This window comes from Pinus tabuliformis, chromosome 5_1 (assembly GCF_031772625.1).
Source record: "Pinus tabuliformis cultivar Carrire ecotype Pingquan chromosome 5_1, CPIR1, whole genome shotgun sequence".
Lineage (NCBI taxonomy): Eukaryota > Viridiplantae > Streptophyta > Pinopsida > Pinales > Pinaceae > Pinus > Pinus tabuliformis.
The window spans coordinates 740,075,109-740,219,287 of record NC_142305.1 but is presented as its reverse complement, the minus strand read 5'-3'; the positions used below and the strand labels follow the sequence as shown (position 1 = coordinate 740,219,287).

The 144,179-nt window shown below is 37.0% G+C and overlaps 1 pseudogene across 1 annotated transcript; it reads right to left on the bottom strand.

Annotated features, from left to right (window-relative positions):
* Positions 1–65,807: 65,807 nt before the first annotated feature.
* On the bottom strand, positions 65,808–136,960 carry LOC149167074 (EID1-like F-box protein 2 pseudogene; annotated as a pseudogene). The gene is made up of 2 exons (XR_016260908.1): positions 136,657–136,960; positions 65,808–67,268 (listed from the first exon to the last, which is right to left on the bottom strand). The product of XR_016260908.1 is annotated as an EID1-like F-box protein 2 pseudogene (transcript).
* Positions 136,961–144,179: the final 7,219 nt, after the last annotated feature.

Below are 144,179 nucleotides of genomic sequence, written 5' to 3'. Positions count from 1 at the left end.
TGAGTCTTTAATACCTTTAATTCATGTCCTAGATAAATTCCAGATCAGTAAGATGGGAAAGAATAACTACTCCTAAAGCTTTTGGTGGTTGGGTTTAAAGGACTTTCATTTGTTTTTAAAAGCTTTAGCAACTAAAGCTAGATGGAGATTATTAAAAACTCACTCTCTTTGGACAGAAGTGGTGTATATGAAATATATACACCCTATGCAGTTAGAGGATTGGATTCATTTACCCAATAAATCGAAAATTAATGTCTCTATCATTTGGAAATTTGTTCTATCCTCTTTCTCTTTGATTGATTCAGGGCTAGCCTGGAAAGTTGGTGATGGTTTTCATTTAAAGGTTGGACTCGATCCTTGGACTGGAACCCATATTGATCTCACACTTTCAAAACAATTAATGGAACTCCTACATGGTAATGGCCTCGTTTACCTTATTCAATTTCATGTCCAGCATAAACTAATCTATGGACTCAAGGTTGGGTTTCGACTAATCATTTAGGCATGCCCTTGCATATTCATCATTTTGGACTGGATATGTTGGTTATTTACATGCATCACATATCAGATTAGTTCAGAAGGAGAACGAGTTGGTTTGGTCCCATGATCCCCATGGGGTTTATACGCCAAAATTTGGATACATTTTTCTTATATCTAATAGATTGTAGGACATTCATGAGGACTTCTGGAAAATTTTATGGAGGATTAAAGGTCCACCAAAATCAAGAATTTTTTTGGTGTGCACTAGCTAACAAATCCCATCTTCAGACAATTTAACCAGGAGATGTTTTCAAGGTCAAAACATATGTGCCCTGTATAGATCTGATGAAGAATCTGTCAATCATTTATTCTTGTTGTGTCCTTATTTTAAAGGTATTTGGAAATATGTTATGACAAAGATCAAATTTGCAGATATTTAGTCAGGTCAAAAGTTAATAGAGGCATAGTTTTAGTTGATCTCATTGAGGGAGAACAAATTGTATCAAGTATTGCCTCTTTTAATAGTTTAGGTATTTTGGCTTGTAAGAAATAGAGTTATCTTTGAAGATCACCACATTCCTATTGAGGTTTATGTGACATAGATCTTAGTTGTTTATGATCTTCGCCCAAAGGACCAAAGGGATAACAACAATGGAGTACTCAATCTAGTAGTCCTTGATAGAACACATCCTTGGTCATTCTTTGACGAGGCTTCTCAAGGATACCCCCCTGGTTGTGGTGGAGAAGTTGTACTTCATCTTTCGTAGACACATTTTTTTCTCTCTAAAAATGGGCTTGGAAGCAGGATCCAATAACTATGTGGAGCTCTTGTCCTTAAAATTGTTGTTTATGTTTGTAATTAAGAAAGGAGTGGATCATTTATAGGTCTTTGGAGACTCTATGTTGGTTATAAATCGACTCAAAGGGTCTTACAGATGTCACAACATGAGACTATTTCCTTTGTTGGAAGAAATATCAAGACTAAATGATACTTTTATTCATTTTTTAGTGCTTCATGTTTATAGAGAACTCAATAGTCAAGTGGATGGTATTTCTAAGAAATGCTTGTGATTAGACTTTAGGACTTAGTTGATCAAAGAACAACAAAATGACCAACTCTATGAATTTTATCATAGACCATTCATGGACAGAATTGATTAGAATTGATCAGAATTGATAGTTTTCTTTTGGCTCACATGCTTCATCAATTTTTTGTGAGACATTTTTATATCTCCATGTATTCATACTTATCCCATATAGTGATTATGTGTACAGAGACACTTTTGATGTTTGTACTCAGTATTGGTGTATTTATTTTGGAGGACAATATATGTAACAGTTTTTTTGTATGGCTATATGGCCTCTCTTTTTTGATAGCTTTTGATGGATACTCATACTTGAATACATGCTTATCATGTATGTGCAAAATGTAATTTTATATATTAAATAAAATTACGCTTTTCATTCCAAGGAAAAAAAATACCAATTCTGAATTAAATGGCAGTCCATTTGTTCACTAGAATGCTTATGGTGTTAAGCCTCAGGGATCAACGAGATTGAACTTAAGTCGGCAGATAGTGGGATATATTTCTCCAAACCTCTCCCACTACATAATGAATTTTATGATTTCTCTGGTTTTAAAGATTTTTCTATAGATAAGAAAAACTAAAAAACTTGGAAAATACAAGAAACTCAACAAAAGCAAGCTTCTAATCTCAAGTTTTAAAAAAACAAACTAAATAAAAGTCAATCAAAATTATAATTAAAATAAGTAATCTTACTTGCAATGGGGAAAGAAAAATGCAAATCTCTCCATCAATAATATAGTAAAAAAATAAAATTCAAAAAATATCTCTAATATAAAATAATAAAATAAATACAAACAAAAATCTTATTAAAAAAATGAGCAATCTCGAATATTAATACAAACCATTTTAATTACAATTTTAGATACACATACCCATATTGTGTTCGAGGACATCAAGGATAGTTCGCTTTAATTCTTTTACGTTCATAAATTCATGTTGATTCTTTATACAAAAATTTCTAAGAGAAATAATTTCGATTCAAATTCGATAGTCTACGCATAAAGAAACAAATAACATGCAACAAGCAATTATTTCAGAGTAAACACATTGCATTTTTAAAAAATCAGATTTAGAGGCATGAAATGGTCTCCCTTTGTGTCCCTTTTTATTTTGCTATGGAGATTGGTTAATTGAAAATGAAAGGAAAACAAAACAAAAAATTGCACTTGAGGAATGAAATGAAAGAAAAAAGATATTATTGATATGTTATTTATATTGTTGTTTATGAACAACTTCCTAATTAGAATATGCTATGGAGATTGGTTAATTGAAAATGAAAGGAAAACAAAACAAAAAATTGCACTTGAGGAATGAAATGAAAGAAAAAAGATATTATTGATATGTTATTTATATTGTTGTTTATGAACAACTTCCTAATTAGAATATGCTTTAGACAGAACCAAATACCAGACCAATATTGAAACATGGCTTGCATGCGAGAGGAAGAGACGAGTTTTGTTAGTGTTATGTTGTAATGTGGGTGTTTAAGTGTTAATACTAGCAATTGCTCCTAAATGTGCAAAGATACATTGAAGGAATAGAAAATTTGGGAAGATTATCTTGCCACTATTTATTTGAAGTATAAACCTCCAGAAAAAATTGTAACAACGCTGAATGTTAAAGTTAATCTTGACTCGTTGTAGAATTAGAGAATATTTTGAAGTTTTATTAACATGAATGGATCAATCAAACAATTGAGCTCGCTTTGCTTGTATTTATCAAATGTAAAAATATTTTTGAAGTAGCACAAGAGGAAGTAGAGAATCTCAATTACATTTTTTCCTTCGCTTTGATTGAAAATTCAACTAATTCAGTTTTGCTACAAGAAAAGTTTCTTACTTGGATGTGAGGAATAAATCTACGCAACACAAAACAAATTTTGTCAATGCAAATTTATTAAACACTACAAAAATAATGCAATGTTGAAGATTTATGAGAGAAGAACATCAAGCAAAAAAGTCCACAAATTTATTCATCAACTCAGTTGTGAAATTACATACACTAGAATACCATATTATAGATGGTGTTATCTATGTATTGATATGTTTTATAAATTTAAATATATAGAATGAAGTGTGGATTAATTCTAGTTAAAATTTTAATAGAGACATGAGCTAATTTTGTTTGAAATTTGATAATAAAAAAAATTATACACCTCAAACATTTTCCAGATTACTAAAAAAATATTTTAAACAATCAAAACTACAACGTCACACATAATTAAAAAAGCATTCAAAACTACAATGTCACACAATTAAAAAAAAACACAATAGTTAAACTATACTTCTATTAAGTGTTATTATAATGGTTGAGTGTTTATTTATGAAAAAAAAAAAATCCATAAAACCATTAAAAATAATTGTCTATTTATGTACCATCAGTCAACAATAACCATTCATTATTTCTATGAAGTTTTGAACAGAATACACTTTAACATTGAGGTTAGGAATTTGATTAGACCATGGCACTCTTCCAATTATCCATAGAAAAGTGTATCGAGAGCAAAGGATTTGTCCAGGGCTTCCACCTCTCGAGCCTAATGAGTTTCCCGAAGTAAAAATTCAAGAAAACTGTCCTTGAATACATCTTCCATAATGCTTGGACTAGAACTAAATTCCTTCGTGTATTCTTTGGGCCCATCGACGTTGCAGTGTTGGAAGACCAACCTTGTCAATTGGACAGGGTCCATCCAACCCTACATTGTTATGGGGTCATTCTCTCCCAATTTTGATTTGAGCTGACGAGGGCGTACAACAATCGAATAGTTGTGTAAGAGGTTCATCGCGTTCCAGAACATGAAAATCAAATAACCCGTGGCAAGATGATCTTCCCAAATTTTCTATTTTTTTGGTGTATCTTTGCACCTTTAGGGAAATTGCTAATAAACATTTTGAGACAATAGAATGGAATCTACTTTAGCCAATTACGAGCAATAATTTTGAGAGAATATAATCGAATCTACTTTAGTCAATATAAATTTCAAAGTTAGTAGAGAAGTTGAAAGGAAATACTTTTCTCCATACAGAGTTTCCATTAACTTCAAATTTTCCACAAAATATTGAAAAATAAATTGGATGGAAACTAGATGGAAACATAATAAAATTAGCACAACTTACAGTGTAAACAGTATACAGATGATTTTTCAACTCCAACACCAACCAGGTTTATATTATGAAGAGACATATATTTCCAGGATTTCTTTATGAATAAGTTGAAGATTACATAAATCTAGTAAGAGAAAGCAAAGCTTGAGGGCTATTCCGAATGCGACAAGTGAATTTTTTTTGGAATCATGGCATACTTGATACATCCTTCAGTAGAGTGTTCAGTTGTCCATGTAATTCTGATGGTGCAATCTCATATATATAAGTTGGCACATGAGTAATAGCTAATGTGATTCCAAAGCATTCAGTAGATGGGCTAGAAGCAATAAATGAATATTTGGAGACCAGAGCTTCACCAAGGGGAAATTTGAGTTTGAGACTCAGAAAAACATCTGAAATTCTTTAATAATATGAAAATAACCAAACTACAAGCATAGGAAGAAAAATTCGAGGAGTTAGAAAATCTTCAAACTTTGGAGTTCATATGGTTGTCTTCTACACCTGTTAACAAAACATCTAGTACCATACTCTATTAGATGTCGCCCATCATTGTTTCATATATAGTTTCCAAACTAACCTCAAATAATTTAAAAATGAGAGATTAATTATGTTTCTCAATTTAATAATTTAACCTTTAATCTCAAAACAAATACTTTGACTAGAAGATATGTACAAATAATTGCAATCTTCAGCAGAAGAAGCACCATGGAACTCCACCTTTTGCTAACAATATTTATATATCCAATGTAAAACTAGTTCTTTAAAAAAAAAATAGTTCATATCACATTAAGGTATTTCTCTACTTCTCTAACTAAAGTAGGTGATTTGCATCATAGGTTACATAAATGCTAAGAATAACATGAGGCAGTTCTCCAACAAGGATACTTGAAATTCACATGCATGTCAAAGTTAAACCTTTGTTATGTGGGTTTACAAGCTATGAGTCAAGTAGAATCCACAAATCTACCATGTGATTTGATATATAATACATTGTCTCTCCAAAACTAACAAGAAATAGGGTGCTCAAATGCTTCATGGTCTGAAAAGGACAACATATGAATGAATTTTGTGTTGCACACCTGAAGTCATGAGGATAAAGACTCTGACTATGACTAATCCTAGCAGCCGACTTCAACATTACCATTGAGACAAATGAAGTATGGAGTGCCCATAGCAAGCCAGACTCACTGGGGCAACATTTCAAGGATTTTTTCCTCCATAAATCTTTTAAGGATATTATGCCTAGTCCAATTGGTCAACCTTGGAAGAATGGTTGATGGGGGCTCTTAAGGAATTTCGAAAAGCCTGGATAGATTCCTTGTATAGGACAGAATCACCAGTTTTCTCATTGGGATATGCACATGGATCCTTCCATCCCTCATGTCTAACCATTTTCCAATATTTTTGAAATGTAATGGAGCAAAAGAGATAGGTGTATCCCTTTAAATTCGAACACTTCTGGCTGAAGGAGAAATATTTTATAATGTTGGTACATGACACTTGGAAGCAGACAAAAGTAGATCCTGGGGTTTATACCATGGATTTGATTCGTCATAAGCTTAAAACATTAGGCATTGTCTACCGACGCAATAAAATAACATGGATGGTAGTTTTTTGTTGGAATTTGGTAAAAGAAATTTCAAAAAATCAGGTAGTTGGAGTGTTTGAATCAATTTTTTTATGGTGGAAATGGACTCAACACCCTCAAAAACCCTTGGGGCACCCAAAATCCTCAATTTTGACAAATGTAACTAAGATTTTAAAAAATTTATGCCATAATTTTTCATAATCTTACTAGAATTTATGAACTATTTTGTGGGTTTTTTTAAACTATGTGCATTTAAAGCAAAGTGTAGTAGTGGAATATGTCCAAAAAGAAGGAATTGGTGAAAGAAATAATATGGATCAATGGATAAATGAAACTTTTAGAAGACCCTCAGCATCTAACATATTTCTCATAAATGACAAAAGAAAAGCTACTACATTTGGAGTCTCGCCAATGCTAAATTTTGCAGCAACAAGTAGAGGAATGACAACAATAAAGTAGATCAATGTGGGTGGAAGCACGGGACAATAAAAATCGTTTATTCCACAAACAAGTGACTCATAGGTGCAAACAGAACTTTATTTGGAGCATAAGGAATGATTTGGGATGCCTCTTAACTTCAGAAGGGGATATTGAGAGGGAGGCCTTGAGACATTTCAATAACATCTACAGAGAGTGTGTAGAGATTCCTTTCACTAAACAGTTGTAATTTTGTAACTTATTCCCTCAAATGACTGACAAGGAGACTAGAATCTGCTTGGAGCATCTGGTCACAAAGGCAGAGGCCCTCACTGTCCTGAAGGAACTGGCTAGAGGAAAAAGTCCAGAACCTGGTTTTTGGTCCATGGAGTTGTTCTCACATTTCTAGGATTTAGTGCTTGGTGAACTTACAGACTTGGTGGAGAATTCTTAGAGGCTTGGTAGAGTTTCGGGAGCAGTCAATGCAACATTTATCATGCTCATTCCAAAGGTATCAAATCTTGCTACATTCTCCGACTTTCGCCCCATCTCCCACTGCAACACAATTTATAAGTTGATTTCCAAGACCATAGCTTACTGGATCAAGCCTATGTTGTCAAAGTTTGTCACATCTGAACAATTTATTTTTCTAGAGAAACGACAGATACATGATGGAGTTGCAATTGCAGAAGAATGCATTCATTCCATTAAGACTTGTCAGATTGAGGCTTTCCTTATGACAATTGACCTTGTCAAAGCCTTTGACTGTGTCAACTGGGAATTTTCGTGGATGATTCTGATCAAGATTGGACTGGGTACTCAATTACTGTATTATTAGAAACAAGAAACGGGAAACAAAATGAGAAACGACAATGGGACGAGAAATGGAATTTGGAGGTTTCACATTCAAGAAACGAGGAGAGAGGAAAAATGAGAAAAATATGAAAAACATAAAACAAAACATTCATTTACATAGTTTAAATTGTAATAATGATATTTATGATTTGACCATAATGATATTTATGATTTTATGATTTGACCATAATAAATTTGGTAAAATATGTAGAACTATTTGCAATTGACAATTTGCAAAGAAACATGCACCATATTTATTATTCACTATACTCACTTTACCTTTGTGCTAAACTAGCTATATTCTTTATATTCTCATGACTAGAAGGAAAAGAAGACTCGTTCACGCATTCTTTGATCAAGGAAAAAGTCTTCTCTTATCTTATTCCCCGGTCAAGAACCTGCTAACAGATTACATGAATTTCGATTGGAAGCCCTTAATTGACACACCCCAGGTAGATGAATTGTAGAGGAAAGGACTCCCAGGAGTTAACTATCTTCCGCTTGTGTGTGTAAACCCAAGCCACCTCACTATGCATGTAATCATGTAGAACATCATATCAAGGGAATCAACCCAATCCACAAACAAAGGGATTAGATCTATCTACTTCATATCATGTACGAGCTTAGATAAATTATTGAGCGGAGAACGGGCATAGAAAACGATGTTTTCTGTCCTGTTCCATTTCTAACGCATTTTTTTCCAGGATGGTAAGGCCTATAACATGACTACACATTTATTTATCATTATAAATTGCCTCCCCACTGGCTTATTATATAATTTTGGGGGTCTCAAAGAGGGGTACGCACGGGACAGAGGTAGTATCACTAGATGCAGACTGTCAATTGATATTTCCCTAACACACTTGATGTTTTTGGATGATGTGTCGGCGATTGGGAAGTTTGATCCTTGGAAATGGTAGGTATTATTTTAGATCCTTTTTTATTTCGAGGAGGTATCGAGACTGATAATGAACAAGGGTAATTTGGTATTGATCTCTTTTGACCATGATGGGGATAGGATGAAAGAGATTGCTACAATGTTTGGATTTTAGTAAATTCCCTTGGAAGATGGGTTCAATGGGTTCAAGTACCTCGGTTTATTTCTGAAGTTGAACATTTACGATATCAATGATTGGGTCTAGTTAACTCAAAAATTAGATAAGCAACTACAATTATGGTCACATAAGTGGCTTATACTAGGAGGCAAGCTCATATTGATCAAATATGTTCTTCAGAACATCTCCATATATTGGATGCACATTTACAAACTTCCAAAGGGTATTGTTAACAGGATTAATTCTATTATATCACATTTTTATGGGTTGGCACCTATTCTGATAGAAAAAAACACCTTATTAGGTTGTAGATGTTGGCAAGACAGGTTGATTATGGCAGTTGGGGAATCAAAGATACTAAACGTTTTAACTTATCCTTATTGCTTTAAAAAAAGTGAGGTTAGTGTGTGGCGATGGTCTGTGGCTTCAAATTATCAATGACAAATATCTCAAAAATAGTGGCCTTCTGGGATGGATCTGAGAGGGTGCTTCGGTCCCTTCGAAGATTTCACAGTCATGGAGAAGCCTACTGCTTACAAAACATTGGTTCCTTGGGAACTTGAAATGTGACATCGGCTCAGGCACCCTTCCGGAAATCAACCTGGATACTTTCTTTGGTGTGGAAGGTAAACACACCTTATCTTTTCCCATTATCTTCATTTTACATGATTTGGACATTCATATTCTTAAGGACATTACAATTTCTCTTGCATCCACTTTGTATACATCCTGTTGGAAATATGTTAGTGATCTTGGTTTGCAGGGACTTCTAGTGGATGAATGGAAAGAATACATATTGTTGAAATATGACAACCAAATGTAATTATGGGTAACAATAGTGGATGAATGGAAAGAATACATATTGTTGAAATATGACAACAAAATGTAATTATGGGTAAAATTCGTTAATTATTGTCAGCTAGTTTTTATAACGGGATTCATAACGAGTACGAGTTATGTAACGGAGGAAAAGACCATATTAATTGCAATGGCCTGAGAGGCTTGTAAGATGGAGATTCATTCTTGATTAATAGAAGTTTCCAATCCCTTGCCCCGTGGAGGTTTCCTTGACACATTGTCAAGGTTTTACCATGTAAAATCACCTTGTGTTAATGTGTGATTTAATTTGTCAGTTTTATATGTTTCTTACATTTCTTTCCGTGTATGATAAATGATTAATGAATCTTGGAAACCCAAAACATAATACAACTAAAACTTGTAGGGATGACATTGACTCCAAAAGAGGACAGGTTGACATGGTGTGGTAGTTTCCATAAAGGATGGGTTAAAGTTCGCAAGGCATACACTATTGTCAAATAGGATAACACTATTGAACATCACTTCAAATGGATCAATAGGATTTGGAGATGGAATACACCACTGAAACTCATATGTTTTGTATGGTTGGTAGTACATAATCAAATTATGACACAGAATAACTTGATTAAGAGGGGATTTCAGAGGGCGGGAAGGTGTGGCTTATGCAGGGCACATGTTGAAGACAATAAACACATTTTCCTTCAGTTCCCTTTCACATTTTCAGTATGGCTCAAGGTACTTAACTTGCTGAATATTAAATTTGATTGGGATAGGGCCGACATTGGGCACAATCTTCCAAATTCGTTTGCAGATTACAAGGATCACATAACTTTGCCTTTCTTTGTCCTTTGGGGCATAAGGAGGGAAAGAAATGCTTGTCTCTTTGAGCAGGTTTAGCCAAAAGTTCGAAGGACTAACTCTAGGATGGTTGCATACTACAAGGAATTTGAAATCTAGGTGAACAAGAAGACACAACAATCGGTGCCCTAGGGATTTGTGGGAAGTTTACCCAATGGCTTTTTTTGATAGGGCCTCCTCATTTGAGATCTATGGAAGCGGGATGGCTATACATTTGGAACCTGAGTTGTTTTACTGCCTCCATTGACACAATGCAAAAGGAACTAACAAAAGGGATCACCTCCTCACTTTGTGGGGAGTCCTATATTGCGTCAAGTGGCTCAATCTTGCTGACATTATTGCACACACATACTTTGGAGGTTTTTCTAGAATGGGAAAATGAAAGACACACTTTGGAGACTCCAGGACTCTCCAACTAGAAGCAAAGGATTAAGATGTTAATCAAGGACTTCCATCACTCACATCTTCAAATCTTAAAAGAAAAAAATAGTGAGGCTAACAAATTATCCAAGGCGAGATGCAACATGGAACCAGGGAAAATTAACTTCCAGAAATTTGGACATGGTTGCCTTCAAATCTCTAGTCACATATTGTTGTGAGGGGATATGTTTTGCTACAAAGTCAAATGGTTTCATTTGTGCTATTTTTGGAACGTTGGAGCATACATCTTGGGTCTACTTTTTTTTGGCATTATAAGCATAGCTAGAAAATCACCTGATGAAACGGACTATTAGATGACAATTTAAAGTTTCAGGAAATGTTCTTAAGACATGGTTGTGGGTATTACAGAACCATTACAGATGTTATTGGATGATCATAGTCAAAATCATTGATATGTACTTTCTTTTCTATAATGAAAGTGTTTTTTCTTTTTCGAAAAAAAAAAAAAAAATTGAGTCGACCATTGCATCCAAACATCAATAATTGCTAATAAAGGTCTACCAAAACTTATTTTCTTGTAAACTAAAATATTGTGAAACCCTCACCTAGTTGAAAACAGGAAACCCTAGGAGGAAGGATTTTTAGGGAAGAAATGGAAAAAATGACGAACGCAAAGTTCGAGGTGGATAAATTCACCTACAAGAAAAACTTTGCTTTATGGAAACTGAAAGTTATGGATTTGCTTGTGCAACAAGGGTTGCACAAAGCATTAGATGGGGTGAAGAAGAAACCTGCTAGCATGATAGATTCAGACTGGGAGGACTTGGATGCCCGAGCTCTCAGTACCATCAGGTTATGCCTGGAAGATGAAGTTCTCTTCAACATCATTGAAGAGAGTACAACTGCAGGTTTGTGGGAAAAAATGGAAACATTGTATATGACCAAATCGTTAACCAATAGAATTTATCTAAAAATACAATTGTACAGTCTTCGGATGAAGGAGGGTACAAAAGTTGCAGAACATTCAAATGTTTTTAATACACTTATTTTCCAATTGTCATATATGGAAGTTCAAATTAAGGAAGAAGACAAAGTTATAATCTTGTTGTGTTCTATGCCCAAGCCATGGGACCTCTTTGTAACTTCAATCAGTTTGAGCACTGTTGATTCTTTGAAATTTGAATCAGTTGTGGGAGCTCTGTTATCTGAAGAAGTACAAAGGAAATCTAGTATTGAAACCTTTGCATCAAAAGCCATGGTAGCCAGAGGATGGTCAAAGGAAAGAGGGAGAAAACAAGGGGCTCTTCCAGGTCTAAATCAAAGGGTAAAAAGTGTAAGGCCAAATGCTGGTACTGCAACAAAATTAGACACCTCAAGAAAGACTGTTGGAAACGAAAGGAGTCTGAAAACACAAAGAAGGAAGCAAATCAAGTTGATTCAGGTATGATTGATGAAGTTTTATCTACTGATGAATTAGGTATGGTAGATGAAACTTTACCTGTATGTAATGTCTCTCATAATTTTGAAAATTGGTTATTAGACTTTGGTGCTTCTCATCACATGAGTCCGCACAAAAATTGGTTTGCTACATATGAAGCAATTAATGGTAGTTCTGTGTGTATGGGAAATAATGTATCTTGTCAGACTGTTGGGATGGGAAATATTAGGATTAAAATGTATGATAACATAGTTAGAAAATTAACTAATGTTAGACGTGTACCTGAATTGAAGAAAATTTTGATTTCTTTGGGAGTGTTGGACTCGAATGGTTATAATTTTATAAGTCAGAATGGAGCGTTGAAAGTCTCAAAAGGCGCCCTAGTTGTTATGAAGGCAGAAAAGGTAAGAAATATTTACATACTCAAAGGAAGTACTCATGTCAATGAGGCAGCAAGTGTGTCAGAGAAAGAAGAAGAAGGTACTCGCCTATGGCATCGACGATTGGGTCACATGAGCGAGAAAGGTATTTAGGTACTGATGAACCGTAAATTGTTTCCTGATTTGAAATCCTTGAAGTTGGATTTTTGTAAACATTGTGTGTATGGAAAACAATGTAAATAGAGGTTTAAAACTGGAAGTCATAATAGTAAAGAAATTTTGGACTATATTCATTCTGATCTGTGGGGACCATCTCCTATTGTATCTTATGGAGGTGCTTTATATTTCTTAACATTTATTGATGATTTCTCCCGAAAATTTTGGGTCTATATGTTGAAAAGGAAAGCTGATGTATTTAATGTTTTTAAACAATTTAAAGTAATGGTGGAAAATAAAACAGGAAAATCAATTAAATGTTTGAGAACTGACAATGGTGGTGAATTTACTTCTCTATAATTTGAACAATATTGTAAGGATGAAGGAATTGTTAGACATAAACTGTTGTTTATACTTAGCAAAATAGCATTGTTGAACGTATGAAATGGACTCTTATGGAAAGAGCTAGAAGCATGATCAGCAATGCTAACATGCAAAAGGAGTTGTGGGCAGAAGCAGTATCTACTGCTTGTTATTTAGTTAACAGGTCACCTTCAGTTGCAATTAATTGTAAAATTCCTGAAGAAGTTTGGTCGGGTCAGTCTTGTGATTATTCACATTTAATGATTTTTTGTTGTGATGCCTATTCTCTTATTCCTAAAAATCAGCATTCAAAATTAGATCCAAAATCGAAATGTTATGTCTTTGTTGGGTATGACTATGCGGTGAAATGATACAGGTTTTGGGACCCTACTTCATGGAAAATAGTCATTAGTAGAGACGTAACATTTAATGAATCTTCTCTTTTAAAATCAAATGTTGAAAAATTGAATAGGAACAGGTATCGTCAAATCAACAAATTCAGTTGGAGGCTAGACCTTTTTCAGAAAGTCGAAAGGAAGGAGAGGCTTCTGGAGGAAAAGGTGAAAAAGATGCAAAAGAAATTTTTGAAGTTTCAGAACCAGTCACTCTAAGAAGGTCTACAAGGGAAAGAAAAACACCCAAAAGGTATGAAGATTCTGCTTCATCTTTTTCATTGATTACTGAAGATGTGGAACCTTCTTGTTATCAAGAAACAGTGGATACTACAGATAGCACAAAATGGAAAAAGGCTATGGAAGAAGAAATGGATTCCTTAGCCAAGAACAATACCTGGATCCTGTAGAACTTCCTGAAGGGAGAAGTTTTATTGGATGCAAATGGGTCTTCAAATTGAAACGGAAAGTTGATGGAAGTTTCAAAAGGTATAAGGCAAGGCTGGTATCAAAAGGGTATTCTCAACTTGAAGGTATTGACTTTCATGAGATTTTTTCACCAGTCATAAAACTTGTTTCTATTCGTATTGTGTTGGCACTAATTGCATTACTTGACCTTGAGTTAGAATAGTTAGATTTTAAAATAGTTTTTCTACATGGTGATTTGGATGAAGAAATATATATGGAACAACCAGAAGGTTTTGTACAAGGTCGCAGCAGAAGATTAGTTTGCAAACACAGGAAATCATTGTATGGCCTGAGGTAGTATCCTAGGCAATGGTACAAGAAGTTTGACTCCTTCATGGTGAGCTAGAACTTTATTAGAAGAGAGTATGGTCATTGTGTATACTTCAAGAGTTTCCATGGCATATTCATTATCTTGGTTTTGTATGTTGAAAATATGTTTATTGCAAGCAAAAGGATGGAGGAGATCAACAGGTTAAAGGCTCATCCTTTTAGGACGTTTAATATGAAGGATCTTGGAGTGAGAAAACATATCTTGGGCATGGAGATACACATAGATAGAAAAATGAAAAGATTTGGTTATCACAGCAGAAATATGTGGAAGGAGTACTTGAAAAGTTTGGTATGAACAGTGTGAAACCTGTTAATGTTCCATAGCTTCTCATTTTAAACTCTATTCAATTTTGAGTCCTATAATTGATGAAGAATACAAGTATATGTCTCTTGTACCATATGCAAATGTTGTAGGCAACTTAATGTATGCGAAGGTATCTACAAGACCTAACATTTCACATGAAATTGGAGTTGTCAGCAAATACATGGCAAATCCAGGTGAAGAACATTGGTGAGCAGTGAAATGGGTGCTTCGGTATTTAAGAGGTACAAGTGACCATTACATCATCTTTAATGGTAGTGAAGGATCAGTCTGCGGATATGTGGATGTTGATTATGCAAGTGATTTGGACAAAAGGAGATCTACTACAGGTTATGTCTTTACTCATGCAGGTGGAGCAATTAGTTGGATGTCAAAGCTTCAAAAGACATTTGCTTTATCCAACACTGAAGAAGAGTATATAGCTGCTTCAGATGCCAGTAAAGAATCAATATGGTTGAACGGTCTTCTTGATGAGATTGGAAGGATGTAGGAAAAAGTGAATGTATTATGTGATAGTCAGAGTGTTATTCATTTGGCTACAAATCCATCTTATCACAACAAGACCAAGCACATTGATGTAAGGTATCATTTTTTGAGACATGTGATCGATGGTGGAAAAGTAGCTCTCAAGAAGGTCCATATACGAGAGAATTGTGCATACATATTCACATAGACGTTACAATAGAGAAGTTGCAATGGTGTTTGGCTTCTCTCGGCTTGCAGAAGAGATGATGAATGGGCATGGACAAGGGATTAGGAAAATTGTTGTCAAGGTGGAGTTTGTTGAAATATGACAACAAAATGTAATTATGGGTAAAATTTGTTAATTACTATCAGTTAGTTTTTATAACGGGATTCATAACGAGGATTTTTGTAAGGGAGGAAAAGCCCATAATAATTGGGATGGCCAAAGAGGCTTGTAAGATGGAGATTCATTCTTGATTAATAGAAGTTTCCAATCCCTTGCACCGTGGAGGTTTCCTTGACACACTGTCAAGGTTTTACCACATAAAATCGCTTTGTATTAATGTGTGATTTAATTTTTCAGTTTTATATGTTTCTTTCATTTCTTGTTGCGCATGATAAATGATTAATGACTCTTGGAAACCCAACACATATTACAACTAAAAACTTATAGGGATTACATTGACTCCACAAGAGGACAGGTTGACATGGTGTGGCGATTTCCATAAATGACGGGTTAAAGTTAGCAAGGCATACACTATCGTCAAATAGGATAACACTACTGAACATCACTTCAAATGGCTTAATAGGATTTGGAGATGGAATACACCACTGAAACTCATATGCTTTGTGTGGTTGGTAGTACATAATCAAATTATGACACATAATAACTTTATTAAGAGGGGATTTCAGAGGCCGAGAAGATGTGGCTTATGTAGGGCACATGTTGAATACAATAAACACATTTTCCTTCAGTTCCCTTTCACACTTTCAGTAAGGCTCAGGGTACTTAACTTGCTGAATATTAAATTTGAATGGGATAGGACCGACATTGGGCACAATATCCAAAATTCATTTGTGGATTACAAGGATCACAGAACTTTGCCTTTGTTTGTCCTTTGGGGCATATGGAGGGCAAGAAATGCTTGTCTCTTCGAGCAGGTTTAGCCAAAATTTTGAAGGACCAACTCTAGGATTGTTGCATACTACAAGGAATTTGAAATCTAGGTGAACAAGAAGACACAATAATCGGTGCCCTAGGGATTTGTGGGAAGTTTACCTAATGGCCTTTTTTGATAGGGCCTCCTCATTCGAGATCTATGGAAGTAGTATGGATATACATTTGGAACTTGAGTTGTTTTACCGCTTCCATTGGTATAATGGAAAAGGAACTAACAAAAGGGATCACCTCTTCACTCTATGGGGGGTCCTATATTGCGCCAAGTGGCTCAATATTGCTAACATTATTGCACACACAGACTCTGGAGGTTGTTCTAGAATGGGAAAATGAAAGACACACTCTGGAGACTCCGGGACTCTCCAACTAGAAGTAAGGGATCAGGGTGTTAATCAAGGACTTCAAAAGGACTTCCATCACTCACATCTTCAAAGCTTCAAAGAAAAAATTGGTGAGGCTGATAAATTATTTGAGGCAGGATGCAACGTGTAACCAAGGAAAATCAACTTCTAGAAATTTGGCCATGGTTGCCTTCAAATCTCTAGTCACATATTCTTGTGAAAGGGCAGGTTTTGCTACAAAGTCAAATGGTTTCATTTGTGTTATTTCTGGAATGTTGGAACATACATCTTGGATCTACTTTTTTTTTGGCATTATAAGCATAGCTGGAAAATCACATGATGAAACAGAGTATTAGATGACAGTTTAAAGTTTCAGCAAATGTTCTTAAGACATGGTTGTAGGTATTAGAGAACTACTACGAATGCTATTGGGTGATCAAAGTCAAAATCATGCATTTGTACTTTCTTTTCTATAATGAAAGTGTTTTTTCTTTTTCGAATAAATAAATAAATCTTAGCCAACCATTGCATCCAAACATCAATAAGTGCTAATATAGGTCTACCAAAACTGATTTTCTTGTAAACTAAAATATTAGGAACCCTCAAAATGTCAGCCCTTGTAAGATTACAAGACAATTCATTTTCCAATATTTTTTATTTATTTATTTGTAAAAGAGGCTATAGAATTACTAAGAAAATTAAGGAAAATAATTGAGCTGAGAGGCTCATTCTATAGCCTAGTATGATGTGTAACTCTGCGATCAAAGTTGAAATTTTACAAATAAAAAAAATAAAGAAATAAAGAAATTTAGATAACTATATAAAATATTTAATCTATGCTAGTGATAAAAAAAATGATTTAATATTAGAAACAAAAAAATAATTTAATATTGGTGACAATATTCTTTATGCAAAAATGATTTAATATTAAAGAAAAAATAATTTTTTATGGGTGACAAAAGTCTTTATGCCTAATATTAATTAAGAAGAAATTTTATTTTCATCTAAATTCTTACAATTTTTTTCCATTCATTGTTTTAGCAAATGAAAGTCTTTGAAGAATCGAACAGTTGTAGAACAGGGTCCGAAAGTCTTTGAAGAATCGAACAGTTGTAGAACAGGGTCGTCGTGTTCTCATAGATAAAATCATGGGTACCCTCTATTCTGCAATTTTTGTAGAATTGACGGAGCGTGTGCATGTCTAGCATGTCATGGTGGCTCTCGAATGCACATATGTAGAAGGCACAAAAATCCATGAACCCGGGTCGTCGTGTTCTCAAAGATAAAATCATGGGTACCCTCTATTCTGCAATTTTTGTAGAATTGACAGAGCGTGTGCATGTCTAGCATGTCATGGTGGCTCTCGAATGCACATATGTAGAAGGCACAAAAATCCATGAACCCATCTCGTGTGCATGTCTAGCATGTCATGGTGGCTCTCGAATGCACATATGTAGAAGGCACAAAAATCCATGAACCCATCTCTATACCGATGCCCACAAACATGAGATTAGTTTTACTGTCGGGGATTCAAACAGTTTCCTCGTAAACCTTGGCCCCAATCTTGATCACAAATCTATTTTCCGAGTGGTATGGTACACTGTTCATAGCTTGCTAAATGCTTGAAGTTGACAGAGTATTTTTTATCCAGCTTTGACACAAATATATTTTCCGAGTAGTATGGTACACTGTTCATAGCTTGCTAAATGCTTGAAGTTGACAGAGTATTTTTTATCCAGCTTTGACACAGTGATGTTAGGGACCAGTTCATCCACCTCTAATACATCCCAACCCCAATTTTTATTAGAAATATGGGAATAATGTGCAGTGATCGATAAGTTGGATGATCTCTCTGTTTTGGGAGACCTCCATACGGCCATATTCTTCCCGTAAGTATCTAGAGCATAGATTATGTTTAAAGCATTGCTGGTTAAGTTTCTCACCCAATCCACCTATTTGATGGGAGTGATTATTTTGTGTGTAGTATGCCATACGTGAGATCGAAACTGCAGTGCCAGTGTTGCATTCATCATTCATCCCTGCTTTCACATTTTTTATTCTTTGCTCCACTCCTATAGTTGCACTGCTTTTAGCAATCAGAGTGATGGAATAATCCATGAATTCAACGCAGTGTTTGGTAGTGGCTGATACGTTGGCATTATAAGTGCTCCACTCCTATAGTTGCACTGCTTTTGGAAATCAGAGCGATGGAATAATATGTGAATTCAACGTAGTATTTAGCAACGGCTGAGACGTTGGCATTATAGGTAGAAGTAGCAAGCAAATTCTGGGAGGGATGGTTTTTTTTTTTTTTATCCGTTTGATACCAAAGCCATAGCCATTTTTGCTTCGATGATCTCTTCATCTCTGACATTTGTAGCTACCTTGGTGGACAAAGACGACTTGCATTTGTAGCTACCTTGGTGGACAAAGACGACTTGCAAAGGTCTGACAATTGGGTTGCTCGGCCGGCGATATTTGTTGGTGCTGCAGGACTTTGTAGTGTGGGTTGGGACCCTCATGAGTTTTTGGATTCGTAAAGGCATCAGCCAGAGAAATAAAGAGGAAAAGGATCAGTGTGTATATGAAAGCCATGATTAAGCGTGAACAGAAACTCCAACAAGATCGAGAAGGGATCTTAATTCAGTATGGCGAAAAGCTTTGAGAGGAAAAGGATGAGTGTGTATGAAAGCCATGATTAAGCGTGAACAGAAACTCCAACAAGATCCACAAGGGATCTTAATTCAGTATGGCGAAAAGTTTTGAGATTGGTTGGGATTAATAGTGTTTATTGAGTTTGGTCTAACCCAATTCAACTCAACCTGGTAGAGAAGATGTCTTGAATTTGGTCCAACCCAACCCAACCCAACCCAATTCAACTCAACCAGGTAGAGAAAATATCTTCAGGTAGAGAAAATATCTTCAGTGTAATTAGATAAATGGTGAAATTTAGATAATTAAGTAAAAATTTAGCAAAATCTCTAACTCCATAAAAGTTTAGTGAAAATGGTAGTCTTATTTATAATTGCACAAAAACATTTCAAATCTCTCCACTAATGACTTATTAAAACAAAGATGCTTTAACAACAATGACTTGACCAATTAAGTTAACCATCACAGCTTTTATATAATACATATATATAAGTAAAACAAGAAAATAAATACAAGAATTTATGATCAAACTTAAATAATGCAATGTCATGGTGGTCCAAAGGCACTAATATGATTTAATTTATAATTTAAATTTAAATAAACCAGCATAGATCTATCCTAACTCTAATCTACCAAGTATCAAATGGATCGAACCTCTCAAAATGCAAACATCTTTTTAAATGCAAAACTTGAAAAAAAAAAATTACAACTGGAAAAATTTAATCTCTCAATATTTATCAATCCACACTTAAAATAAAACTATACTAGTTCTAATAATATTATTTATATTTATACAAATTTTATATCTCTATATATAAAAAATATTTTATATCTCAAATTTTAATTTGTTTTTTCACAAGTACCCATGAGCTGAAAACTCAGGAAGGAATTACATGTCAACATTAATAAGAGGATTTTTCTCCAAAATTTATGTCTCTAGATTCCTACGGTTCCTATGTTCTATATCTTCATTTTTACATATGCAATTCTAATTATCCCGATGCAGCTTCTGTAATATCACGAGAAGCAACCTATCAAAAAAACAAAAAGTACATTTCATCCCTGAAATTAATTGATAATTTGGAGGTCGTAAGAGGTGTTGTCTTCTTTGGGAGTCTCCTGTTGAGGTTGATTCATTTGTCTATTTCCCTCATTAGACAGAGAGAACTTAACCTTCCCATGAACTTTTAGGACATAAAGTTTTTTATTGATCTGAATTCTTGTCAAGAGGAGAGGTTATTTTGTTGCTTGGATTGTGTACAAATGTGCACTTCATTTGATAGAACCATGTGCATCATATTTATCTGCAAGGAGGTTGTAGTTTGGAAGCTACACAAAGAGGTTACATAAAACTTATATTCCAAAGCTTTTTCCACCAAAGAATCATGATGTCTAGTTGTTAATTTCAAATTCATTGAGGAATCCATCAAGGACCCATCTCCAACTAAGAGGAGACAATATTTATTTGCAAGGAGGTTGTAATTTGGAAGCTACACAAAGAGGTTACATAAAACTTATATTCCAAAGCGTTTTCCACCAAAGAATCATGATGTCTAGTTGTTAATTTCAAATTCATTGAGGAATCCATCAAGGACCCATCTCCAACTAAGAGGAGACAATATTTATTTGCAAGGAGGTTGTAATTTGGAAGCTAAACAAAGAGGTTACATAAAACTTATATTCCAAAGCGTTTTCCACCAAAGAATCACGATGTCTAGTTGTTAATTTCAAATTCGTTGAGGAATCCATCAAGGACCCATCTTCAACTAAGAGGAGACAAAACAACATAACCAGATGATTCAAAATAGCCATTAGATGACCATATCCACAAAATTCACTTGGGAAAGGCCATGACAGAGACAAAGCAACGAGACTAAGGAGGAGGTCCTTTTGTTGCTTGGATTTTGTACAAATGTGCACTTCATTTGATAGAACCATGTGCATCATATTTATCTGCAAGGAGGTTGTATCTTGGAAGCTACACAGAGAGGTTACACAAAACCTATATTCCAAAGCATATTCCAAAGCTTTTTCCACCACATAATCATGATGTCTAATTGTTAATTTCAAATTCATTGAGGAATCCATCAAGGACCCATCTCCCACCAAGAGGAGACAAAACAACATAACCAGATGATTCAAAAGAGCCATTAGATTATCATATCCACAAAATTCACTGGAAAAGGCCATGACAGAGACAGAACAACGAGACTAAGGAGGAGGTTCTTTTGTTGCTTGGATTTTGTACAAATGTGCACTTCATTTGATAGAACCATGTGCATCATATTTATCTGCAAGGAGGTTGTAGCTTGGAAGTTACACAGAGAGGTTACACAAAACCTATATTCCAAAGCTTTTTCCAGAGAATCATGATGTCTAGTTGTTAATTTCAAATTCATTGAGGAATCCATCAAGGACCCATCCCAAACCAAGAGGAGACAAAACAACATAACCAGGTGATTCAAAAGAGCCGTTAGATTATCATATCCACAAAATTCACTGGAAAAGGCCATGACACAGAGACAGAACAACGAGACTAAGGAGGAGGTTCTTTTGTTGCTTGGATTTTGTACAAATGTGCACTTCATTTGATAGAACCATGTGCATCATATTTATCTGAAAGGAGGTTGTAGCTTGGAAGCTACACAGAGAGGTTACACAAAACCTATATTCCAAAGCTTTTTCCACCAAAGAATCATGATGTCTAGTTGTTAATTTCAAATTCATTGAGAAATCCATCAAGGACCCATCTCCGACCAAGAGGAGACAAAACAACATAACCAGATGATTCAAAAGAGCCATTAGATGATCATATCTACACCAATTCACTGGAAAAAGCCATGACAGAGACAGAACAACGAGACTAGAGTGGAAGGAAAGATGAAATGACAGACCAACAGAAACAAGCAGAATGCCACGGGCCAACCCACGGGACAGTCTTTAAACTGAACAACATTTGCTAATTACAGAGAAGAAAGAGCAGATAAGCCAAAAATATACCTATGATATGAATGAACCATGTCCAAAGAACCAAGATAGACCTTCTCTTAATGAAAGAGATAGACATTATAAAGGCCAAGCTAGTGACAACCTACAGGTGCTCACCACCACCAACCTTCACGATGTGGCGTGATGTTTCCATGTACTATGTCCAGCGAACTGCATTATGAGATGAATTGATTTCCTCCCATATGATTCATTCATACTCGCTTGAGAGTGCTACTAATCTGAAGTCCCAAGAACCTTCATTGCTTCAATATGGAGGCTCATCCTTCCAACAGGTGCAAGATTGTAAAATCTAGAAGCCCCCAGAGAATGATTAGGGGGCAATAGGTGTAAGTATTTTCGGATATGTTGAAAGTCGGCTTGATAAGGCATCTGTACCCTCCATTATAACATGTAGGACGTGAGGAGATGGGCATATCCCAAGGAGTCATCATTTTAATTTGGAGTCGTCTAACGAGGCAGAGGAATTGTCCAGACGACCAAAAGTGGCCGGAATCTGGGAAAAAATATTTCAAAAAATCTTGTAGAGGCAATGTTTGAATCATGTTTTTGATGGTGGAAATGGGTTCAGCACCATCAAAAACGTCTAGGACACCTAAACTTTTGAAGTTTAACAACTACAACTTGGATTTACAAAAATCCTCACCGGATTTTCTCTAAATATGATCATAATTTCCATAACTTTCTGCGCAACTCCTCTGCCTCGTTAGACTACGCATTTTAATTTTCATGAGGGAGTTAGGGATGGGGCTCATTTGTGAGCCGATCTTGCCAATCTAAGTCTCGCTTAGGGAGACGATCTTGCCAATCTAAGTCTCCCTCAGGGGAGATATGTTTTTTTTGTTAGCCATCTCATCAACATTAGTAATGTTTACTTTTAATACATTGTAAAACTTAAAAATTTAAAGATTTTTTTGAATGATCTAAGTAATTTTTGCATTTTTAGGGTAGAATGTTGTTCATGATTTTTGAGATTAGCATGTTCTCTTCCTATTATTATGATTTTATGAATATTCATTTTTATTACTTGTTTTATTTTTTGGAATAGATATAAGATTAGCTAACATTATTATTAGTTGTTTTTCCTAATCCCTAATTGTATTTATATTAATGTTATTTCTCTGAATAAAGATCCCCTATAGTCTTGGTTATTTTTAATTATATATATATATATATATATATATATATATATATATATATATATAGTTTATGGATTAAATTTAAATATGTTTAATTGATATGTTTTTTTGTTAGGTAATGTGAGTCTTAAAATGAGTGGCACACCTAACCTGTGGCTTAAGTAACCACGACTTAAAGATATCAGAGTTTCAAACTGATGACCTTTTCATCATAAAGACCTTTTCATCATAAAATACCTTAACACAACGTGTCATTATTTACTCTACATCCTAAATATTTAAGTGATAATTACTATATTAAATTATATAATAAAATAAATCCTAATTTATAATTGTTATTTTGATTTTATATTTCTATATATATAAATATAATTATTTCTAACTTAATTAAATTTAAACATAAAATTTTGTAACATATAAATTATTATTATTACTACTTTAAAAAGATTTAATACTTTTTTATATTTATTTTTTTACATTTACTTTTATATATATATATATATATATATATATATATATATATATATATAAATTTATAATTTTATGAATAAAAATACAACTACAACATAAAATTAAATTTATTATTATTATTATTATTATTTAATTAAATATTTTATTTAATACATCACATCTTCTTTAATAAAAATAAATAAATAAAATAAAATAAAAATACCTTCATAGTCTTGAAGAAAAAAAACAAAGGATAAAATTTTCTATGGCAAGGTAGCAGTGTTCCCACAAGGATCAATGCTAGAGATTTTTGATAAATTGAATGTATTTAAAACCTAATTTAAGGTAGATGGTTTACCTTATCTTTTCATTTAAGTTTAATCGTCAATTTTATTTATCCTTATAAATTCTCTTTTTAATATATTATATAAATAAACTTAAATTTTTATATATATGAAACATCTAAAAAAATTTAAAACCATTAAAATACAAAAATTTTAATTTAAAAAAATACAAATTTAAAAAAAAATACAAATTTACATTAATATACTTTATATATAATTAATCATAAAATTAAACAATATGATATTATTCCTGTAGTATTATTTTTATATAAACAAGTTTTTGAATGATAATTATTTAATTTAATTTTAAGTGAGGTTGGAAAAATATTTAACTCAATATTTCTTTAGGATATGAAAGCAAGATGGAAAGAAAAATTCTAAATTATAATACATATTTATTTGCGCAATATAACATATAAACTAAAAATATTTTAGTTCGAATGATTTAGTGTAGAATTTGTTTCTTACTATAATTATACATTATATTGTTCAAAGAAATATGTATTGTAGTTTATCCAATATTTCATTTTATCTGGCTTTTATATCACAAAAAAAATATTAAACAAATTATAATAATATTATATTATAATTTGCCCAATATTTTGTCTCACCTCTCTCATAATATTATGATTTTCTCAATATTTTCCATTACCTCATCTCTCAAATTACTCAATATTTTCCTCCACCACTCCTTAATATAACAACAGCACGTGCGCCACTTATAATAAAAGTAATTGGAATTCAAACAAATTCAATTTCAGATAAGGAAATTTTGCCCGCACATTCCGTGGCTTTCTTTGGTGCTTCCTTTACGAAAAATGGCTCCACTTAATTTAATTATAGTTTAATTTGATATATATGTGGGGCGATAATCTTGTTTTTCCCAACAAAAAACTACTATTACCTTAACCATAGTTACAAACATAATAATATTATTATTATTAAAATGTGATAATGAACTTAAAGCAATATAAATTCAAATTGATAACCACATGTAAAGAAAAAATAACAATTAAAAAAAACAAAAAAAAGAGGTTGTGTTTCAAATCGATAACTAAATCTAAAGAAAAAATAACCATTATAAAATTTAAAAAAAAAAAACATAGTAGTGTTTTCAATTAGAATGCTATAAATTATTAGTCTTATTCAAAGGAAAAAGCCTACTTTCATTTGCAAATCAAAATTTTTTGGCTTTGCATTGGTTCAATTTGATGATATAAAATTTCAACTTATCTAACATGAATCTTAATCTTTTACTATGTGTGTTTTAAAAGGTTTACTATGTGTGCTTTAAAAGGTGTGTTTTCATTCCCCGGATGCGGGTGGCATTGAGACATTCAATGGCGAGCCACATGCCGGGCATGGGCTGCCACGTGATAGCGCTTCAACCTTAAATGCTGCAAGCCGCCGAAACTTCACAACTGAAGCGGCCTCTGAGCATCCTTAATGGAGCCGAGGGAGGGAATGGCTATCCTGCGAGGGGCATTCAATGCTGGTCTTTTCATTGGTAATGTTACGCGGTTTAAGTATGTGGATTGCTTGGGGAAGGGAGCTCATTCTGGTGAGGGGAATTTACAGAGCGTTGAGCGTCTGTGCTGTGAGCTGGAGGTTGAGAGTTGGGCCGAGGTTTATAACACACCTGCGTTCCCTGGACTGGTTATACGCCTATTTATGCTTTGCTCTGTCTCAAACTGGGGATTGCACGTTGTGGGGAGGGCTCAGATACAGTGCCGGACCTCGTCTGCCGGGGAACGGAACAAAGGCTTGGTGGCTATCATGGTGCGTGAGAGGATGCCTTGTCGCAGAGGACCCGGGCGTGGAGAATCCTCTCGCCCCCCAGCTGCAGATGTTCATCATCATTGTTGTTGTTGTTACTGTTACCGAAGGATGGGAGCCACCCCTATCCCGGCCTGTCAAGTCATGGAAGTGGGCAGCTCTAGTGGAGGGGAGCCCAAGCTACCTGCATTTGGTTCAGTTATATTCACTCTGGGCAGCTCTGGGGATAATCCAGGCATTAATGCACACATCTCTGTGCTTTTCACCCAAATTCAGGAGGAGAACGCAGAAGAATCGTCTCTGGTCCTGGCGGAAGACAATAATGCGCGCGGTAAGGGGAAGCTCCCAATGGGGGAGCCGTCAATTGAAGCGGAAGGCTCAGCAAATGTTCGAGGGAAGCTCCCAGTGGAGGAACCGGCGAGTGAGGAGAGCAATTCAGGGACAGAACGCTCTCAATCCCCCACCCAACATCGAGCTCCCGAGCAGCCAGAACCAGCGCACAATCCGTCGGCGATGGAAGAAGAGCCAGAGGATTAGCTCTGGATGGTGGTCCTGTGTTTTTGCCTTCCTCTCTCAAGTCGGGTTTCGGGGTAGGAACAATTTCAATTTCCTGTTTCACATGGTCGTCTGTGTTTTTTTGTTGCTAGTTACTGTATGCAGTCTCCACCATTGCAGTGGGGACGATGTCTCCTGTTGGGCGCAAATCCTTGGTGATTGCCTGGTTTTTTGTATGTTCATGGTTATGTATTCAGTTTCCATAGTTTGTCTGGGTTGTATGTCTTTTTGGAATTGCCCCTGCGTGGGTCGTTATGGAGCCATTCTGGAAACTCTCAGCATTTTGAATTTTGATCCTTCTGATCTTATAGCCCTGCGAGGCAATTGTACAAGTCTAAAAATGCAGCCCATGAGCCGCAGTTGGCCTTGGGCAGCCAGCTTCTTTGAATGTAAAGTTATCTGTACATATTAATATAAAAGTAGTTAATCTTGCCGAGAAAAAAAAAAAGGTGTGTTTTCATTAATGTGTATATATTTCTAGACTTAAAAAGCCAAGGAATTTTTAAAGTTTATAATAAGGTCATTCATAAACTTTTTAGGGATGTTAACCTCTTAAACACTTATTTTAATATCAAAACCTAGACCATATAATTAGGGATTGTCCACTTCTCCAATATGGATTCCTCGCATACATTTTGATACAAGCCTCACTTCATAATAGACCCAAAAGGCATTAACTTTTATTAATGGTGGTGAAATTATCTCCCTAATTTTAAGGTCACGACCAAGCTAGAAACCAAATTGGTGTATGAGACCTATTTGTTTGTGGGACAAGCAATCCACCTTCGTGCAACAATCTGGCTACTAAAGTATATAGAGGCATATATTATAACAATCTTGGTATACTCCCCTTGATTTTTGTAATGTAATTGTACTATGATTATAAATTTATTTGAATGACCTTAAGAGTGGGACCACAAATCCATGATCTAAGGGGGAAACTGAGGAAGAATTTGAGAGGTATTAGTTTCCACTACTACTTAATCAATGTGTTGCTAGCAAGAAATATCTTGAAGAATGTTCCATGAAGAACGTGAAGGGACAAAAAAAAAAAAAAGGCATTCGAACAACAAGATGTGGTTGCCTTTTGGTTGAATGAAAGAAGTTCGAGGACAGAATTGGATTTTTGGGCAAGGACTCAAACTTGTGAGCATGATGTCCAGATGAGTTTGCTTGAAAAATCCCCTTGGATGGTGGTGTTGGAAATAATACTGAGAGGGGGGGTGAATCAATATTATTAAGTCAAATATTTTTTATTTCACACCCAGATCATATACGCTACTTCAGTTAGAGAAAACCGCGTATATATGCAACTTCAGATAAGAAAACCAGCATATACCATGCAGACTTATAATTTAATGTATTCTACAGATGTTGATCATTAATCTATGCATCAGAGTCATATAAATAGTAACCAAGGACAGTAAAAACAGAGTAGAAGACAATCACACACAAGAACACAAGATATAAGGTGGAAACCCAATGTGGGTGAAAACCACCTGCTGCAATTCGTCTCTATCTTCTTTTAATTAGAAACTTCTTTTTACAATGATTTTGTACTAGTGCAGACTTATACCAGTACGCAGGCTGCAACCTGCAGAGAGCTACAACCCTCTCTCGTTCTCCAGCTTCTCCTGGAAGGGAGCTACAACCCCCTTAGCTCTTGTACTAGCTGAGATACTAGTACGTAGGTGCTGACCTACAGAAGGCTACAACCTTCTCTTCTCTTCCAGGGACCATGTTTCATCAATTTTCAGACTGGATCCAAGAATATCAAACAAACATCAAGTATATGTGCATCAACCAATCTCCTTTCCACAAACAACTACTGAATCAACCAATAACTGCTCAGAATGTTGTAACCAGAAAAACAATACTAGTAACCAGACACCAATGCTGAACCCAGAACACTGCAGTAATCCACAGAAGCAGCTAGACCATATTTCAAGAGACGTACGCTACTTCACTGTGTATAAACCTGCGTACATACGCAGTTGAATCAAGGTCAACCAGCGTATACGCTTTCTTCTCTTGTTGAACCTGCGTGTATACGCGCCTTTGCAGAGCCGAACCTGCATATAGATCTATAAAAGACAATTCACCCTTTACACTTAAACAGACTTCAGTTATACTTATATTATCAGATTTATAGATCTAATTATGCGCCAATTATAACAGATCAAATCACAAAAAGATATTACTATTCAAGCCTTGAGATCTCAACCCATCAATAGAACTTATCTATCTTGTAATGCTCAGGTTCCTCCTTGATTCAGATCCAGCCACACAAACCAATCACTTGCACATATTTAGATATTCAATACATCAGATGATCCTTGCCTAATGATCTCCTTCCTCTTTTATAGTCTTAGGCCTTTCACAATACCACGGTCCAAAACCATAACAAACCAATACCATGGACCCAATACTTGGAATCAACACATCTGACGAGATACTATGGTCCAAAACCATAGGTTCAAATACCAAGGACTAAATACCACGGACCAAAAATAAGTTCTCCCAAATATACGCGCTTTTCCTTGCGTGAAAGTGCGTGTATACGCATACGCGTCTTTGGAACGTCTAACCCACGTGTATACGCGGCTTGGTCACGATGAACCCGCGTATACATATTTTTCCTTCATTCTGAGAGCCTGAACTGAGATCTGTCACCAGAGTGAGTTGCCATCAAGGACAACACCTGTGCCATAGCGCCAAACCTGTGTCATAATGCCAACAGGTGGATCTAGCTCTGGGGTGGTTGCTGCAAGAAATACAGGTTGCATCTAGTCTATGGTTGGGTATAAAATCAAAGTCCCGCCTTGAAATTCAACCATTGTTATATTTCATAAGTGTTATTAACTATAAGTTGTGAATATGACGATTAGTTCTTTATTGAATTGATATATAACTCTATGATAATATTGCATAGTTGTAAGAAACTGTTGCAAGGAATCAATGGGCAAATTTTCTTAATTGTTTTGTGGATTATAGTGAAATTTTACCTTGAGGCTACAAGAAATATGTCTTGATTTTTATGTGCAATTTAATATGTTGCGTGTAGACATGCAGGGCTCTGTGATTATAATTTCTCACTTTCCTGCTATAACTTTTCTTCTTGGAGGTTCCAGAAGTTGAAACTTAGATCATGGTGAGGGGAAATCATGTTGATCCTCTAGTTTTCAAATCTTGGGTCATGAAATTTTAGGAAATATGATCAAAGAAAGTTTGGATTCCTAAATGCATCTTTAGACAGACCATGTTGGAATTTATGCTATAACTTTTATTCTAGGAAGTTCCAAAAGTTGAAACTTGGACCATGGTGAGGGAAAATCTTGTTAATCCTCTAGTTTAGCTTTCACATCCTGGGTTGTGAAATTTTAGGAAATATGATCAGAGGAACTTTCGATTCATAAATGCATATTTAAACATTTCATGTTGGCATTTCTTCTATAACTTTTTTTATGAGTTTCCAAAAGCTAAAACTTGGATCATGGTGAGGGGAAATCCTGCTAATCCTCTAGTCTGGTTTTTAGATATTGGGTCACGATACTTTAGGAGATACGATTGTTGAGATTTGTAGCTTGGGAGGTACTCCAAACCCTAAGGCTCAAGGTTATGGAGCAATTGGTGCCACAAAATTGCTTTGCGGGCTAAGAACCCAACATGTGGGATTTGCAACCACAGTTGTGAGTGTCAATCCATGAGGAGATTTGATAGTTTAACCCATCTTGGAGATTGTAGGGGGGCCTTAATGGAGCTAGGGGCCATAAATAACACCAAGAGAAGAGGTCTATAAGTGAAGAAAATAATTTTTATATGTCAAAGTGTGGAACTACTATTGAAAGTGATAAGTTGGCCTACATTAAGTAGTTCCCTTAAGGGCTAATTGTGACACCACAAGTGGCATATCAATAGAGGAAGTCATAGACCTCAAAAGGAAATGATCAAAGTGCATCAATTCATAAGAAATGCATCTGAACTAGGTTGCAGATATGGAGGAGCTCAAGCGAAGGAAATGAGGATCTATTTCTGTGCTTCTTGTAACTGTCTTGAAGGTCGAGTAGATCAACAACAGGGTAGAGTATGAGAAGACAAGTTCTAGGTTTTTTGTGCAATTTTTGTATGGTAAAATTCTCTGAAATTAGGCTGAGCTCTATGTGACATTTTTGGAGAATGGTCGAGCCCTATACCTCATACTTGGAGGGGGCCATAAGGCCTAAACAGCGGCTTGAACTACTCCTAGAAGGCAGTGTGTGGGCGCAGCTTGTAGGCAGAGGAGGATTGCAGCTTGTGTAGGACTATTAGTGGTAGAAAGGAAGTGATAAATAGGACTATTGAATTTCCTAACCAAACTGTAAAGCTACAAAAGTGTGCACAGGCCCATAAACTGTAATAAGATATGTTGTTTGATGTCTTTAAGTTGAATTGTTGCTAGTTGATAGGCAGTCCTAGTGGAGGATAGTTTGTTGGGCATATTAAGGTTGTTGGAGAGGAGCAAGTAGGTGCCCAAGGAGGCCCTAAGTGCAATATAGAGAAGGAAATTTGGATTTCTAGGAGAGAGAGACTTAAAGGAAACTCAGTGACTAGTCTTTGCAGGACTAAAGAAGGAAGACAAAGGAAGTAGTTTGACAAGCCCAAGTTGACTAAAGAGAAGGACATCTTGTAGTGATAGAGGGAAGCCCTCCATGCCCTAAGTTTGCTCTCATTGGAGCAGCACATGAAGAAAATAGTGGAAAGAAGTCCCAAAGAGCTTAAGAATAGTAGTGGGTAGTCTCGGAGTTGTTCAGAAACTAAGTTTTGAACAACTCAACAAGAGTCCCTATGTGTTGAATCATTGATGGACGAACGATCATCTAAAGGGAAGATTGGTGAGCAGTGTTTAGTGACCTAAAGGAGCAGGACCATTGATATAGGCATAGTTGCAAATTGGGAGCAAAAGGACTAGCATATGTGTTTAGGGTATGACCAAGAGGAGTTGTGAGAGTGTGCTACATCAGCTAGACGGTCAGTTGTACTTTGTTCAAGGTAGATTAGTTGTCATATTAGTTGACACCAAACCCTATTTGTATTCCTTGTATCAGTGATTGTATGAGTGCCATTATCCCTAGTACAGGAGCCCTAGACATTTATATTTTCGTTTATTAATATAACAAAGTTAGGTTGTTGAGAATGGTAAAAGGTTGTCTATTTTATGCACTAGTTGATTTAGTACTATATATATTCTGTTGTGCAAAGTATTTTGTTATGGAATTTGGATTGGTAATGTCAAAGATTCTAATATCCTTCCCTAGATTCTCCTTTTTTATGGAAAACAGCATGGTATCAGAGCTACTTTGAAGGGCTAGTGAATCAGAGTGTGCACAGCGAATTCTCGCTCAAGAGGGAGTTGGTCATATTGTTGTTAAAGGAGTCACAACAATTTCGAAGATTTCAGTTGGTCTACGATTTGAAGACAGGTTGGAAGTGTTGTCCAACTATAATCCTTGGAAGGAAAGGATCAAGTTGGTTCTAATGGTGAATAAGATTTGGGATTTTGCAAAGAAATAGATCAAGAAGCGAACTAACCCTAAGGATTTGGAAGTGTACAAAGAGATGGATACGAGGGCCAAATTGATCATCCTAGATGGTGTCAAAGATCATTTGATACTTCATCTATTTGGGAAGAACATTGCCCATGAGATGTGGAAATATCTTCAAGATATGTTCTAGAATAAGAACAAGAACCTGAAGTTGGTATTGTAGGATAAGTTGAAGGCCACTAAGATGACAGAGGGTGAAAGGGTGACTTCCTATCTAACAAGATTGTCTCAGGTTCTAGATGAGCTCACTGTCGTCGATGTGACTATTATCTATTATGAGATGGTGAGGATTGATTTGAATGGTTTTACTCCATAATGAAGGTCGTTCATCAAAGGGATTTTTTCCAGAGAGAAACTACCAAATTGGAAAATAATGTGGGATGGCTTCATTCAGTAGGAGTTGTGAGACGAGGATATTCACCTTAAGAAGAAGGCTTCTAATGATGGCGTGGCACTTGCAACGAGAATTAATGGCAAGCAAAAGAAGGACTTTAGTAAGTTAAAATGTTTCAATTGTGGCGAGTATGGTCATTATTTGACAAAGTGTCCGAAGAAGAAGCAAGGAGATGATGAGAAGAAGAAGGGGAAGCAAGCTGTAGGTGTCGCCACCTCTACTAAGATAGATTATCTCTTTAGGAGATTGGAGAGTGAGGATTTTGCCTTGATTTCTTATTTCTCTAAGGGTGTCATTGACGAGGTTGCATGGTATGTGGACAATGGTGTGTCGGAGAATATGACAAGTTCACAGGATGTGTTCGAGACTCTAGTTGAGTGGGAGTTAAAGATGTACATGGTGGTGGGCGACAAGAATCGGAAAGAGATTAGAGGATCATGTGTCATTCCATTCAGGATGAATTCAGGTCATATGATGCGAGTTCAAGATGTATTGTGGGTACCATAACTCATATAGATTGTGTTGTATGTCTCAATCATCGAGTAGAAGGGGTTTGAGGTGATTTTCCAAGATGGGAAGGTGAGACTTAGGCCTAGAGGCTTTAGCTCCGCAGGTGTTGTGATTAGAGTTAGGGAGCATGGTCTATATTGGCTGACGGGCAAGCCTATAGATCATGAGAAACAGAAGCAAGAGAAGGTCTAGGTTCTAGAGGTTCAAAGGGAGTCGAGTTCTACAGGGAGTTTGCAGGTTCAGAGGGAGAATGTGTAGCCCAAGAAGAGCTTGTGGTCAGTAGGAACTAGGGTGCTTCTACAGTTGGAAAGAAGGAATTGGGGAATGGATTGAAAGAATTTAAGAAGAAGAAGAAGAAGAAAACTTCCATTTACAGTGATACTTTTGAGAAGGGCATAGTTCATGATACAAGGTTTGTTGCAATTATGAGCACCAAGGGTTGGGGTAGTATCACCAACAATGACAGTGATGGCAAGTTACTTCCTAGTCTTGGAAGTACCTCCCTCGCTAAGAGGGAGTGTTGATATTTCTAGCTTGGTAGGTACTCCAAAATATAGGGTTTATGGTTGTGGAGGAATTTGAACGACAAAGTTCTTTGTGGGCTAAGAACCCAACATGTGGGCTTTGCACCCAAAGTTGTGGGTGTGAATCCATGAGGATTTTTGGTAGTTTAAACCTTAGAGATTGTAGAGAACCCTTAATGGAACTAGGGGAAATAAATAAAACTAAGAGAGGATGTCTACAAGTGGAGATAATAATTTTTATATGTCAAAGTGTGGAACTACTATTGAAAGTGACAAGTTGACTACATTAAGGAGTGCCCTTAACGGTTAATTGTGACACCACACGTGGCATATAAATAGGGGAATTCATAGACCTCAAAAGGAAATGATCCAAGTACATCAATTCACAAGAAATACATTTGAGCTAGGCAACATATTTGGAGGAGCTCAAGCGAAGGAAAGGAGGATTTGTTTTGGTGCTTCTTGTGACTATCTTGAGGATCGAGTAGGAGAAGACAAGTTCTAGGTTTTTTTGCAAGTTTTGTATGGTGAAATTATTTGAAATCAGATCGATCTCTGTGTGACTATTTGGGAGAAGAGTCAAGCCCTGTACCTAAAAATTGGAGGGGATCGTAATTCCTAAACAGGGGTTAGAACCACTCCTAGAAGGCAGCATGTGTGAGCACCTTGTAGGCAAAGGAGGACACAACTTGTGGAGGATTGTTGATAGTAGAAAGGAAGGGATAAAGAGGACTATTGGATGCCTTAACCAGACTGTAAAGCTACAACAGTGTGCACAAGCCCAAAAATTGTAATAAGGTATGTCGTTTGATGTCTTTAAGTTGAATTGTTGTTAGTGGATAAACAGTCCTAGTGGAGGACAGTTTGTTGGGTATCTTAAGGTTGTTGGAGGGAAGCAAGTAGGTGCCCAAGGAGGCCCTAAGTGAAGTACAGAGAAGGACATTTGGATTGCTAGGGGAGGCAAATTTGAAGGAAGCTCAATGACTAATATTTGAAGGACTAAAGAAGGAAGTCAAAGGAAGAAATTTGACAAGCCTAGTTTGACTGAAAGGAAGGAAATCTTGTAGTGATATAGGGAAACCCTCCATGCCCTAATTTTGTCTTCATTAGAGTAGCGCAGGAAGACAATAGTGGGAAAGAATTCTCAAAGAGTTGAGGAGCAACAGTGGGCAGTCTCAGGGTTTTTCACAAACGAAGTTGTGAAAAACTCAATAGGAGTCCCTATTTGTTGATTCATTGATGGACGAATGATCAAATAGAGGGTAGATTGGTGAGAAATGTTTAGTTACCTAAAGGAGAAGGACCATCAATAGAGGCAAAGATGAAAATTGGGAGCAAAAGGACTAGAAAATGTCTTCAGGGTATGACCAAGATGAGTTGTGAGGACATGTTGCATCATGTAGACAATAAGTTGTACTTTGTTCGAGGTAGATTAGTTGTCATAGAAATTGACACAAAACCCTGGTTGTATTCCTTGTATCAATGATTTTATGAGGGTCATTATCCCCGGTATGGGAGCCCTATACAATTGTATTATAGTTTGTTAATATAACGAAGTTGGGTTGTTGAAATTTTAAAAAAGTTGTCTATTTTGTGCACTAGTTGATTCACTGTTGTTTATATTCTTCTTTGCAAAGTATTTCGTTGTGGAATTTGGATTGGTATTGTCAAATTTTCTAAGACCCTAACCTTGATTCTCCATTTTTGTGGAAAAACAATGGTCAGAGGAGGTTGAGCTTCTTGAATTCTCCTAAAATTGTGCTTCAAACAGGTCATCTTGGAATTTATGTTATAACTTTTCTTCTCTGAGATTCTAGAAGCTAAAACTTGAACCATAGTGAGGGGAAATCCCATTGTCATATGGTCCAACTTTCAAATCTTTGGTCATGATATTTTAGGATATATGATCAAAGGAAGTCGAGCTTCTTGAATTCTCCTAAAATCATTCTTCAAACCGGTCATGTTCGCATTTATATTATAACTTTTCATTTGGGAGGTTCCTGGCGTTGAAATCTAAACCATGGTGAGGGGAACTCCCATTAATCATTAAATTCAATTTTTATAATTTGGACTGCTATAATTTAAGAGATAGCCCCTGAATAATTCGCTATATTATTTTGCTTGCAAAGTGTTTGAAGAAATTCCTAAATGGTTTAGTTATTCATTGCATACCAATTGTTTGAGAAATGCCCCGATGAAAGTGTTGTTTTTTGGATCGGGATAGTATTGTTGTATGATAGTATTTTTGTAGCTAAGATATGCATATTTGCATGCAAATTGTTTGAAGAAATTATTAAATGGTTTAATGATTCAATGCATACAATTGTTCGATGAAATGCCCCAATGAAAATGTTTTTTTATGGATGGGAATAGTATTGTTGTATGATAGTACCGTTGTAGCTAATATATGCCTATTTGCATGCAACGAATTTGAAGAATTGTGTTAAAGGTGTTTTATTACAATTTACATACCAACTACTCGATAAAATACCTCAAAGACAAAAGTCAAAAGTTACATAATTGAGTGGTATGTTTCAGTTAGTATGTTACAAGTAGAATTAGAGAAATGTTTGATTTGTTTCATACAAAATGTTTGACAAAATGTATACAAGAAAAATACTACTCAATTGGTTGTATACAAAGTATTTGAAGAAAGGTTTACATATAAAGTGTTTGACAAAATGTATGAGAGATGAAAATTAGGTTTTTGCAAGTGTGGTTAGGATAAATTTAATAGGGGTATGTGACAAAGTGGTATTAGAGCTTATTGTCAAGCTAGTAAGGGGAAAAGAAAAGTTTGGGTACCTTGTAACCTCTTTAAGTCATTGAAGGAACTAGTTATGTTACAAAGTGGTATCATAGATTTCAGGTTCAACACTTGGACTGGATGGGATCTATGACAAATGAAATGAAAAGCAAAGGTTCTACACTAGACCTTTGGAGATTAAAAATTTGGAACTTTGTGTTATTTAAAGAATGATTGTTTGTTGGGTGCAAGTGTTTGTTGTTTGTTGAATTTCACTGGTGATTATTTACTACATGCATATGTGGTTATGTGAAATTATTTTGTTGTATATATGAATACACTGATGTTACTTAAAGATTGATTTGAGTTGATGCAACAAGATAAACATGCAAAATTATGACTAGATTCCTTAGAGCAACCCAACAAGATTGCAAAAGTTCATGACTGAATGATGTAGTCAAAATTATGAAGGAGGGTCTCTTAAGTTATTTCTTGCCAATTTACACTTTTTAGATGTTTTGAGAAGTTGTCATAAGTTGATGAATAACAGTATAGGCATGATTCAAGAGATGAAATAATTTAGATATGCATGTCCAAATAGATATTAAATAATGAAATTCTAGTGCATGAAGGTTTGTTAGGTGCATAAAGTAATGGATATGAAAGCATAAAGACTCTTAGTATTCTAATGTCATAACATGATTCAGATGACTAATAGCAATTATTGATAAACATCTAACCAAGAGCAAGTTAGCAGCACAATAGGGAATCCAATGAAAGTGTTGCATGTAGTCTTGGGGAACCAAGGCTATGGAAAATAAGGTGTTGATGAGAGCCTGGAAAAGGTGACACATATGCTTGTTGATATGCATGTTGTGACAATGTGGTGAGTATATTAATATGAGTTTTGCTACCAGTAAGTGGTATTCTCTATATGAGTGTTTTAAAAATTATTGATTATGATTCTTTAACTTTATGCACACTTAAAGTATTGATGGAATGCTTGATTAGGTGCATGATATGAGTATGTGCTTATGAGATTGCATGAAGGAATGATCATGTTTTAAGATAATTTCACTAATACAATGTGTGTTGAGATAGATAATACACACAATAGTGCAAGTGGGTGCTAATTGTAGCACTATGTTTGATGACTATGTGTTGATTGCAGACTATGTCATGGCAACTAACCTTGGTAAAAGGATGATTTTAGAATTTTATGATACTAGTCATGGTAAAAGGTTGATTTCCAATATTGTGATAACATGGTTATAAACATGTTGATATGTATTCTTGATTCTTATAACATGTGATTGACATGAATTCTAGATGTGTGACCAGCTGCAAATCAATAGGATTGGTATTAGCATGGAAAGGTAATAGCTTAATTGTTTATGTTGATGTAACTAACAATTGGGTGTGGCTGACAACACATAAGAAGACTCATTTGCAGCAAGAAGTAAAAGCATGGATAGTGGTATGGTGCAACATATCATGTGCCAATTCCATCATGAACAAGAAAGGGGAAGTTCCCCTAAAAGATCATATTCCTCCAAGAGCTATTTTGAGGGACATTAAAATTTTAAGGTTTCCATAAAACCTTGCAAAAAAATCAAATAATTTTGTGTGTGTGTGTGTACATGGCAGCGACAGATAAATTGAACACCAGAACTCATGGGATTGAGTTGTTGTGGGTTAATGAATGTTTTATATGTTTTGTATTTTATAGATTGACTTCATATTTTCTTTGTTGTTTTGATTGTTGACCTTGAGCATGGTCATGTTGCTTTTTGTTTTTGTCTTGTGTTGTCATTATGGTTTTCTTTGTTTTCATTCTTTCTTCTTTCCTTTTGTGGTTTGGTCTTGGTGGTTAGTTGGGTGTGAGAAGTGAAAGAAAAAGGATCTCTCAAGAAGAGTTGGATTGAAAAAAAAAACAATTGAAAGTGCAAGACCTTGGCTAGACCTTGTGCATAAGATAAATGGTAGTAAGGGGATAAAAGAAGATGATAAAACAACTAAAATGGACTTGGCTGAGTCTTCTTGAAAAAAATGGGAAACAATGTAACAACCATGAAAATAGCATAAGAAGGGAGTTCTCTTGACCGAAATTATGCATGGCTACTATATGCATTCTTTATTTTATGAATAAGAGAAAATGAAATGAAGGTATAATGATACCTTTTGGTCTGAAAGGTCATTACTTAAGAACCATCATAATAGTAAAATAAGTAGTTAATATTTAAAATATGATCACTATGTGAATGGTATGAAAATGGAATTTGTATTTTCCATGTTGTGGGTAGCATAATGAAGTTATTTAATGGATTCCATTCCACATGGGATATCCATTGGAACGTTGTGCAAAGTGACCTATTGTTGTTAACTACCATTGTTAATGTGCTTATGTTGATGCTTTTGACCTTTGTTGTGTGCATGAATGAAAATAATAAAGACTAGAAATTGACAACATGTGCTTACAATATATGAGGACATGCTAGAAGTGAATGCAAATGAAAATGTATTTATGAAGCTTTCATTGAAACCCACAAGTAAATAAGTTGGTGAAATTATGACTAATGTGTGTGATGCTAAGACCGTTTCAGGAACTATTTAGCATTGCGAACAACAAGAATGTCATAAGCTAGTTACACCCTTCAAAAGGTTTCAACTGAAAACATTGGGAATGAAATCCAAGTAAATGAAGCTAGCGATAAGCCTAGGTAAAGAGGTAAAAATGAAGGAATTGGGTAGGAATTCCTTCAGATGAAATTGAAAAGTGGTTGTTTCCAAATTGTTCATGATTGCATGGATACCAGGAAGTGGTATGGTGAAGGCAGGGAGCCTTTGGTATGAAATATTGCAATGACTTTTGTAATGCCTATTGAAAGGAATGGTGAATTAAAGTGTTAATGAATAGAGAGATATGAAATTCTTGGTCCTAACTTATTAAATTGTTGGAATTAACCATTTCAATTTATTTGAACCTAAGTGATAGAATTGTTATGGGTGTAAAAATTTCGAAGTCACTTTGGTTTGTTGTGAATTTATGTAATTATATATGTATGTATATATGAACACTAACAAGTGTTGGATGATTTAAAGATCAGGTTGCAAGCAAAGTGTTGGAATGGTGGGAAATCAAAGCCACCATTATATATTAACACCACTTGCAAAGTAGCCCAACAGCATGATTAAAATTCCATAATTATGAGATTGGGCTTTAGGATGAAGCAAGATTTGGGAAATTAAAATTTTTGGTTTGAAACTTTGAAGATATCTCATGAAATAACTTAAATTTTGTGACACAGGTGGCATGATGAAGTTGGGAGCTCAGGAAGAAGATTACTAGGGAGGCATTGTGTCCTATGGCACTTTTCTTAACTCATGGGAGAAAGTCATAATCAACACCTTAACTATAATATTCCGTGAGTAGTGCAGGGGAGCACACTAGACCATGACTTGGCCTTAAGACTCCATGTGCATTTCATTAGAGCATGACATATGGCTACTAGGTTGTAAGACTCTAATGGCTACCCCAACAAGAAATCCCTTTGATAGGTAGACTGCCCAGAATGGGAGTTTCTTGGGCCTGGAAGGGTGAGTGATTGACGCGGGCCCATGTAGGAAAGCATTTGGTTAGGTATACTACATAGAATGGGGGTTTCCTAGGCCCGTAAAGGTGAGTAGCTAGTGGGAAAATAAATATGCTTATGCTCACTGGGAGGTGAGCATGAGGAAGCCAATTGAGAGTTGTATGAAAAGACTATGTGGAGCAATATGATTTCCACTCAGTGCTTTCCTTGGGGCTGAGAATCACATAGTGAGATGGAGTTGAAGATAGAGCTAGCTTAAAATTATGTGGAGAACACACAATACTGAGTGCTTGTTTTGGTTGATAAACCACTTAGTACAAAAGCAAAGAGGAAGCCATAGAGATAAGTATTAATCATCATTTCAAAAGAGATTTATGTTTAAATTATGATTTAATACGTTTTAAATTTTTCATGATTGAATCTCATAAAATTCATATGTTTATGATGTAGGAGAATCAATGAACTTCCCAGCACATGTATATGAGGTTGACTGCAAGGTAAACAACATCATCTTAATGGTAGCATAATGGAGATGAACACTTTAGAAACTAGACCATTATGGTGACATTGGAACCTTATGATATTCATTGATCGCCATGAGGTGTGCCATAACACATGTTGTGTGATTAAAGCAAGGCGGAGGGATGCCTTGGATGAGAGAATTCTTCTAGTGCGAGGAATCCTTGCCAAGGGATGGATCGCCCAAGGGACTAAGGAAGAAGAAAATGGGATGCTTGAACTTGGAAGGTGAGTTACTGAATGAAAGAAGAAACATATCACGCAAGGGACTGATGAAGTAGATCAGGGGATACCAAAAGTCGAAATATGAATTTTTTTTCATATAATCATGTGCATATCAATTGGGGGGAGTGCATTGAGTGTGTCCCAGAAAGCAATGCGCTGAAATTGTTCTTGAAGGGGCATTGAGCATAGTGGATGGCATGGCTAGACATTGGATGCGGATTGTGCATGGGATTCAAGTGACCGATCAGGTCAAGGTGCAATGGAAACACTTTGGACTCGATGAAGCCACCTAGGAGATGATTGAGAAAATAATGTTTTCATACTCATTTTTGGTTGTTGAGCAAGCAGTTGTAAATGTATCTTAAATATGTAAGATTTGTTTACAAATCTCAATTTTGTTTTAGTGTTTTGTTGCTAAGAACACCGAGGACAGTGTTCCCCTTAAGGGGGTGGGGTTTGTAACACCCCTGGTATACTCCCCCTGATTTTTGTAATGTAATTGTACTCTAATTATAAATTATTATAAATTTATTTGAATGGCCTAAAGAGTGGAACCATAGATCCACGATCTAAGGCGGAAAAGAAAGAAGAACCTTAGAGGTGTTAGCTGGCACCATTGCTTAATAAAATATGTAGCTAGCAAGAAAGATCTTGAAGAACGTTCCATGAGGAACATGAAGAGACCCACAAGAAAAAGGATAAAAAGGAATTCAAACAGCAATAGATGGTGTATTTTGGTTGAATGAAAGAAGTTTGAGGATAGAAATAGATTTTTGGGAAAGGAACTAAACTTGTGGGCATGATTTCCAGCTAAGTTTGCTTGAAAAATCCGCTTGGATAGTGGATATGGAATCTAACAAAAATTTTAACCCCCGTCATAGTTCCACTTATGGTGAAACTATATAACAAAGGATCATTTCTGAATTGAACAGGAATCTCTATTCTTTCTAAACAATGAATATGTGAGAAAAATCCCCCTAGTGATTCCATAGATTTTATTTCCTATTGCATTTTGAGTGCCAAACAATTGACACCAAGAAAGAGGTACAAGTCAACAAGTAAAAATTAGTCATATTTCCATCAATATTGAGGACCTTTGTGAAAAAAATGAGGCTAGTAAAAACACCACAACCAAAGCTCAAAATGATCCTAAAATGGTATTGTAGACATTGAAGGAGTCAAAACTATAGGACTAACTAAGAGCAATGAAGGAAATAAGAAGTTATGAAATATTAAAGCATTCAACTTCGCAACATATAAATATAACTTGATAACCAATCTTTTCAACTCAAATTAGCGCATTCAATTTTATGTTGTAATGGAACATGAGATTTTATGAAATTTCTTAAAGGGAAAATCGCAATTGGTTTCCTATGAGCTTATAGAGAAAAGAACAATGTAAATGGTTTCATTGAAAAGTTGAAGGTAAAGGTAGTGACAAAGATTCACAAAGAAAGCATATTTTGATTGAGGAGAGAAATTTCAACCTATCATGTAGAGGAACACAATTAATTTACCATGGATTGTACCTACTCAATTCAAGTGGTCTATCATAAAATGGATGCCAAAAGTTCCTTTTTAAATCGAGACTTAGAAGTGGTGTTCATGCAATGACTCAAAGATTTCATTTAAAATCGGGAAAATCACCTAGTGTGTCAACTAAAAAAATTATTGTATGGGCATAAACATGTTCAAGTACTAGGTGTTTAAGGATGGATAAGAAGATTAAGGGAAATTGGTTGGAGGAGAGTTCATGAGATCAAAATTTTTACATAAAGATAAATTAGTGATATTGTGATTATGGTTCTTTTGTGTAACCCAAGTCTATGAGATTCAAATCTATGCATAAAACTCAAATGTGGTGATATAGTGATTTTGTTGTTTTATGTAGATAATGTAATAATTTAACATAAAGATAATTCAACCATTGTAAGGTGGGTTGCATTAATCCTTTGAAATGAAATATTTGTCCTACTTCATTACCATTTAGATGTTGAAAGTATAGAAAATAGATGGGAACTCCTCCAATTCAAATTAGGTCAATAAAATATCCTATTGACTCCTAAAAAATTGAAATCATCGTGGATATTTGAAGTCACAAATTTATAGGGAAAAACCAAAGGAAAACATGTTCTCTTGTGCTAGGATTTGTATCAAGATGGACTTAGAAAAAAATGGCTACCAAAAGCAGTGAGGATGTCATTGAAAATTGGATGCACATTAAGTAGTTTGATTAAAAGAAACTCCCATTAAAGTGTGAACCCTACCATGAATATAGGGATTTTTCCAAAGACTACAAAAAATTAGAAAATCAACATCCTCCAACCACTAAAAAAGAGGAACAATGGAAATTTGTGATTCAAAAATGAAATCCAATGCCAACTTGGGGGATAGATACCACGCTTTGTTAGGGAATGTATCGCCCACTTTCCCTAGCAAAACTCCAAGGGATATCTCAAAGTGTTCCTCCTCAAACCTTTCTGAAGTTCGTATTTCCTTCAAAATTGTCGACACCCCTTTAGTGAACTACAGATTTAATGTCCTCACCTAAGAAGAACATCATCAATCTCATAAGTTTCAATTCATAATTTTGTAGATGTCACGGAAAATTTTACCATAGGGGGAGCCTGCTTTAGTCTAAATTTCATCTTATACACTTGAAAAATCATCAATTCAAGATAAAGAAACAAACATTCTTAAATGAAGAAACTGGGACTAAAGGAAGAGGAGACCCTTGGTTGAAAATGATAATCCCTCTTTAGGTGTGGAAGAAGAAGAAAATTTCAAAGATGCTAAAATAACTTCCCTGGAACAAAAATATTAGCAAATAAAGATTGTTGTCTATGTCAAAGAGGAATCAAAAGATGATACATGCATAGGAAAATATCCCATGTAGATCTCAAAGAGGTAGTCAAAATTTTGAAGGAGGAACAAGTTAACAGAGGAATTATGTTTGGATGTTAACAGACCATAAACAAAATTATATGAAGTGGACCGAAGCCTCCAAAATCTCCAAGAAATAAAGTGCCTCCCAAAGGAGGATCCTCCAAAACCCTGACTAAATAATGATTTTAGTCTCCTAGAATTGTAAGGGTTTAGGCAACACTACAAGGACTTTTGTAGTTAAGGACATAATCAAAGTAGAAATGCCTACAGCTATCCTGCTCGAGGATATTAAAATGAAATTATTAGATGCAATCAATATTGGGAAACAGCTTTGGATATTGTTTGAAGGAATAGCAGAAGATTCAAGAGTTGCATTAGGGGATTTATGCACTCTATGGAACACTTAGGTGGTAAGTTAGAGAGCTCTCCTTTCATATCTAAAATTGAATGTTTGCCAAATTCAAAGTTATATAAACAAGTCATTTTATAATATATTCAATATTTGTATGCTTGTAAGTTACATGATAAGGATATGTGCTAGAGATCTCTTTTGAATCTCAAAAACAATAAGTTTGCTTCTAATTTTATCATAGTTGGTGATATCATTATCACCTTGCACAACTTGGAAAAAAGGGGAGGAAGCATTGTCCAAGACCCCTTTATGGAGAATTTGTAAAATTTGTTTCTCGATTAGGATTTAATGGACATCAAACTCATTAAAGGGAATAGATATGAACTAATAAAAGATATTTCCCCAACTACATCACAGCCTAATTCGATAGGTTCTTGGTTCACAATAGCTTATGACTATAGGATTATGCCATTAAATTAAAAATCCTTCTTTCAACCGCTTCAAACCATAAGCCTATTTCTCTTCATTTTCAAAATTCCCAAACTATGGTCCACTACATTTTAGATTTAATCCACTTTGGTTAAATTCTCAAGATGTTATTGATTGAGTCTGCCAAACATGGAACACCTAGATCTTTGGCACTATAGTGTATATTTAGGATCAAAAACTCAATTTGGTGAAAAAGAAAGCTTAAATATTTGGCAAAAGAATCCTTCTCTCCATCCTATATAAAAAAAGAAAAGATTTGTACCAAGATTAAAGAAATGCAAATCAAAATGGAGAACAAATAAATGATTCAACAAATACAAAGAGAGGAAGCTACACTCCAAAAACAATTTCGCCAAGTTATGAGCCAAGAGGAGAAGTATGGTCATTATAAGTCTCAAAGCCTTTGGCTCAAAGCAAGAGGTCAAAATACTAGTTTCTTCCATAAGCAAGCAAAGTCTCATCTCTTAAGAAATAAATGTGAAAGAGATCTCCTTGGAGGATGGTTTCAAAATCGGATATTTTGAAGCTCTAAAGAAAGTGGATAAACAACATTACAACTCGCTTTTCACTCAGTGAAATGAAGCAACAAAAAAAAAAATTAAGACATGCTTAAACACATTTCGAAGATCATTACTGATGAAGAAAATAAAGAATTGGTCAAACCAATTGAAGAAGTTGAAGTAAAGAATCTGATATGGAGTCTAGAGTTAGACAAAGCCCCTAGCTCAAACATATTCTCTATAACCTTTTTTAGATTCTTTTGAGATTAATAAAGGATTACTTAAAAATAATTCTCTACATCAGGGGAATTTTGAGGTCTAAAATGTGCCTCCTAAGAAAAATAGTTAAATAATAAATTAAGAGTTATGATTTTTTAAATAAAAATAAAGAAAACTATTTTTTATTGTATTTTTAGCTTATTTCCTTGTAGGTTTACTCAAATGTCAAATGTAGACACATGTTGGATGTAGTATTAAATTCCACATCCAACAAGTAACCACGATGCATACTTATGTATAGACCCACATAAAAAAAAAAAAAAACATGAAAAAACATGTTGAACACACTTCTTCATGTTTTTAATTGTTTTTGATGTGTGTATACTCAAAAGTATGCAGTGTGCGTACTTGTTGGATGTGGAATTTAAGTTTTCATCCAACAGGTGTCTATACTTTACATTTGAGTAAAACTACAAGGAAGGAAGCCAAAATTACGATTAAAAATGTAGTTTTATTCTTTTCCCTCTAAAATGCTTACCCTTGGGGATGCCATCATCATCTTGAATCATATTGGTTCTTTTAAAGTTAGTTTTGTGAGTATATTTTTTAGGCCCATTTTTTACCTCAAAATTCACCTAATGGCATGGTCATTGATCCTACAAATTATGCGGTAATACAAATTCCTAATTTTTGGCTTTAATCACTAAAGAAGCTAATCTCCTTATTTGCAAGCTTTAGACCCATCTATCTTTCTAACCCTTCATATAAAATCATGTCAAAAATCATTGTTGTCCATTTAAAAAAATATTTCCATGTTTTTATTTCTGCAAGTAAAGGGGGATGTATGTGTAATAGACAAATCATCAACAACATAGTGTAGGACATTGTTTTAATGCAAGACATTATTCATTCTAGTTTAGTAGCAAAAGAGAGAAAGGTATGATAATAAAATGGGACATGGAAAATGCTTTCAACTATGTTAGGAACTCATTTATCTTTAAAGTAATGGACAAGTTTGGTTTCAATTCCAACTTTTTAATTGGGTGGCATACTACATCAATTCTAGATAGCTCCCTTAAGTAATGGTTGGCCCACCTCTTTCTCTCAAAGCAACAAGGGATTGGTACAAGGCTTCCCTCTATTTCCTCTAGTGTTTATTATTATGGTCAAATCCCTTAATTGTGAGATAGAATTTGAATGGATCAATATAAATCATCCAGGAATTCAGATTATCAAAGGAATTAAAAGTGTTAATTACTCTCAATTCACAATTGACACCTTTTTTCTTCATGATTCATCTCAAATTGTAGCTTCAAGATTTACTTAGATTCTAGAATATCTTTTGGATGCTATAGGAAGGGTAATAAACTATGGGAAATTCCATATATATATATATATATATATATATATATATATATATATATAAAGCTAGCTTATAGGTAATGCACTCAATTTCTAGGATTTTCCAATTCTCAATAGTAAAACATTGGACTTCATTTCGATGCCTTTGGATTCTCATATATTTAAGAAGCTCCTTCCCTTGAGCTTGGGAAAACATAGGATCATATTCAAACAATGGGGCTCTTGGTGGCTTAATCTAATTTGGAGTGTGGTTCTCATTAAGGATGTCCTTTGTATCTTCCCCCTCTGTCAATGTATGCTTTCTTGTCTCTTCACAGCATCATGAACCAGATTTAATGATATCATAGAATTTTTATGGCAAGGAGACAAATCAAAATCAAAATAATAATAATAATAAATAAATACCTCCTTAATTGGAAAATAGTTAGAAATTCAAAAGATAGAGGCAAACTCAAAATCAATAAGCCAATAATGACAAATGTCGAAATGAAAGCAAAATTACTAAGGATGATCATTAATAAGCTAGCGTTGTGGAAGAATATATTGTGGATAAAATATTTCAAAGGATCAAGGCTAATATGTGTGGAACACCCACCTAAAAAAGAACACAAAATTTTCCTCATCTTAAAACTTTTGAAATATGTTATTCCAATCATTAAAGAGAAGCTCACTTAGATCCCTAGAAACAAGAAATGTGTCAAAAATTGGGAGGACAACATTTATGGGAAGGAGAAATTGAATATATAGAAGGCATGGCCCCTCTAAAATCATGGATGAATGAACGGAACATTCAAACTATGTATGACATCTCTAATTGGGATGAGCTCCCTTGGAATTTGTTAAGTAGTAAGTTTGGCTCCCCTATGGATCCTTTATCCCCACTTGTTAGTTCATTATCCCAAGTGATTTTTGGCTACACTCCATAGAATATATTTGAAAAAGATGGCAAGGGATAGGAAGCTCCCTCTCTATTTAGTTATCATTGACTACCTCTCATAACAAGAATAAACTCATCTATTCCTTTGAGTGTTTCTCTTTAGAAGAAAATATAGATTAATGATGGCCTACCCAATATCAACATCTTATCTTGGATCTTGTCTCATGATAAAACACTTAAAACAAAGAATTTAGACAAGAAATTAGTGGTAGGCCCTTCCCAACGTGTTTTATGTGTTGACACAAAGGAAACGATTCAACATTTGTTTCTTAATTGCAGTTATATCAAAGAGGTATGGTTATGTGTACTAGTCATTTTATCTCATTGAGTAAGATGGATTCATTCTTGGGATCATATCTTCTTTCACTAAAGCAATATGTATGTTGGAATATTCACCAATACTAAGAGGCGGGTTGAACCAGTATTGGGAAATTTTTAGCAATTTGAACCATATCATGTAAACATTAAATAGCTAAAAACACCATTCAACAATGTATAATATCATAGATAGAACCTAATAGATTTTTAGGTGGAAACCCTTCCAGGATAAAATACATTGAACGCTTATTAATATATGTCTTAAATATTACATCAACAGGAAGCTTCAACTTCCATGATTCTTCAGCAACGAATGGAAGGAGGATCCAACCCCCTGGTTTTATTAACTCCAATTGAAAGGATGCTCTAACACCCTAGTTTTACCAAATCCAACTGGAAGGATGCTCCAACACCCTGCTAGCATCAATCTACTGCCCTAGAACCACCCTACCACGCTGAAGTGTTCTCTGGCTCCAACGTGAAGGAGACTTCAATCTCCGCCTTGCACCACCTTACTACCCTCAATATAAAAGATAAAAGAATCACATTGGTCACATTGATCAGCTATTGCATTCATTGTTCCAACCACTGCTGTTGATAAACCTGGTGTCTTTGTTGCCAATACCATTATTGCATTGTATTTGCTTTGTTAGTGTATTGTTGTAAATGTTACCATTGTCACTACTAACTCTTGCAAACATGCACAATCCAATGTGCCACACAAATCTGTCATGTGCCCAACCTTAAGTTATATTAATTGTTGCCTTGAAAAACACAAGATCATAAAATCATAAGGAAAATTACCTATATAATCTCAATGACACAAACCCTAACACCTTGTAACAACAATCTAATCTATGACTCAACAATAGCAATAGGTCACAAACAATTCTAAGGTGGTAACTCTAGCTAGCCTTGCATTGATCACAAACTTGCCATGAACATAAATTCAAATCCATTGCACTGGTATATTCAATTGACATACATCAATAGTTTAAACGCTCAACAACAATTATTAATCATTGTTGGAAATACAGAGAAGGGGGTGAATAAGTATTTCTTAGCAATTAGTAACTTTAAATCTTTTCAGAGCATTAATTTAATCTTCAGCAGTTATTCAAAACATAAAAGAGTAGTAGACAATAGACAATAATTTTGGGGTGGAAAACCCCCTCCAGGACAAAAAACACCAAACGCTTCTCTAATAATTTATGATTACATCAAATGTTTCAACTCCAACTGAAAAAGGAAGCCCCAATTCCCTAGTACTCTATAAAATCGTTCAATTCTACATCTCTCACTAGAAGGACGCTCCAACACTTTTATCAGCAGCCAGCTGAAAGGATGCTCTAACACCCTAACAAGCTCCAACTTGCCCTAGCACCACCCTACCACCCTGAAGTTTTTTTAGGCTCCAACCTGAAGGTGACTTGAATCACCTGACTAGCACCTCCCTGAAAACTATAATAAATCAAAATCAACTAATGTGGGCTCTCATACTAGGGACAATGACCCACTTACAATGAATAAGAAAATTCTAACTATTGTGGGTTCATGTACCAAGGACAATGACCCACTTACAATGAATAAACAACTTCTAATTGTTGTAGGCTCTCGTACCAGGGACAATGACCCACTTACAATGGATGCTTGATGATTTTCAATGATAAGACTCTTACATCTATCCTTACTACTAGACTTAAACCAAGATACCCTTCTACCATATTGATATAATAATGACCAAGTGTACCTTTGTTTGGTGCAATTGTAAGATAATGATCAGACCTATGATGATGATGTTGATTCCCTTAGTGCTAGACAATATATGAGTTGATGATTGGAAAATACCTTCTCTGTTGCATAATGAAAAACCCTTGACATAATGTTGTAGCTAAGATAGACTCTTATCCTGTACAAACTTTTGAACAACAATGTGCAACCTTCTCTGGTAGTTGCAATAGCAATATTGAAGCCAAATGCTTCTACTCCAAAATCTCTTTTAAGTGAAATTGTTGTGACATGATGATGAGGCCCTGATGATATCCTTGTGTGTTATTTTTCTTTTATTTTGGATCAAGGTTATCTTTAGAAATTACCAAGACATAGTCTTGCTACAATAAATGATGACACCTTTTCTTTGAATATACTTAACAACACTACCAAAATATAACAATCTCCAAACATTGATTCAAAACTTGATTCCATTGATCCTGTTGTAGAAGTGTCAAGTGTAATTGCAGCTACGTGATTAATGAGAATGAAGCATACCTCTGTAGATATAAGCTTTGAAAAATAGGATTGTCTTGTTATATCATAGTGGAAGTGACAGAGGTCGGCTTGATATGCCTTGGATGCTGATTTAATACATGCATCAATTAAATGAAGAGCGAGTTTTATCTCCAGTGGAAACCCTAGGCCAAGATTGCCACAGGTCTCTATAACATATATGTTGCATAACTGAAACAATAACTATCCCACGCTCTTTTACACAATTAGTGTAGACCGCATAATACTTTTGAACAAGTCTGCAATTGGAGTTTTAATTAAGGGTTTCTTCACTGGATTTCACACACAAGTATGTGATACAAATTTGCTCAAATATATCTGCACTAAAACTTTTCTCAAGACTCAACTACATACACAATTAGGTTGTTGGCCACAGAGTTTAATTCTTGAAGAGCCAAGATCTTAAAGACAAATCTTTCACGTCTGGTATAGCACTTCTTCCACCAAAAGGCCGAAGAATTTTAGGGCAATTGTTCAAGGTTGATGTCCATACATATTATCCCTACAAACCAAGATTCTTGCTCAGTGAATTGCACAAAGTATAGGCATGAAACTTTAGAGCTATCACAAAAATCCAAAGTTGTTCTTCAGAGCATAATCTATAAAGGATGCTAGATATAATCTTTGTTCTTCACCTGCAACAAAAAGTACCCAAAAATGAATCCCAAACTCTAACTGTAAATACAAATTCCCAAACCCTATCTTCATATTTTTCAGTAGCTCCACAAGGGTCGAATTATTTCAAAGTAATCTCACCAAATATATTCATTAAAGCTCATACTTTGGATGATAGTTTAGGTATATTTTTATAGACTTTTAAAGGGCTTCTAAGGATGAGTCGTTAAAGGAATTTCAAGGAGATGAAACCCAATGATAGGTCATCCATCTTTTTGGTGATGAGAATTTTACTTTTTAATAAAGTCCAATACTCCTAAGTCTTGTTATGATTTGACCTTTTGACTTCCTCAAAGAAGAGTTGCCACCTGAACCCCTTTAGGGTTTTTGCCCACGAGTTGGGGTCTTCAACTTTAAACAAAGATTTTCACAAACCATGAATAACTACGTGGCATGCGATATACCACCAATCCATAAAAATGATCATCACATCAAAAATTAAAAAAATGTGTCATGTCATATTAGTCAACAAAAAGTGTGGCATCTCCTAATGTTATTTGGGTTAACATCAATGACAATCCACTATCAACAATCAAGAGCAAGCAATTTGAATTTTGTCTACATCCTCTAGTGCATCAACGCTGCGATAATCATGACCCAACAAGAAGTAATTTTAACTTTTTTAATGGATTCAACGCATCGACCATTTGATTCATTTTTGCAACAGTATGTAATTTAAATATTGTCCTTAAACATGTGCTTTAATGGATTCAATCCAGCCACGGTTTGATTCATTTGCACCCTACTCAGATTGAATGGACCTGCCAAATCGTATCACTATCCTCATTTCTTTGTCTCTGTCAGATCACCATATACAACAGAATCACAATGATCTCTAACTCAACCATTCACAAGATTGAAGCCAATCATTGAAGCTCACAACGCACTTTTCATACCCCCAAATTTTCATATCCGGGATAATTACGAGCATACTCATTTTTCAAGATCGACCAGAGTATGAAATTATTGAATCGTTCATTTGATTTGTTTCAGATTAGAAATAAATCAGTCTTGTCCACTAAATCAGTGCTAAGATCTGTTTGTTGGTTCATCCAATTGAATCCAAAATAATGTGCTCTCTATCTCATAAGATTTCATTCATCGGTCCAAATAAATAGCATAAAACTCCTCATATCAGACAGGTTTGGAAGGATGAACCTTGAATAAAGAAAATGTAAATGTTGTGGAATGAAGTGAAGGTGTCAAGAAATTTGAATTTGAATCCCCCAATGCCAATTCAGGCTAGATCACATCGCTCATATCGGAGGAGCTTTACACATCTATGGCCAACTTTCATGCTCTAGAACATACAACCTCCAAATTACTCTTCTGCCTTTGCACTCTATTACTTACGAGATCACTATTGCACCTCCTGAATATCCCACCACATAGTCAAAGCATTGTATTGTTTAACCACACCGATCATAAAGAAATGCAACCATATAATCGCATCTCAGATTGTGCAGACTGAATTCGCATTGCAACATATATTATCGTTTGATAATCTTATTAACATATCGTATTGTATTACTATGCAGAAGGATCGTGCACAGCCCAATGTTCTCAGAGACTGCTAACCAAACATACCATAGAATGCATGATCATACATTCAAAACACGCACCAGGCCAAAGAATGTTCCTCGAACTACAGGATTGATCACCTTCAGATTGATTCAAAACCCCATATACTAATATCACACGCACTTGATTGCTCAACCCCAAGATCGGATCACTTGCGAACAACATCATTCATGACCCACCATTGATAGATACTTGTGCTAGAACAGAAAAATGAAACATAGATAAGTCAAAATGCCCAGGTTGATTGTCCACTACAGTGTTGTTAAATTCCCTCAACTTACCTTTTTTTTGGATTTCAGATTTATTTATTTTTTCGCGTCACCTCTCATTGCACTTTTTCCCATGGAAATCAGTGATATAGAATTTGATTTAATAGAAAATCATTTTCGATAAGATCCTCCTTTTAAGAGTCAACTTGCTCAACGATTGAAATAGCCATGACCCGCAAAAATAATCCAAGAAACAATATATTTTTTGTAATTTTTATTGTGAAAACTTTGGATCAAAATATCATTCATATATAGGCACCATGACTGTTATATGGTGTGCCATCTACCATTAGAAATAACATGACAAACACTATTTGCCTATGATTGTATTGCAAGAAAATTCATTGTCCTTCACATCCATTTACCTCGACAAGTGTGGGGCATCTTGATTACACAATTGGGGATTCTAGGATTTGCTATAAGCTTCATTTTCTTTCTTACATGGCTTCTTTTCCACTAATACTTCTAATTTGTGCAATCCACTAACATATATTAAAAGATATTAAAAGAGTTTAAGAAAAAGTGTTTCATGTTCCCTTCACTACCAAGGAAGATGCATTCATGGTTGACTTTGACATCAATGAAAACATCATTCAACAATATCTCTTTGTCATTGATGAAAACACACATACTCCCTCTGCAATCACTACTCCCCTTGTCTTCATGTTTCTGATCTTCCTCTCCTAATTTCTCTACCCCTTTGACATCAATGGAAAAAGGTAACTCCCCCTGACAAAGTATCTCCCTCTATCTTCTTGCAAATTTCCTTTCTTCCTTTCACTATTTCTCTCCCCTTGTCATGGTGTGCTTCTTACAACTTCCCATTCTGATTCCACCTATCATATGTCTTACTGAACATTCACCTCTATGATAATAAAAATGATTCCTTCCACATTTCTCAAGAGCTTCATCTTGAAGTGCCGCAAAAAATTGTCCATGACTTTGCTTATCAAATCTTATGCTCAATTGTACACAATGTTGACAAATCTACCTATATTGATGATCACTATTCTAACTTCTTCATATCTGCCATCAAACCATTGAGAGTTTGCAATCCCAAATCAAACTACCCAAAAGATAGGTATTCAAATTTTTAATCGTTGCTACTTAGACTCCCCCTCTTCAACATTCACAAGACAAAGAGTCCCCAAGACGAATTGTTTAGAATGATATATTAACCTACTCTGTTGTAGGATCATTCTAAGCCTTGACATCTTCCTTTGTACATACATATTTATCATGGTCTTGCGACTTTAGGAATCTTGAGAGCATAACCTCTTAGATTTCTTCATTCACCTATTCTTTTTGCTTATGCAATCATATATCAGTGTTTTCCTTCATGGGAGAATTCATCATGCTTATGCAATCACGAGTTATATGTCCATAGTTATGGCATTTGAAGCATTATATATGGTACTTGAATGCCGAAGCACTAACACATATTTTATGTTGATGATACCATTTGGATATCTATCTTGTGTACCTACAAACTTGCTTCTAGAATTTTGATAATGTCCTCGATAATCATCCCTACCATAAGCTTTGGAATCCCTAGCTTTATAGCTTTGGAATCCCTAGATTTATGCCCATAATTCGTACATGAAAAACGATAACCCATAAACATATAAGTGTACCTAGACAAGATGGCTTGCTTTGATGATGTTGATCTTTTGAAGACATTCTTTCTTGGAGGAGGTTCAATCTTTTGTTGATCCTTGTTCTCAGCATAACTTTTCTTGGAGCAGCAATACTTCAATCTTCTTTTCTCTTTCACTTGGTCTCTGAAGGATTTTTCTTTAAGGCTTCTCTTCAACCTTGCTCTTTGGGGGCTTGGAACATGTGCCCACGTTGCATCGAGCTTCACTTACTTCTTTTGCCTTCATCTTTAAGCGAGCAATTTCTTGTTCATTTTCATCAATGACATGATTCTTCTTTTCAACATCCTGCATTTGCTCCTTCTAGCATTCCTTGAGCCTATTTATCTCAGCAAGAGTAGCATCAAGTTCTTATTTTTAGTAACTTCTGCCTCAGAATGTTTAGGCAAATATATTGTACAAGAAGGGTCTACTATCACAACCGGGCATCTGGAATATGGAGGTAATTTTGAATGCAGAAAGTTTTCACATTCAGGAATTCTCTCTTCCTGGTTCTTAGCTTATTTTCAGTAAGGACCCAGGTACGTTTTTCCAGTTTCTAAATTATGTTTTATTTAAATATTACTACATCAAGAAGTCCTGCAGTCGGATTGATCCTATGATCATCTACAATTTTGAAGATATGATACTATCCAATCTATCATCCTCATGACGTAGATGTGTATTCATGCTATGTTCAAATCTGTTATGTTTATTTCTGGTCTATTTTGACACATTAGTCTCTTTTGGAATAGATCTTTCTGATGTCTATTCACAGAATGATCTTGTTCATTTCTCAGATATGATGTAATATTCCTTATATAATACTATTATGCTTTTTTTCCCTTGTTCATTTCTCAGATATGATGTAATATTCCTTATATAATACTATTATGCTTTTTTTCCCTGAAAAAATTGAGAAATTAGATATGACTTACATATGCTTTTATAGACCGCAGAAACCAGCAAATCACTAGATCAGATCAGCACCAGACCAAAGAAGATCACTAAGAACCAACATTAGCAGCACCAAAAGAAGACAGAGGAGAAAAAAGATAAACCAAAAGAAGACAGAGAGGAGATCAGTAAGAACCAACATTGACAGCACCAAGAGAAGACAGAGGAGAAAAAAGATAGACCAGACTAAGAAACAAAGGCATTAAAAAAACGAAACAGAAGATCAAAAACCAAAGGAGCCCGCTTCTTGTACAATGCCATCAATCTGGAGCTCAAAAAACATAAAACCAGGACAGAGAGTGATCCCTCTCTGAGATTTGTTTGTGTGTCTATCCAATTGAATCCACAGACATGTGCTCTCTTTCTCATAAGATTTCATTCATCGGTCCAAAGAAATAGCATAACACTCCTCACACCAGTCAGGTTTGGAAGGATGAACCTTGAATGGAAGTGTTGTGGTATGAAGTGAAGGTGTCAGGCTATTTGAATTTGATTCACCCAATGCCAATTCGTACCAGATCAAATCGTTCAGATTGGAGGAGCTTTACAGATCTTTGGCCTGAATCTCACACTCCATAACGTACGACCTACAGATTACTCTTCTGCCTTTGCACTCTATTACTTACGAGATCACTATTGCACCTCTTAAATAACCCACTGAATATGAAGATTTGTTTGTGTTTATCCATCTGAATCCACGAACATGTGCTCTCTTTCTCATAAGGTTTCATTCATCGGTCCAAAGCAATAGCATAAAACTTCTCCTACCAGTCAGGTTTGGATGGATGAACCTTGAATATATAAAACGAAAGTGTTGTGGTATGAAGTGAAGGCGTCAGGCAACTTGAATTTGATTCACCCAATACCAATTCGGACCAGATCACATCGTTCAGATTGGAGGATCTTTGGCCTGAATTTCACACTCCAGAACATACGACCTACAGATTACTCTTCTGCCTTTGCGCTCTATTACTCACGAAATCACTATTGCACCTCTTAAATAACCCACCACCTGATATGAAGTATTAGAACTCTGGTTGGTCATCTATATCTTTTTGGGGACTGTTCCGGCAAGACTCTCAGTTCGTTATACAACTGAAATATAGGTGTATATCATTCATCTGATTATATGTACTGGATCTATCTTCTTTAATATAAATCCAGCGTTTTTTTTCTTCCGAAAAAAAAGCACCATATTGTTTAACCACACGAATCATAAAGAAATGCAACCATATAATCGCATCCCATATTGTGCAGACCGAATTCGCATTGCCACATAGATTAATGTTTGATAAGCTGATTGACAGATCGTAGTGTATTACTGTGCTGATGGATCATGCACAGCCCATCGTTCTCAAAGACTGCTAACCAATCAGACCACCGAATGCATGATTATACATCCAGAACACGCACCAGGCCAGAAAATGTTCCCTCAACTACAAGATTGACCACCTTCAGGTGATTCAAAACTCCATACTACAAGAAAACACATATCACACGCACTTGTCTGGTCAACCCCCGGATCAGATCATTAGCACACAACATATTCGTGACCCACCATTGATAGATACCAGTGCCAGAACATAAAAAGGAAACATAGAAAAGTCAAAATGCCCATAGTGCTTGTCCATTGTTTTGATTTTAGATGCCCTCTACATACCTCTTTTTGGATTTCATGGCCTTTTGTTTTTGCATCACGTCTCAATACACTTTTGCCCATGGAAATCACTCATATATATAGTCATGCGAGGGAGCCTTTAGGAGGGGCAACCTGCCCTAGAATTTTATTTAATAAATAATCATTGAAATTACACTTTTGCCCATGGAAATCACTCATATATAGAGTCATGTGAGGGCCCTTTAGGAGAGGCAACTTGCCCTGGAATTTATTTAATAAATAATCATTTTCAATGAGATCCTCTTTTAATAAACAATATATAATGACCACAAAAATCATCCCAGAAACAATAAATTATATGGTCTTGATAATAAACTACACTAGTTAGTTAGAAACAATATATAATAATCCAAGAAAAAATTATATGATCTTATAATAAACCACACTAGTTAGTTTAAAATGAGTAAGCAAAAATTTTCTCCTATGTGATTTTTACTGAAAAGACTCTTCTTAATGTAATATGGATCACAAAAGCCTGAATTCAAAAATATATTTTCATAATTTTTAATGCCAAAACTTTGTATCAAAATATCATTCATATATGGGCACCATGATCTTACTTTTAGGGTTATAACTTTGAGAAGCCATATCTCCTCCACTATGAGGAATTACGTGGTGTACCACCTACGATTAGAAACGACATGATGAGTACTATCAGACTATGAGGGTCTTGCATGCAAATTCGTTGTCCTTCACATCCATTTACCTCAACCACTATGGGGCTTCTTAATTACACGGTTGGGGATTCTAGGTTTTGCTATAAGCCTCATTTTCTTTCTTCAAGGGTTTCTTGTCCATTGGTACTTCCAATTGCTACAATCCACTAACATATATTAAAAGTGTTCAAGATAAAGTGTTCCTTGTTACCTTTAGTGCTTCTAGGAAGCATCCATTCATGGTTGGATTTTCCGTGAATGACAAAACCATTCAACAATGTATAGTGATACATTCAAACATAATACAATTTTCAAAAGAGTTTGGGAAACTCACATTTTAAACATAAACCAATTTTCAAAAGAGTTTGGGAAGCTCACTTTTAAATGTAAGTCAATTTTCAAAAGAGTTTAGGAAACTTACATTTAAACATAAGCCATTTCTCAAAAGAGTATGAGAAACTCACATTTAAATGTAAGCCAATTTTCAAAAGAGTTGGGGAAGAACAAGAAAAATTCTGATGGTGAATGGTATACATTATTACAAACAACATCAATGTCCATTAACCTAGTCTTTGAACATTTGATTCAAATATTTAAAGCACAAGATCAAGCACTAGACAATTTGGAGAAACATTGGTTATCACAATTCAAGTTCGATACAATTAGCACCCCTTTCATCATCAATAGAACCATTTCAACACCTTATTGGATGATCAAGAAAGACACCTATGAGCTTTTTGTAAGGAATTAATAGCATATTTCCTCCACTTTATCTTTTTTTTTCTAGGCACAGGGTGAATCGGTAACTGCCAGACTTAATCTAAGGAAGACCTAGGATCAATTCTCGTAGCTGCCACTATAACACCAAGAGTACATCCAACAACCTGCAAGCAGATATACTAATTTCTTATGATTTTGGCAAGAGCCGAGACTCACGGATAAGGGGAGTCTACTCCTTGAGCCGCACACCATAGCAAGATAATATACTCAATGTGATTTGGCCCCTGACCTCGTGGGTTTCAGAGCGGGCTTGGCCCAGGAAATGAGTAACACCCGCGACTAGTCAATGCCCTCGCTCAGGTTTGAGCACAAGACCTAACCGTCTTTACGAGTCCGACTTTACCAACCAGCCGCCTCCGCCGACCTTAAAAGGTGAGCGGGCTTGGCCCTGGAAACGAGTAACACCCGCAACTAGTCAATGCCCTCGCTCAGGTTTGAGCACAAGACCTGACCATCTTTACGAGTCCGACTTTACCAACCAGCCGCCGCCGCCGACCTTCCTCCACTTTATCTTTTGATGGAGCCTCTAGGAATAATCCAAGGGCACTAGGTGCAAGAGGGAGTCTCCATGATCTCAGAGGAAATAGGGTTGTCTAGTACACCTGGGGACTCGGGAATGTCCCTAACAGTCTTGTTGAGGCAAACTCGTTATGGTGAGGTTTCTCCATTGCAAAGAAAGAAGGCATCAATCGATGACAATTGTTGGGGACTTTATGATGGTAATCAAACAATGATTGATCAAGCTAACCCTAGGTGGGATCAATTAAACTCCCTCATCTTTTTATGAAATGAACTCTTCCTCAATTTGATTAGATCTTTTTTTCCCACATAAAAAGAGAATTGAATAGTGCAGTATACCATTGGACGAAGGTAGCCTCCTACTTCGCCCCTATAGTCCTACTAAAAAGTGGAATTTTGGCCATAGCATGATCCCACAATCAATCAGTTAGTGGACATTTAATGGCGCCTTGTTTCAATATGCAAGAATATTTGGGAAGAATGGCGACTTGTGGCCTTCCCAACTCTCCATTCAGTGTTGTAGGCTTCATTCATGGTTAATCAATGTAGAGGAATGAACCCTCGCATGAAATATGGGATAATATCGACTCTACAACTCACCTGGAATTGTTCTATGGTTGAATTGTTATGCCTTTTGTGAAGATGGATATTTGGGAGTGGGTAAGTAGAGATATAGGGTCAATTCAAACACTCTGGAGCAAGAAAATGAGCCCTGTGGTGGTTTTGTGCAAAGGTGTTAGTGGAAGACAACATCAACTTGCACCTCTCGACCTTCCGCTTTCATTTTTATTAGTTTTGATGTCTTTGGTACCTCAGTTTAGAACAACCATACTTTAGTCCTTTTGGTCTCTCACTTCTTCAATAGGTTGAAGTTGATTCTTTCTATTTGGGGTTTGTCCGATTTGATATTTTATTGTGCTTATTCAGTATTCCACTTGACCACTTTCGTGTAATAGATGTACATAGAGGAGACGTGGACACTTTGGATTTGAAAGAAGTTTACAAGGTTCTACACTAACATGAAGAAATAATTATGTTCAATAGTAGTGCTTTAATGCTTATTTCCTCCAAAATCACTAAGCTCAACCAAGCCAGCACCACTCGCAATGCACACATTATGAATCCTCTCCTTCTATAGAAACAACAGACTAACTCTCTCAAGGTTGAGTGCATTAGACTTAGATATCTAATTCTTACTCAATGAATGGACTCTCCTTCTCTTGCCTCCAATAACCTCGACACTAGGAGCTCCTTGTAGGCAGGGTTTGTGAAGAATGAGCTTGTTTATTGTAATCACAACCCAATGGAAAATGAAGATTCAAGCTCCCCTCATTTAGAAGAGGGGAAGGAAGCATGGGACAATGCCCACTCCTAACTAGTATTGAATGTTATTTCGAATTGTAAGTCCTTTGTGTCAATTTGCGAAGCAAACCACCAATAGAAATACCTATAACCTCTACTTGAAAAGGCATCAACATATGTAGTAGATACTCTAGAAATATGTATAGTTTCAATGCAATCCTTGAACTTTGTTGAATGTAATTGCGGCTAACCTCGATGCAGCAATCTTTTTTAGAATATAAAATTATATTTTGGTTTATATATATATCAATGGTTGAAACTTTTAGGAGACTGGTAGGGAATTTGATCAACCTGACTACTACTAGACCAAATTTAAGTTATGTCTTAAGGAAATTTGTGAAGCTTCTCCCTAGAAAGCAAAAAAGACGAAGACATGTGAAATGGACACCACATTGACCTGAGTGTGATCATGGTCATCATTTCAAATTAGTTGGGTACAAAGATTTCAATTGGGCAAGGTTGCATTGATGAGACAAAATTCAGCAACTAATTTCATGGATTATTAATAAGCAAATATTATTGCATCTTCCCCGTAGAAGAATAGTATAAAGGCATAATGTATCCCACATGTAGAGTGGTGTCGTCAAGGAGGTTTCTTGGTGACATGAAACTTTAACATACTCAAATCACACCCCTCTATTCAGGGAATCAAAGTGTATCCAACTAAGAACCTAATGTTAAATTAGAGGACGAAATAAATTCAGATCCACCATCTTTCTTGTAGAATATGAACTAAACAAGCTAGTTGAAGTGGGGTATACTACAAAATTGAAAATCAGAATTGGATGAAGTGGAGGTATTTGCCTTTTCCAAGGAGAAATGTGAGATGCTCATCCTTATTCTTAGTGGCAAAGTTTGAAACATAGTTTTACTATAACATCATTGTGTTATACAACTATGTAATCAGTCTTGAACAAAATTCATATATGTTTACTCTTAAATAACCAATGAATTCATATCTTTTTTGTTTGATTTATATTTTATTTAATAAATATAGATCTAATGGTTAAATTGAGAACTTAGTTGACTTAACCTTATTCAAATGTTTTTCAAACGTTTTGGGTCTCAATAACTTAACTAAGTGTGGATTGAATGGAGGCCTTGCCTGATTGAGACTCATCTACCATCTAGGACCCTAGACATCAATTTTCTCTAAAGATCTTACATTGGGTTGGAAGATATATTTTTAGATGAGTAAACATTTATTAATCACAAGCCACTTCTTGCTGCATTACTTTCAAAGAATTTAACACTTAGCGATCACATGCCAACTCTTGGTGCACTACAAGAAGAATGGGAAGAAGAGCTCGAGAAAAAATTTAATGATCTCTCTAATTAATAAATTTTCCAAGGTTTTAATCAAATCATTCGCATAATAACAACATCATAGTGTTTCAAATTAAATTTAAGAGTCCATTGTCATCACCTAACCAATTAAGATTCCACTGCCATCAACACAACTTAAATAATAAACTAGCAATGCCCCAATTAAATGATGGGAGTGAAGAAGCACAAATGAAATAATTCATTACATTTTCTCATGGTTGAAATATGAGCCACTATTAGTTAATGACTAGTGATTGCTATGCAATGAATTTCATGTGCACCTTTTATGTTCCTGTTAAATTTTGAATAAATGTCTATCATAAATTTGCTATTACATTCTTATTATCAAGGGTTTCCGAATACAATCCCTGGGTGGTAGTATTACAAATCATCTAATATTTCAACTTTTTTCCCTACTTTCGTCATTTAAGTATTTAAAGTGAATTATGTGAATCAACTTGATCAGCTAAAACCATATTGAATGATTTAAAGTTGAAAATGAGTAATTCAAATGGATTGATCAAGACCTTAATTTATCCCATTTATAATTTAATTTGATCTTCAAAACCAAATTAACCGGGGTTGACTATGCCCCTTATTAAGTAATTAAGAGTGTTGAATTTAAATCAACCAAAATGATCAATCAAAAGCCGAGTTCAATGCTTAATTATGATTCTAATATTCCACTGAGACGAATTATGTTAGTTAATATCATACATTGATCACGAGACCAAAACTACACATTTATGACCCAAATCAATCCATTGGGAACAAAATCCATGAAACTAAATCTGAAATCCCAAATTAACTAGTTCTTGTAATCCAAGTCTATGGTCTAAGAAACACATTTCTCCACTAGTTTAAATCAAATGGCATCTATAGTTTATAGACTAATAACCACATTTCTCTATGAGCAAATGTCATCCATAAATTATAGACTAAGAACCACATTTATTCCAAAAATTAATATCAAATAGTATCAAAGTTAATATCAAATACCATCCAAGTCCCAAATTAATTAGTCCCTGTGATCCAAGTTTATACACTATGGAAAGCATTTCTCCAAAAGTTGAAATCAAATGTGATCCATAGTTTATAGAGTAAAGACCTCTCCAAAGTCGAAATCAAATGTCAGCCATAATTATAGTTAGTGGTTGGACAGAAGGTTAGAAAATAATGTCTACCCACCAGCAAGAAGCTTGTAGCAATAAAAATAATTATTTTCTGAAATTCTAATGCCAAATATGGCTACTTTAGTTATTGTTTTGTACAGTAAGAAAAGCCATTCATGATGAGTACCAAGTGCAACCTTCTAACAATTAAAATGAGTATTTTTGTTCATTGATGTTCTAGGAGATAATGATATTGTTTTCGAATGTTGATATGAATTTAGCTTTGATGATAAAATCTAGGGTTTTGAACAAACCCTAGTAGAATTGAAATATTAGATGCATAGTAGAACTATTATTTACTGATATCTAAAGCTTTATGTCTCGGAAATGGAATCTAGGGTTTACAATAAATCATAGTAGAGTTTGCCATATATCTCTGAAAGTCATATTGAGGCCCTAGATATAATGAGACTAATATCTTGACTAAAGTTGTTGATGTAGTCAAGGGTTTATAACAAAACCCTAACAAGAGGTTGAAATCTAGTATGTGTCTCTTATGAACCTATCTAGGTTTAACTGTTTGATGTCTAAAGTTTGAATGATTTAATGCTTCCATTATAATGATATGATTTTCGGTATAGTTAACTTCATGCTTATATATGTGTATGCGTGTGTGTGTGTGTACTTGCTATTAAAATTTTACAAGTACATGATCTTCAAGATGTTGAAGATGTTCAATGTTCATAATGTTGCGCACAATTAAAGAAGCTACAAGAATGATGATGATTAAGAGTATCTTGATGCTATAAAGCATTGAAAGTCTGAAGTGTCTCCTTTGTTATAAATGAAGTTATATATATCTCCAAGTTAAAAGGGAGCCTAGAAAGAAGATGAGTACATCTCCCCAATTGAGAGAAGGCATAGTGGATACCTTGAAGATAGAATGAAACTGAAGATTGAATGAAAGCATTACAAATGGAATTGCAAAACACTGAGATTGTATTTGGTGTTGTTGAAGAAATGAAAGAAGAAAAAGGTTTCCAATAAGATGCATTTGAGGACCCTAAATGTTGCCTTTACTTGCATATATATATATATATATATATATATATATATATATATATATTAAAAGGTTATCACTGATTAGGGTTGTGTTTTTACAGGTAAATCTCTCCACAAGAAGAAGCATGTTTGAACAAATGGATATATCTAGTTTAGGAGAGTTGAAGCATCTAATGGTGGATGTTTGGGAGAACATTTGGTCAATGGTGATGATGTTTTGATCCCGAAGAGGGAGGGTGGCGTTGGTCATGGAGCTCTGACCTCAGATACCAACCTAGATCCCTGGGTTGATGGTTAGCAAGCATGATGGTACCTAAAGTGGTTGAAAGCTTGAGTCCATCTTTGTCCCACCCAGAGAGAATACCATGGTTAGGTTTCTAGTCCGAGGCACTGAGTGTGCCAGAACTCTTCGTAGTTCATGTTATTTTGAAATCTTCCATGCACTTGTATCTATATGTAATTATGAATACCTCCCTAGTTAAGAGGGAGCGTTGAAGAATGTAACTAGTGTCGGTCTTCATAATTGTACTTGAGTCATAATGTAATATATTTGTCAAAAGAAATCTTTATTATTATTAATTTGACTTATTAAAGCATGGATTTCATGCTTGGGTCAATAGTCATAGGTCAAGCCTCCATTGTAGGCTTTTAGGATTTTTGTTTAAGTCAAAGTCAAAATCTATTTTGTCATGTCAAAAGCCTCCTCCATCAAGTCACCTTGCAAGTCGGCCTCCAAACTAATCTTCTACAAGTTGGCTTCACAAATTACTCATGTCAACTCATTTTACAGTTGGAAACAACTATAAATACCCACATGAACTCATCTCAACAGAGACATGAAGAATGAAGTTCGGGTAGATTATAGGGATAGCGAACAACAATGATTCAGAAGATCGAAGTATTATATGATTGCAGGGTTGAGACATTAAGCCACTACAGAACCGAAGTATGACAATATTATAGGATTACTACAAAACCTAAGTAGTATGACAATATTATAGGACCACTAAGGACAAGAGTATGACACTATTACAAGACCACTACATGACCGAAGCATGACACTTACAGGACCATTACAGACCGATGTATGACACTATTACAGGACTGAAGTATGATACCATTACAGGACCGAAGCATGACATAATTGCAAGACTGAAGCATAGCACAGAAGTCTGTCAAATGTTGTAGGACTGTATCATATTTTGCAGGAACGAAGTGTTGAGTACAAGACTGAAGGATGAAATATTGAATACAAGGCTCAGTAATGAAGAATGAAATATTGAATACAAGGCTCAGCACTGAAGTATGATGTGTCACTTAGGAACAAGGTTGACTTGATGGAAGAAATATTTGATCTACGTTATAAGGCTCTTGGTCATCCCAACTTATTTTGAATCCACTGAAGGAAGAGTTCTTGACTGGGTTTTTCGCCTACCTACGGGTTTGCCCTAGTTGTGCGCCTACATCTTGTGTCCTCTTTTGTTTTGGCATTAGTTTTGATGATAAGAACAAAATAATTAGTAAGAAGAACTAATAATTAAATGTCACAGGATAATGTCATAATAAGAGAAATCAATGAAAAACCTTAGTTACTTCCCTAATGGATACAGGGGTCGATTGCTTCCAATTCTGCTCTTTTATGTATAAACTAGGCACGGAAATCGCACATAACTAATCCTCACGGAGTTCATCCTGTTATGTTTTGGTCCATTCAAAGTCATTCTCTTACCAAACCACTAAGCCTTCTTCCACTACCTATACTTATAAACAAGCCATTATTTTGATCAATAAGCTCGGGCAACTAATTTTGAAGCAAAATACTCGATCAATAATTAAGCAAAATAAACAAGGTGCAGGACATATACATTAGACTGCATAGTTCGTTAGTAATGGGAAAAATCGTGCTTACAACTCATCCTGTGTATAAGCCACGTGAAAAGAGAAGCAATGAACTTCGAATCCATGTTGATTAAATCATATTCAATCAAATTTCATAAGCATCAGAATCTATGATACTACTGGAAAATCCAGGATTTCAAGGACAATGGCCAGCTACCATAAATAGTAGCCAAAACAGAAATGTCAATTCTTAATAGCAGGAACAGGATGCGAATTAATAATACAGATTTTCAATACACATTAAAATTTCAAAGCCTTTCCCATTATTTTAAGATTGCATATGTCATGAAACTCAAACAATAGAACATAGTCAAGCTACAGAATTGGGACTTATTAGAATAGTAGTATTCTTTCCAACACAAATAGCGATGCAACACACCATACAGATTCAACTCACTGAATTAAGCTATAAACTTCGGTTCATCTCTGCAAATTATGAAGATTTTATTCATGCCATGAAAAAAAGAAATCATCTTAAATATTTGAAAAATGAGCGTCAAAGTGTTATCATTCACGAGGCCCAACCCTTACAAATGTATCATATTATATAGATATCAGCCACCGTGCAGTTCTCTCCAAATATTTATGTACTTACATCTTCAAGCATATGGCACAATGAATAGCAACCTTAAAACAGGTATACTAGGTATACTAAGAACGCAAGGAGAGAAAAAAAAAAAAAATCAACATAAAAATTGAAGGCAAGGAAATATAAAGCTAAGGGTTACTAAGCAGTCACTTAGTGAATCATTCTTCTTCTGATGCAGTTTCAGAATCCGAAAGAGGAAGAAGGGTGCAAATTCCAATCAAGTGACCATTGAGACATAGAAAACACTCAACCTGATCTTGATAAGCTCCCAACCTTCTACAGGCACTTCTTGGAATCATTCTTTCTTGAAGCAAACTCCATACTTTTGTCCGACAATATGGGCAGATTTCTTTTGGGTGCAGTTGTGCTCGTTTCTCAATAAGCAGCCTCCTAGTCATAGATTTTGAAAAGTCCTTGAACACACCTCGAAATAATCCCACATCACCATCCTCTCCTTGATCAAGATGCTCGCATGGATCTGTCACATACAACGTATCTGATCTGCATTGCCGGGCAAGAAAACTCTTCCCAGAGGTTTGTGAAAACCTTGTTTTGTTTACAAAATGACCTGGTATAGATCTTGACTGAAAGCCATTGTTAGTATCATGACATCCAGCACAATAAAACATTAGCTTCCCAAGAGCATTCCAATTTCCATCAATGCTACTGTGACTTGCACCAGCAAGATCAGATACCATTTTTGGCGCCCGTGACAGACAGAATTCTTTCCAAAGTACTCTTTTAGAAAGATCTTCAAACCATTTGCAAACACAAGCTATAGAACAAAGGAGCTTAGGGTTCCAATTTAGAGACCTAAATACCAGAAAAACTGTCATCTCATTAGGATGGCCATCGGTGCAAATACAGGAACGTGAGTGTATACAATAACGTTTTGCTGGAATTATTGATGTCATGCTTCTGTTAGTGACTGATAACTGTAATAATTCCAGAGCCAGTAGGGAGTATCTGAATTGTGTCTAGTGGAGGAAACAATGGTGCCAAAACTTTGGCTGCAATCCGGATTGGTGCCAGTATATGGAACAGAAGCTTGACCATAAATGAGTGGTGCACCCCATAAATTTTATCTGCAAACTTGTCTGTCGACTTTAACCAAAGAGCAGTATATGGAACAGAAGCTTGACCATAAATGAGTGGTGCACCCGATAAATTTTATCTGCAAACTTGTCTGTCGACTTTAACCAAAGAGCCTATGTCGCTCACTCAATGGGCTAGACAAATACAAAATAATCTAAAAGATTTGATAACCAATGCTTCAACAAATAATGTTCAGGTGAAAAGCATGCATTAAAAATTCCCTTCCAAGAGATCTGAAACACAGAAAAAACTGTTAATTAGATATACAAGCATGTGCTGGAAACCCATAAAAAAATCTGAACTCAACCACATGAGAAAAAAATTGCCACATTAAATTTTTTCCACCAAAATCTCTCCATATAAAGGTCTGAATTCAACATCTCATTAAAATAAAATTTTCCTTTTATTGTGCTTGTTTACAGTCTGAACTCATCCCCAGATGCAAAAAACGAGAGTGCTACATTCAATGATTCGCAATATTGCATAGTAACAATTATACATGCTGATAGTAATATATGAATAAAATTTCTGTAAGTATGCTAAGCTTCAAAACCTTCTAATCATGCATTAGAATGTATTTTGTGGTATCAGGAAGTCCAAAAACCAATGGAAATGGGAAAATGCACTACAGTATGGCTGAAAACAAAAGATTAAGGCCTAGAATTTTTTCCAGATATCGATGATGACAGCACCCATGCCAAGGCCAGCAGCTCCGCTGACCCACCTCCATCCTGTGTCAGCCACCCCGACTGGATTTCACTTGGTTATTCTTCCCTTGACATCCAGAATGGTTCCTCCAGCATCCTCTAGGCATTCTACAAGTTCTGCAGCTGTGTCAGGCATCTAAGATGCAGGAGCATCCCTGGCATATTTGCAATCCTGAACACCCAACAAGATTTCATTCTGTTCTTAGGATGTAATTAATATGTGCTAGTGGCATCTTTCACAGAACTGAGTAATGAGATCCCAAATTCCCAATCAGGAGGGTTCACAAAATACCAAAAAGAAACAGGAGGGTTCTGTGTGCATGGAACCAAAGAAAACATCCAATGAAAGTTAAGAGGCTTGGCAGTAGCAAAAGAAGGCATGACACATTGTGCACGGTGGATGGTGTAGTTATGGCCCTTTGGTGGACACATGGGAAGGAGAAATGGTGACCACCAAAGGGTGATCAACAACCATCAATCTTCAAGCAAGATCAATGGTGGGAAGGCCACACAGGGATTTTTCGTGGGGAGTTTAAAGGAGGTACCAAAAAAACCCATTAGAATTCGACTGTCCAATCCTTATTGATGAAGGGCAACAGTGGAAGTGCCCAACAGCCCCACAATGAACATAAGGACAACATATGGTACTCTCATACAATTCATGAAATAATGGGTCCATGGGGTGAGTCGCATGTGGTCAAAGCATGAAGATGAAGAAACCATCGAGACATGTAGGTGGCAGTTATACAATAGCCACATGGCAGGTGTCGAATTTCATAGCTATGGTCGGTCTTCATAATTAATATTTTAGCCCTTGAAATATATCATATATGCAATGATTAATATAAGACATATTCTTCATGTCGGTTTCAAAAGAGAACATTTTGAATTTTGGCTCCAAAGTTGTCAAGTCGGCCCTCCTTCAAGTAAAGTCGACCCCAGTCAAAGAGACACCCGATCGGCCAACCATATCTCTATATATACTCCACTCGTCCTCCTCCACAAGGAAAAATTCGGATAACACAAGAAAAGATATCTTCTGGGCATCTAAGGGAAGGAGAAGGACAAGAAGGATGAAGAAGGACAAAGACATCTCTAGCAATTTCTCTCTCTATCTGGCACATGTGAAATCCTCCTTCTGCAGCTTCGCACATGTGCACTTCTAGGCAGATTCTGGGCAGCAGGTGCAAAATTCTGCGCAGCAGGGCCAAGCTTCTGGGCAGTTTCTGGGAGGCCAAATTTTGGCCAAGGCAGATCAGGCAAGGCCAAGTTTGTTGGCCTGATTGGAGACTTGACAAGAGGGCATTTTGACCAGGTTTGACCCTTGCATTGCTGGTCAGTTTGACCATCATATTTGACTAAAAGAATTAGGTGTATTTCTTGTTGAACTGAAGAATTTATCTAAGGAAAAGGTTGCTGGGGTATTCCCCCAGGTGGGTTTTCCCAAGGTAAATCTTGTGTTATCTTTGTGCATTGCGATTACTAATGTACTTGTGCATTTATAGTTAAATTTCTGAAGTGAAATTGCTCAATGATACTCTGGAAGTGCTAAAAGAATATCTACATCATTAGAAGTAATTATCAGTTTTCATAAATCAGTACTTGTATCTATTGCACTTGAAAAATAAAAATGGTATCAGAACTTTGGTGAAGGAAAGGGAATTGAGATCACTCTTGAAGAAACCTACATCAGCAATATGATTATTTATTCTATAACCATGGGTTCCTCTATGAAGTCAAGGAACAAGTTCGAAGGAGCTACAAATTTCAGGGTTGGAAGACAAGGATTGACCTCATTCTTCCAAAAAATGATGTTTTGGATATTGTGAAGGGAAAAGTTACTGCACCTACATACGATGAAGGGAAAGAAAAATTCAAAAAGGATGAAATCACAACTATGAGTATTACTGTGGAGTCTATCAGAGATAATTTGATTCCATATGTCACAAATCTTGACACTTCAAAGAAAATGTACGATGCATTGTGTAATGAGCTAGGTCAATTTTGCCCTAAATTCTCTAGGGTTTAATAAATCTTTTCTCATTTTGGCGTTACTCAAACATTCTTTATTGTTAGTGCATTCCACAGCAATGTAGTGGACAATTAAATAAATGGTGCAATGTACAGAAAAACCCACTTCTGTCCTATACAAATTCAGTTTCATATAAGCAATTCAGACCGCAATACAGTAGTTTTCCACATTATAGATTTCCACAAGTGCAATTATAATTTTGGATCCAACAGTGAAGACCAAATTTGACTTACGTGGATACCTTAACCAAACAGCTATTAAATATCCTAAACAATACTCATAATAAAATGCCCTAACCAATGCCTTTGCATACCCTACTTAGACTCCTGTGAGGATCTCAGTTGCTGACGGGGTCAGATGGCCCTTCATTGCAAAAATTGCACTTTAGAGGAGGATTCAGCCCTCAAGAGAACCCTGCATTCACTCCAGAAAATGATGACGCATTTATCACAGTGAGGGTTCTCGCCCTGCACAAGGGCAAACTTGATTTTGAAGGGCCCCTCTTGATCTTAGACTCTGTGACTTTATACGAACAGACTGGCACTTTACAGAAGTCAGTCTGATGGCCTGCGACTATATTCTTAAAGTACCCATTCCAACCTAAAACATCCTCGGCTTCCCTAGTCCGACCTTTTGTTCTGATTTCTACTTCTGTATGGATTTAAACTGCAGAAGATACTCCTGTACACCGGATATTTGGAGCTCAGACAACTTCGTGGGAGCACTTTCAGATCAAACGCAAATCTTCAACGCAACCAGCATACTTAAGTCACAAAATACACAATTTTCCAACTGCAAATATATTGAGGGAACCTCTCGCTTCCTAGAGATTATTTATGATGTCATTGCGATTAAATTCCTTCTTCGTTGAGTATTTAGACGGGTTTTGCCTCAGGAGCTAGTGCTCGACCGGTTCCACACTTCAGAGGCCCTCAAGTGGTCTCATTTCATCAGGAGAATCTTGCTTGGAATTCTGTCTTAGGCATATCGTTAGACTGGGCAGAGTTCCTTCGCAACCTGCGACATAACAAATCCAAATAGATGCCTCGCTATCTTGGTTCCTAGACGATATTCTTCTGTCAATGCAAAAGCCAAATTCAACAGAGAATACACTACCCTCAAGATGATGTCCTGTGCCCAAACAAATAATAAAACAAGAACTCGTTCCCCTTTCAGAATGGTGTTCCAAGGATCAATGGCCAACATGATTTTGCTCCCCTTCCAAATAGTATTCATGCGCCCACAACGTAGCGAAAAAGACAGAATGGTGTTAACTAGGGTGGAATCTTTCACCACTGAAATTGGCAAGAGAAAAGGGATCTTAAAACCCTCAGAGCCTAAGGCTCAAGAAAATAGAGATAAAATGATCCACAATGACGATTCCAGATGTGTTATGCATGAAATATACATAAAATAATACAAATAATGTAAACAACAATAATAATAAATAATGATTGATTAACTAGTAATTAGTTAACGAAGAGGTATGTCCCTAAGGAAAGGAGCAATGGTGAAGAGGTATCTGCCTAGGTATATAAGCAAGCCCCTCACTCTCATTGTAATCATCACATCAATTCTATATAACATTCAATATAAAATTACTTGTCCTACTATGGATGTTTACATCTTCCAAGTGTTTTGAATATTACTCTGCTGCATATAAGAATTGTGTTCGTTACAGTGGTATCAGAGCCATGTTTGATCCCAACCATTGGCCATTAAGTCTCTTCAACCTTGTTGTCGTCGCGAGTTAAGCATTTCGCTTCACAAAGCTTTGGAGATTCTCCATTTCACCATTAGGCCCTTGGCCATTTATAAGATTTTAAAAATAAAAGAAAAAATAATAATAATAATAATATTAAAAATAAAAATCATTAAAAAAAATATAGAAGAAAAAGAGCTAAAAAAAGGAGATTAAAATTATAATTATATATATATATATATATATATATATATCATCCTACAGCCAACCTATGATTGTTGTCGTCCGAAGGAGCTTCTCGTCCGATAGTTGTAACTCATTGTAATAGCTGCAATAGCACCATCGTTGTAACTCTGGGACGTCGATTTTTGCACCCCTGCCAACCCATGTTGCCACTAATCTCATTTCCACAGCAAGCCTGACACCAATACAATCGTCATATGCACTGCTACAAAACCTCGCTACACCAACACACCGATGACCACCCACGCCATAGCCACCAGCGTCACTTCTTTCCATCCGCTGCAACATCAAACTGATCCATCACAGTCGTCGGTTATCCCTCTACCACTGATCGTCGTTGCTCGATCCCTCTACCGCGCCATTGGCCATCCTGCACCCCTAACCATCCTGAACCACTGTCTCCTCCCGACACCGTCGCTTTTCCACTATTTGTTATCCCTGTCAAAAATCGCATCCCTTATCGAGAAGTCACTCACCATTCAGTTCGTTAAGTCAAATATTAATTAAAATCAACTATTAGTGTATATATATATATATTTATTCAAATAACTATATAAATAATTGAATATTTATATAGTTAATAAAAACAATATATATATATAAGTAAACTCCTTAACCTACCAATTTCACGTCAAAAGAAAATAAATTATTATACCCTAAGGTGCCAAGGAGCCTATTCAAGCTAAATAAAAGAAGGATACTTCAAATAAAAAATAAATAAATAAAAGTAGATTTTTGGAAATTTGTAAAGATAATATTACTTCTCATTTAATTTGAAGTAAAAAGGAGAAAAAGAATTATTTAGGAGATATTTAAAAAATATATATATTGAAGTTGTAATAAAGTTTTTGGATTTTCATAAATTGAGAAAGGAATTCAAGAAATAAAGTTAAGATGAGTTCTCACATACAAGTCAACATTTTGGACTAAATGTCCATTTTGTCTAAATGAAATTGGATATATATATATATATTGCAAATTAAGTTGTCCAGCGTGTGGAAGATTATTTAGCACCGAAGAGCATCAAGGTAATACACAGACACAAATAAAAAGATTAGAGAAAGAATTCACAGAGCTTGAACAAAAAAACAATGCATCGGAAAAGAAATATAAAGATCTCGAAGACATGTTTTACAATAAGTCAAAAGAAAAGGACGAGGAAATTTTGCACCTAAGGGACCATAATCAAAAATTACTTGAACAGATCAAGAAGTCCAAGGTTAAGAAGCAAAAATTAAAGCAAGAAAATGAAAGTTCTAAGAAGAAATTCAACGAGAATCTATCAAAGAAGGAAGAAGAAAATTTGCACTTAAAAGACCTGAATTAAAGGTTATTAGAACAAACTAAAAGTATAAAAGATAAAGAGAAGGATACTAAAAAAAGTGAATGATTCAGAAAATGATGAACTTTCACGTCTAAGGAATCATAATCAAAACCTTCTTATGCAAATAAAAAAGCTTAAAAGTGACAAGAAGTTGTTAAAATACATGTTAGAACAGCTTACTCAAGAAGTATTGAAGTTTCCAGTCATAACAGTCCAAGTTGAAGATAAGTAAACAAATACCGATCCAATCAATATCACAACTCAAGAAGAGGATAAACCAACTGAAGTGAAGATGGACTCAGAAGTTGTAGTTCAAACGTCAGAGATTTCAAGTGAAGATTCTATAACCAATTCAACTACATCAGTACCTAAAGTAAATAAGTAAATTGCCACACATATCATAAGGGAAAATCCAACCAGAAGAACTCCTTATCGACATCCGAACCATAAGAGCAGACAACTAAGTCATTCTACATATTTGAACCATTCAGAATGGAAACAACAAATTTATGTTCCAAGGAATATTGAAGTTTGCAGAATCCAACAATTCATTACAAAATTCCAGTGATTGGAAGATTCCACGAAAGTTAATCTAGGATGGTCTGGTCCATTCTCAATCAAACAAATTTTTTTATCACTCAGAACATCATATCGTCTTGTATCAACGAAGATGAAAGTTTAGAGACGAGAAGATATTCGAAACGGGAAAAGAGATCAAGCCCTTTCATCAGTAACCTTTGAAAGCTTTCTGAAGACGAAGGCAATGTTATGAATAAATATAAATAAAATAATACAAATAATGTAAACAATAGCAATAATAAATAATGATTAATTAACTAGTAATTAGTTAACGAAGAGGTATGTCCCTAAGGACATGACCGTTGGTGAAGAGGTATTTGCCTAGGTATATAAGCAGGCCCTCACCCTCATTGTAATCATCACATCAATTATTTTATATAACATTCAATATACAAGTACTTGCCCTACTATGGATGTTTACGTCTTCCAAGTGTTTTGAAGATTACTCCATTGCGTATACGAACTTTGTTCGTTATAGCTCCCCTTCCAAATAGTATTCTTGTGCCCACAACGTAGTGAAAAAAGACAAAATGGTGTTAATTAGGGTGGAATCTTTCACCACTGAAATTGACATGAGAAAAGGGGTCTTAAAACCCTCAAAGCCTCAAGCTCAAGAAAAACAAAGATGAAATGATCCACAATGATGACTCCAAATGACTTCAATCCATCTTTATTTATAGACTTCTAGAGGGGTTTCATCTTTCTTGAGTGATTGAGTAATCCTAACTCCAAACCCCAACTTCGGGTTTTTAAGCCTAGTTAACCCAAACCTTGCCCAGTAATGGCTATTTTGGGTTTTTCCCTTTTTTGATGGACTCTAGCCTACGGGATAGATAGGCTAATGAGTTCCTTTTGTCCTCAATTTGTAGAGGACATTACACCCTAGTTGGAATATACACCATCAACAACATTAGTCAAGCAATGAGTTTGAAGAATGAGCTTCATGATGTTAAAATGACAAAAAATTATACTATAGCCTCATATTTCACGAGGATCTCTCAACTAAGAGATTAACTTCAAGCAATTGATGAAATTATTTCTGAGAAAGAACTTGTGACTACATCATTTAATGGTTTCCCTGACTCATGGGACTCATTTGCATCTAGTATTTGTGAACGAGAAAAGATTGCAAGTTTTGAAGAATTATGGACCTCATGCACCCAAGAAGAATCTAGACTTATATCAAAAGGAAGGATTTTGAAATCTGAAGAAGGTGACTCTCAAGCATTTGCAGCACATTCCAACAAGGCTGGAGGAAGAAATAATTTTGGGTTCCAAGAAGAAATGAAGGTAGAAGATCTACTCCTCGAGGGAAGAAAGATATGTCGAAGATTCAATGCTTTTGTTGTAACAAATTTGGTCATTATAGAAACCAATGTCTTGAAGGATCGAATGATAGAAAGAGAAATGGAAAGCAGCATGCTACCACAATAGACATTGATAAACATGAAAATAAATTCAAGAACAAAAATTCAAGTGACCAATTTCTTCTATTTATCTGCTCTTACAGGGTCTGCTGCAGATAGCAATAACATATGGTTGGTAGAATGTGGTGCCTCAAGACATATGACTGGAGATCGTGACAATCTCACAAGTATGATTGAAAGGAGATCATCACAAAAGGTAGAGCTTGGAGATAACAACAGTTACGCAGTCAAAGGCATTGGGTCAACATCTGTTGAGCTAGAATCAAGTGAAAACATTCATCTTAGCAACATACTATATGTACCATGTTTGAAAAAGAATTTGGTTTCTATTTCATGTTTGGAAGACAAAGGATCTAGAGTAGCATTTGTTGATGGTCAAGTTCTTGTATGGCCCGAGGGCTCAAGTATAGATTCTGCTAGAATAATTGGAGTTCGTGAAGGAAGGTTGCAAGAGTCTTGAAACAACCAGCTCAAGCATTAGTGCATAATGATATCAATCCATCTAAACTATGGCATAGAAGATATGCTTACGTTCACTACAAAGCTTTGCTAGCTTTAAATCAGATGGTTTCAGGTGTTTCAGAATTGCAAATGGAGCATGAAGGAGCATGTAAAGGTTGTGCACTTGGTAAAATTTCAAGAAGTCTTTTCCAAGCAGTGACAATAGGTCCAAGGAAATCTTGGATCTAGTTAATTTTTATCTGTGTGGTCCAATGCCAGTGAAATCTCTAGGAGGCTCTCTGTACTATGTAACTTTTATTGATGATTTCTCTTGCAAGACATGGATCTACTTCATGAAGACCAAGGATGAAGTCTTCAGCGAATTTCAAGAATTCAAGGTTAAAGTAGAGAGAACTTGACAAGAAAAAAATCAATATTTTGAGATCAAATCATGCAGGAGAATACACTTCCAAGGAATTCATTTCCTTCTATAAAGAAGTTGGGATTAAGAGGGAGTTGATAGTCCCTCACAATCCTCAACAAAATGGAGTTGTTGAAAGAAAAAAGCACGTCCATTGAATAATTTGTCAAGGAAATGATACAAGATCAAACTTTCCCATGTTCTTATGGAGCGAAGCATCCATAATAGCAGTGTATACTCAAAATAGAAGTCCTAATCGAATCTTGGAAGATAAGACTCCTAAAGAAGCATTCAGCGGAAAGAAACCAAAGGTTAGACATTTGAGAATTTTTGGTTGCCCAGTTTACATACATGTACCCAAAGAAAAGAGGAAGAAATTGCAGCCTTCAAGAAAGAAAGGAATATTTTATGTATAGAGTGAGTCATCAAAGGCCTATAGAATTTATGTTCTAGGATAATGACAGGTTGAAGTCAACAAGGACGTTACCTTTGATGAGAATGTTGCCTATTGGAAGTCCAAAGAAACTCCCATGGACTCTGATGATGATGAAGAACATGAAGCTCCCAAGGAAGAGGGTTCAGGTCCTTCCAATTCTACAAAACATCTCGTAGATCATCAAGAAGAGCCAGAAGGGCCTAGTGAACCAATGGATCTAGTTGTTGTTCCTGAAATCAAGAAGAGGCCAGCTTGGCTTAGATCCACCTTGCAAGAAGCAAAAGGACATGCAGCTCCACATGGCACCTTCAGGGAAAGCAAGAGACCTAGGACGTATTTTGGATACGCAGTATTGATGACTAATCTCATTGATTCTAAACCTTCCAACTATGAGGAGGCAGCTAGCTAGCAAGTTTGGAAGGATGCTATGATGGAAGAATACCAATCTATTATGAAGAATGATGTATGGGAGATTGTGCCAAGACCTAAAGGGAAGTCAATGGTGACCTCCAAATGGATATACAAGATTAAGCATGCAATGGATGGCAGTATTGACAAGTACAAGGTGAGATTTGTGGCTAGAGGATTCTACCAGAAAGAGGGAGAGGATTACAATGAGATTTTTGCTCTAGTTGTCATGTACAACACCATTAGATATATTATTTCTATTACTTCTTCTATGGGTTGGAATTTACATCAAATGGATGTAAAGACTGCTTTCCTCAATGGTGTAATTGAGGAAGAAGTGTACATAGAACAACCTCAAGGTTTTGAGGTTCATGGGAAGAATTCTCACGTTTGTATATTGAAGAAAGCTCTATATGGACTTGAGCAGGCACCTAGAGCTTGGTATTCTCGAATTGATGGCTAATTGACAAGACTTGGTTTCTCCAAAAGTGATGTTGATCCAAACCTATATATCAAGGTTGAGAAAAATGAACCTGTGATTTTATTGTTATATGTTGATGACTTATTTTTGACAGGTATAGAGCATCTCATCATTCAGTGTAAGAGGGAATTGGCCTCTAAATTTGATATGAGGGATCTTTGCTTGATGCACTATTATTTGGGACTAAAAGTATGGCAGAAGCCTAGTGAAATCTTCCTTGGTCAAGGAAAGTATATTATCAAGATCCTTCAAAAGTTTGGAATGATGGATTGTAAATCTATGGCAACTCCCATGGTGACTAATCTAAGGAAGTTGAGAGACTTTGAGTTAGATTTGGTAGATCCATCCATGTACTAGAAGTTGAATGGCTCCTTGATGTATTTGGTTAATACCATGCTAGATATTTGCTTTGCAGTGAACACTCTCAGCCAGTTCCAAGTGGAACCAAGACATGATCATTGGATTGCAGCAAAGCACGTATTGAGATATCTACGTAGTATAGTTAATTATGGTTTGAGATATGTCTCGAATGGTGTTATACAGCTACAGGGATATACAAATTTTGATTGGGCAGGTGCCAGGAAGTGTAGAAGACAGAAAGAGTACATCCAAAAGTTGCTTTAGTTTGGGCTGTGTTATGATTTCATGGATGAGCAAGAAGTAGACATCTGTTGCACTTAGCACTACCGAGGCTAAGTATATTGTAACCAGTATAGAGAGTTGTGAAGCAGTGTGGCTTCAAAATCTACTATCAGGACTATTTTATCAGGTGTTGGAACCAACCCTGATATGTTGTGACAATCAAAGTTGGGTGAAGCTTTCAGATAATCCAAATTTCCATGACAGGTCGAAGCACATTGAGATCAAGTACCACTATATTCGTGACATGATGTAGAAGGGAGCAATAAGGCTCCAGTACATCGCTACAGATGAGCAGATAGTTGACACCCTCACAAAGCCTCTGTCCAGAGCAAAGTTTGCATACTTCAGGGACAAGCTTGGACTTATTAAGAATGTCTCCCTCAGTGAGAGGGAGTGTTGATGTGATAGCATCAGGGATAGTCACTCTCCCTAGTATTAGGGAGAATGGTTCGACAGAGGACAATCATTCTTCTTAGGTCAAGATGTTGACTAGAAGAATGGTCCAAATAGGTTGAGTGAGTACATTTAGCATCAAGCCTAGAGTGAGGCCTTTGGAGTTTCACCATGAGTAAAAGATATTGACCTCAATGATGGTGAACCAGGACTAGTTTATATAGCATGGGTCAGAGGCATCGACCTGAATTATGGTGACTAATTGATGTTAATGATGCACCATAAATCAGTGATATCGACCAAAATTATGGTTAGAGGTACTGACCAGAGTTATGTTGACTAGTTGATGTTGTTGATTTACCATGGATCAAAGTTGTTGACCAGGATTATGGTAATTGGAGGATGTTGATGTTGATGCTGATGATGAATTATTATAACCTTTTCTTAAAGAAATTTGTCAACAAGAGAACATCTGGATAGTCATTATGAATACCTCCCTAGCTAAGAGGGAGTGTTGAATTTTGTAGCTATGGTCGGTCTTCATAATTAATATTTTAGCCCTTGAAATATATGTAATGATTAATATAAGACATGTTCTTCATGTCGATTTCAAAAGAGAAAATTTTGAATTTTGAATTTTTGGCTCCAAAGTTGTTAAGTCAGCCTCCTTCAAGTCAACTTGGCCCTAGTCAAAGAGACACATATTCAGCCACCCAGATCTCTATATATACTCCACTCGTCCTCCTTCACAAGGCAAAATTCGGATCACACAAGAAAAGATATCTTTTGCGCATCTAAGCGAACAAGAAGGGCAAAGAAGGACGAAGAAGGAAAATACATCTCTAGCATTTTCTCTCTATCTCGCAAATGTGAAATCCTCCCTTTGCAACTTCACACATGTCAACTTATCGACAGATTCTCGGTAGTAGGTTTAAAATTTTGCGCAATAGTTTCTAAGCAGCAAGGGAGGTCGAATTTCGCCCGAGGCAAATCGAGCAGGGCCAAGTTTGTTGGGTTGATTGGAGACTTGAGAAGATGATAGTTTGACAAAGTTTGACCATTGTATTGTTGGTCAGTTTGACCATCATATTTGACTAGAAGAATTAGATGTATCTCTTGTTGAACTGAAGAATTTCTCTAAGCAATATGTTTTTGGGTTTTTCCCCAAGGGGGTTTTTCAAGGGTAAATCTTGTGTTATTTTTGTGCACTATGATCTTTACTGTCCTTGTGCATTTATGGCTGAATTTTTGAAGTGTAATTACTTAATCATAAACTGGAAGTGCTAAAAGAATATCTACATCGTTAGAAGTAATTATGAGTTTTCAAAAATTAGTGTTTGTATCTATTGCACTTGAAAAATCAACAACAGACATTGAGAGGAAGTCTTACAATCTTTAGGCAAGGTGAGGTAGTTTGTAGCATAGTTTAAAGATGATGAAAGAAAAGAAGAGAAGGAAGTAGAGTTGGGTTGAAGGGGAGCCATCATCCATTCACTTAGAAAGCAAATGACGGAAAATCCTCTCATAAAGAAGATGTGTTATGAAACCAAGAGGCTAGTAGATTAGGATTGATTTCTCTCAACTTGATAATTACTTGTGAATGTTTGTTGGCTGCTTATTAAATTTATATTCTCTTCATCAAGCAATTACCAAAAATGTACAAAACATGAAGATTGCAAAGAAACAAAGGATGCAAAAAATTAGGCTCCAAGCCAGGGCAAAAACCCACAAGGGGGAAAACCCAAGAACTCCTCTCCTTATAGAATCAAATCAAAATGAGCTATCCAAGACCCAAGACCAAGACCAAAACTTCCACAAAGGCCCAAAGTCGGCGTTCCTCCAAGTCTTCTCCAACAAGTCAAAGTCAACAAAGTCAACGCTGGTCAAACCTCTGAAATCCTAGTCAAACTGCAAAAGAATTTGGTCCTGCAATGAAGGCCGAATTTTGGTCCTATAATAACCTCAGAAAATCTTGCATGTGTGGACAAAATTAGGGTAGAAAACTCAAATTTATCTCTCCTTTGACTTCACTCTCTCTCCTTTGACTTTCGCTGATTTTCTTCATTTTCTTGCACAGAAATCAATGTGTATGGATGAGTGAATGAATTTCTCCTCAAGTGGTCAAGTTGACTCATATTTATAGTTGTCCAAGAGGTCGAATAGCTGCCTCTTTAGGCCGACTTGACCAAGGAGGGCCGACTTGGTCTTGTGGATGACATTTTGACTCTTTGACTCAAGACAAAAATAATTTTCCTTTTCTTACAAGAAGTCCAAATGGGACTTTGACTCAATTACATTTCTTTGACTCATAATAAATTTTCTTTTGACTCAATTGACCCTATAAGCATGAAGAACATGCTTTGACTAAAAATAAAATAATAATAATGAATATAATAAATACATTAATAGTACATTTGAATTGCATTATGAAGATCAACACTAGTTACATTTCTAACAAGATGAAGGGTTGGAAAATGAAAAACTCATGCTAAGAGAGTTCCATAGATTGAAGATCTAGAGAAGAATCCATTTGGTGGATTTCATTGTAAACCTTAGCCCCTCGCTAGAGGCCTGGCATGTATTGATGACAAAATTGAGATTAACAGATAAGTGTGCTTCCTCCATAATGAATTGTTTTTATGTTTTGCTTCCGCTCGAAGTGTTATACACTTTGACCATCATAGAGGAAATCTAGCCCATAGCTCCCACCCATGTGTCATCTAACATCAAAGCAGGTTGAATCTTGCATGGGAAGAGATAAAGATAGAATATGATAATTATATTAATGTCCAACAAATGACCACAAATAGGTCAATGGAACTACCAAGTACGAAAGTGTCAATACATTGTGGGAGTGTCAATTTAAGCCAAAAACTAATATACTCTAAGATCTAATCAATATGAGCTAGAAAATAAAGTTATGAAAGGCACAAACGAGTGCATGTACTACAAAGGGGAAAAGCCAAATGCTTTGGAGGGATGCTTCAAAAGAGGTACAAGGGAAAAGGGAGAGATGTCATTGCTCCTTGATTATGTCGCTGAAAAAAAAAGAGGAAAGGTTGCTCTCCTACTAGCAAACAAACTTTGTGTGTCTTTCCTAGCATTTGAGGCTATAGATAAAAACCTTGTCATAGAACACTATCTAAAAGAGACAAGTTCATGATAGAAGATTGTCTAGAATAGCGAAAACAAGAACTAGTCCACAAGAAGTCTTATCATTTCAAGGAAAAAATTGTTGAGGTCTGGGTGTTGAGGACAACTCATCATAGAAGATTGTCGAGGAAGAACTAGTCCATAAGAAGTCATATCATTTCAAGGAAACAAGTTGTTGTCAAGGTCAGGGTGCTGAGAACTACTCATCATAGAATATTGTCTAAAAGCGAAAAGTTCATGGTAGAAGATTGTCTTGGAATAGCCAAGAAAAGAACTAGTCCGCCAGAAGTCCTATCATTTCAAGAAAACAAGTTGTTGTCAAGGTCTAGGTGTTGAAGACTACTAAGAAAGGTTTCTCTTCCGCTAGCAATCAACCTTTATATGTGTGTCTTTCCTAGTATCTAAGGTTGAAGAGAAAAATATCATAATAGAACAATGTCTGAAAGAAAAAAGTTCATGATAGAAGATTGTTTAAGATAGCCAAAAGAAGAACTAGTCCACAAGAAGTCCTAACATTTCAAGTAAACAAGTTGTAGTCAAGGTTTGGGCGTCGAGTAGCACTAGTTGAGAAGGTGCAAACTGCCATGGACTTTAAGTCAACAACTCCACAAAGATCTTGCTGGCAAAGGATAAGGGACCCCTAAGGTCTCATATATCTAGAACCTACTAGAATGGCGTTGATATTTGTACCTCTTCACAGCCTTGTCCACTTAGAGCACTAAGAAGAAGGATGTGATTTTCCTCATAGAATCTAGCCAAGAGGATGGGCAAAGCATGCATAATGAAGCCCAACTACCTCTCTCATAAACAAGGCTAAGCATCGTTGGTCTGAAAATCTAAAAAGACAATAGAATTGTCCCTGCATCACATACTAGATGGGACAACATAAAGCAAAATGCTCCTCCCTCTCCATGCATGTCACAAACCTAGAAAATACTATCCTCCCATGAAATCTATTTCAGCCTCCACTCAAATCCCATGTGAACCTACTCAAAACTAGCCCGCAAGGATACAAAGCACATGCATTCAATGAAGTAGCTTGTAGGGAAGCAAAACAACGACATCATCGCTTTGCCCTATATAGACAATCATCTTGGGCATCAACCACCATGGTGGGTCAAGTCAAGTGAATTCGATGTACTCCCTGTAAATGTCTTCTCTAGTGATCTTATTCCACTCCTAAGGAGGTGATCCATTGAAATACAAATCGTTGAAGAAGACACGTGACTAGGGCTATGAGGGAGTGCTCCCCACCCCCCTTGAATCTTCTCCCGAAACGCGCTCCGAGAGGGAGCGCATTGGGAGTGACCCTGAGAGCAATTTTCGGGAGCACGCTCCCGCACAACAAAAAAACTTTCACTAGCTTTCTTTGCAAAAAAAAAATCGCAAGACATTCCAAACACATTCTTTTCAAAGAAACGATAATTTTAGAGTGGTGCGGCCTAATATTCAAGCATATGGCCCTAGTATTGATATGCAATTCATGGTAATGTTAAATTCTTGAAGTAAAACTGACATTCTCCTTTATTTTTCATTTTCATCCTTTTACTTAAATTTTTTAAATTACCATGAAATGACTCAGGATGTTTGAGAGAGGTTCCGACCTCATTGGATTTCATATGAAGAAAGTAGAATTTTAGATCTCACTCAAAATCCAGCAGACTTATCAGTTTTTCAGGATTGGGGGGATTGCAATGTTTCCATTGGATTTTGTCATGTACTAGGGTATGGAACTCGTATTTAATCAAGAGCACCAAGCCCTCTATGTACCCTGATGTTAGCGACATTGGTTGTCGAACTCCTCTATCATGACCCTACTAAAAATGTACCCATCGCTCAAACAAAATCTTGACTTGACATGTTGTGTTTTTTCTATCTTATTTTAATGTTTAGAGGGTGATACTAATGTCAAAGATCCCAAGATAAGCAATGATTTTGATGATATCCAAGTATTTGTTCTAGCATGATTTTTTTGCATGCTAGAGGCCATCTAGAACCTATTTGTTGATGTATTTTCGGTTTAGAGATGGATTGCACTCTATGCTATTTTGGTTATTTGCACCCTTACATGCTATATAAATGAGAACTTGTAATTTGTGGACCTGTGGTTGATGAAGATTATAACTACTAGAGTAATGATGTTATATGGTTTAAACTTGAATCCATGTTTTTTATGTTTTTTATCACTAATTCATCATCCTACATGTTTTTGTTGACATATAAGAATCAAAATATATTATATAAAATTCGCTCCCAAAATTCCAAAATCGCTCCCGACCCGAAAGATTTTGAAAATGTCGCTCCCCTTTCTCACTTCCTACTTTCGCTCTCGCTCCCAAACAGCCTTGTGTGTGACCCTTAAGAACTAGCAATGAACCTTTTTCATGTGGTTCTGGTGTAGAAAACAGACTAACTAGCAAATGGTCTCACCTCAATAAGGGTGGGTTGCAAACTCTTGGCCTAGGGAACTATTCTCTTGCTCTTGATGATGCAATGCAGCATAAGGGTCCATACACTATTAGACTTGGCCCAGTCTGACTCAAATCTAGGCCTTCAAACCTCAAAACCATAGAATAACTATAGGCCAAATGATAGATTCCATGAGATCTATCTTGGACAAAAGCTCCTATAAATAGCTCTAGAAGCATTGTCGCTCAAGGAGAGCAAGGAACCTATACCCCTTGTTGATTCTGGGGTCACAGATCCTTCCACAACCCAAAATTCAAACCAAGGCCTTGAAAAATGAACTCCCATGTATGTGTAATATGTGGTAATCTCAACCTCCACCTGTTGGAAGAAGAAATGGAAATATGTAAGGACATGCCTTGACCCATCAAATATCATCACCATGGTGTTACCCAAGTTGGCCATCAACCATCAAAGATCACAAAAGTTAGATAGAGCATCCGATTGTCTCTATAAACCATCCATGTAGAGGTTATTACCCCATGAAAATGAATGGATTATTTTGTGTTTTCATCAACATCTTTCTCTCACTGGCACAATAAGAATCCATGCAACCACAATGATAATTACAAGCTGCAAAATGAGATTTGGAGACCATGCACATTGTCTCATTGTTATGAAATATAAAATTATATAAAATAAAATGAATATAAATAACTATAAATAATAAATAATCAAAAATAATGATTATTCAAATATTCATTAGTTAAGTGAAAGGGCGTGTCTAAAAGACATGCCCAACCATGAAAAGACAACTACCTAGGTATATAAGCAGGGCCTCATTGTAACATTCAACATCCTTGTACATTTCATATTATTTATAAATACATTTGTGTATTTTAACATTTATCGTCAACAAGCTACATTTTTGTTGCTTCAGTGGTATTAGAGCCATGCGAGTCTTTGAACATTATCCGCCGCACAATATGCCATTAAGTTTTCGCCTTGAATTCATTGAGCAGTTAAGTGAAATTCAAGAAACGTTTCAGCAATTAAAAAAATCATGTGCAGAAATTACAGCATGTCTAAAGGAAGAATACATTGGCATGAAGGGTATTGAAGAAGTTGAAATTGTCCAAAATCAAAATGATGAGGTTGATCAAGAATATGCAAAAATCCATAATAAGGAAGATGATAGCGATGGTGAAGAAACAAAACAAGGTGAAGCAAGAGAATAAGATTTTGATCAGAATGATGATAATGAAAATGAAGATGTAATAGATAATGATGAATATGAAAATGATATCAATCAAGATGGTGAAGAAGATGAAGCAATAGATGACTATAATGTTGAACATGAATATGTTGCAAAAAATGGTAATGAAATTGATATTGATGATGTAGAAGATGAATATATAAAAGATTATAATGATGAAAATAAAGGTATCAATAAAAATGAGAATGTAGAAGAGATAATGAAGAAGATGAAAATGATGGTCATCACTGCAAATGACAAAGGTTTACAAGATGCACAAGATCATATTGTTGTAGATGAAAATGATGTAGAAGATAATTATAGTCTAGATGAAATTGGTATTGATCATGATGATCAGAATGAAGAAAATAATGATAAAAATGAAGATGATATATTTGATGAAGAAACTAACATAAATATGGAAAATTTTGAAGAAGAGGTTATGTCAAATATAGATTATGAGGGTGATGATGATGACAGTAATAATGAGGATGACAATAAGTATAACAATGACTCTGTTATCATTGTGGAACGGTGGGAATTATTATGTGCGAATACAGGAAAAAAGATTAAGCAGGCTTTCGAGGAATCCCAACAAACCATGCCATGGCTTGTTCTGCGATTCTCTAATGAGAATACTAGGAAAAATCTCAAGCAAACCTTTCAGGTGAATCATATTCCCAGCCTTGTCGTTCTAGATAAAGATGGCGAATTATAACCCCTTATGGCATGGAGCTTTTTGAAGAATTCGGTGTCGAGGGCTATCCATTCATTGCAGAGAGAATTGTTGAGGTCACTGAATCACAAGCGGGCCACTCAGTGAAGAGAAGCAGGACTCAAAGTTAAATGCGCACGTTTGGATCAAGATGTGGGCGAGCAGTCTACAATACTATCTAGAAATAAAATAGGATTTAAAGAGATCAAGGGGCTACCGGACGTGCCCAGTGATTTCCTACACAAAAGTTTGGCAATCATCAGAGAAGTTGTTGTTGTATTAGACTAGGGACGGTCATCAACGCGTGAGGAACCTCCACTACCCCTGCTCAAGGAGAAAATATACAGGGTTGTAAGGCACATGTGTGACTTGAATATGGAAGAAAATCTTTATTATTCAATACAACGACAGTGCAACCAACATACTGAAAGCCAAGTGCGGAAATCATTTCAATTGCATGGTGCGGAAGAAAGCCTCGAATTTCTTGTAAATACTCTTTATCATGATATTTGTGAACAAATAGATATCATAAGCAACCTGGTTCTGTATCTCGACCAAACCTATTCCTACAGAAGAAATGTTTTAACCCTTTGCAAGATGGTGTTGGAGATATTGCATGTGAACAATGCAAATGCGAAGAACAGGATTGCGGAATGGATATGGATCATCGTTAAGAAGCATAGAGACAGTAACAATCAAGAACATGTTTTGTGATCTACTGTCCAACCTCTGCTCTCCATGGTGACTAAGTTCATTTATCCCTTCACTGATGCTCACCTTGAAAGGGCGGTGGAGAAGCTGGCTCAGACATCACCCAAGGAGATATATTCTCGTGTGTATAACAAGGAGGGTCCCCTTGTATTGACACAGATTCCTACATTTAGTTGTAAGCATTATTATGGTCATGGCTTTGCATGGTGCTATAGCGGTCCTTTCGAAGGGTGTCACTTCGATTTCCATTTTCACCTGACTTGCGTCTGAAGTATCAAAGAGAGGCCATACAAGACACAGATGCTGCATGAGTTATCTGTGATGGAGATTTGCGATGTAACCATTGAAAGGTACAAGCCGTTTAGCACACGTCTGATTGGTAGTAATTTAGTAAATAAAATAAACATAACTATAAATTAGGAAAATAGCATAAGTATTAATTATAAAGTTACTTTATAAATGTTATTAAAGTTACTTTAGAAACTTATAAAGTTACTTTATAATAATTTTATAAAGTTACTTTGTTAAAAAATAATTAATTAATTTATATATGATAAATAAAATCAAATTAAAAATAATAGTAATATATATATATCAGTGTTGCGGGCGAGCGCCCCCCCCCCCCGATCCCGCTCCCAATCCATGCTCCGGGCAGGAGCGCACTCCCTAAAAAAAAATTCGCTCCTTGCCTTTCGAGAGCGTTTTGCCTTTTTTGCAATTTTTTTCGTAGTAATGTTCGAAATGCAATTTTTTTTGAAAGAAACAAATAATTTTTGAGTGGGATGATCAAGTCTAGGCCCTAGTATTGATATGCTATTCATGGTAATGTTAAATTCTTAAAGTAAAAGTGACATTCTCCTTAATCTTCATTTTCAATGAAAATGAAGATTAAGGAGAATGTCACTTTTACTTAAATTTTTAACATTACCATGAAATGACTCAGGATGTTTGAGAGTGGTTCCGGCCTCATTGGATTTCATATGGAGAAAGTAGAATTTTAGATTTCATTCAAAATCTAGCAGACTTATCAGTTTTTCAGGATTTCAGGATTGGGGGATTGCAATGTTTCCATTGAATTTTGTCATGTATTAGGGTATGGAACTCGTATTTAATCAAGAGCACAAATCCCTTTATGTACCTTGATGTTAGTGACATTGGTTGTCGAACTCCTCTATCATGACCCTCCTAAAAATGTACGCATCACTCAAACAAAATCTTGACTTGACATGCTATGCTTTTTCTATCTTATGTTAATGCTTAAAGGGTGATATTAATGACAAAGATCCCTCTACAGATACAGAGGTAATGACAAAGATACCTCTGGATATTAAAGCTTAGAGGGTGATATTAATGACAAAGATCCTGATTTTCCAACAAGACTAAAAAATCAGACATTTCTCGTGGTGGCAAGAGGCCCAAGCATAAGAAATAGATAATAGATTTACTTCTCTTTTCTAGTTTCTAGTTTCTAGTAGCTTTTATAACTATTGACTCTTTCATATTTATTATGATATTTTTTTAAACAACATATGACAATTTAAGTTTGAAGTTGGCAATTATAACTCATTAGTAATGAATTATGAATATGATGCTTCATGAAAGTTGAAAGTTGTTTCATTTCATTTCATTTTATAACATTTCATTTCATGTTAGATATTATTTGTTGTAAAGGTTACACTTAGCTTACAAGTACAACTTCGGTGATCAATGATGATAAATGTTATATATTGAATTTTGAAAGCTTGAAACTTTAAGATTGATAAATCATGAGACTCAATATGTTGTATGTTACTATGTTACTAACTTGTGGACGTGGTTGATAAAGATTATAACTTCCAGATGATTGTTGTTATATGGTTCAATCTATGTTTTTTTATGTTTTTTATATCTAATTCATTATTCTACATGTTTTTGTTGACAGATGTATCAAAATATAAAAAATATATATATTATATAAAAAATGCTCCGGGATTCGCTCCCAAACCGGGTGCTTCTAAAAATGTCACTCCCGCTCCCACTCCCCGCTTCGCTCCTGCTCCCCGCTTTCGCTCCTGCTCCCAAGTAACACTGATATATATATATATATATGAGGGAAATGGATAAAATCTAATTCCAAGACAATAGTACCAATGACTTACACATGCTGAGAAAGACATGGGCAAGGAAGAAAGTATTAGCAATTAATCTTTGAGGACAAAGCTTCTTGAAGAGCAAGGTAATGTTACGAATATAAAATTATATAAAATAAAATGAATATAAATGATAAATAATCAAAATAATGATTATTCAAATAGTAATTAATTAAGTCAAAAGGCATGTCTAAAAGACATGTCCAGTCATGAAAGCACACTTGCCTAGGTATATAAGCAGGGCCTCATTGTAACATTCAAGATCCTTGTACATTTCATATTATTAATAAAATATTTATAAACATGTTATTTTAACATTTAAAGTGAACAAGCTACATTTTTGTTGCTTTAGTATTATTCCATGTTGATTTTTTTTGGGTAGTTGTGGGAGGTATTCGCTAGCTACACAAGTTAAAAGAAAGAAAAATAAATTTTATATTAGAAGAGAGAATATTAGAAGAAAGAAAATCAAATTTAATTTTAAATTTAATTTGCAAAGGGACGTGCCTCTTGGGCACCCTAAAATCACTATAAAAAGACACTTGAACTTCTCATTTTCATACACACTCACCACTCATATTTCTCTCTCTCTCCCTCTCTCACATGGGAAGCAATCCAGGGAAGAGAGGCCGAAGTTTCTAATGAGTCGAATTTCTGAGACAAACAATGTTTGTCTAGTTGAATTTTCTATGTGTAATTGCTTAATGATTTCCAGGGTGTGCTAAAGTAAAAATCATATATCATTCGAAGTAATTATCAAAGTAGAAATTCATGCTTGTCTAATTAGCACTAGAAAATCAACATGGTACCAAAGCATAAATTATGGTGGACAGTGTTCAATTTTTGGGGTTGTTACAATCTTCATGTACAACATATTTACTTTTATTCCTACATAAATTTATGGAAATAATTGCATAAATTATTGTGGGAAGTAATTCCTGGTAAATATGTTTAATTACCGAAATATAAAGAATGTACTGCATATTTATTTTTTACTTCTACCTAAATTTATGCAAAGAATCGCATAAATTATGGAGGAACAATTTAACAAAGTCAAACACTATGTGGGTGGATTATAGCCTAATTCCAATGGAGTAAAATACAAATTTTAATGTGAGGAGAGATTTAACCTCATAGCACCAATGAGTAAATGGTTAGAGAATATGTGTGGGGTGAATAGCGACATAGATCCACTAGTGTTCATAAGAAATTAACCTAGGAGATTTAAAGGGCATCTCAAAGGATTCTCCCAGGATCAAGCATAAACTCAGCAAGAGTGATTTGTGTTCGAGAGGGAGAAATTGTACAAACATCTAGAACTGTGTCAGATGACCAAAAGAGCTTCTAGTTCAAAGGAAGCAGATAGTCAGGTAGAGTGGAAGGATGCAGCCTACTAGAGATCAAAAGGGAATCTCATGATGATGAGGAGCAGGAGGCTCCCAAGGATGTGGATCCGGGTCCTTCTGTACATCTGGAACATCCTCATTAGAGGAAATTTCAGCCTAAAAGTGCCCACGAAATTTTCATGTAATTTCCATGTCATAATATGTAAATCAATCAAAATCCTTTAAATTTAAAAAGAGGTACATGTAAATATTTTGGAGGGAAAAGAAAAACTATTTTTTAATTGTCTTTTTGGCTTATCTCCTTAAAGGTTTACTCAAATTTCAAGTGTCGACACTCTTTGGATGCAAAATTAAATTCCACATCCAACAGGTACCCATTATGCATACTTTTGAGAAGACCCACGTTGATTAAAATTGAAGATACATTAAAAAAGCATGTTGAACACGCTTTTTTAATGTATCTTCATTTTTTATCAACGTGCGCCTTCTTAAAAGTATGCATAATGCATACCCATTGAATGTGGAATTTAATTTCGCATCCAATGAATGTCTACACTTGAAATTTGAGTAAACCCTTATGGAGATTAGCCAAAAATACAATTAAAAAAATAGTTTCTTCTTTTCCCTCCAAAATTCATAACCCTTATTTTATTATTTTAACAATTATTTTATTAGTTTTCCTTAGGAGGCCACTATTAAGATAAAATTTCCTCTAATGTTAGATCATCGCAAGCCAATTGAGCCAGTGGACTCACTTAGGGTCGTTGTTCCAGAATCCAAGAAGAGGTCGACATGACTTTGAAGTATATTGAAGGATGCAGAGGGGCATGCAGCTCGTCGTGGCACCTTCAGTGAACGCAAACGTCTTAAGTAGTCAAGATATGCAACATTGATGAGTCACATCATTGATTCTGAGCCATCCAACTATGAGGAGGCAACAGGCCAGCAAGTTTAGAAGGATGCCATGATGGAGGAATATCAGTCCATCATGAAGAATGATGTGTGGGAAATTGTGTCGAGACCTGAGGGGAAGTCAGTGGTGACTTCCAAGTGGATCTACAAGATCAAGCATGCGGTAGATGGCAGCATAGAGAAGTACAAAGCAAGATTTGTGGCAAGAGAGTTCTCCCAGAAAGTGGGAGGGGACTATGAAGACACGTTTGCTCCAGTCACCAGACTGAGGAAGGCTTTGTATGGGCTCAAGTAGGCACCTCGAGCTTGATATTCTCATACTGACAGATACCTTATGAGACTTGGTTTCACCAAGAGAAATGTCGATCCCAATCTTTACTAGAAGGTTGTTAAAGGTGAGCCTTTGATTTTGTTGTTATATGTTGATGACTTGTTTTTGACAAGAGTAGAAAATCTCAATGATCAGTGTAAGAGGGAGTTGACTTCTGAGTTCGAGATGAAGGATCTAGGTTTGATGCATTACTGCTTGGGATTATAAGTGTGGTAGAAGCCAAGTGAGATCTTCCTTGGTAAAGGGAAGTATATTATTACGATCCTTCAGAGATTTGGGATGATAGGCTGCAAGTCCATAGCAATTCCCATGGTGACCAATCTGAATAAGTTGAGAGGCTCTGACTCAAATTTGGTGGATCCCTCTATGTATCGACAGTTGATCGAATCCTTGATGTATTTGGTTAATACCAAACCCAGTATGTGCTTTGCAGTGAACACTCTGAGCCAGTTCATCGTGGAACCTAGGAATGTACATTGTGTTGAAGAAAGTGTAACTAGGGTCGATATTTACAAATATAATTTTGATCTTTGTACTTGTCAAGAAAAAGTAATATTATTTTTAAATTATGAGAATGAGTTCCTGCTCATTTCATAGGTCTAGGAAAGTCAAAGTCAAAGAGCTCTTCTTAAGCATATATGTAATATATATAAGTCTACCTAGTGACTAGATTAGCCCTCCAAGACCAACACAATCCTCGTGAAGAAGACAACAAGCAAAATGATAAAGAAAAAGTCATGTCAGCTCAATAAAAGGACACAACACTTCACACTATCACGTCGGCTCAAATACAGAGACCTAACTACTATATATAAGTAGTTAGGGTCACCACAAAAAAGTAAGATTTCGCATTCTTCTCTGAAATTCGAATGGGTGCAGGAGGTACAGAACTCGGATTACCTGTAATTTTCGGATGGTATAGGAAGTTCAGATTTTCGGAGGGCAATCAAAGGAGGTATTTTGGAGGTCACAGTGAAGAAGTTTTGGAAGTATGTCTTGGTGATCATAGTCTCGGTGATCACAATCTTGGCCTACATAAGCAGCCTTGGATGCTGCAAAAAAGGGCTCAGATCTGTCTCGTTACAATCTCGGCATATCTATGATGGAAAGGATCTCAGTGTTCTCACAATGAGGCTCAGACCTATCTCCTTATAGTCTCAGCATACTTGTGATAAGGAGGATCTCAGTGATCTCATAATGACATACTTTGTCTTGGCATATAGTCCAAAAGCTGTCATAGATGTAATTATGGTCGCAGTATAATAGATACAATCATGACCTTGATGGAGAAGATCATTATCTCGGTGAATCTACGTGCAACTCATATATCTCAGATCTCGTTGTTATCTCGGTGAGGATGCAACAGTAATGATCTCGATGGTGCAGGAGTAATAATCTCGGTGTTGTAGCAGTGATGATGATCTCATCTATGACAAAGAAGGGGATTGGTGTCTTGGTCTTCGAGTGGCTATTAGGTCAGGGGTCTTGGTCTTGGTATTCGTCAATTGGAATCTCCATAAGAAGAATTTGTGTGGGTTTTCCTCTCAAAGAGTGAGAGGTTTTGGCCCTGGAAAAAAGACAATATCTTATGTTCTTGTCTCTTTTGATTTGGTAGCTATTTGATGAACTAAGAAGACACGCTCTAATAATAACAAGTGAAGATTGTGGTAAGATGAAAAACTTAAAAACACCTCACAAATAGTTATCATGACTAGAAGAATCTTTGTAACTCTAATTGCCCTAGATCCTTCAACACATTGGACTGCGACAAAGCATGTGTTGAGATATCTATGTGGTACAGTCAGTTTTGGATTGAGATATGTATCAAATGGTGAAGTACAGTTGCAAGGATACTTAGATTCCAATTGCGCAGGAAGTGCCAAATACAGGAAGAGCACATCAGGATGTTGCTTCAGTTTGGGTTCTATTATGATATCCTGGATGAGCAAGAAGTAGACATCTATCGCACTGGGCACTGTAGAGGCTGAGTATATTGCAACTAGTCTGACAAGTTGTGAAGCAGTGTGGCTTCGAAAGTTGCTCGCAGGATGGGTGCTAAAGACGACCGTGAGACATGTCAAACCACATTGAGATCAAGTACCACTACATCCAAGACACAGTACAAAAGGAAGCAATGAAGCTCCAATACATTTCTACGAACGAGAAGGTTGTTGACATTCTCACAAAGCTTATGTCCCAAATGAAGTTTGTATACTTCAGGGACAAGCTTGGAGTGGTTGAGAATGCCTCCCTCGTTGAGAGGGAGTGTTGATGTTGTAGCATCAGGGAAGATATTCTCCCTAGGTCAAGGGTATTGATTGGGTGCCATGTAATGTGGCTAAGGAGAATGCCCTAGATAGCATCAAGGCCCGGAGTACTCCCTCGGTCAGACAATTCTAACCATATTGCCAAGGGTTACTTTGGCTAGTTAGTAGACTGAGTGCCTCAAAGCATCGGGCAAGTATTTTTACGATTCAAGTGTTATGTGATGACATGGGGGAATGGTAAATGGGCCCAGCGTCTCACCGTTGGTTAGGGAAAATTGACCTGGTTCCAAGAGACAACTTAGTTAGTTGGTGACCCAGGACTAGTTTTGTTTTTACCCTAGTTATGGGGTACCTAACCATATTGCTAAAGGGTATTTGGCTAGTCTCACCGTTGGTTAGGGAAAATTGACCTGGTTCCAAGAGACAACTTAGTTAGTTGGTGACCCAGGACTAGTTTTGTTTTTACCCTAGTTATGGGGTACCTAACCATATTGCTAAAGGGTATTTGGCTAGTGGGTGACTAGATCCTTTGCATGATTTTGATGGGGGTTTCTTTCCACATGGTTCTGGAATGGAATATGAAGTGGATGGATGCATTACCATAGCAAGCTCATTCAATCTTTTCTTGGGATGGAGAAATTTTTTAGCTAAGTGGAAATCTTGAGGAAGCCAAGGTGAATACCTCCCTAGCTAAGAGGGAGTGTTGATTTTTTTTAGGTAACTACGAGAGGCATCCCCCAGCTACACAAGTTACCAAAAAAAAAAAAAAAAAAAATTTTAAATAGAAGAAGAAAAAAAATTAATTCTAAATTTAATTCGTAAAGAGACGTGCCGCTTGGGCACCCTAAAATTACTACAAAAAGACAAACTTCTCATTTCATACACACTAATCACTCACTCATCACTCATATTTTCCTCTCTCTCTCTCACACGTGGGAAGAAAGCTAAGGAAAAGGCCAAAATTTCTGAGTTGAATTTCTGAGACAGTCAATGTTTGACCAGTTCAATTTTCCGTGTAATTGCTTAATGATTTCCTTGGATGTGCTAATGTAATATCATATATCACTGGAAGTAATTACTAGATGCATAAATTCGTGCATGTCTAATTAGCACTAGAAAATTAATGCCACAATACTGCATTACTGGTGGAGCAACCTACTCATGGATTGAACCCAATGCTTCAAAGACCACATGAATGGATGATGTGGTTTAGAAGGAAGACTTCAAAGATGAACACCCTGTGACAAGAAAAGAAAAGTTGTTCAAGGAGAAGCATCCTACTTAAAAGGATGCCATGTGGCATTATGATTGCACTAGCCATTGTCAAAGGCCCACTTAATCTTGAACGCCCTCTTCAAGGGGGTGTCTAGGCAAGAAGGTACGAGACATTGATTATTACCCTCATGGAGAAACTTCCACGTATTTGGAGAGATCTTTCAATTAAACACACATTGTTCAAGGCGTGTTTCACATATTTGTAGGCATATTTCACCTTTAGGGTCCCTTATGGTTGAGCACCCAATATTTGATGCATTTCAACATATTTGGAAGTATGTGTTCTTTTAAACCATATTCGGAGTGTTTTAACCTTTTGGGAGGATTTTGAGGTAAGGACATAATGTTTGAGGCTTTTCTATATAATTGGAGGCAAGATCTTAGAATGAGGAGATGCCATGTCGCATTGTTGACATGAAGAAACCCGATGAAGAGAAAATGCATGCCTCGTGAGAGGTGGTTTGCTTGTGGAGATGAGAAGTGGCAATATGGACCCATTCGAAGCATTTTATCCAATAAAAAAAGAGCACCCAACCTTAGGAGGTTTCTAGGGATTTTTAAAAGAGAGAATATTTTATTACAGATGTCATTGTAGGAAGATGGTCTCTATCATAACAGATTACGAATAAGAATCACTTAACGGGAGATTATCGCCATGAAGCCCGTCAAGATTTTGATGAAGCCACATGAAACAGTGTCCATTGAGCTAGAGAATGAAACAGTGGTCCATGGGACCATTACAAAGTGGGGAAAGGTGGTCGAAGGATCGGGTGGTTCCAAGAAGTTGTCCACCTCACAGAGCAACAAGGCGGAGTTGTAATTTCCCGTTGGCAGAATCGCCCAGTTTCTCAAGGCCAGAAGTTTTCCAAACGGGTGCGCGCAAGAGCCCCTCTCTTCCTCGTAGTTGTTCTTGAATATCTCGCAGCCGAGGTACTGGAGAGAGAACTTGAGATTGATTTAGCTGTGAGCACGACACTCATGTACATGTATGCAGAATGTGAAAGTATAGACAATGCACACTATCTGATAGACAAAATGTCGAAAAGAAATACGATTTCATGAAGCGCAATAATGGGAGGGTATGTTAAGAATAGACTTCTTGGTGATGCGTTGTCACTATTCCATCAAATGCAACTAGCATGTCTCCAACCCAATTCAATTGTCGATACTCAAGTTCTTAGGTTTGGGCAACAGGTCTTGCAAGGCACTTCGACTTTCTCGGCTATCCCAGTTTCTCTTGTTCGTCCCCCAGTTTCTATTGTTCACCCCTTGGGTTGTTTCTTGTGTATGCTCCCCCGCAATATTAGCAACATCCTCCACAGCCGTACCCGACAATGCCAAATGGTTATAGGACCATGCCACTCTTTGGACCCCCAAGCACCCAAAGACACCATCAGTCGTAGATGATGAATCTATCAAATTGAATTGGTTTTGCTTTGATTCAAACCGAGGGGTTTCAAATATTTGCCAAGAACCTCAACGAGAACTCTATCGCTTTGTGGGTTTCTAGATTTGAATATCTGGGGAACTTGAAGCAAAGAATATAGAATCATATGGAAGTTCCGGTAGTTCCGCAACATTTCATATACAAAGGGAAAAAACTAGAAGATCTTACTCAATTGCAGGACTATGACATCTCAAGAAACTCCACCATTGCATTGCTATTGAGGCTGCGTGGAGGTGCATCAGGATCCAAGAACCCAAAAGAATCTACATCTTACAATGATGCAACATGGGGAAAGGATCCTAATTTAATGAAACAACCATAGTATAACCGAGGACCATATATTGTAGATCAAGTGGAACAAATGTCTAATCTGGAGGTAAACTTAAAAGAGGTAAATTGCCCTTTTTTTGTACTTCATGCTAGGGTCGTGATTTGCAGATTTAATGGTTTTTGTCAAAGATCTAAAGATTTGCATCAATGGGTCTTCTCAACTTGGCCCAAAAATTGTGACATATATTTGTGTTCAAAGGGTTTTTTCATGGTTTAGTTCGATACTCAAGAAGATCTGGAGAAAGTATTACAAGAAGGTCCATATTTATAGGGAAGAGTCTGACCCTTCACCACTTCGTGGTCCCCAAAATTCGATGCTACAACTATGGTGGTGTCAAAGATGCCAGTACGGGTGGTACTGCCAAATCTTCCCCTCCCTTTTTGGCATCACAAGGTACTTGAGGACATTGGGAACACTTTGGGGTCTTTCCAGAAAATGGATGTTGAAAGAACTAAGAGAGGCTTATTTTCATTTGCTCGAATCTGTGTAGAAATAGATCTAATCAAAGGGCTACCAGATCATATATTGTTGAAACATAAATCTTTTCATTGGGTTCAAATCTTGGACTATGAAAATACAGCATTTAGGTGTCGCACATGTTTCCAAACAGGACATCTATAGGACACGTGCCCACAGGCAACGAAGATTTCAAAAAAGAAAAAGAGGTTGACTGGTTAAAAAAAAGGTTGGCAACCTTTTGACCCCATTATATCGAAAGACGAAGGGGAACTCACGGAGAATCCCACAAAATAAAATGATGTGAGTACCCAGGTTTGTGATGGACCTATTCCCCATGTGTCGAATTGTACAAATGCAAATTTGATCCATATATCAGAACATCCTGGAGTTGTGGCACTCAAAGAGGACGGGATTGTGGGCAAAAAGAGAGAACATGTATCGGAAAGTTCACACTCAGACAAAGCTCTTGTAGTGACCGCGAATGATCTAGCAACGCTACTGGTTGACCCTCCTTCTCAAGGTTGGCAGAAGGTCCAGAGAAAGAAGGGGAAGAAAGAGAAGTTAAGTGATTTCTATAACACTTAACTTCTTTGTATTTTTCATTTTTTATTTTTCTTTTTGCTACTGAGTCGAGAGGTTGCACATACTTGAATGCGTATAGCATCTGCAAAATGTAATTTTGTTCCTGGCAACGAAATTACGGTTTTTTCCCAGGAAAAAAAATAATATGTCATTGTAGGAAATAAATAAAGCGAGATCTATTGAATTTGTTAACAACATAGTTAGAAGATAAGGAACTCAGCTTCAAACACTTAGTTGGATACATTTGGGAGGATTGGAAGAAAGAGTAGTTCATATTGAGGTTTTTAATTTTTTTCCTACTTTTCCTGGGTTGATTTCATGGCTGGAATTATTTTTACACACTGCATCTATTCACATTTCACTAAAAGCATGGTCGGGAAATAGAGAATTCCCCTCCAAGCATGTTCTTCAACATCTTTGGGAGTATTGGAAGAAGGAAAGTTCATATTGAGGCTTTTCATCTTTTTTCTACTTTCCCTGGGGTGACTGGATCACTGGAATAATTTTTACAAATTATTGGTGTAATTTTTTGAAACAACGGTGAATTCCCCTCCAAGCATTGACTTGAATATATTTGGGAGGATTAGATGAAGGAGAAGTTCATATTGAGGTTTTTCATATTTTTTCTACTTTTCTTGGGTTGACTGGATGGCTAGAATTATTTTTACAAATTGTTGGTGTAATCTTTGAAACAATGGTGATGAGTAACCCTCCTTGGTTCTTCTTGTAATCATTGTTCATTTATGGGTATGGCAGCATTCGTTTCTGCTTACTAAGAGGTTACATGTTGTCTCTTTTCTTGTTCATGGTTGCACATTATATTTGGGTGCATCTTTAGAAGGGCCCTTCAATTAATTTATGCATATTGAAAAGACCTATGTGGTTTGTCAGAGCATATTATTAATATCATAAATATGCCTACTTGAGGTGGTTTGCTAAAATGGTTGGGAGGTAGGTCTTGTGCTCTCCCTACCTAGCTTTGAATCCTCGATGAGACTTTGACCCATTGTGATAAGGCTAGAAGAGTAGTCATCCCCAGGAGTGGGAACCTCTCATAGGTGTGTCTTCAGATGTCTCGGCCCTGGCTAAGTCATAAGCTACATGTTAAGTGTTAGCTTGTAAGCTATTAGTACTAGCCTAGGGTTTATAGTGGTAGCCAGTTGGATTTGAACTTGGGCCTCACTTGAGTAATCTCGGTTAGTTACCAACTCCTCTCTCTCTATCTATCTATCTATCTATTTATCTACACACACACACATCCTAACTATGCCTCTTTGTCCCATTCAAACCCTCTTATTCATTGGTTTTGACTCCATAACCCAATTATACAAGTTAATGGTCTAGGAAAATTCCATCATACATATTTTTCTAAAGAAAACATCAAAAACATTTTTTTCTAAGATTTCACCCCTTGTACGAGAAAAACCAGCCTAAAGTGAGTGGAAGGGATGTTGAGGTGAAAATGCAAAGCATTTCTAAGTGCTACTAGGGTTTCACTTTGTTTAAGGACTTTGTAACATTAAGGTGCAATTTTGGGAGGTAACAAATTGGTGCCATTGTCGGTTGGTCCAATTCATGAGATTCAATAGATTGGCTATAGTCATTTGATGAGGGCATTTCTTTCAATTTTTTTCTCATCTAGCTACTCCATTGATATGGAAAAGAAGTACAATGATGATGTGTTTTCAAACTTTCATATTTGTTTTTCATTTTGAAGATTTGAAAGCGAAGAAATATGGCACCACTCCAAGAAGAGTTAGAGGCGGTAGGATTAAGTCTTTTGGATTCCTTAGGTATTACGGGATATACAAAATAGCTCTCTCCTACAAAATGGTGCAATTGTGCTCCAAAGTTCCATGGACACCCTCGTCTACCTAGACAACATGTTACATCCTTAATTGATTTTATTTCAAATATTACTGTTGTCAATTAGGATGTCATGAAAAAAATGTTTGTATTTATCTTGGAAGATGATGCATTGGAAGGTTTGATGACTGTAGCCCAAAGGAAATATCTTTAGTTGTAGTTTTAAATAAAGCATTTTGCAAGTGTTGGCAGCCTAGTTATGAAGGAGGAGAAAGAGTCGCAGATCTAGTTGAAAACCTGTATGATTTTCATGCAACATATGATGACAACCATCAAAGGACAGAGAAGATAAAGGACCTAATGCTTCCGTATCATAATAACCTCCCAAATGCTCTCTTGCGCAAAATCTTGTGTTACTAGATCTATAGGGGTTTGAGGAAAAATCTATCAATCCTATCTACACCCTATTTTGCCAGAAACAGATCCCAAATCCACAGTAAGTTGGTGTCTACAAATCTTGCAGCATGGGAGATTGGTGTCTCTTGTAGGTTGGTTCCTACAAAGCTTGTTGGACACAAGATTCTCAGTGTCCAAGTATAAATGAATATTCTCAGTGTAAGTGTGAATCCAACAGAATAAAACAATAGTGTCCAACAGATTTTGTGATTTAGTATTTTCTGTTAAGCTGCATTATTGAGCCTTCTGTTATTGAATTCTCAGACTTTACTTACCACTATTTAACTGTCATTTTCAAATTCTCTCTTTTAATTGTTTGTTTAAGGCTAGCACTACTAGGAAATATTTCATATAAGGATTGCATACATCATACCTAAATAATGAATATTGCCAGTGAATATTATAAATTAACAGTTAATTGCTCGTTTATAGTTTGACAAGGCCTGCCAAAATACTACTGCATTGTATGCAGTCAATATTAAATACATTCCATGAGGTCTACTATAATCATAGGTGAAATAATTTTGATGACTACAAGAAGCCAGAAGACAAGCTCTATTGCTTTTAGACTTTAGTATGACAGAACTAAATAGCATGTTTCTTTAACAGTTGCTGCATGTTGTGAAGTCTAGAATAAGTTATTTTGTGCTTCCAATACTCAGTATCTAATTTAGGGCCTTTTACCCTTTTAATTGCTCATTTATAGTTTGAGAAAGTCTGCCAAAATACTACTGCATTGTCTGCAGTCAATATTAAATACATTCCATGAGGTCTACACTACTATAATCATAGGTGAAATAATTTTCAATATTAAATACATTCCATGAGGTCTACACTACTACAATAATAGGTGAAATAATTTTGATGACTACAAGAAGCCAGAAGACAAGCTCTATTGCTTTTAGACTTTAGTATAAAGAACAGAACTAAAAAGCATGATTCTTTGACAGTTGCCGCATGTTGTGAAGTCTAGAATAACTTCTTTTGTGCTTCCAATACTTAGTATCTTTAGAGCCTTTTACCCATCATGTTATTGGGTAAACCTTCGGAAAGAGGATCCATTTCCAAAGTGTTGTGGCCGTGACTTGGGTCATATCAGAAGGCCAAATTTGATGAGGCATTGCTGACGTATAGCATAATAGCATCATCTGCTCTCATCAGTTGACCTAAAAACTCCCACAAACCAGCATTTTGGAAAGAAGCTAGTGCATTTTGGAAAGCCTATATTTTCAGAGCAAAATACAGCCCAAATAAGAAGGTATGAACAGCATACTTTTGAGGATCGGCACCAGGAATTGCTTTTCCTGTTCATCTATAACGTGTACCTTGAAAATCAACTACACAAACAATTCCCGTGAAACTTGGACCACGTTGAGGCAAAAACTTTATATAAAAAGATGTAAATGCAATCAGTTCAGCCCATCCTTCTTGCACCAGGTATTTTCATGTGCCTCATGAATGGGATTTTCCGGAATTATTTGGACAAGTTTGTAAAACAGGAAGATAAACTTTCGGGTGACATAACTTTTGCATACAGATGCCGATCTTTTGACTGTTGCTCTTTCTAATTATAGTTGAAGAATTAAGTAGATCCATGATTGAATGTCATGAAAAAAAATAGCTTCTAATAATTTTGAGGAACTTTTGAGAATCAGCTGGGCTTCTCATCCAGGATTAGGTCAACCTTTTGAGGTATCATTTCAGAGTGTTTCCAGTCTGTCTTGACTGCTGGGATGGATGATGCTTTTACTCTAGACAGCATTAGAAGTCCTGATATTGCCAGTCTAAATGATGTGCCTCAGTATGAGCAGAAGTCTGAGGTGTATCAATGTGGACTAACATAAGTGAAGAGCACTCTTACAAGCTTGTATCCATACTCAGAAAGGTGAACAGAGGCTACCTTGGAGCATACTGAATTCATACAAGTGTCAATAACAAAGTCCTCGGCCTTGCTCTAAATACATTGGTCAGGGAGAAAAGGCACTGAGTTGAGATGATCTGTGTTATTCAATCCTTTAGCAACTTCCAATCTCAGAACATATCAAATGGACATTTTAAATTTGAAATCAGGGAGGCATATATATTTATATACATGGGCTGACATAATAATATTTTGACTGGGCGACCTGTAAAGGAGGCCTCAGACCGACCTCAAATAGGAATAAATTTGCTTGATAATTGGGCCATATTCGATAATGTTTATGGTTAAAATTTGTTGAAATGGAAATTTTTTGAAAGGGGGTTTGACCGTTTGTTTGGAAATTATTTATAGAAGACTGTGTGCCCACACTGAAAGAGATTGCTGAAAGAGATTCACATAAGTGGTGGGTATGCGAAGCTTTGTTGAAGCGCCTTTAAAGGCGTAAGAAACCCATCATTGGAAAGTCTAGTTAGGCTGGGCATTCACTTGGAGACCTGCATGTCCACATAAAAGCACATTTGGGGTTTGCTTGCAGGATCAGCAAACCCTTGAAGGTTGAGCTGTCCACTTGGAACACTCCCTTTGCACTTGCATGATGATTTGGAGCTAAAGCATGCACTTTGGAGTCCACTTACCACATTTGAGGGAGCTTAGGGGCTGGTGGATGACAGGTTTGAAAATTGTTCATGGTTGAGAAGGGCCTTGGAGGCTGGAGGCAGGATTCAGCACCAGCACCCCTTTATTTCCCTCCAATTGTGGGGAAGGGTCATCTTTTGAGGGCTTGAGCCCCTAAAATTTGTACAAGTGGTACTAGAAGCCCCATTTTTATTTACTTTAAATCAATTAATTGGTAGATAGGGCTTTTTGCCCCTCCTTAGGCTAATTTAGGGGATTTTAGCCTAGAAAATATTATTTTATTGTAAAATGAGTTGAGGTTCTCTCCTATAAATACAAAGAGCTCTCAACTCATTTTCGCATGGAGTTTTGGGGAAGAAATCCCATAGCTAATCTAAAATTTTCTATGATTTTTCTCTTGTAAATTTTGGCTATGGTGAATTGTGCTATTTCATTGTATCTTCTTCCAATTTGCAATTGTTGAAATTTGGGGCAGCTATGGGATGAATTTCCGCAAGAGAAACTCAATTACCCAAAGGAAAATCCATCTTGCCCCAAGAGAAAATTCAATTTGGTTAAGGAAAATTATTATTACTTGATGTTGTGAATTTATTTGAACAAGCAACTACGTTGGCTCCAATATCAAGATATTTATTAGCAAATTTCAATTTATGTTTTCCCTCCAAAACGGCCTCATAATATTTTCAAGTCTGCCTGCCCCAAAGGTCGTGTCCCTTCACATGATCAAACTACTATAAATTGGCACCTATCCTCCCATTTGGCAAATCTCCTTGGACTTCTGTGGCGTATTTATCTGAGGCAGTCGGGACTTATAAGAATGTATTTGAAGTGAAAAGAAGGCCGAGTTTGTTGTGTTCTTGCAGAGAGTTGATTATAGTTCTGTGGTTGCCTTGGAGACACCCATACGACCTATTGTCATCTATCTCTGCAGCCTAATCTCAGTCTTATTGTGGAAGTCTTCTGTAGTTTCTCTGTGGTATATGCGGCCCCTTTCTTTATGGTTATCTATGACTATCATTGAGGCTTATTATGCAGCTACCTATGATCCATATGCAGCCCTTTCTCTATAATTTATATGTGGCCTAATAGGGCTTTTCTTTGTGGTTTATATGCAACTTATAGTAGCTCTTCTCTGTGGTTTATTTATAGCCTAATCTGAGTCCTAATGCCATCCTCTTCTGTTGTTTTTTATGGATCCTTTGTGGCCTTTCTTTGTTCATCATATATGGCTTTCTCTCTGTAATCTTAACCATAGTATTCAAAACCGGCCCAGCTAACCAGTTACCGGTCTAACTGGCCGGTTAGCAGGCCCACCTGTTGGAACCGGTCAAAAAACCTGGTCAGACACCCTGTTTGGCCAAAAATTGGAGCTAACCGGTCCTAACCGGCCGGTTTAGGATGGAACCGGCCGGTTTGTGGTCAAACCGGCCGGTTTTGTCCTAAACCGACCGGTTTATTGCCAGGGCAAGTATAACCCCCACAAAATGCATTTTTGTGAGTTTTGAAGCTGTTTTGAGGGAAATTTGGGGTTGTTTTCCTCCAAAAATAGTCCCTCCAAGAAAAACATGCCTACCCTCTCATTTTCCTGACACATTTCAACCCTAACAATGTTGGCAATTAATGGTAATGTTAAATTCTTAAAGTAAAAGGATGAAAATGAAAATTAAGTGACATTTCCTTTAATTTTCATTTTCATCCTTTTATTTAAATTTTCAACATTACCATGAAATGACTCAGGATATTTGAGAGTGGTTTCGACCTCATTGAATATGGAGAAACTAGAATTTTAGATTTCACTCAAAATTCAGCATAGATAATGGTTTTCAGTATTTCATGGTTTGGGGGTAAACAATAAATGCAATCAGAGCTCCAAATGATGAGCAAAACTCCTGATCTAGATCCCATTGTGTTGGACGATATTGATCCAACATCAGAATGGGTGGAGGAGACTGAAGAACCTGCGTTTGACGTTGATTTTGATATCGACATGGCTTTAGCAGGGGATGAAGCAGATTATGTGGAGGCATTAGAACCAAGATCAGTAGCGGCATCAAGGAAAGGCAAAGAACCAATGGAAGGCACTAGTCATGCAGGTCGACAAACTCGTGCTTCCATTAGGTCCACTTCTATTGTTATTGGTGGCATTGATACTGAGGTTGTAAATCAGGCTGAGACATCCTCAGACTCTGAACCAGATGATGTCCATGTAGCTCCTGATAATGATCTTGTGGCTAGTAGTGGTGATGAACTTGATGATTGATCATGTGTACACTGTAGACTTGTAGTAGGCCAATGGCCTCATAGCTTGCAGCATTGTTTTTGGACTTTATAGGCCATTTAGAGCCTCATTGCTTATGTATTTTTCTATTTTGTCAATGATATGTATTGCACTCGGTGCCATTTTGATATATTCACCTTTACATGGTATATAAATGTGCAAACTTTGCATATTTTGTCTCTATTGGCTTGGAATCATGGTTTTAAATCTTAAAAATAGTTTTGTTTCATTAAAAATTAATTCTTGAATGTATTTTTCTAAAACCGGTTCATTTAGACCAAACCAATGCCAATTAGACCGGTTCCGGTCGGTAAACCGGTTCATTAGGTGGACCGGTCCGATCACCGGTTCATTAGGTGGACCGGTCCGGTCATCGGTTCCAGTTTTAAAAACTATGATCTTAACCTGTTATTGTGCGGCCCTTCTCTGTGTTAAGTGCACTGTATTTGTGGTTTCTTTGGCATCTCTAGGTGTGGTCTTAATGGCTCTAACGAATGTTGCATGAAGCAGGGGCAAAGCGGGGACGTTTTTTGGAAGCGAAGCATCGGAACTGTCATTTTCCAAAAATCTAGGAAGCGAAGCATCTTGGAAGCATCTACTATATATATATACATATATATATATATATATATATATACATATATATATATATATATATTTGCATTTATATTCAAAAAAAACATCCAAAATATCAAATTAGTTGTAGAAGATATGAAAACATGCATATTTGTACATAAATCAAGATAGATATGGCATCCATTGTACATCAATGATTAATTATTCGAGCATCAACTATCCAGATTCTAGCATATATCAAAATTTTAAGCATATCATAAAACATAAAGCATTTAGAAGATAAAATCATAAAACATTTAAATAACTTATCTAGCAAGTGAGCAATTGTCAACATGAGTCATGTCCAAAATTCAAATAATAATGTTTACAAAATAGGCCACCTGGCCACCACCAAGTACACACTGAACTAGGAAGAGTAAGACAGAAAAGTTCAAATTCACAAGTCTAATATATGACAAAGTAAATTGTGAATATATCTACTAATCTCTCCTCCTTCCACCACGAACACTACGTGAGCCTCCACGTGGTGGCAGTGAAAAAGATGGGGGCTCAAGTTGTGGAAGTTGTGGAACTAATGAAGATGAAGCCCCTATTGTTGGTGTTGAAGAACGAGGGAGTTTGGGGTTTGCACTTACCTCTTTAGCTCTTGTAGATGGCAGCCCTTCTTCACTCCTCCAAGCTCCTCCTCCAAGCTCTCCTCAAGCCTCTCTTCTCCAAGCTCTCTTCTCCTCTCTTCTCCAAGCTCTCCAAAGATGCAAATATGAGGAAAAGAGAGGGAGAAAGGCCTTTTAACCCCTTCTATCATTTCCCTAACTCACCATAAGCCCACCCCCAACCCAAGTTAAATTGAGGAAAAAAATTTAAAAAAAAGTGGGCCTCTCGTGAAACCGCCTGTTGCCCTCGGGAATCGTTAGGGATCCGCTCAGATCTGTGCCCAATCCTCCATGGATCCAAGGCGGATCCCTATCTGAATCCGTGGTTCTGGAATGGGTCCGCATGGTTTCAGATTTCCAGGAATCTCCCCAAATCGGCCGAACTGCGGATCCTATTTTCAGATCCGCGATTCCGCCAAAGGATCGACCAAGGATTCGTACAGGACGCTGTTCCAGCCTTGGATCCTTGGGGGGAGAGGAAGGATTGTGCAACATTGGCCCTAACCTTCTGCATTTAGGGTATGCTTCAAGTTACCTTTAAAGAGGTTTGTGAGGAGATCCTTGTAGCCTACTTGAGTTGCCTTCATGTGCCCTAATCTCTTCTATTTGGAAGTGAGGTATGGCAGGAATTCTAGTGATGTATGGCATATCCTTGTGACAAAGATGTATGGTTGTATGGCAATGAACTTGTGACAGTTGGCAAAGATACTTGTTCCTGTATGGCAATAACTCTTGTGGTGATTGGGAAGTGTTCTTATGGTAGTGAAACTTGTCCTCATGAAAATCATATAGGGCAATGATTGATACATGGCAATCCTTTATGGCAATGTTATATGACAATGATATGGCAGAGATTCTTGACAATTATTTTGCACCTATGACAATGATGTTTGGGGCAGTGATACATGTGCTTATGACAATATTGGATGGCAGTGACTCTTTTGATGTATGACAGTGACATATGGCAGGGATATCTATGCTTATGTATGACAGCGATAATGACAGTTGCTCTTGTGACAATTATGCTTGCAGTGATACTTGATAATATTGACAGTGATATGGAGGTAGTTCTCTTGTTATTTACTTTCAGAGTAATTGGGAAGGGCTAATGAATGCCCCTAGAGTAGATTTATTTGTTGCCATCTCATGAGGATCTTGTGTGATCCAAGGTTGGCCCTAGGAGGCCTAATGTGATTGATGTTGGAAGACTTGTGTCTCATTCTTATTGTACTTTATCTCAACTGAACATTGATTTACTAATAAAAGAAGAAGAATTGATTATGGGTTTTCCCCCTTGTGGGGTTTTTCCCTGGTATCTGACCAAAAATCATGGTGTCTCTATTGTGCATGCTTTTCTTCCACTGTTTTTTTTATTATACCACATTGTTGACGTTATTGTTCTCTCTATATAGTTGCTAATGTTGATATGGGGTGAATGTAATGTGAAAAATGTTGAAAAAGTTTTAAAACGCAATTATCTACAGCAGAGAACAATCTAGCCCTAAAATTAACAAGGAATCAGAGTTGGGTTGAAGAAAAGTCATTGAGATCACCGCGAAGACACCTAATGATGGATATCTTGATCAAGCAGAGTGTGAAGACGCCTATGATGGATTTCTTAATCAAGCAGAGTGAAAGAGATGAAGATGTTGGAGGACCTAAAAGTTTTAAAATGCAATTATCTACAGCAGAGAACAATCTAGCCCTAAAATTAACAAGGAATCAGAGTTGGGTTGAAGAAAAGTCATTGAGATCACCCCGAAGACACCTAATGATGGATTTCTTGATCAAGCAGAGTGTGAAGACGCCTATGATGGATTTCTTGATCAAGCAGAGTGAAAGAGATGAAGATGTTGGAGGACCTAAAAGAATGCAGGTTTGGAGGAAACCCTAGGGAGCTCTTGTTCTTACAATTAAAGGTTAGGGTTTGGGAGACAAACCATAAGAGTGGCCTTGAATATTGAAAAAGGCTTAGGTTCTATAGCATTGGAACCCTAGTCAGATTCAGAATTTGTTTATGATATGATATGGTTAGTGAGAAGCCATTGAGATATTTAAGCACTTATGACAGGTTCAGAGTAACCCTAGTCTCCCAATAGGTGATGGTATGATGCAGATCCAATGGCCATCTAGTAAATGGATAGTCGGGCTTGGAAGGATCTCAAATGAGAATTTGGGCGGTGCTCAAGAGGATACATTTCTTCTAAAGCCGACATTGACATATGGTCGACGGACAGTAGTAACTCATGGATGCAGGATCATGTGAGAGCTGATAGCTTCCTACAATCCTCATTTGATAATTTTAGTTAACAATGGTATGTTCTATGCTTAGCACAATTACTTCAATGTTCCTTTAGCAACCCAATGACAATTTCCAATTTAGTTTTCCAATGGCAAACACATTAACTATAAATCACATTGACAGTAACTGTAGATAGATCATGAAAAATAAAATGCACAAGACAAGGCAAGACAAGAGGACACCAGATTTGGCGAATGTCAAGGAAAAACCCCAAGATGGGGAAAACCCTTAGATCAATTCTTCTTATTATTATATCGAATGTACAGCGGAGTGAGAGAGAGTACAAAAGTCAAAATTGACTTGCCAAATCACAGTCAAAACGGCCCTGTCAAATTTGCAGTCAATAGCAGTCAAATTATGCCTTAACCAGAAAATCAATGTAGGTCAACACAACAGCAAATCATCCTCTATGCAGCTCGGTCATACCCAGTCAAATTCAGCCTTCTAAGGTGGTAAAAGTCAACGCAAAACAATCTTGATAATAGCAGTCAAACTTGGTCAAATTCCGCACTTAAAGTTTGCGATCAACTTTGCGGTCAACCGTGTGATCAGCCTCCGTCAATGTGCCTAGAATACCTTGGTTCATGTGCTAATCAATGCGGCCTTCCAAAAACGAAATTTTGACCCAAAAATCACATTCAAAGGAGGTCAATATGGCCCTTGTCAGTGTTGTTCAAACTTGCAACAATTCCTGAAATTCAGCCCTGTAATCTATCCTGAAATTCGTCCTTCTTCTTGCCACACGTGTGAGAGAAAATAGCTGCCCAATAAGTTGTGCAAACCAATCAGATGAGGTGAGAGAAGAATGTGTGATAAGATGATGCCAAATGAGGTTTGAGGTCTCTCATATTTATACAAGTCGTTGGGGCTTAAGTGGCATGTCCATTGGGCTTCATGAGCCTACATGATGATGTGGCCGACCTTGACAATTTGCACATGTGTGAGCATAAATTCAAAAACACATTTCTGCTTATCCAAATTTAATGATCTTTAGGTCGATTTTGGTCCTCTCAAAAAGAGGAATTCAATGCAATAGTCATCTCCATCAAATGAGCTGTCCAAAGTGGAATTTGGCCCTAATTGCCAATTTTAACATCATTAAAGATAAGCACATTCAAGACTTATGTTATTTCTTCGTAACATTGTTCTTGTTTAATTGTTTTGTTTATTCTTCTTGGCTAACCAAATGTTTCTTTCCCTGTATTTCTGCAAGGGTGTGATTGAGGAAAGGCAATCCTTATTGAGGATCATCAAGGTGCAAAAAGCAGGAAGAATTAGCTCCAAGAGGGAGTTGGTGCGGGAAAATGAAGGAGCCACTCTCATATTTAGAGAAGAAAGACAATCTTGCTTCATCATCAAGTACACTTTTATTATGTTTATTTACTTTGTTATTATTGCTCTTGCTCTTGTTCTAGGTTCAACAGGTACAAGGACCTAGTCCTCAATATCGAGATTGTGGGGGATGCAGAGCCATTCCATGATTAAGAGTAGCACTTGGAAATGGACAAGAGCTCAGACCTAGAAGGAATTATCCCAGTCTCTGAGGTTGATACCTATGATTGAAGAGGCTTCCTATTTAGAGGGAGTAGACTGTCAAATTAAATGCAATAGTGAGATGAGATGTTGGGAGTAATATATCCTTCATGCAAGGACCATTCTAGATAGAGAAGATGTTGTAGTGTCAGATCCTTCCATGAATATGCTCTCAGAGGGAGATTACTATGATGAGATTCTAGCACCTACTATCAAATGTATGTGAAGTTGGCTTCCTCCATGATTTACTTAAGGAAGAAGCATACTTGGAGCTACCTTCGGACTTTAAGGTACATGAGTAGGAGACTCATGATTACGAATTGAAGCAAGTCTTCTTGGCTTGGTATACTTGGATTGATGATCATCTGATGTGGAGTCCAACCTCTCTTCAAGGTTGAAGGTATGTCTCTGATATTTTATTTTATATGCTAATAATTTATTTCTGACAGGATCAAATCATCTCATCGTTTAGTGACAAAGGGAGTTGACCTTTGAGCTCAAGGTGTTCCACTTCTTGGGATTAGAACTGTAACAGAGAGATGATGAGGGTTTTCTTGTCAAGGGAAGTATGTTGTCAGAGACATGGAATGACGAATTACAAAAAAACAATTGAGAGACTCCTCTTCATATTTAGATATGATGGATCCCACGATGAGCAGGCAGCCAGATGGATCCTTGCTTTGCAGCATGTACCATGAGCCACATAGAGCCTAGACATGCATATTGAGATATTGCAAAGTTGGTCAACCATTAAGACAGTGATGTGACTGGACAGATATGTGAATGCCAAGTGAACCAGGAGTGTTGTGAACAGGGAGAACACATTGAGGTGTTGCTTCAGTATGGGTCTTTCTTTGAGTTCCTAAATGAGCAGGTAGCATACTTCCATTCCACTTAGTCTAGCAGTGGTCGATCTTATTGCTAGTGTTCCATGGGGACATGTCCCCCACAGTGGGGAGCACGCCCCCTCGCTCCCCCACACTCTTAGGACGAGGAAAATCCTGGGGAAACGTTTCCCCTCACCCCTCTTTAAGGTAAAGGCGAGGAAACACCAGGGGAAATGTTCGCCCAGTGAGGGAACGCTTTTCCCTTGTAGGGGGGGCAGGGGAACGCAACTTATTACGAGCAATATGGCTTTTGATGAAGCATTGAGTCTCCAACACTAAGGGAGCAATGAGGCTCTGGCACAGCTCCGACAATGACTTGTTGTAGAACTGAAGCAGTGAGGCTTCACCAAATGAGCAGATTACAAACATTCTCACCAAGTCGTTGAAGTTTATATTCTTCTAAGAACAACTTGGAGTGCGAGAGAATGTATCTTTCCCCGTGAGGGAACACTGTCGATCCAGAACTCCAAGCTATGCTCAAGCTCCCAACCTTTTGACTAGCCATGGACTTGGATAAGTACATGCCCCAGTATGCATCCTACCCGCAAGTCACCTTCCTGTCTTTACTGACCAAGGGCCATGGTGAGGTGGTTAAGCTTGTTGAGATTGCCTCCAATCTTGGGCACATGGGAGAGGAGACTTAGGCATGTGTGATCTTTACCTAATGGTGGATGCACCTACCATGGACTTGATTATGGTAAATTGATCTCCCTAAGTATATGATGCAGGTGTTCTACCACTTGATCGATGAGGATCAAGTTGGGAGAGGGTCAGTCAGTGGACATAGGGTGCGTGTGATATCTACCAAGGTCATTTATGACTGCCATGGGCATGGTTGTGCTAGATTGATCTCCCTTATTGTCGTGTGGATCATTCTTCTTCTTCTTCTATGGATCGAATCATCATTGTTCAACTGAGAGTCTTGATAATACAACACCCAAAGAAGTATTCACAGGAAAGAAGTCAAGTGTTGATCACCTCTGAATCTTTGGAAGTCCAGCATATATCCATGTTCTGAAAGACAAGCGAAAGAAGTTGGACTCTGCAAGTATCAAGGGAATATTCGTTGGATATAGTCTCTCTTCAAAAGCATATAGAATCTACATCAAGGAAGGAAGATATATTGAAGTAAGCAGGGATGTCATATTTGATGAGAATCAAGCATACAAGAAATCAAAGGATATTCATATTGATTCTGATGACAAATAAGTTCCCATATTTGAAGAAGAAGAAGTTCATCATGAAAACTCTACTACAAATCTCAAAGAAGAAGGACCAAGTGAGCCTATTCAATCGGTGGTCATCCCAACCACAAGGAAGAGACCAAATTGGTTGAAAGCTACATTGGAAGATGTTGAAGGACATGAAGCTGCAAAAGGAACCTTCAGGGAAAGAAAGAGACCAAAAAGATATTCTATTTATGTTGCACATATGAAAAAATTGATAACAGTCAAACCATCTACATTCAAGGAAGTTGTGCATAAAGAGGTTTGAAAGAAAACAATGCATAAAGAATATTAATCCCCCATGAAGAATGGAGTTTGGGAAATCGTTCCTAGACCTAGTGACAAATCATTTGTCAAATCTAAATGGATCTATAAGATCAAACAAGCAGTTGATGGAAGTATAGACAAGTATAAAGCAAGATTCTTTGCAATGGGTTTCTCTCAAAAGGAAGGCATTGATTATGAAGAAACCTTTGCACCTACAGCAAGGTACACTACCATTAGATCGTTGGTTTCATTGGCTGCTACAATGGAGTGGAATATCCATCAAATGGATGTGAAGACCATGTTTCTGAATGGGACAATTAATGAGGAAGTGTACATCGAACAACCCGAAGACTTTGAAGTTAATAGCAGGGAATCTCATGTTTGTAGACTTAAGAAGGCCCTATATGGATTGAAGCAAGCACCGAGGGCATGGTATGCAAGGATGGATGCATATCTACTTAGAATTGGGCTCGTGAAGAGTTATGTTGATCCAAATCTCTACATCTAGTTTGTGAATGATGAGCCTATCATTATTCTGCTATATGTGGATGATCTATTCATCATCTAAATGGATCTATAAGATCAAACATGCAGTTGATGGAAGTATAGACAAGTATAAAGCAAGATTCGTTGCAATGGGTTTCTCTCAAAAGGAAGGCATTGATTATGAAGAAACCTTTGCACCTACAGCAAGGTACACTACCATTAGATCGTTGGTTTCATTGGCTGCTACAATGGACTGGAATATCCATCAAATGGATGTGAAGACCATGTTTCTGAATGGGACAATTGATGAGGAAGTGTACATCGAACAACCCGAAGGCTTTGAAGTTAATAGCAGGGAATCTCATGTTTGTAGACTTAAGAAGGCCCTATATGGATTGAAGCAAACACCGAGGGCATGGTATGCAAGGATGGATGCATATCTACTTAGAATTGGGCTCGTGAAGAGTTATGTTGATCCAAATCTCTACATCTAGTTTGTGAATGATGAGCCTATCATTATTCTGCTATATGTGGATGATCTATTCATCACAAGTGTGGAGTGAAGAATTCTAGAATGCAAGATGTTGGCAGCTGAATTTGAAATGAAGGATCTAGGACTAATGCATTATTACCTAGGTCTAGAAGTATGGCAGAGACCTGGGGAGATATATTTGGGGCAAGGAAAGTACACCTTCAAGTTATTGCAGAAATTTGGGATGATGTATTCCAACTTCCAAGTCGATGACTACTCTTATGATCACCAATCTCAAGAAGTTCAGGGAATCTGACTTTAGTCTCATGGATCCTACCTCCTATTGTCAGTTGGTGCGTTCCCTGATGTATCTAGTAAATACTAGCCTAGATATATTTTGCAGTAAACATTCTTAGTCACTTTTAGTTGGAGCCCCGTCACGATCATTGGATAGCTATTAAACATATACCAAGGTATCTTTGTGGCACTATACATCACTGCCTAAAGTATGATAGTAAGGAAGTCAAGCTAACTGGCTTCACAGACTCTGATTGGGGTGGCAGTGAGACCGATGGAAGGAGCACTACCGGAGGATGTTTTAGTCTGGGAGGTGCTATGATCTCATGGATGAGTAGGAAGCAAGATCTCGTTGCGTTGATTAGTGTTGAGTCAGAATATGTGGCTGCATGTGAAGTAGGAAAGGAGGTTGCTTGGTTAAGGAAGCTTCTAACAGATTTGTTTGAGAAGGCTCTGGGTCCTATTGTGATTAATTGTGACAATCAAAGTTGTATCAGGATGTCTGGAGATCCTTTGTTTCATTGGAGGACGAAACATACCAATAATAAGTTCCACTTTATTAGGAACCGGGTGCAATATGGGATTGTGAAGTTGGAGTATGTCTGAACAAATGAACAGGTAGCAGACATACTAACAAAAGCTCTTCCAAATAAGAAGTTTGAGCGTCTGAGAAACCTGTTGGGTTTGGTAGTGTTAAAATTGGCAACTAGGGTCAAACTCCATGTGGGTCATCTTATTTATGGCAGCTGATATTTTTCTTGGATTCCTCTCATTGAGAGGTGTAGGATTGATCTAAAGATCTTCCGATTCCGATAAGTATTCATGGAGATATGAATTTATTTGTGTTATAATACAATTCGACAAGGTCGGCCAGCGACCAAACTGCCCCCACTTGTGCTCAACGTTTTAGTATAAATAGAGGTGGCCTTCAAGTCATTTTCACACACTCACACTCTTGTGATCTCTCTCTTCATTCTGTTTTGGGTTTTGACGAAGGAGATATCTAGAGGGAGTGCCCTAGGCTCTACGTTGCCCTAATGAAGAAGCCCTAACGCAGTCAATGAAGAGGTCTTAATGCAGTCATGGAGAAGACTTCTATAGCGTAGCAAGGAGAAGTTCTAACTGCCCTAAACCCAGGTCTAGAAGAGACCTTAAGCAGCTGTCCTTAAAAGCCCTAAACGTTGTCCTAGGAAAAGACATCTAACCGCAAAGAAAGGAGGGTCATGTTGTGCCTTAGTCGCCGAGAATAGAAGGACTAAGGTAGCACTATAGACGCAGATGAATGATGTATAAATGAGGCTTCAACGTGCCCTAGCCACAACCAAGGATAAGCCCTAATTAGACGTGGAATACAGGCCCTAAACGTTGATGTATGAGGCTAAATCCGCAGTTCAATTTGTGCCCTAGTCACTGTCTAGGTGTGCCCTAACCGCAGGGCTTACTCCACAACAAAAGGAGGACTAAATGCTGCCCTACATCTGCTGTTGAAGAAGGCTCCTATAAACTGTATAGAGGAAGCCCAGTCATGTGTTCAGCACAGTTTTGGGACAGCAGATTGCACAGGAAGGAGTGCAAGGTCAGAACCTTAATCTAAGTTCTGGATGGATAGTTTGTGTTGGGCTAGTACTGAGAGCCCTTGGAAATTACCATGTGTGGGCAACTATCTTCAATATAAGGTTATGATTGTGTTGTATGTTATCTTGTGAACATATGACAATGATATCTTCAGTCTGATGTATGGCATGTCAGATATATACATGCAGTAATGAATGGACAGAGATTCAGTGATGATTGATCAGAGATCCTAGTGTTTAATAATGTTCTTACTACAGTGGTATTTGGGTTTATGACTGTATGAAACAACAGTGCCATGATGCCATATCCTGTGATGACAAGTGAAGGACAATCTTGTGGAAGGCAGAGACAACCTTCCCTTAGAGGACAATTGCAGACAAATCTGGGCAGATTTTGTGACTGTTAGTTGACTGCACTTTGGACCTGTTGAAGGAGTCTAGCTGCTTTGCTAGGCTGTAAGCCATAGCAAGCAGCTAAGACTGGTGAGTGTAAATGGTTGCAACATATTGGATGCAGTGATGGATGCAGCATGATGGGTGCAGCATTGGGTGCAGCTCAGTGATAAGAGCATCGCAGTGTTTGGGTGCAGCTCAGTGATGGGAGCAGCACAGTGATGAGAGCAGCTCAGTGATTGGGAGCAGCACAGTGACAGGTGCAACAGTATGATGTGTACAACATGGTCATAAGGTCCAACATTATGATGATGGGTGCAGCATGGTGCAACACGGTGAGGTGCAGCATGATGACGAGATGCAGCACAATGATAGGTGAAGGAGTCACCTTGGAGAATCAGTTGAAGCAACATGTCTTCAACTGATCTCATGTATCATCTTCTTAGAGATGATCTACGCTCTTATCTAGATAAGTCAAAGTGTTGACTTCTGTTGTAAATGTACTATCTCTCTCTCTATTGAACTATTGAAGAACATATAAGAAGAATTGATCAAGGGTTCCCCATATTGGGGTTTGTCCCTGCCTAGCGCCACATCTTGTGTCCTCTTGTCTTGGCTTGTCTTCTGCGATTTATGTTTATGTTCTATCTGCAGTTTACTTAAAATGCCGTTGTGATTGCTAATCTGGAAAAGATATTGAGCTAACTATGAAAATTGAAATAAATTGCTCTAAGCATAGAACATACCTAAAATTAACAGGTAGACATTGCTGATTGTATTGATGATAAGGAAATGGAAGAGATTTGTTGAGGCTTTGCGAGTGAAGCATTACCTGGGAGGACATCTGGTCGGCACTTTGTGTTGATGTCTAGGTCCCAAAGTAGGGAAGGGTGGCATGGGTCATAAAGCTCTGACCATGGATATGCACCTAGGTCCTTGGTTGGTGGTTAGCAAGTAATCCCTGATGGTACCTAGAGGGGTTGAAAGCTTGAGTCCACCTTATTCCCACTTGGATAGATTGCCCTAGTCAGGAATCTAGTCTGTGGCATTGTGGTGCCTAAATTGTTGAGAGACCAATGGATAGATTGCCCAGGTTAGGAATCTAGTCCATGGCATTGCAGTGCCTAAAGTTCTTCATTGTTTCATATAGTTTGAGATCTTCTATTGTATTTGTATGAAGAATCCCTCCCTAGTTAAGAGGGAGTGTTGGAAATTGTAACTAGGTTCGGTCTTCATTTAATGTATTTTTGAGTCATCATGAAATGTAATTGTCAAAAGAATAAAAAAAAAAGAATTTTTATTGTTGTAACAATGACTTATTAAAGCGTGGGTTTCTTGCTTGGGTCATCATTATATTAGTCAAAGTCCCCATTATGGACTCCTAGGATTAATATTGAGTTTATAGAGTCATTGTACATTCAAAGAGACCCTTCTTGGGCTTTTGAATCATGTAAAAAGGTTAAGTATTGAGTCAAATATGATTTATGTATCCTCCACACCAAGTCGACCTAGAAGAGATCAAATCGGCCTAAGGACACCTATTCAACCCACAAGAAGCCTATAAATACAAGCTAGTCAAGTCATTTGGAGGATCACATCTCAAGCTAGTTCGATATCTCAAGAGTAGCTGGAGAAATGCGAAGTTTGTTGTCGGGAAGCCAAAGGAAGTGCGAGTTTGGGGAAGTTTAAGGAGAAGAATAAAATCGAACTTTTGGTGCCTCTCTCTCTCTCTGTTTCATGCCCTAGTTTGGGAGATCAAAGTCTTCCAAGTTTCGTTGTTGCTGAAAGCTGCCTATTGTCGGAAGTTGTTGCCTACTCGAAGTTGCTAGAAGGGGTTGAAAATCTAGGAGGCTGAGTTGGTGTGGAGGGAAGGTCTGGTCTTTGTCTAGGGTGAAGAGTCTCAAAGAATACCATTGAAAGGAAAAATCATCTTGACTGGGTTTTCTCCTCGAGGGGGGTTTTGCCCTGGCATAGTGCCTATATCTTGTGTCACTTGTTTTGTGATCTTCATACACACATATTATGGTAATTGCTTGATGAAAGATAAAATAATAAAGAACTAAAAGAAGCCAGCACACTCACAAGTAATTATCAAGAAAGGAGAATCAAACCCTAATATAACTACTTTGATTTTTCAACACATAGCAAGCTCATGAACTTTTCTAGTGGAGGAGAAATTTCAACTAAGGAGAAATCTATTTTCAGCCAAGGAGTATACCTCCCTCGCTAAGAGGGAGTGTTGATTTTTGTGTAGCATTGGGAGGTATTACCGCATGACTAAAGGATCTTCAAGTCGGCCCTAGCTGCATTATGTAAAAAAAAAATTATTATGACAAGTTAGCCAACCAATAAAGGGACGTGTCCCTCGGGTTGACATGTATAAATAAGATGATGTGATGTCTCATTTGAACACCAAGCAAGAGCAAGTCTTTCATCTCTCTCTTCATCATTTCTATCTCTTCTTGAGGCCGCACATGTGAAGGAAAGTCGGGTTTGAGCAGCGTTGACCAGGCCGAGCTTGACCAGCAATCTAACGAGTTGCATGTGTGGTCTACATTGACAAGGAATTTGACCCCAATTAGATATTGTTTCTATTTTCCTAGGGCATAAATCACTGCCAACATCTCTTTATCATATGTAGATTTTGTTTTCTCTCTAGAATTTAATTTCTGACTTTCAAAGGAAATGGGGTGGTTTTCTTACATCAGCACTGCTCCCATCCCAATTCATGTAGCGTTACATTCAAGCATAAAGGTTTTAATGAAATCTAAGGCATCCAAAACTAGGGTTGAAGTCATTAAAGTTTTCATTTTCTTGAAACAGGTTTCACCAATATCATTCCAACCGAATGCATCTTTTTTCAATAGCGTTGTTAGTGGGTCAACATGTTGTGCATAATTCATTAAGAATCTTCTATAATGTCCTATAAGACCCAAAAAACCTCGTAGGGATGTCAAGGTTTTTGGAGAAGTCAACTTAATAATTGCTTTGATCTTCTTAGGGTCCACCTTCATTCCTTCTACTAATACTACATGGCCTAGGAATTCTATCTCTTTGTCGAAAGCTACATTTGGATTTATTTGTGACGAACTAATTTTACTCTAATAATCTCAACACAATCTTAGCATGCTTAAGCTGCAAATTCCAATTCTAACTATAGACGAGAATATCATCAAAGAATTCCAAGACGAACTTTCTCAAGTGCAAACCAAATACGTCGTTCATTACTGCTTGGAAGATAGTCGAGGAATTGAACAACTCAAAGGGCATAACATAAATATGCCCTCGTGTGTACAAAAGGCAATTTTTGGAAAGTCCTCTTCACGTATTCTTATGTGATAATAACAACATTTCAAATCAAATTTCAAGAAGTATTTATTTTCGTGGAGTTCATCTAATAGTTCATCCACAAATGACATGGGGAACTTATCTTTGATGGTGATTTTATTCAATGCATCATAATTGATACAAAGCCCATAGAAGCCATATTTTTTCGTCACTAGTATGATCAAAAGCTAAAATGGACTCTTACTTCTAGCTATAACACCGCAATCCAATAACTCATGAACCAAACATTCAATTTCCGATTTGTGACTATAAGATTGTCTATATGATTTTCTCCTAATTGAAGTTGAGCCAAGGATCAATTCTATGATGTGATCTCGGGAGCATATTGGAGAGGGACAATGAGGTAGGTCTTGAGGAATAGTATTGTATTTCTCGAGAATTCCATCAAGATTTTTAGAAACATCGACTTCAATAGAGAATGACTCCATGGAAAAATAGTGGAAAAAATAAGCTTGTGCTCCTTTCTTGATCATCTTCTCCATTCTATTAGACAAGATTATTTTGGGGTGGGTGGACTTTAGATTCCATAAAACTTCTACTTCCTCCCATTTTCAAAGAACATTAGGAATTGTCTCTATAAATTCAACCCTACTATATCAACTATGGGCAACCATTGGTCTCCTAATACTACATCCACTCCATCGATTTCCATGGCATACATGGAGGATTGTAATTGGTAATCCTTAATTGACAACTTAATTTTATGACATTTTTCTATGCAAGAGGTAGTTTTATTTCCAGGAATTGCCACTTGAAAGTCAAAAGAGGAATAGATAAGCATGTTTCATTGTTTTGTTATTTTAGTACCGATAAAATTATGGGAACTCCAACTATCTATTAGCATTATTACTCTTGTCATTTTAATGTAGTCCAGAACCATCAAAATGTTTCTCATTGCAACAGAAGAGAGTGTTGGAGTGGAACTCTGAATCGATTATTCATCTAAATCCACATCGGATAGAGATTAATTGTCAGTGTCCTTGTTGTTGAGAAATTAGTAGGGCAGCAAATTAGGGTTGATTTCTCTTACTTGATAATTTATTGTGAATATATGTTGCCTTCTTATTACTTTTATTATGTTCTCTTCATCAAACAATTACCAAAACATAAACCATGAAGATCACAAAAGACAATGAACATAAGATATAGGCTCTAAGCCAGGAAAAAACCCCAAGGGGGAAAACCCAACCAACTTCTCTTCTTATAGAATCATATCAAAGTGAGAAATCTAGGACCAAAAATCGAGACTAAGACCTTCCACAAGACCCAAGTCAACCCTCCTTCAAGCCTTCCACAATCAAGTCAAGTCTAAACAAGTCAATGATGGTCAAATATCTTCAAATCAGAATTTCGAACCTGCAACTTCGCAGAGTTGCCCCAGCACCTTCGCAAAAACAGAATTTTGGCCCTATAATTCGCAGAGTTGCCCCAGTACTTCGCATGTGTGAACAAAGATAGACAAGAGTTCAATTTTTCTTCCTTCTTGACCTTCGCTCTCTCTCCTTTGACTTTTGCTCTATCTTCTTTGACTTTCGCTTATCTTCTTGCCCTTGCTTGCACAGAAATTGAAGTTGCCAATGTGTGTCCAAATGAGATCGAACTGCTCTCTATATATACACATTCAGGGGGTTGAATTGTCCCTTCTGGGGCCAACTTGGTCTTGTGGGTGACAAAATGACTGTTTTTACTCAAATAAAATTATTTTTCTTCTTTCTTTCAAAAGTCCAAACGGGACTTGACTCAAGTACAATAGATTAACTCATGACAAATTTTCTATTGACTCAATAAACCCTAGAAGCATGAAGAACATGCTTGACTAATGAATAAATAATAATAATAATTTAATTTATCTCTTTACTTTTTGCTTCTACATTAAATATACAGTGACATAAGTACAATGATAATTATGAAGACCGAACCCAGTTACATTTTCCAACGCTCACTCTTAACTAGGGAGATATTCATAAAATTACACACCAAGATACAAGGATACTCTCCAACTGAAATATTCTCATAAGAAGAGTTCAGATTGGTAAGCATCATCAAGCATTAACATCATAACCAACATTGTCGATTCCAAAAATATCAAGGCCTTGAATGACAATCTCTAACTCTCCACTAGATTAGAGCACAATGTTGGGAGGCATACATTTGGACACCACCACCACCGCCTCTCAAGGCACATACCCCATCCGGATGTTCACCAAGTATGTCCTTACAGGACTATTCTTATCTTAGATTCCCAATCCTTAAAGAATATCAGTCCTCTTCGACTACTCTTATCTTGGATACATGTCCTATCCTCAAAGAGTATCAGTCCTCGGGACTACTCCTATCTTGGATTCCAAATCCTCAAGAAGTATCGATCCCAGATGCTTATCCAATCCTTCATTCTCCCTACCAGTGCCTTCACTAGACTTACAATTGTTAGTCCTGGCCTAGTGCATGACACATGGAGAATATAGTGTCCATCATCACTCCCTCTCAACCAGGGAGGAGATCCTTACTCCCTCTCAACCAGGGAGACACAACCACAAGCCTTAGCTTGTCTCAATCATCAACTACGTGTTCTTCCGTGGAGATCTAGTTGTCGCTGCAAGGCTACTATCTCGTATAACATCGTACTGAGCTTCGACCTCCTGGATTTCAACTATTTTATGGAGCCAAACTCTTTCACAATCCATCTTTGTGACAGGGTTTTGCCTTCATCACTTTCCACTAATTATCAGTAGTATCTCAATCGGTAATAAACCAATCAATGTAGAGCCAACTATTACACATATTGTCTCATATAATTCGAGATGATGCCACATTAGCCCCCATAGCTCATGGAAAAGGAGCTAGCCACGTGATTATGATGAAGAAGACTCTAGAAGAGTCCATATTGTAACTCTGGTTAAGAGTTGAGGGAGTCAAACCTAACACTTAGTAGGCTATCGGGATGTGTTATAACCAGACCACTAGGAAGAAAAGAGGTTTCATTCTTTTCACGTGCATTTGTTCCATATACAAGTAGAGTATATGAGAGGGATAGGGAGAGTGCACACACAAAGGATTTGTGCACTGTAGTATCCCACAGGCCATAAGCCTTACTTCTTTGTAATCGCAACCATTTTCTATTCAAAGAAAGAGAGTAAAGCGGCCTCACCTTCTACCTAGGTTTTCTCCCGAAAGGGTTTCCTAGGCTGTATCTTGTGTCAAATCGTGGTTTTGAGGTTTTATTTTGTCGTTCTCTATTTTTTGCATAATTATAATTTGCATGTATACACAATAAACAATAATTTACAGATCCAGAAATCCAAAGAGAAATGAACCTTCAGTGTAGATTTCAGATTTTTAAATACAATTTATCAGATCTATTGTGATGAATGGTCCATTGGAATATCTATGACAATTTAGGGATCATTCATGGAGGTCGATGATAACACAGGTTGAGGATGCCTAAACACGCAAAGAGAAAGGTGGATACGCAGGCTGAAAAATACATGGAAAAAAATGTGCACAAGGGTAAGGGTGAAGAAGGGACAATTGTAGACAAGGGTTTGAAAGATGTTGAAAGGGAATGCAGTGGACGAGGACACAACAAGGAATTGAAAGAATGAGGGCACACAGATGAACAATGAAGGAATGAGATGAATAGATGAGGAATGATAGAGGAATGAGATGAATGGAGTGATGGACGAACGAGATGAATGGATGTGCAAATTAGAAAACGTGAGGGCGAGGATGTGGCTACTATGATAACCAACTTAATTCTGATAAAAAATGTACATTCTTATTTTGTCAATGTTGGTTACAATGTGCAATGTTGGTCAACCATATACTCCATAAAGCATTCGAGTCGTAACGCTTCATGCAACAAGTTGAAATTTGATCAATAATTATTAAATAATTAATTTAGGTTAATTACACTTATAAACAAATATCACTCAAAGATAAAGTTCCCCAGAAGCTAGCTCCTAAGTTCTATGGTCCTTATCAAATCATACAATGCATTGGTCAGGTCACTTACAAGCTAGCTCTTCCAGCCCACTCCAAGATTCATCTAGTCTTTCATACATCTTATTGGAAGGAGATTGTGGGATTAAGTTGCAAAGAGCAAACCAGCCTATCATAACTTTATGAAGAAGGTTCCATTTGGCTCCAACCAAAAGCAATATTAAATATCAAAAAGTGCTAATTGTGCCAAATGCAGAATCAAGGAAGTATCGATCCAATGGAAAAATATGCAAGGAGAAGATGCCACACGAGAACCAGCAGTAATTCTCCAAAAATTTCCTCACATTTAGCCTTGACAACAATGTTGCTTTCGAATGGGGAAGACATGTTAGGGTCCCACCCTAACCACATTAATTAGATACTTTATTGATATATGAGGCCACCTTCCTTGAATAAGGCCCATTAAAAAGTTAGTTAATAGTTATACATTGTAAAAAGGGTCATTTTCTTGGACATTGGATAAACCAACACTCCTCGTGTGTTTCGCGACATGGACTAAACGCCTCTGTGGATCCTTATCTATGGCGATGCGATCGTTGACTAACACCTACGAGGTTTGGTCTAACGGCAATCGTGATTTCCAACAAGTGGTATTAGAGCGTAGGTCACGAGTTCGATACACACCCGGCTCGCGTTGGGGGGGAGATTGTTAGACATTGGATAAACCAACACTCCCCGTGTGTTTCGCGACATGGACTAACCGCCTCTCATGGATCCTTATCTCTGGCGATGCGATCGTTGACTAACACCTGCAGGTTTTGGTCTAACGGAAATCATGATTCCCAACACCTTTTTATTAATAAGGCCTAAATTAGTTGGTCGATCCTCATTATAGGGGGCCCATAGGTAGATAAGATTCTCTATGGATACATATATATAAAGTAGAAGGTTATGCAATGTTTTGTCAAGAATTGTTATTGCATTTGGAGAATTGCTCTTAGAGGTCAGCCCCTTGAAGAGGCAAGTAAACACAGCTTTCAACTTCTTATTATCAAAGAGATATTTCTAAGGCTTATCTCTCCTTTATCTTGTGTTCTTGCACCATATCTTATTTGAATTACACTACAATAAATGTCAAAAATAGATGAAAAATCAGCTCTTAGTCAAAATGCTCTAATTGGGACTTCCTCACATGAAACACCATACTTACAACAAGGGACCAACACTCTCTGAACAATAGGTAAACTAATTGTGCTCTTATGTCAAGTAGCCCTAATTCCCTTGGAAATGTGTAATCATCCTAAGTGAACAACGGGATCCCTTTTGCCCCCAACCCTGCCAAATTGCCCCAAAGAAAGTTTATCTCTTCTTTGTACTTGTATTTAAGGTGTTCTATGTGGATGTTGAATGGAGTTAGAGGAGGAAGGGTTCATCCAAGTTTAGAGGTGCACTAAACTTAGCAAAGGGACCCACAGTCCACCATATACATTTCTTTATTATTTCCCAGCAGAGGAACCCAAAATCCACGAGTCTTGTGACTGCTTTGTGGGCCCAGGTCAAGCTCTTTTTGGGGAGATAAAGGCAGTTGGTGGGCAACTCAATTATGAATCAAATATGTGTGTTCTCTCTTCAGCAAAAGACCAGAGCGAAATTCTAGCACTAGGGTTTTACCCACAGTGCAGAACAGCGCCAACAAGGAAGAAGGTGACCGTATAGAAATAAAATTTCCAGATATGAGTTTCCAACTAGCAGTGCGAGGGTGCCTGCATAGAGGGTCATACAAGATTGTACAAAATTAGCACTACGTAGCAAAAGGAGACTGAGTGAGCTAAATAAAGTCTAAAGTGCATTGCATTTGCTGAAGAAAACAATAGAGAACGCACAGTTTGCAGGTTTTCCCCAGTTGGGGTTTCCTGGGTGAAATTTCTAGTGTTGAATATTTGTGTGTGCTTGTGTCTTCAATTTTGTTTTTCCGCTGCAAATAGTTCAATTAGTAAACTCGGTATTTTTGATGAATGCAGTTGAAAGTTTAGTTGCAGTTCCTTTCACTTCGGTAAAATTCATTGAATTAGTTGTTGGGTTTTAAAAGTTGAACATGGTATCAGAGCTAGTGTATGATTGAAGACCACAAAGCGTGTTTATTTTCTCCAAAGCAACTTAAAGGCAGTGAAGGGCGCAGTTTATCATAAGGACCTGCGCTAGGATTTACCAAAACCAACTTTGCACAAGGGTTTTCTCCTAGAAAGCTCTGCGCTATGGTTTCTAAGCAACACGAGCAACAAAATGGCATATTTGGGGCTGAGATTTGAGGACCACCTTGATAGGGCCTCAAATTTTGTTCTTGGAAGGAGAGGATTGGTGTAGTGTTGTTGGAGCAAAGAGTTTGGGAGCTTGTGGACAGTCCACCAGCCCAACCAGCATACCCCTGCAACCGGCCCAACACAATAAGAAGGACGCAAAGGATAGAAGAATTATTCTTGAAGGTGTCTTGAAGGTGTCAAGGATCACATCATACTTCACCTGTCTGAAAAGAAGACAACTCTGGTTATGTGGGAAGCCATCTTAGAGTTGTACCAAGGTTCGAGTGAGGCCAAGAAGCTGGCACTTAGAGATAAACTTAGAAATATTAAAATGACCAAGTCTGAGTCTGTGGTCTCATATCTTATCAAATTCACCCAAGTGAGGGTCGAGTTAGTTGGAGTTGGGAAGAGAGTCTTGAACAGGGACCTTGTCAGTTTTGCACTATTGGGTTTTTCCAAGGCTTGGGAAAACTTCATTGATGCAATGAGTGACAGAGAGAAGCTTCCACATTAGTAGCAGCTCTGGAGTGACTGCGTACAAGAGAAGATCCGAAAGTAGGCCAAATCTGGGTCTCATCCCAACGCTAAGAGGATAACTTGGCCCTAGCCAGCAAAGGGCGCAAGGCCAAGGGCAAGAAAAGTGCACGAGGGGCCGAGTCTAATTTCGGAGGCAAGAAGAAGAAAGATCTCAACAAAATAAAGTGCTTCTCCTATCATCTGTTTAGGCACTACTCCACTAAGTGTCCAAACAAAAAGAAGGGGTCCAAGAAGGATCATCTGTCAACATCAACGGAGGTGGAGGAGTTCATTTCTCACTTTGAGAGGGAGTTCTCGCTCATAGCTTGCATGGCAAGCTCATTGGCTAGCAGCGTGTGGTATGTTGAAAGTGGAGCTTCCTGTCACATGATCGGGAACAAGGAGTATTTCAGCTAGTTGACTAAAAAGGACATGCAGTTTCACATAGAGCTGGGAGATGATGATAGGTACCTAGCCAAGGGCATTGGTACCGTCAAGTTTGTGAGGGAGTCTGGGAATCCTCTCTACCTCAGAGATGTCCTCTACATCCCGGTTTGACAAAAAACCTTGTTTCAGTCTCAACCTTGGAGAACAAGGGTTATGATGTTATCTTCAGCAAATAAAAGGCCTTTATCAAGCCTTTCAACTCCAGAGTAGCTAAGCAGATTAGAGTCACGATGAAGAACCTCTACAGGCTTCAGTTTGAGACAGTCGTGACCTTGAGCAGCAAAGGAGTTAATAAGCAGAGTCGTGACCTTGGGGAGCTTTGGTATAGACATATGGGTCACTTACACCATGGAGCGTAGAAGATTTTGAGATAGCCACAAGATTGCCACAGTGCATTGTTGACCAACATGACATGTGCAAGGGCTGCACACTTGGCAAGTATGCCAAGACAACAAGGACAAGAACATCTTGGAGTTGGTGCATTCAGATGTCTAGGGACCATTTTCCTCTCCATCCATTAAGGGATACAAATATTATGTCATCTTCATTGATGACCACTCAAGAAAGACTTGGATCTTCATCATGAAGAAGAAAGATGAATTCTTCTCGAAGTTCATGGAGTCTAAGGTCTTGGTGGAGAACCAAACAAATAAAAAGATCAAGGCGCTGAGGTCAAACAACAGTGGAGAATACATCTCCAACACTTTCAAGGACTTGTGTGCCAAGGACGGCATTAGGAGACAGCCCACCATGCCTTATAACCCTCAACAAAATGGGGTGGCTAAGTGCAAGAACTGGAGCATTGTTGGAGCGGCTAAGGCAACCTTTTTGCAGAACAAAAGCCCACACAGGGTGCTAGACAGAGTCGCACCAGAGGAGGCTTTCACAGGCAAGAAGCCTGACGTGTCTCACTTCTCAGCCCTCAAGTCAGAGGTGTACCTCAGGTGCCCCTCAAGTTAGGTCAGCCCTCAAGTCTGAGGTGCCCCTCAAGTCAGGTCAGCTCTCGAGTCTAGCATATGCTCGAGTGCCCCTCAAGTTAGGTCATCCCTCAAATCCAAGGGAACCCTCAAGGAGGTCAGCCCTCAAGTACATCGATCAAGGTCGCCCCCTCAGGTCCACTTGTTATTGCCATGTGCCTTCTGATAACCGGAAGAAGCTGGAGCCCACAGCAGAGAAAGGAATTTACGTGGGCTACAGTGAGACATATAAGGCGTACAAGGCGTATGTCTGAGCACTCAAAAAGATAGTGATCAAGCGTGATGTGAATTTCGAGGAGGAAATGGCTCTCGAGTGGTCCTTGGAGCATGAGCAGGGTGCAGCACAAGAGGAGGAGCAACAAGCTCCCAAGCAAGAGACTCAACCAGCTCCTCGAACTTAATCACAACCAGTTCTTGGGCAGGTCGAGCAACACGCAGATGAGGAAAAAGCACAGGAACAGGAGAGAATAGAGTGAGAGGAGCCCACTCAGCCAATAACTCCCAACACAGGGAGAAATAGAACCAAGTGGGTAGATTAGTTGATCAAGGAGGCTCAGGAGAGAGTTGAAGCCCGCAACTCCACATTCAAGCAAAGTAAACAGCCACAGAGATATGCAAGATACATGGAACTGATGATTGAGTTGATAGCCTCAAATCCTTCTTGTTACAAGGAGGAAACCTCTCAATAAGCAGGGCGAGATGCCATGGTGGAGTTCTTCTCTATCATGCAAAATAACATCTAGGAGATTGTACCAAGACCAATTGGCAAAACAATGGTTGGTTCACGTTGGGTGCATAAGATTAAGCAACCAGTTGATGAGAGTGTGGAGAAGTGCAAGGCTAGATTTGTGGCCAAAGGGTTCTCTCAGGTTGAGGGGATAGAATATGATGAGACGTTTGCGCCTATGGCATGATATTCATCCATTAGGACCATATTGGCTATTGCAGCATAGATGGGGTGGAAGGTCCATTAAATGGATGTGAAGCCTGCCTTCCATAACGGAGTTGTTGAGGAAGTGATATATGTTGAGTAGCCTAAGGGGTTTGAGACTTTCAGCAGAGACACACATGTTTGCAAGTTGAAGAGAGCTCTTTATGAGCTCAAGCAGGCACCGAGGGCATGGTATGCCTGGATAGACTTCACGAAGATTGAAGTTGGGCTTCACCAAGACTGAAGTTCACTCTAACTTGTATTATATTGTGGTTGGGGGGCAACCTCTCATTCTTGTGTTATATGTTGACAATTTGATACTGACATGGGATGAGAAGCTCATCAGTGACTACAAGAGAGATCTTGCAAAGGAGTTTGAGATGAAGGATATAGGGATGATGCACTATTTCCTTGGGTTGGAGGTATGGCAAGGTGATGGGGAGATCTTCTCAGGACAGGACAAGTACACACAAGAGATTCTCAAGAGGTTCCACATGTAGGAGTGCAGGCCCATGACCACGCCTCTAGTCACAACTTGGAGGGAGGTGGATGCTACTAGAGCAGAGTGACTTGATGCCACACTTTACAGACAACTCATTGGGTTGTTGATGTATCTAGTGAACACACGACCCAACATTTGCTTTGTAGTTAACCAATTGAGCCAGTTTATGGTTGAGTTGACCAAAGTGCATTGGGTTGTTGCCAAGCACATGTTGAGATATCTCAGGGGCACAGCAAATTATGGGTTGTTGTACAAGCAAGTTGATGGTGTGAGGCTTCAAGGCTTCACAGATGGAGATTGAGCAGGGGGTTCAACAGACAAGAAGATCACTTCAGGTTCTACTTTCAGTGTTGGATCAACAATTGTTTCCTGGTTCAGCAAGAAGCAAAGATCAGTGGCACTAAGCTCCACTGAGGTCGTGTACACGGTTGCCATCCTAGTAGCTTGTGAGGCCATATGGTTGAAGAAGCTACTTGTTGGGTTATTCAGTCAAAAGTTGGAGCCCACAATCATCCACTATGGATGCAGCTCTCTAAAAATCCAGTGTTTCATGGCCGCTCCAAGCACATCAAGATCTGGTACCACCATATCAGAGATTGTGTTCAGAGGGGTAAATTCAAGCTCCAGTACGTCCCTACAAAGGAGCAGATAGCAAATATTTTGACCAAGGCATTGGCAATGGGCAGATTTGTCTACTTCAATAATAAACTGAGTGTAGTACTGAACACCTTCCTCTCTAAGAGGGAGTGTTGACGGGAGTTAAATAAGGAGGGGTTCAGCCAAGTTTAGAGGTGCACTAAACTTAGCAGAGGGACCCATAGTCCACTAGCCATGTGAGTGCTTTGTGGGCCCAGGTCGAGCTCTTAAAGGGGAGATAAAGGTAGTTGGTAGGCAGTTTGATTATGCATCAAATTTGTGTGTCCTCTCTTCAGCAAAAGACTAGAGCGAAATTCCAACACTAGGGTTTTACATACAACGCAGACCAACAATAAAGAAGGTGGTCATATAGCCATAAAATTTTCAGATCCGAGTTTCCAGCTAGTAGTGCGAGAGTCCCTGTGCAAAGGGTCGTACAAGGTTGTACAGAATTAGTATTGCACAGCAGAGGGAGGTCGAGTGGGCTAGATAAAGTCTAAAGTGGGCGCAAAGAGGTGTTGGTCGATTTCTGAGCAAAGGGAAGGCTTTTCCCTCTTCTATGTAATTTTCCAAGATTGCATTTGCTGAAGAAAACATTAGAGAACACACAGTGTGTAGGTTTTCCCCAGTTGGCATTTCCTGGTTAAAATTTCTAGTGTTGAATATTTGAATATGCTTGTGTCTTCAATTTTGCTTTTTTGCTGCAAATAGTTCAGTTAGGAAACAATATATTTGATGAATGTGTTGTCACCTTCTGAAAACAGAGTTTTAGTTGTACAAAGAGTACCAAAGAACATAGAGGTTTGCAGCCATCTTCCAAGCCACAAAAGATCTCAAAGCTAAATCATACCCTCTCCACTAGATAGTGTTCGGAATAAGCTTTCCAACGACATGTGGAAGTCCAAAAACAGACTCCTGGATCAAAAGTTAGAGCATATTGAAGATACCCTTTCAAAGCCAAAAAACAAAGGAAAAATGGCTAAGGGTCAGGCTCATCGCAAATCGCAATCAGGGCTTTTCTGGAACAACAACAGGGGAAGGCAGCAAAATCTACGGTAGGTCGATCACCGATATCGCAAATCGGCTATCGACAGGTCCGAGGCAGAGCAAATATTGCATATCAACGGGTCCGAGGCAAAGCAAATATCGAATATCGGCGGTCGGAGGCCCATGGCCCGTTGCATATTGGCGGTTCACGATATAGAGCGTCGATATTGCATATCGGCAATCGCAGTTGCAAAGGGGTGCACACAAACACAAGATCAGAACATCGTCGATATCATGAAAATCGCCAAAAATTGGGCCTTTATTGTTAAAGCGTTGGGAGGAGCCAATTTCATTTAACAAGGAAATTCAAAGAAAAACCAAGGGCAGATGGGCCCTTTTCTCTCTCCTCCACGAGGCCACGTGGCAGAATCCTATTGGTCCTAAGAATACACGAGGCAACTGACGTCAGCATGATGTGGCAGTACAGAGGACACGTGGCATGTTGATTTGGCATTTTCAAGGGTCCTATTGGGACATTTTCGGGTGACTCATGTCAACTCTCTCAAAGTGACACGTGGCAGTGATGATGTCACCCATCGCAAATCGGCAATCGGCGAACGCACAAAGCAAAGTCTCTCCTCCGCCGCAGTCCCTCCCGGCTTGCGATTGTAGTATGCGGAAAACTCTCTCGGATGTGATATTTTATATATTAAACACCCCCCCATCTCTAGGCGGCCCAAATTGACTCTGCCCAGATCAACAGCTCCCAGGCATTTTCGCCTCCCCACCCCCCGCCATGTTCCCCTTTATCGGCGAGGGGGGGTCCGAAAAAAACAGTTTCCCCGCCAGGCCCCCCCACTACGTATCCCTCTCATGTTGTTTCACACCCTCCCCCCCACTTACCACTTACCGCTCATGCCCCCCTCCGAAAACCACTCATCCTCTCACTCTCTCCCGTATTGTGATACCCCGGGCGAGCCCAATATCGCAGATCGGCGATAACAAGGGTCAAGGGGAAATATCAAAGGGCAAGCATTATAAATCACCAGTTTGCGGGATTCTATGTAACAAAGGAAGAAGACCCCCGGAGTGGAGTCCAATGGCCCTACCACCGGAGGACTAAGCACTGGGTCATAACCTCCGGTCACATGAAGCAAAGAATCAAAAGTGGATCTGGAGGCCCCATCCTGTAAAAGCTTTTCAGTGAGAAGTCCCTATATGAGAACTCTACGACCATGTAGTACAGAACTTTAAAGGCATGGTGGGTCGGCAGCTGTGGCATTTAATAAGGAAGATGGAGCATTCAAACCCAGCATGGGATGATCTAGAAAGGCCCTCTGTGACACAAAACTCGAAACAACCATTTGGATTAATGGAGGGGGATTGAGATTCACCTGAGGAACTTGGGCCAAAAACACAGTGGTAGGAGTGGCTAGACTGAAAGCAGGGTGTGTAAGGGTTTTAGGAGTAAATCCTGAGTAGTGAGTAACAACGGGTTGAGAGTTGGATGAGGAAGCTTCAAAGACTGATGGGACAGTAGTGAAGGTAGTAGGAGTTTTCTCCTTCCAGACTTAATGGAGGGGGATTGAGATTCGTGTCATGTGTATCCGACGATTGTTCATCGGGATCATCTTCTAAATATAGAGGATGAGGGATCTGGTCGAGTTGTTCCTTTCTTTCCCTTGGAAGTATCTGCAATGGAGGCCTTCTATACTGTGGGTTATAACCCTGGTTGTTGACTTGAGCATTCTGTTTGGAGAGACTCTTGTTCTCAAGTTCAAGCTTTCCAACCTTATGTGATAAACTCCTAATGAGTTTATCCAGTTCATCCCACTTCAGGTCTAGTGATTCTTTAGCTTGACCCGAGGAGGATGCTTCTTCTTTCCCTCTTTTATTCTCAGTAGGTTCTTGCTTTCCTCTTGACTTCCCTACTGAGGTGAAATTTGCTTCCACCTCAAGCGCATCGATTTGGAGTTGATCTAAAGTGAGACTTCCTTTCCCTTAGAGTAAAACCAAAGTCAAATTCAAAGGCTCCCAAAAAAGCTACTTGAGTAGCAACTAGAGGAGGCTTTATCTCACCCGGCAGGTTATTATACTGCTTATTGAACCTTTTTATAAATTTTGAGATATCCTCTTTTGGCTTCTTCCTTATAGCGTTAAACTCTATGAGGAGGTAATCATGATTTCTCTTTTCACCCCATTTCTATGTGAAAGAGTTTTCCAGTTCCTCCCATGTAGTGATGGAGGTATTGGGTAGGGCTTTAAACCATTTTCTGGCTTCCCCATCAAGGGATTGTACAGAAAGTCTCAAGACCACATTCAGTTGTTCTACATTTAGATTCTCAGCAAAAGCACAGAAGGTTTCAACGTGTCTCTGTGTAGTGTTTTCATCCTCCCCACTGAACCTAGGCAAAAGCTTTAGGTAGTCTTGGGGCATAGAACTTAGGGGTTGAAGTAAATCAAGAGGGGCATATTTATTCAACAAAAAACCCAAAAGCTTTCCAACGGTAGGTGGAAGTCCAAAAACGAACTCCTAGATCAGAAGTTAGAGCAGATTGAAGATACCCTTTCAAAGCCAAAAAGCAAAGGAAAAATGGCTAAGGGTTAGGCTCATCACAAATCGCAAATGGGGCTTTTCTGGAACAACAGCAGGGGAAGGCAACGAAATTTGCGGTAGGTCAATCGCCAATATCGCAAATTGGCTATCAGCAGGTCCGAGGCAGAGCAAATATCGCATATCGATGGGTCCGAGGCAAAGCAAATATCGCATATCGATGGGTCCGAGGCAAAGCAAATATCGCATATCGATGGGTCCGACGCAGAGAAAATATCGCATATTAGCGAGTCCGAGGCAGAGCAAATATCGCATATCCGCGGTCGAAGGCCCATGGCGCATCGCATATTAGCGAATCGCGCTACAAAGCGGCGATATCGCAAATCGGCGATCGCATGTGCAAAGGGGTGCACACAAACACAGGATCAGAACATCATCGAACGCCAATATCATGAAAATCGCCAAAAATTGGGCCTTTAGTGTTAAAGTGCTGGGAGGGGCCGATTTCATTTAACAAGGAAATTCAAAGAAAAACCAAAGGGCAGATGGGCCCTTTTCTCTCTCCTCCAGGGGGGCCACGTGGCAGAGTCCTATTGGTCCTAAGAATCCACGAGGCAGCTGATGTCAGCATGATGTGGTGATACGAAGGACATGTGGCATGCTAATCTAGCATTTTCAGGGGTCCTATAGGGGCATTTCCGAGTGACACGTGTAGTGATGATGTCACCCATCACAAATTGACAATCAGTGAACGCACAAAGCAAAGTCCCTCCGCCGCAGTCCCTCCCGGCTTGCGATTGCGGTATGCAAGAAACCCTCACGGATGCGATATTTTATAGATTAAACACACCCCATCTCTAGATGGCCCAAATTGACTCCGCCCAGATCAACAGCTCCCAGGCCTTTTTGCTCCCCCCTGGCCATGTTTCCCTTTATCGACAGGGGGGGTCCGAAAAAAGCAGTTTCCCCACTAGGCCTCGCCACTACGTGTCCCTCTCATGTTGTTTCGCACCCCCCCCCCTCACTTACCACTTACCGCTCATGCCCCCCTCCGAAAACCACTCATCCTCACACTCTCTTCCGTATTGCGATTACAATACCCCGAGCGGGCCCAATACCGCAGATCGGCGATCGCAAGGGTCAAGGGGAAATATCAAAGGGCAAGCATTATAATCCACTGGTGTGCGGGATTCTATGTAACAAAGGAAGAAGACCCCCAAAGGGGAGTCCAATGGCCCTAGCGCCCGAGGACTAAGCACTTGGTCATAGCCCCCGGTCACATGAAGCAAAAGGGGCTAAAGTGGATCTGGAGGCCCTGTCCTGTAAAAGATTTTCAGTGAGAAATCCCTATATGAGAACTCTGCGACCAGGTAGTACAAAACTTTAAAGGCGTGGTGGGTCGGCAGTTGTGGCATTTAATAAGGAATATGGAGCATTCAAACCTGGCATGGGCTGATCCAGAAAGGCCCTCTGTGACACGGAACCAGGGTCAACATTGACAGAAGTAAATAAGGACTTGGTAGCTCGGGAGGACTTGATTATCCAACATGGTGCCCCCATACAGAGGGAAGACGAAGTACTGCCCAGGGGTCCTCTGCTTCAGTACTACGGCATGAAACTAATAGCGCCCACTCCCAGCTTTGAAGGATGAATGGTTCAAGCAATAAAGATAGAAGTGACAGGAGTCGACTAAGTAACACATGAAGCCAAATCGTGAGCAAAATTCAACCTGAAGCAATAGCGATCACAGGGATGGGCACAAATATATTTTGTTAACATTTTTCTCCAACTGTTGACTTGTTTTGTCACCCTGTAATGTGTTGCCATTAAATGAGGCAATTAATATTTTGTAATGTTTTTGGGCCACAGAGCCATCCCTGGCCAAGATAGCTAGTCGACCTGACAACTGAGACTCAGCCGAAGATATTTTGTTGTAATGAATGTTCAATGCTCCCCTCTCCAGATAAATAGGGGAAAGCAACACTTTACAAAGGTTCAGAAATCCTAAAGAAAACGCTACATGTTATTTTCAGACTGTATGACTTTATAATACAGATCTTTCAGAATATCAAGTAAATGGTGGTGATTCCCCCTTCGAGTATTACAATATGTTATCCCTCTGTTAAAACCCATTATGTTCATGTTTCTTCTCTGAATTCATGCAATCATAGCTGCTAGAAATATTTCATACTTCCTCACAGATTCATTTGTATTGACTTATTAATGCATGTTCCTGTATGGATTATTGATATTATATCTTTAAAATTGTGTTACATGAATCATAGCATTTAGTGTCTCATTTGTCCATTATATCTACCCGTAACTCAAATAAGTGTAGAAATTCTTAATGCTTCAAGCTCTATGTGTTAAGTGTAGAATTCTTGATGTGTTAAGCTCTATGTGATGATTTGTCTTTAAGGTTTCTGCGATCTTCAAATTTGTGTAGATCATCTTCCGGATTCATCGAATTAGTTTGCTCTTTCTCCTTATCCTCTCTCATGGCTCTACAAAAGCTTATTAAACTGTAAGTCCTTGAACCACTCGGCCTCCACTATTTTGCACATATTTCTGTTAACTATATATGTGAAGAAGTACCAGAAATACATGACTTATACATACCTTTGGATGAATGAACCAACCTAGTCCTTTTAATATATATATATAGAATATATGTGATGTGTCCATTTTCCTGAGAATCATTTGAGAGACACACAAAATCTAGATGTGCCCAGGCACTGGTCTTGTAAGCAATCCAAGGCTGTCTCTGGGAGCGACAACAGAATGCATGTTGAAAGTTTAACTGCAGTTCCTTTCACTTCAGTAAAATTCATGGAATTAGTTGCTGGGTTTTAAAAGTTGAACAGTGGAGAGCCCATCCTTGACACAATCACCTAAAGGGAAAAAAACCAACAGCAAACTAAAAAATAGAACAGAATTCAGGATTAGCCCAGCAACTGGGGACTTCAAAAAGCTACTTTGTCATGAATTCCCATCAGAGGATTGAACATTAAATAAAGCCCGAGGAAAAGAAAAAGAAAAGTAGAAGGAACGGTATTTAACTTGACCCCCTTGTCCAGCCTTTATGGCCCTTCAGAATCTATTCTTTGACTGTGTTTGCATATATAATGTCTTTTTCATCCACATTTGCTATTCTATAATCGGATCTGCAAATATTGTTAAAAGATCTTGAGGGAAACATATAAGTGAAGTGGGGCCACGTATTGACGCATAGTGTTCACCTGCAGTACAGTGACTTAAAAGAGCTGGAATGTAACTGTTAAGTGGATACAAAGCAGCTCAATGAATGGGTTACCCAGCAGCAAGGAGGACGTTTCTGAGGAAGTGACGAAGCCTTACAGAAAATTATGGGGGAGAATGAAGTGAAGACGCAGCACAGGCTGCAAGGGGTCTGCTGGCACAACAGGACGCAGACAGAACAGATATCAGAACAGAATGCTTAACCCTTGTAGCCATCGTTAAGGCGCAAGACAGTTGGACACTTAGGTGGAAAAAATGTACAGTTTTTTTCTACCCGTTAAAATATACCTGGAGTTTTTTCGTAAACCCGAAAGGGCTCTTCTGTAGTTAAAGAATTTATTTGTAATGTGGATGTATTTATTTAATTTGCTGACACGTTTTCCTTCTCTCATTTACAGGTTAAGTTCAGTATTTAGAACATGTGGAAGAATTATCTGAATCGTTTTTTGCTTTCCTCGGTTGCTGTAAGCTGTAGTAGAATATTTAAATGGCCAGTGCATGTGGCGGCACTAAATCCACGAAAGAGCACACAGTAAAATGTCAAAACTCCGATTGAAAAACTGAGAGAGATCCCTCTACAGCGTCTGGGAGTTCAATCCGGAGGAATTTCGGATTATTTGCAAGAAAAATAAATCCTCTGGAAAAAATTATAGGACCCCAAGACTAATACTATATTCTAAACCCCATCCGTTTTCCCTCCAAGAAAAAAACCCGGTGGGCTGCAACTTCATCAAACGCTCCCTAAATTCCCAAATTGGCTCCAATTAGATGCAAAGGAGCATAGTAATAGTCCATAGAAATGCATATGGATACGGAACTATCCAAACCCTAATAAGTTTGACAATTTTGTTGTTCCTGCTAGTAATAATAAAAAATCGTAATAACGAAGCCATGGCAGTGAAGCTTACCTCTGAAAGGAAGGCAATTCCAATATGTCGTGGGGCGCCACTAAATTTAGCAGACGGATCCGTGGCGTTCGCAGGAGGTAGATATTATTGCCGCATTATAGAGGTTCACCATGGACACCGCCAAAATGGCGGAGCGACCACGTTCCGTGCTATTCTGAGAAGCCGTTTACGAGGATTGTCGACAAAAATAAGTGAGCACTCGGCTCCTCCGCGATTCGTCCATAAGAAACATTTGGAATAAGCGGTTTTGGCAAACCGGGGTTTCACAATACAAATTACCGGCTGTGAGCGGATTAACTCTGGTCGCCGGTTGACGATAGAGAACTTTGACTGGCCGGATATTTATGCCGACGAGTGTGTACGGTGTTGCTAGAGTAGATGATGTCAGGTGACAATTTTGTTTGGGAAGGGAACCTCATCCGCACTTGGATTAGATAGAATTTGGGTTTGGTGGAAGCTTAGCTTCCTCTTCTCTTTAAGGCACTAGTCACATGCACCCAAGGCTAATAGAGAGACTTTGTCTATGGTGCAAGTGTTAGAAGACATGCAAGTGGGATGTTGGGATGAGTCATTATGATGTTAATAATTTAGTTTTAATCTTCAAAATATAGAGTTTTAAGTGTAGAGTTTTGTGTGTGGTGGAAGGTGTTTGACTTTTTAAAATTGGTGTTTTTAGTATAGGATGAAGTTTAACATATATTTAAAAAGAGAAAATGGTTAAAATGGATATGGATTTTATCTTTTATTTTAAATATAATAATTTAATTTGAAGTCACGACATAGTTAGATAATAAATTGATATATGAAAGTTTGTTGTTTAGAAGATAAATGATTTTTTTGGCATAATTTTTCTCCGTAATTTAATGAGGTTAATAATTAATCATAAGTTAAAGATGATTTACAAGGCATAATTTCGACATTGTTAATGATGATTGTATAGAGTGAGGGACAAAGTTGTCACATCAAACCTAAAGACTTGCACCCCTAACCCAATAGTCAAATTGACAAAGCTAATAGGGTTGATGATATGTTATGTAATGTGTTATATAAGTCATCTCCAAAGTTGATACAATTTTTTCCTTTGCACTACTAATATTGATTGATTGTGTATTAAGTCTAGGACCATTTGGAATGGAGTTAGGGAATGAGCCTCTTTATGAGATAATCATATTTAATGGTCATCAAGGAAATATTTAGAGTTTAAAGGTCAAATGAAGGCTCACACCTTACCACCTTACCAAACATGTCATCTCTATCACTTCGTGTACACATGTTGTGGATATGTGTATTTTGAAGGATCCCACATACATAGTAATTGAAAATGGATGAGATTTAGGAGGTTATGGTTATTCTAAAAGTTTAGCCATTTCCTTATTGTAATGAATTTCGCATTAGTGATGAAAAGACAAGGAGAAAGACTAAGGAAATAGATGACCTTCCATTAAATACAAGCATGATTCGTGAATGACTAAGGAAATAGATAACATTCTACTAAATACAAGTATGATCTTAATTGTTAGTTAATAACATTGTGCTCATGAACGTGGAGTTTAATTTGACGCATTGCAAAATCTAGGCTCCAATTATTTTATAGAATATGCTTTAAATTAACAATATTTTATATGTAAATCCTAACTTGTATGATACTTGCTTATTAACAAGTGAAAGGTGCAAACAATGGAATATTTCGCCAACAACTTATGTTTTTGAAAAATCTAAACTAAACATTTTGGAAAACTCATTTTTAATATAGAAGGCTTATTATAAATAAAAATGAGATAGCTATAACCCTTTCAATTAACTAAATTATAGCATTTGAAATATGTATTAAAAAATTGTCAAAATATTTTAGCTCAAGTGATTTGGTAAACAATTTGTTTCCCCAATTGTGTGAAGACATGTTGTAACCAACTTGTTTGTGGCATTTATGAAATAATTGTACGTAATAATGACAACAAATCTTTCAAAATTATCCATTCTCCAAAAATTATCATTTCAATTAAATTATATCTATATTAAAATCTTCTAAACACATAAATCTATATATATATATCAATCACATCCACATAATATACATATCCACATAATTATAATAAATATACATAATAAAATATATATATATAATATACATATCCAAATAGTCTATAAAACTCAACCCAGGGAAACCAAAATTATCATTAAAATCTTCACACATATTGTCAAGATAAACTTAAATACTTATCTCAAAATGTATCCTACTACTCTTGATATGGACAATTAAATCAAAAATTAGTCCTACACTTTCCATATCTGAAAAACAAGTTGTCGCATAAGAATATGTACTAAAAAATAGTGTACATAGGTTGTTTTTTTGTTTTAATTTTAATTTTTGATATCAATACAAGTGATTTTTAATGTTTATTAATAGACTATGAGAGAAGGATTTCTTTAGTAGTTTTATATATATATAATATTTGTAAATATTTATAATTAATTTAATTCTTACAAATATCTATATTAATATAATAATAACTACTTCTTCTTTGTTATTATTATTAATCGAAATCTAATTAGTTTGATTTATTTAATTTATATATTGATATATTTTAGTTATGATTTAATTTATTTTAATTTTATATTAATCGAAATTGTAAGATAATTTAACAATATTATATATTAATAAAATTAATTGCAAGTTTATAACGTATGATGTCACAATACATATTGTAAATGCATAGAAATGGCTAAGCTCAATCATAATTCAACTATATTTTAGGGTTGTATTTTCAAACATGATGTAGCCAATGAAGCATAGAGTGTTGTTTATGAGATCTCATTTTGGTGTTTTCATGAGTTTCATTTAACCAAGCTATTCAACTATTGGGTTGTATCTTCGAAAAGTAATTTAGGATAGAGTGTTGTTTACAAGACCTCATTTTAGTGTTTTAGCCCATACAACATGACACAGGCCCATTTTGGTGTTCTCATTAGTTGCATTCAACCAAGCAAGTCACCTATACCTAAAGGTTGTATTTTTCAAAATTTATTTAGCACATAAAGCTTAGAGTATTGTTTACAGGACCCCGTTTTGGTGTTTTCACCAATTGCATTCAACTAAGCTTCGTAGTTTTTGGTGTTTTCACCAATTGCATTCAACCAAGCTTCTAGAACTATGAGTGTAAACTTATCACTTTGATAGTAACATTATTATTTATTTTAACTTTTTTTTCTCAATTCTTGTTTTAATATTTTTCCCCAAATTTAATATTTAATTATTTAAAAATTTATATATAAAATCTTATTTAAATATGTAACATTGTTATGAATGAGCTCTTAAGTTTAAGATATGAATAATTAGTGTAAATTGAATATAATATGTATAGAGAGAAATTTCATTTAAATATATAATGGTGTCATAAATGGACTACTTAGTTTAATGTGCAATATAAATAATGATCCTAAAATTTGTGACTAGAATCATGTTTTAATCATATCACATATTGGAGATTATCACGTATTGTTTCTCCACATCCACTATGGGTGTACATCCCTAATAATCAACACATTCAAGATACATGTATGTCACTCTTCAACCTATTAAGTTAATGATTCCTACACTTCTCATGCAAATTGAGTCTAGGTACATGCATGACTCTACTTAGTTTCTCCATAGTTATGTTAGTTCATGGCAAAGATGATTTTGCTTCCTCCCACAATAGGGCATAATTTGATGCATTGCAAAATCTAGGCTCCAATTATTTTATAGAATATGCTTTAAATTAACAATATTTTATATGTAAATCCTAACTTGTATGATACTTGCTTATTAACAAGTGAAAGGTGCAAACAATGGAATATTTTGCCAACAACTTATGTTTTTGAAAAATCTAAACTAAACATTTTGGAAAACTCATTTTTAATATAGAAGGCTTATTATAAATAAAAATGAGATAGCTATAACCCTTTCAATTAACTAAATTATAGCATTTGAAATATGTATTAAAAAATTGTCAAAATATTTTAGCTCAAGTGATTTGGTAAAACAATTTGTTTCCCCAATTGTGTGAAGACATGTTGTAACCAACTTGTTTGTGACATTTATGGAATAATTGTACCTGGTGTAATAATGACAACAAATCTTTCAAAATTATCGATTCTCCAAAAATTATCATTTCAATTAAATTATATCTATATTAAAATCTTCTAAACACATAAATCTCAATAATTATAAAATATATATATATATATATAATTATAAAATATATATATATATATATCACATCCACATAATATACATATCCACATAATTATAATAAATATATATAATAAAATATATAAATATATATATAAATATACATATAAATATACATATCCAAATAGTCTATAAAACTCAACCCAGGGAAACCAAAATTATCATTAAAATCTTCACACATATTGTCTCATATAATTCTTAATAAGATAAACTTAAATACTTATCTCAAAATGTATCCTACTACTCTTGATATGGACAATTAAATCAAAAATTAGTCCTACACTTTCCATATCTTACTCATCGAGGAAAAACAAGTTGTCGCATAAGAATATGTACTAAAAAATATTGTACATAGGCTGTTTTTTTGTTTTAATTTTAATTTTTGATATCAATACAAATGATTTTTAATGTTTATTAATAGACTATGAGAGAAGGATTTCTTTAGTAGTTATATATATATATATGTATAATATTTGTAAATATTTATAATTAATTTAATTCTTACAAATATCTATATTAATATAATAATAACTACTTCTTCTTTATTATTTTATTTTTTTTCGAAGGTGGCAAAACCTATCAAACTCAGGTGTCAAACCAACAGTGAGGACAGCCATCTCTGGCTGCTATCCGCGAATGTCGGTTTGACTCATCACCGTTATCAAGGAAAACCACGCCACCTGTAATAACCCGCTGGTGGTCCATAAGGGAGCAGGCTTTCACTCCTGCCAGATGCCTCTGGGTCTTGGGCCGTTAACCTGTTTCCTTACGTCCGAGGAAGACGAGCTCTTAGCCAAGCAGAAGCAGTTTTACGGCATACTCCAGGCCGGCTCTTCTTTATTATTATTATTAATCGAAATCTAATTAATTTGATTTATTTAATTTATATATTGATATATTTTAGTTGTGATTTAATTTATTTTAATTTTATATTAATCGAAATTGTAAGATAATTTAACAATATTATATATTAATAAAATTAATTGCAAGTTTATAACGTATGATGTCACAATACATATTGTAAATGCATAGAAATGGCTAAGCTTAAGCATAATTCAACTATATTTTAGGGTTGTATTTTCAAACATGATGTAGTCAATGAAGCATAGAGTGTTGTTTATGAGATCTCATTTTGGTGTTTTCATGAGTTTCATTTAACCAAGCTATTCAACTATTGGGTTGTATCTTCGAAAAGTAATTTAGGATAGAGTGTTGTTTACAAGACCTCATTTTAGTGTTTTAGCCCATACAACATGACACGGGCCCATTTTGGTGTTCTCATTAGTTGCATTCAACCAAGCAAGTCACCTATACCTAAAGGTTGTATTTTTCAAAATTTATTTAGCATGTAAAGCTTAGAGTATTGTTTACAGGACCTGTTTTGGTGTTTTCACCAATTGCATTCAACCAAGCTTCATAGTTTTTGGTGTTTTCACCAATTGCATTCAACCAAGCTTCTAGAACTATGAGTGTAAACTTATCACTTTGATAGTAACATTATTATTTATTTTAACTTTTTTTTCTCAATTCTTGTTGTAATATTTTTCCCCAAATTTAATATTTAATTATTTAAAAATTTATATATAAAATCTTATTTAAATATGTAACATTGTTATGAATGAGCTCTTAAGTTTAAGATATGAATAATTAGTGTAAATTGAATATAATATGTATAGAGAGAAATTTCATTTAAATATATAATGGTGTCATAAATGGACTACTTAGTTTAATGTGCAATATAAATAATGATCCTAAAATTTGTGACTAGAATCATATCACATATTGGAGATTATCACGTATTGTTTCTCCACCTCCACTATGGGTGTACATCCCTAATAATCAACACATTCAAGATACATGTATGTCACTCTTCAACCTATTAAGTTAATGATTCCTACACTTCTCATCCAAATTGAGTCTAGGTACATGCATGACTCTACTTAGTTTCTCCATAGTTGTGTTAGTTCATGGCAAAGATAATTTTTCTTCCTCCCACAATAGGGCATAATTGCATTTGGGATCATCTATGCGTCCCTCCAATCATGGTGATGTCTTTTAGTGACAATTCGAAAGGTTTCAAATATAATTTTTCTCTAGTATGCACCCTCATTTCGGCTTGGCATCTTCACTCCCTCTTATTTTGGTTTTTCTTTATTGTATTGGTATTCATCCTTCTCTACATAAAGACCTCTCTAGAAGATACGTAGATAGGATCCATTTCCCTCAACCTCCTTATCTTGTGTGGTCAACACCCTTTGGCTCACATTTCCTCTCCCAACTCCCACCTAAGTATTCCCAAGTTCTTCCTTTTATGGAACTCTTGGCTGTTGTCTTCACCTGTAATAATGTTGGTTACATTCCCTGCTTATTTTAAGTGTTATAAATTTAATTTAATTAAATGGGTTGAGTTGGGGACACAGATTCTAAAGTTGAGGTCGAGGGAAAAGATTGCTTGGGGTGTGACTTGCTTGGTGGCAGCCATGGAAGCTGAGAAGTGGCAAACAAAGGACAGGGACAAAGTGGCACCATAATGATTGACCTACAAGATTATGACAGGCATACCAATGATGATAGGACCAACCACCACAAAAATATGAGCACAAGGGATAGGTGGCACACTTTTGGTTGGTACAAAGGGGTTGGGCCAATATGGGCTCTAACTAAGGGGGAAGCATGGTCCGAACAATGGAGGGATAAGGAGGATCGAGTTGGGGAAGGTAGGATAGTGAAGGAGGAGTTCTCCTTGTGTCCATTTGGAGGCAGTGCAAGAGAAATCAAACTTCTACAGGAAGGATACGCATGCACAAAGATGCTCAAGGTTGAACCATTGAAGAAAAGAAAGAAAAACCCACTTTCAATAGTAAATGATGATCCCTATATGCAGGCCCCCTCACTCGCTTATGCTCAGGAATCTGCCTTGGGGGTGATTGGGTAGCAAGAAATACCACAGTGTTGCCAATCTAAGGTTGGGTGAAGATTTTTAGCTCCCCACTCAGTTTTTCGATCTACATTAAGATAGATAACTCGTGTGTTTGATGTATATAATAAATTTTCATATTATACTGGATATGGTTGTTCGTTCAAATGTCGACATTAATATTTCACAGACACTGCAAGAGTCAGGTATGAGTTAACTGCATTTTCCTATTTATATTTCCTTTGTGCAATGAAAGAATGTAGCGAGAGGTTGTATGCTCCAACTCCGTAACATGCTTAACTATAGTTGTTGTCGTAGTTGTATGAGTGGACTCCAATATCTTCTTGAGTCGAATCAACTCCATGGTCAATCTGT